Consider the following 144,179-nt stretch of genomic DNA (forward strand, 5'->3'; position numbering starts at 1 on the left):
TGTGTAAGGCGGCAGGCGCCGAGGATATTGTAGCACTATCTGACTCCCAACTGATTGTGAGCCAAGTTAATGGGACCTACGAAGCTAGGGATCCGACTATGGTCAAATACATGCAGGCCGTCCATCAGGAAGTAGAGCCACTGAAAAGTTTTGAAGTAAGGCAAGTCCCTCGCTCGGAAAATAACCAAGCTGATGCCCTGTCAAAGTTGGCAAGTTCCGCGTCTTGTGATACCCCTCGGCACGTGTTTTGGGAGGTAAAAGAGCACAAAAGTGTTGAGCAAATGGAGGCGGAAACTCTTGACAGAACGTCCACATGGATGGATGACATAGTGAACTTCAAAATGAATGGAGTCTTGCCCGAAGACTCAAGGGAAGCGGCAAAACTTCAAAAGAAATGTTCTTGGTTTGAAATGTGGAACGGCACCCTCTATAAAAAGGCCTACTCCCGTCCTTTGTTAAGATGTGTAACACCTGAGAAGGGGCAGGAAATTCTAGAAGACCTTCATCAGGGGTTGTGCAGCTCGCATATTGGTGGAAGGGCTTTGGCTGAAAAGGCACTTCGAACCGGCTATTACTGGCCGACCCTTAAGGAGGACGCAATCTCACTGGTCAAGAAGTGTGACAAATGCCAGCGCTTTTCTCACCTAATACACCAACCAGCACGAGTTCTGACGCCCATTACAAGCCCAATTCCATTCGCTAAATGGGGGATGGATCTTCTAGGCCCATTTACGACCGCACCAGGAGGAAGGCGTTATGTCATCGTTGCTGTAGATTACTTCACCAAATGGGTGGAGGCAGAAGCGCTCAAAAACATAAAAACTACTGATGTGAGAGCATTCATTTGGAAGAACATCATGACTCGCTTTGGGATTCCACAGGCTATCGTCTTTGATAATGGGCCCCAGTTTGAGACGCCTAAGCTGAAAGAGTGGCTGGCAGATCACGGTATACACACTTGTTTTGCATCAGTCAGACGACCCCAAGCCAATGGTCAGGTTGAGGCGTTCAACAAAATTATCTCCGAAGGAATGAAAAAGAAGCTTGACGAAGCCAAAGGTCTGTGGGCTGATGAGCTGCCAAATGTCTTATGGTCCATCCGCACTACGGCTAAGAATTCAACCGGTGAAACACCCTTCTTGCTAGCCTATGGCGCCGAGGCTGTCCTGCCCATAGAAATGTGTGAACCAACGTTGAGAGTCATGCTGTATGACGAAAATGCTAACTGGGAGACAATGAAAGCAGCCTTGGACTTCCTGCCCGAGGTTAGAGGAAATGCAGCGCTCAGACAACAGCTGTACAAGATAAGGATGGCAAGAGAATACAACAAGAGAGTCTCTAATAGAGTGCTCAAAGTGGGAGATTTTGTCCTCAGGAAAATGGAGTCCACAGGACGAGCAAATGAACAGGGTAAGCTGACGCCCACTTGGGAGGGACCTTACGAGATCTATGATGAGGTTAGAGATGGAACCTACCGCATTCAAGACATGCAAGGCCGGCCTATTTTGCGCACTTGGAATGCCGACAATCTCAAGAAGTATTTCTTCTAGATATGTGCTAAGCCTTGTCTTACTAACCACGATCCATTGCCCAAGGGGCGGCCTCTAATGGTCATAGTAGGGTAGTAATTACTTTTGTAACCGACTAAATTCGCCTTGTAAAGTTATAAATAATACTACTCTATTTGTCTCGCAATATTTATTGCTCGAACAATGAATATAAAAATATACACTCCAATGCATAACCAAAGCCTAATTGTATGACGGCCTGAGAAGTGGCCCAGATTAGCAAAAACTCTCAGCAAGACTAATTGTTTGAAGCCTAAGAAGTGGCCCAGATTAGCACCAATTTGTAGGCTGATCACCTATCCAACTCCCTTCCCAGTATAGCAAGCCGCTGGCCGACCAGTACGGCATAGTAAGTGCCAGCGGCACAAATAAACCATAAATCATAGGTTGTTTGCTCAAAAGCTCAGCGGCATGAACAACTTTGAAACATAGGTTGTTTGCTCAAAAGCTCAGCGGCATGAACAACTTTGAAACATAGGTTGTTTGCTCAAAAGCTCAGCGGCACCAATAACCTTGAGATAGGTTGTTTGCTCAAAAGTGCGGCGGCACGAATATTTGGCCGTCCAGTCCATTTGACGAGCATGTCTAGCGGCAATCATACCTATTGATTGACTTGCGTCAATCAATAACGTTATAGACATGCTCGCCAAAGAAAGAGACGACCACAGTAGTGCCTAGCGGATGATCGGTTGCCTGCGGCACCAATAATTTGAGACAGGTTGTTTGCTGAAAAGTGCGGCGTCATGCACGTTTGGCCGACCAGTCCATTTGACGAGCATGTCTAGCGGCAATCATACCTATTGATTGACTTGCGTCAATCAATATCGTTATAGCCACCCTCGCCAAAGAAAGCGACGACCACAGTGAGGCCTAGCACATGCTCAATTGCCAGCGGCACCAACAACTTCGAAACAAAGGTTGTTCGCTCAAAAGTTCAGCGGCACGATTAACTTCGAAACAAGGGTTGTTCGCTCAAAAGTTCAGCGGCACGATTAACTTCGAAACAAGGGTTGTTTGCTCAGAAGTTCGGCGGCACGGATATTTGGCCGTCCAGTCCATTTGACGAGCATGTCTAGCGGCAATCATACCTATTGATTGACTCGCGTCAATCAATAACGTTATAGACATACTCGCCAAAGAAAGAGACGACCATAGTAGTACCTAGCGCATGCTCAGTTGCCTGCGGCACCAACGTGCTTAGTGTACACTCAGTTGCACCTTGGCTACCATACCTATTGATTAGGCCTATAGACTAAGGAATAATCAAATTATGAAGAACAAATAAATGCGAGATAAAAGAACAAAAATAGCCTATTTATAGAACAACGCCCGCAAGAGGCGTGCAAAGGTGGCCAAATATTCAAAACAAATAGTTGAGTGCTCAGCAGGCACAATGGTACAGACGCCAGCGGCGCCAAAACATAACAAAATAATTGTTTTTGCCCTTAGGCATGAGAACACTTAAATAAATTTTTTGCTGGAATAATACAGAAGGAAGCAAATCAGGGAGCGGCCGCATCGTCCTCGTCATCGGAGGAAACAAACTCAGGGGGCGGCTGACCAAGACGTTCAGCAGCCAACACAGCGGCACTATGTTCCATTCGCCGCTGGAACCACGCAAGATCATACTCTGACATGTGGCTCTCCCAGGCGTGCTTAACAGCGTCCTTGGTCGCTTGTTCCCCCTGATCATAGGATTCCAGGAGACGCTCACGCAAGGTGCGAACTTGCGATCTGGCCGTCTCTAGCTCCCCACGAAGATGCTCGGCCTCCTCAGCCGCCTCTTTGACCTGAGGGTACTCCCGCAACTGGTCCTGAAGCGTCCGTATTTCCGCCGCCGCTGTCTTGGCCTCCTCGACCATTGCCACCATGTCTTTATCCTGCGCCAAGATCTTCTTAAGCAGCTCGGCCTTGTCAGATCTCAACGCAGCTACCTCCTTTGCTTGAAGGTCTATGGTCGTCTGCATCTGCAGGCGGACCTCTTCAATGGATTTGAACGCATAGTCGCCATGGTGGGTGGACTCAGCCACCTGAGCTTTGAGCTCCTCAGCAGTGCGGGTCTTCCAACTCTTGCAGAACTCCATGCGGCAGAACAACTGCAAAAGGAGCTACATGTTAGTAAATGACTAAAAGAGAAGACAAGTACAAGCAAGTTGGAAATAGACTTACGTCGAGAAGAGTGGCCTGGATCGCACCAAACTGGGCGTCAGTCTTGCGGCCAGGAAGAGAAGCAACATACTCTGCGGGGACGGCCTTAAAAACCTTGCGGCATATAGCCACCCTATCCTTTGACGAATAGTGGGGGGTAGCAGGTACGTTCTCGTCCTCTGCAGCAGCTGCATCCTTCCCTTTGTCTTTGGCTATAGGAAAAACAACGGCCTTAGGATGACGCGGAGAGTAAGAAGAACTGCCAGAGGAGGCTCGATACGTCTGAACGACGTTCGAATAATACTTACCGCCCGATGACCTTGCTCGGCGGGCCACCTCCGCAGGTATCTGAGAGCGGACGTCGGCCGGGATTCCAGAAAGAGGGTCCTCCAACTCGTCCGGATGCCCACCGGACCTCGATTTGGACACCAAGTCCACCACTAGAGACGGCTTGTCAACGCCAATCTCATCGTCATCAGGGCATCCCCCCTCAGCAACCTTCGACTCGTCTTTCTTCACGAGATGGCGGGGTAGGGGTTTTGGCTTTTTGAAGGTACTCGGAGTCTCCAAGCCAGCTGGCACAACTCTCTTCTTCAGCTGGGACAGAGTCGTCCCCTTCTTCTTCCCTGCTGCCCTAGCCGCGTCCTTAGCTTGCTAAAAAAAGAAAGTAAAGGACAGTCAAATATTGGGCCTCGTCATCAATCACAAGTCACTCACAGAATAGTGGCTCGTCATTAAAAAGGACGCCCGTCTCAAAATGACGAGGCGTACCTTATCAATCACAAGTCACTCACAGAATAGTGGCTCGTCATTAAAAAGGACGCCCGTCTCAAAATGACGAGGCGTACCTTATCAATCATAAGTCACTCACAGAATAGTGGCTCGTCATTAAACAGGACGCCCGTCTCAAAATGACGAGGCGTACCTTATCAATCACAAGTCACTCACAGAATAGTGGCTCGTCATTAAAAAGGACGCCCGTCTCAAAATGACGAGGCGTACCTTATCAATCACAAGTCACTCACAGAATAGTGGCTCGTCATTAAAAAGGACGCCCGTCTCAAAATGACGAGGCGTACCTTATCAATCATAAGTCACTCACAGAATAGTGGCTCGTCATTAAACAGGACGCCCGTCTCAAAATGACGAGGCGTACCTTATCAATCACAAGTCACTCACAGAATAGTGGCTCGTCATTAAAAAGGACGCCCGTCTCAAAATGACGAGGCGTACCTTATCAATCACAAAGTCACTCACAGAATAGTGGCTCGTCATTAAAAAGGACGCCCGTCCCAAAAATGACGAGGCGTACCTTATCAATCACAAGTCACTCACAGAATAGTGGCTCGTCATTAAAAAGGACGCCCGTCCCAAAAATGACGAGGCGTACCTTATCACCCACAAGCCACTAAATTGTGGCTCGTCATTATAAAGGACGCCCGTCTCAAAAAAGACGAGGCGTACCTTATCCCTCACAAGTCACTAAATAGTGGCTCATCATTAAAAAGGACGCCCGTCTCCATAATGACGAAGCGTACCTTATCAATCACAAGTCACTAAATAGTGGCTCGTCATTAAAAAGGACGCCCGTCTTAAAAATGACGAGGCGTACCTTATCAAGTGCAAGACACTCACAGAAAAGTGGCCCGTCATTAAAAAGGACGCCCGTCTCGAAAATGACGAGGCGTACCCTATCAACCACGAGTCACTTGTAAAAAAGGGGTGGGGGTGGCCCGTCTTAAAAAGTGACGAGGCGCACCTTGGCAACCACAGGAAAAACACTAACAAAGGGGCCCGTCATTAAAAAGTGACGAGGCCAACCTTAGCAAACACGGGTCACATGTCAGGATATCGGCTCGTCACTAAAAAGACGTCCACTGTAGACAATGGACGGGGGAAGCTTAACTTGCAAAAACAACCTAAGAGAATACTCACCTTCTCCTCCAACTCGGCCTTGGCTTTTTGCATCTTGGCCTCATAGATGTCCGCCATCCAATCGGTCATATCGCCCTTCCCGGTATCCGCCGCCGACAACTTGCTCATACCTTCCTCTGTGAACAAAAGAAATCCAAAGTTAGAAAAATGAATAAGACCAAGGCAGAACGGCACATAAATTGGCATACAACCTCGAGTCATGGAATATCCTAAGCCTACGGCCGCTAGAAAGGCCTCGTTCCGAAACTGGCTAATGTGCGGCAACCACTCGGCCGGCACATGGAAACTTTTATCCACTGTTAAGTGGTAAGTGTTGGCCCTGAACAGGACCATTATCTGATCCCACTCTTCGGCAGTAAGGGGTGGAAGGGGCTCGTCACGATCCATGAAGTTGGCATTGCAGTTCCAGCGGCTCATTCTCTCATACATCTCCTGGTCGTCTGTGTAAAACACGACCCACCTCTTCCTCCACATATGCCACTTGCTGAGCTTGCCGACCACTGTCTGGTAGGTACCATGGCTGCTCAGATTAAACCACCCTTTGGCGGCACTGGGGGAACGAGAGAGGGAGACCAGATGCAGAAAGGCGTTGAAGGACGGCTCCACGTCGTTCAGCGCACATTTGGCAATATAGCCAAAGATATCCGCCCATGAGTTGGGGGTCAGCTGGGCCACCCCAATATTAAAACCATCTAACACCTCCACAACGAAGGGGTGTGGAGGGAATCTCATGCCGAGTTTGATGGACGCGGCATACACAGGGAATTCTCCCTCGGCAAGCAGGCTGACGGTCGAGTCCAGACCGGCCGGCACGCGCATTTGGTACCCTTCCCCCACGCAGAGGTCATCCCTCATCTTGGCTCCGTGCCTGTCTAGCCATCGCATCCAGCCCACGTCTGGGTGAATCTCTGACGGAAGCAATTGGGCCTCCTCCCGTCCTCTGGGCCTAATAAGCTGGGGAGCAGCCTCTTGCTCCTCGGTGGCCGATGACAATGGAGCGACGCTTGGCTCCCCCACTGCCTGGCTCGCTGTACCCTCCGACGAGCTTGCCGCCTGCTCCCCCGCCTCGACATACTCGTCGATCTCTTGAAAGAGTTCGGCAAATTCTTCGTCGACTGCCGGGGCGGTGGAAGAATATCTCTCCCTAGGGGGTGTCGATGCTTCTTCCCGCAAGCGCAGGCGCGTAGGATCTGCCGTTTGCTTGGTTCTAGCCATGCCTTCTGCATAGTGAACGAAGCACGGCTTAGGAGTGACCAACAATGAAGAAAAAGACGCGATTGGACGTCCGCCCCGACAAAAGATGAACGGCGGAAAAATCTTAAATAAAACCTCTAAACCCTTACCTAGTACTAAGAGGTCGGCCGCTAACAAAGAGAAAAATGACGAGAGGATAACAAAAACAAGAAATAAAGGCGAAAACTAACCTTGAAAGATCTGCGAAGTACTCGATGAAGAACAGGATGAGTTTCGCGAAGAACAGGATGAGTTTCGCGAAGAACAGGGTGAGTTTCGCGAAGAATAGGGTGAGTTTGACGAGGGAAAGGATGAGTCTTGTGGTGGCCGGAAATCGCCTGAGGGTGGTAGGAATACGCCGGAAATCGCCTATGAGACAGCTCTGAGAAAACGAAATGTAAAAAAATGAAATTTACCTCCCCCCTCTATATATAAGGAGGGGCAAAATGGAGAAAGGTGACACGTGTCACCATCTCAACACCTGACCCAAAGATGAAGATGCAAATCAAGGGTCAAGAAGCGATACCCGGAAGGTGTTTCCAGAAATGCCCTTCTTGAGGGGCAAATGTTGTGGGCAAAATTACCGCGCCTTCGTGTACCAATGAGGACGTGAAACATGGCACGTATTGCGCCCCCTAAGCAGAAATCATACGAAGTCTACTCCGAGGCATGAGTATTAATCTTGGTATCTACAATGTATGTATTTAAGTGTGTATAAATGTATGTATAAAACCTATACCTGGAAAGGGGCTTAATTAGTATGTATCCCAAGTGAATGACTAAGCACAATAGGCCCAAACATCCCACTATTGCCAAAAGGGACCAGAGAATTGTAAGGAGAAAGGACACGTGTCCTCCTCCCATTCCCCAGCCAATCATGTAAGGGGAATATTAGGTCATTCCCCCAAAAACCTAGTACTATAAATATTCCCACTTCCCTAGAAAAAGAGGTCACAATCAATACATTCTAGAGTTATTGCTGCTCTGCCTTCTCTCTACTTTCTCTCTCTATAAAAATACAATCTTGTTTAATCTTTAAAAGTTACCGAGAAACCTCCAAGGTATCTCACCGGAAAAACCCCACAACAGAACTCGTAAACGGAACACATATTCTGTGGATCTCAATACAGTTCCCAGGAACAATTTAACCTGCCTCAGTGCCTTTGAAGAAGATTCCCTACTATGGCACCGGAGGTTTGGACATGCTAGTTTCTCACTGCTTGACAAACTAAGATCAAAGGAACTAGTTCGAGGACTCCCCTCAATCAAGTTTCTAAATGATAAAGTTTGTGATGCATGTGCAAAAGGCAAGCATGTCCGAAGTTCCTTTAAGCCTAAGAAATTGGTAAGCACCACAAAACCATTGGAACTCATCCATATGGACTTGTGTGGCCCAATGAGAATTCAAAGCAGAAGTGGGAAAAAATATGTTTTGGTTATTGTTGATGATTACTCCCGTTTTACTTGGGTCATATTTCTAACAAGCAAAGACGAAACGTTTGATGAGTTTGTTGCATTTTCAAAGAAAATCCAGAAAACTACAGGTCATCAACTGATCCACATTAGATCTGATCATGGAACAGAATTTGAAAACTACAAATTCGATGAATACTGCAAGGAACAAGGTATGGACCACAATTTCTCAGCTCCCAGAACTCCACAACAAAATGGAGTTGTTGAGAGGAAAAATAGAACCTTAGAAGACATGGCAAGAACCATGTTAATAGCCAGTTCCTTGCCTAGGAACTTCTGGGCTGAAGCAGTTAACACAGCTTGTTATATTATAAATAGAGTTATGATTCGAGCAATCCTAAACAAAACTCCCTATGAGCTACTAAAAGGTACAAAACCCAACATCTCTTATTTTAGAGCTTTTGGTTGTAAATGCTTTGTTCACAACAATGGCAAAAGAAACTTGGGAAAGTTTGATGAAAGAAGTGATGAAGCAGTGTTCCTAGGTTATGCCTTAAATAGCAAAGCCTACAAAGTATATAATAAAAGGACAATGTGTGTATAAGAAAGTGTTCACATAATTTTTGATGAGTCTAACAAATTTGATGCAGCACAGGAACAAGAAAGTTTCGAAATTGGTTTGTCCCGTATCTCAGATAATGATGAAGAGGTTCACCCAATCAAACAAACAGCTAAAGAAACAGTTCAACAGAATCAACAAGTTCCAATTCAAGAGGAACAACCAGAAGGTCCAGTTCTAGAAGAACCAGAAACAGCATCTGAACCCGAGGAACTCTATGGCACACAACAAGGAACTGAGATCACAGAAGGAACAGAATTAGCTACTACAACACGAGTTGCACAATTTCAACCCAAACCTTGGAAGCACCAGAGTTCCCATCCAATAGAACTCATTATGAGTGATATTAGAAAAGGAACTCAGACGAGATCCCAACTAAGGAACTTCTGTGCAACTCATGCATTCCTCTCCATGATTGAACCAAGGAACCACAATGAAGCCTTGGAAGATGCTGACTGGATAATTGCTATGCAAGAAGAGCTGAATGAATTCAAAAGAAACAAGGTATGGCACATGGAACCTAAGCCAAAACATCAAAAAGTGATAGGACTTAAATGGGTGTTCCGGAACAAAAAGGATGAACATGCAACAATGACAAGGAACAAGGCAAGGTTAGTTGTTAAAGGTTATAATCAACAAGAAGGTATTGACTTTGAAGAAACCTTTGCTCCTGTTGCTAGACTAGAAGCCATTAGAATTTTAATTGCCTTTGCTGCATTTATGGGTTTTAAACTTTATCAAATGGATGTTAAGTGTGCCTTTTTAAATGGGTTCCTAGAAGAAGATGTATATGTGGAACAACCCCCTGGCTTAGAAAATCCTGAATTTCCAAACCACATATACAAGTTAGACAAAGCACTCTATGGACTAAAACAAGCTCCCAGATCTTGGTATGAAAGACTTTCAAAGTTCCTTTTAGAAAATAATTTTAAAAGAGGTAGAATAGATAAAACTTTGTTTCTAAAATCAAAAGGAACTGACTTATTAGTTGTTCAAATTTATGTAGATGATATATTATTTGGGGCAACTAATGAAAATCTGTGCAAGGAATTTGCAAATCTAATGAGCAGTGAATTTGAAATGAGCATGATGGGGGAACTCAACTTTTTTCTTGGTCTACAAATCAAACAAACAGAAGAAGGAATCATGATCCACCAGCAAAAATATGTGAAGGAACTCCTAAAGAAATATGAGCTAGATTCTGCTAAAGTGAATCACACTCCCATGGGAACTGCCACCAGATTAGACACAGATCCTAATGGGAAAAGTGTAAATCAAACGAAGTATAGAGGTATGATTGGATCACTCTTATACTTAACTGCTAGTAGACCTGACATTTCTTTTAGTGTAGGACTATGTGCAAGATTCCAATCCAATCCAAAGGAGTCTCACTTAACTGCTGTAAAAAGAATACTTAGATATCTCAAAGGAACTAATGATCTGTGCCTATTCTATCCAAGAAGTGGATCATTCGAGCTAAAAGGATATGCTGATGCTGATTATGCAGGTGACCTAGTAAATAGAAAAAGCACATCAGGTATGGTACAGTTCCTAGGTCCATGCATGGTTTCTTGGGGTTCCAAGAAACAGAATACTGTTGCTCTATCCACAGCTGAAGCTGAGTATGTAGTTGCTGCAGCTTGTTGCTCACAAATTCTATGGATAAAACAACAGTTAAGAGATTTTGGTATTATCTATGATTGTGTTCCTATATTTTGTGATAACACTAGTGCTATCTGTATTTCAAAAGATCCGGTTCATCATTCCCGGGTCAAACACATTCATATTAGACACCACTTCCTTAAAGACAATGTTGAGAAAGGTTTAATTAAATTAGATTTTTGTCAAACTGATTATCAAATTGCTGATATTTTAACTAAGCCCTTAAACAGGGAGAAACATGAGAAAATGAGGATGGAACTCGGAATGATCAAAATAAGATAAATGCAAAAGTGAAGTTCCTCTGAAGACAAAGACAACAACAATGGTGCATGATACTGATTATTTCAAACACAATTTTCGTGTGCAAACACAGTTGAAGCTTACCATCGTAAAAGATCGACTCACTCAACACTTAAGCTAGGTAAGCAACTTCCTAATAAAACAGTAAATATTAGAAAATTAACCAAGCAATTTTTATTAATTTTTTTTAATTAAAAGTTGTTACGATTTTAAATTTTTTTAAAAAACAAAATCCTATTTTTTCGTTCCAAAACAAATCAGCAATATAAAAGAAACTCTTCACCTTCCATCCATTCCCTTTTCTCAATTCCTTCATCTTCCACACGGTTTTTCCCACTTAACCTCTTAAATTCCCTACACCTATAAAACGCCTAAAACCATGAGCACCTCAAATCACACCATCAAACTTCTTCAACTCAAAAGAAAAAGAAACCCTAACTCTCCGATTCCGATGGAAACCTCACCCGCTCAATCACCAACCAAATCACCATCACCACTCCAAATTCAACCACCCTCTGTACTCGCTCTCACCTACGGCGAGTGGACCGACCAACCAATGGAAACCCAGAGTCCCACTCCACCACCTGGACGTCGATCCTCCTCAAGAACCAAGAGGCAAAAAATCGACAAGTTTGAGGAACAGGAGGCTGAAACTCAGGGGGAAACAGAGAAGCTAGAGGAACTGGCAAAGGGTCTCACTGGTGGATTTGCGATCAATTATGTGTGGTGCAAATCGGAAAAATTGGAACAGTTAGTTGGAATTCTTGATCACCAACAATGGGTAAGTTTCTTTGATATACATGCAAGACTACCAATCTATCCCTTAGTTGTTATTGAATTATGTAAAAATTTTGAGTGCAAAGATGGGGTTGTTTCGAGTATAGTCAATAGAACTCCAATCTCTTTTGATGCAAATTATCTGTCAAATTTGTTTGGTGTGCCCAATGAGGGTTTTGAGGAGTATGTGAAAAAGAAAACCACCATAACAATCAATGAAGTTGATAGCAATCAAATTGTGGCTAACATAGGGGGAAATCTCAAAGAATCGTCCATCACAAACCACAATCTTCTTTCACCTCTACATAAATTACTTTTCAATCTTGTGTGGAGAGGGGTAGTTCCTAGGACTAATAAATGAGATGATGTCACTTTCTATGATGCATGCTTAATCTATTGTCTCGAATTTGATATCCCAATTAATTTTCCGGCCATCATGATCAAACACCTAGCCCATTGTATTTCTGGAAAATTTAAAATAGGGTATGGTTCCTTACTCAGTGCCATATTCAATAATTTCGCAGTTGATTTAGGTTCCTATGCTTCTCTTCCCTTAACCCCTGCTCAAATTATCCAAGAGAAATTCCTTAAAAATCTGAAGTTGGTTGTGGTGGATAAGGTGCTGTGTTTCCAGGGTAAAAAGGAGAATGAGTCTGAAGTTCCTATTTTGGAAGAAACTGTGTGTTTAAAAACTAGGAGTGTTCCTAAGAGAGGTCACAGGAAAAGCATGAGAATTGCCACTAGACCTCGCAAAGTTCCTGCTCCTCCTGTCTATATGGATATCACCTGTGAGGAGGAAGAAGAGGAAGAGGACACAGGAACTACACCAATTCCACAGGAGAAAAAGGAACTACCAAAGGTTCTTAGGACAAAATCACCAGTTCCTAAGAAGCTTGCGTCTGTTTCTTTCCCCAAAGGAACTGGAACCATTCCTGTTCCTCAGGCTGTTTCTGCTAAGGTTCCAGGTGGATTTGCTGGTTTTGCTGGTTCCTCTGGGTTTGGAACACCACCTATCTCTGCTGCAAAATTTCAGGAGCTCCAGGATTCAGTGATGCGCTTAAATGCACTACAGGAGGGATCTAATCTTCGAGTTTAACAGATGCAGACACAATTGAATGCCTTGGTCAATTCAGTTCAAACACTCCAAACCAACCTCCAACAATATGCTGATCAAGCCAACACCACTCGCACTGAGATTCTGCAGAAAATCAACAACCTTGAATCCTTTGAGGAAGTTGTGGTGGAAGAAACAGCTGCCTCAGATTCTCCAAACCAAGCTTAAACAACCCTTCATATCTTTTATATTAAATGCTGTTATGGAACAATTTTTTTTTGGTTTTGTATAACTAAACAATGGGAATCCTCCCTTTTTGCTTAAATTTTTCAAACTTGCTTGGTTGAAAATCTACATATTGTTGTTTATATGGTTGTTGCTTCTCGGATTATTATGTTGTGTAAGCAGGTACAATACTTTGAGGCTAGCTTGACTTGCCAAACGTTGATCGTAGGGCACTGTGTTTGGAATATATGTTTCTGCATTGCTCTTTTTGTTAATGTCAACAGGGGGAAGATCGCTGAGCAAACTTCTTAAGGAGATCAAACTTGGTTTGACACTCGGATTCTTCATGTACTATCTACTGTAAGGGTAAAATTTTATTTTATTTTTCAATTTTATTATTTTGTTTATTTTTGTTACTATCCACACTTCATCAACTCTATGTGATTTAATCTATTATGGTAAAAAGTTTGCGGATGTTGTCATCACCAAAAAGGGGGAATATTGTTGACCCTGATTTTGGTTGATGACAAATAGCAAACTTCCTGATTAAAGTTTCTGGTGTGTCTACAAGTAAAGTGTTTCTGTTCCAGAGAGGAACTTGAGATGGTTGCTGATGTTCCTGAGGTGGAATGCGCAAAGCTAGGAACTCCAAGCTAACACACAACAGAGGAACAACAAAGCAAAGAAGGATGAAGTTTTCATGTGATGAGTTCCTCTGTTCCTTTTGAGGAACTCACCTGTTCCAGAGAAGGAACCACTACTGCTGCTGAGTTGTAGCTCCAGCAAAAGAGCAAAACACGAACCTAGGTAGTTAAATACTCTTAGAATTTCTGTGTAAAATAATAACAGCTATTAAGATACATTGTGGAACTAGGATGCTTAATTCAATATTTATTAAGATTTTATCAAATTATTTAACAGCAAGTTTTAAGGAAAAATTACATAAATAAAGTGTCGTTTTATTTTCTTTAATAAAATCTGTTTTTATCCCTCTTGTTAAAACAATTTTACTTTCCCTAAAACTTCTCCTAAATATCTGATTTAATTTCAATAAATATTTTCACAAATCTTTTAGTGGTTGACAAAGTCTAAACCACGATTTTCTCTAAAAACCGTTTTAAGAGAAGTGGTCTTCCCTTGATCCACAAGTCATGGATCGTGGAGACCAAGTATGTAGGAGTGTGGGCAGTTGAGATTTGAAGGGAACTAACCCTAAGGATTATCTCTATATAAAGAGTCGTTTTCCTTCTGGTAAAAACACACAAATATTCTACCTACTTTCTTATCTATCAAAACGCTTTCAAAAGAGTTTATTAAATTGATTTGTGTCCTAGCAATATTCAAGTTCCTAAGTTCCACAAATATCAGAAGAGCTTTATTATTAACTAGAGTTTTCAAAACAAATTGTAATCTGAGTGAGTAGAGATTGAGTAATCTTGTAAAGGCTTTTGAGTTAAAGTCGAGAAAGAGAGAAAAAGAATAGAGAGTAATCAGAGTAGATTACTGTGAGATACTTGAGTTTGAGTGGAACTCAAGTTGTTATATTATTGTAATCGAGGAATTATTTTAATATAAAAGTGTTTTGAGGTTTTCTCTTCTTGATTAGTGTCAAGAAGTTTCCTCAAATTGAGCAACATTCGTTTCTGTCTTTTTCAGTTCCTTATATTGCCTTAAAATTAAAAGGAACTCACTCTAGTTTCGAATACAATTCACCCCCCCCCCCCTCTTGTGCGTGTTCCTATTAGACTATCATACTAGCCCCTTATATTTTTAGTGACACCTTTTTATTTTAGTTTTGAACCTTAGTTTATTTCCTTAGCTTATTATTCTCTCAAATTTGTTCCAATACTTAGTTTTATTTTCAATCAAAAATTCAAGCTTTCATTATTCATTGTTCTTCAATTAGGTATTGCTTCTTGTTCTAATTTAGTTTATTGCTTTAATCATGTTTTCTATTATATTAATTGTTGTTTTATTTATTATCATGAGTGAGTAGTTTAATTTCTAGGGTTTAGGGGATCCATGAATGCATGGTTGAGATTATATGTGGACATGATATTTGATTGATTGATTAATTTCTATAGCTTATTATTATTACTCGTAAATTCTGTTCGGCCGGACTATTTTGATTTGAGTTTGATTAACCTTAGATTATGCGCCGAGAGTTATAAATCTGATGTTTCTGGTCTGTGGCTATTAGATAGGAATTATTTCTAGTACGTAGCGAGAGCCTGCTAGTTGTTCTATCCTAAGGACTTCATAAGATTCGAGAGATGCATGTTTTCCTAGTTATGATTGTTAGTTGATTGTTATTGTCCGTTGTCCAATCCCGGTCTGCATTTATGGTGAACCGCTGCCCTAGATTCCTTTAATATTGTTATTTTCCGATTTGATTACTTGTTTTAGTTTAATATGTCAGGTTATGATACATATGACAATTCATAAATCATGCGGAAAAACCATAAAGCCAGGAAAGCATATTATTTACACATAATCATTTAGCATAGTTTAGATGCATACTCTTTGTTGCGTGCCTTCCCTAGCTGCGCCCGAACGAACAAGAACAAGTCTTTAGGACTCCAAGTGTCGTCCCTCCGTAGATAGTCCACAGCACGTCCGGATTCGCCTTAAGCTTGACCAACTAGGATCGCCCTTAAGGTACTTAGAATTTTCGGCACATATAGGCAATTGTATGACTGAATTTTTGCTCTCAAAAATCACTTTGAATACTTGAATTCTTTAATTGTTGTCTATAAATTATGACCCTAGACACCTATTTATAGAGGTATGGAAAAGGAACTGGAATCCTATTAGGATACAAATTAATTAAACTAGAATCCTAATAGAATTCTTATTTAATTAATTCATCCTTTTAGGTTTAGGAATTTAATCATATGTCGAAACCTGATAGCTTTAGGATTCGTATAGCACAAAAACACACACACGCACGCACAGCAGCCCACGAGGGGCGCCTTGCGCGCGCGCGCAGCCCGCGAGCTCGCAGCCCATTGCCACGAGGCCCACACCCTGCCGCAGCCTTGGCGCGCGCTGGGCCTGCCTTGCGGTGGGCCTGGCGCAGCCTTGGCTGGTGCGTTGTGGCGCGCTGGCTTGCTGGGCGATGGCCCGGCTTCGTGCTGGGCCTTCGTCTGGCAGGCCTCGTCCGATGCTAATTCGTACGATACGCTTCCGATTAATTTCCCGATTCCGGAATTCATTTCCGATACGAACAATATTTAATATTTCCGATTCCGGAATTAATTTCCGTTTCGTACAAATATTTAATATTTCCGTTTCCGGAATTATTTTCCGATTCCGATAATATTTCCGATTCTGACAATATTTCCGTTTCCGGCAATATTTCCGATTCCGGCAATATTTCCATTTCCGATAATAATTTCCGATACGTACCATGTTTCAGTTTCCGGCAACATCTACGACTTGGATAATATTTATATTTCCGATACGATCCATATTTCCGTTTCCGGCAATATCATCGTTTCCGGAGTATTCATTTCTTGCCTGTGACGATCTCAGCTCCCACTGAAACCAAGATCCGTCGATTCCGAATATCCATAGATGGAGTATTTAATGCCATTAAATACTTGATCCGTTTACGTACTATTTGTGTGACCCTACGGGTTCAGTCAAGAGTAAGGTGTGGATTAATATCATTAATTCCACTTGAACTGAAGCGGCCTCTAGCTAGGCATTCAGCTCACTTGATCTCACTGAATTATTAACTTGTTAATTAATACTGAACCGCACTTATTAGACTTAACATAGAATGCATACTTGGACCAAGGGCATTATTTCCTTCAGTCTCCCACTTGTCCTTAGGGACAAGTGTGCATTTCCTAATTCCTTTGTCGCTCGATGCTTGCTCTTGAACATAAGGTAAGAGTTGTCATCCTTATTATGTCCAGAGGTGTTCCTCGGTTTCAGAGTTCAACTGATCAAATAAACAGATAATCATAGCCTATGATTCATCCGAGCACGGCCATGCATTTCACAGTTTCTAGCTCTCCGAGTGGCCTTGTACAACTTTTAAGCATCTCATCCCGATTTATGGGAGGACAATCCCAATCTTGCGATCTTGAGATTAGACTTCGTTTGATAGGTGATTACCTGAGCGTTGCCTTTATAGCCTCCTTTTACGGTGCGACGGTTGGTCAACGTCAAAGCAACCAGTTCTCAAACAAGTAATCTCAAATCACTCAGGTATTGAGGATTTAGTGTCTAATAATTTTAATGAAATTTACTTATGACAGATTTTCATCTCTTACAGTAAAGTTTCATAGGTCTTGTCCGATACTAGTCTTCCCAAAGTAAGTATCTATGCAAATGATTATGACATTGCCATGTCCAACAGAACTACTAGTCATCTTGCATTCTAATCGTCTAACGTTTTCTATGCGTCCAATTTTATAGAAAACTCCGACTAGGGACCATTTTCAACCTTTGACATTCAAGTTCACTTGATAGACATTTCTTAGTCACAGGACTGGTCCTGACAGTCTATCTTGAATATATCGTCAAATTGAAGGGACTCATCATTTAATACTAAACCAAGATTAAATGGAATATGAAAATCCATTTCATATATGATAAATGTTCAACCCCAATGTTTTACCACCATGGGCCTCAAACCCATCTTCTAAAACAGTTCATGGAATTCAAAGCTATGCTTGATTTCCAGTGCTACAATGTGAGTGTTGTTTCTCACTTGTTGCATAGGTTTAGTTATCATGCTTTGCCAATCTTAATATCCTTTTCATCGAATGTTCTTCGAGATAGATGATAAGATCTTTTGAGTATGTTTATTTTGTGATCTAGTCTTTTCTTGCTTCAAGAGTGGTTCTACGCATTTTTCAATGAAGAACCATCAAGCCAGCAGACATGTGATCTACCCAAGTTCAGTGAAGAACTCTTTAACATAAACAACCCTGTTTTATTGCTTCTTAGGCAATAAGTACTTTTACTTCAACTTTATAGGTTGCTAGTGATGCTTTGTTTGGAATTACTTATCCAAGCAGTTCACAGATATGTGGAATACTTTCCAGCTGTATCTTAGAACATAGAAATTAATATTTTAATATCCCACGCAACAACTCATGGTCTCCAATCCATGTTGCCATTTCAAAACACGATGCTCTATAGCTCGTCCTTATCAATGGTTAACTCCAAAGGGTCTTGCTTGATCCTTTGCCAGTGTTTATGCATGTAGCATCAATATTTAGCATATCTTTATTTCCTTGAATCAAGAACTATTCCTATGTACCTTTTCAAGTACCATAAGTGTTCTTGATCTCAATCTAGTTGATCTTCACTTAGATCAATAGAGATTGGTATATGTTCGTCATGCCTAAAGTCATAAGATACGTTTTTGGCAATCCTCATATTATACCATACATGATAAATTCTTTTGCAGAATAATTCCAATTGAATTCTATTCATGTAACTTTAGCTCATCTAGTTTCAGTAGATATTAAATCCAGCTAAATTCTTTGACATATAATATAGGTTAAGAATCTCACTTAGATCCTTTGATGTTTTAACTTATACATAGTTCCAACATTCTTTACTTAGATTTATTCATATGGGTCGAATATCTCCAATGGAGTCTTTCGTGTTTGATTTAGTAAATGCCATTACTTAATCCAAAACAATATCATAAGATCTTTGTAAATAGATCTTAATACCCATTATGTACTAAGTTTCGCCATGGTCCTTCATTGATGAATAATTTCAAATCTAAGTCATTAGCATTTGAATGTTATTTGACAATAGAGAGATATGTGTGATACACATAGGACCAATTAAGTTTTACGTACTCCCACTAAACTTCTTATATATCTATAAGAATCATGTACATTTTATGAAACTAAAATGCTTATTAGCTTCACTAAAATACAGTTCCAATTCCCAATTGCTTGCTTAAATCTGTACTTAGATTTCATAAGTTAGCATTCTCTTTCAAGCATTTATTTGGATCCACAAATCCTATGACATACCATGTACATAGTTTATTCCAACATTTGATTGAGGAATACGTTTTGTCATCCAATTGCTATATGTACCAATATGCAATCATTGCTCGAATTATAGACTTGAGCATTACGATTATGCATGAGGTTTCAACACAATTCACACCATGAATTTGCTTGTAACCTTTAGCAACTAATCTCGCTTTGTGTGTGAACACAATTTCATGTTTGATGGTTTTTATCCTTAAAACAAACTTGCAACCAATAGGTGTGAACCTATTCTTGCAAATCAACAAAATTTCAATTTTGTCATCAAAACATTGAGTATGTTTTATGGCCTCTAACCATTTAAAACATTTGAGTCTATATATGGCCTCTAACCATTTTAGGGAATCTGGGTTTCGTCATAGCTTTCTTACAAGTCACAAACTCATTAATCTACATGATAATAGTTTGACTGCAAGTTGTAGGTTTCTTCACTATCTAATAGAAGAATCTCATAGTTTCTTTGACCAGAACTCTATGTTTCTTTACTATCTAATAGAAGAATCTCATAGTTCCAGTGACTTGAACTCTATGCCTACTTGGGTATAGAACATCAAACAATAGAATATCAACAGGCACTTTGAGAGTCCTTTGAATATTCTATTCTCTTTGAAGCACTTGTAAAGTCTTCTAAGAGATGTCTATTCTTTAAAGCCACTTCTAAAGTCCTTAAAGAATAAGTTCGGTTTTTCTGAAGCACTTCGAAAAGCCTCCGGAATGTCCATTTATGTTTGTTGTTCGCCTCGAAGACTTTCGAGGTCTATTTTCTCCCACTTGTCATTTTGGAAACGAATCTCCAAAAGGACATTATTTCGAGCAAACAAACATTATGTTCTCAAAAATTCGTGGTAGAAACAATACCCTTGTGTCTCATTTGAATAAATCACAATGAAACATATATCTAGACTTGGCCCTTAGTTTGTTGAATAACAGACACTAAGCTCCCACTGAGTTTAGCAACTCTTTAGATATTTATAATTGAAAAGATATCCTGAAATTAATTTTCAATAGCTTTGACGAATTTGGTTTAGTTTGGTGGTAGTTGAGAATTTTGTTTTAGAAATTATAGGAAAAGTCTTTATGATTCATCATTGATCGAATCAAGTACTAATTGACTTCGATTATTCCAACTAAGATATGCCATATCTTATGGACCTAGATTGTGAAATTACAACACACAATCATTGATGATCATATTTGGTCTCAAGTAATCATCAACATGATCTAACCTAGATCTTTATGATTTCTTGCCAAGTGGATTTTATACTTCTGAAACTTTGAACTAGCCAAACAGATTCAACTTATATCACATTTGAGTAAATAAACCTATATTTACTCAAATCCATGTGAAATAATAAAGTCATAAAATCTTTCTTTAGCTTTGAACTCTATTGTCTAGGCGTTCTAACAATAGTTCAAATTTATTGTTACTTTCAACAAGTAAGACTAGTTGTCTTAAATTGATCTAGAAATCAATCAACTTTCAAAAGTCTATCAAAATAGAACTTTTGAATGTTAACTTATTGATATGGTCTAAGCAACAATGCCAAAGATTAGTGGAACTCAAATCAAGGGGTTGATTTGAACCTAGTAAAGTTCTTTAAAGAGTTGTTTGTTTTAATCAAGCATATTGACTCAACCCGTAAATGACCATTTTATTCAAATAAACAAACAAACAAGCATTGTTTTTGTTCTTCTGAATGTGAGTCTTTCTGTGTTTGAAGCAGAAATTTAGGTATGCTGATTATGGAACAAAATAGCCATTAAGTTCCAGCCTTGAAAGGACTTAAAACAAACTAGATGACCCTACAACTAATGTAGCATTGCCATGCTTCATTTCCCACTTTTAGGTCATTAGTGTAGCCTAGCTTCCATTGTTTGAGTTATTACCGAAGTAAGAACCTCAAGCGGTATATGATACCAAGGAAGTTTGATTGCTAGGTCACTTCTCTATAAACATAAACTTATAGGTAGAAACGGAATCGTAAATTCCTTTCATTTGTTCCTTGTTTTCCTATTTCTTGTACCCTTTCTTATAGTCTTAAGAATTGAATTCTCTAGTGTTGACTTTTATACTTTGTTAGACATGTCCAATGTCATTTTATCAAAGTTCTTACCATTTATGTTGAATATTCTGTTTCAACTAGATGATCTTACCAGAAGCTTCTAAAGTTCTCTAAGCATCGATCTATTCGAATGTCTAGGAACTAGACTCATTCGAGAATTAAATGGAAAAAGGATTTTAGGTTGTTAACCATTGGTAAAGCTGAGCGTTTAAACTCAATGCTTTATGATCTCAAAACTACATTGTATTTTGAATTCACAAGCACCAATCGGTTCGCCATTCGACTTTGATACTCGAAAACAACCATAAAAGTCGCTAAAAGAAACGTACATTTTAAATTGCTCATTTTCTCTCATTTCCGTGAATCGTTCTTGGATTCACTACCAATCGAGGAAATTTACTGTTACCTTTCTAAAAGGATTTACCGCAGTGCAAGATATTTAATTATAAAGAATAATTAAAACATTCATTGAAGCATGCAAAGTCTAGACATTTATCATGAATAATAACTTGAAAATTAAAGCAATCATGCAATTCAAACAAGTTATTAGCATTTTATTCGAATTTAATGTTCCGGCAGGTGTGAATAAAATGATTCCAAGACCCTAAAACCATTGAAGAATTAAGCACAGTTTGTCGACATAATCCTAAAACATCTTAGGTAAGCAAAAACCTTTTGCTAATAGTCTAGAAACTATTCTTGGTTGATAGGCACGTCTAAGAACTTATTAGGTAAACCTATCGATTTTGCCACGACATAAAAGGACTCCTTACTTATATCGTTGAGTTTCACCAAAACTAACATGTACTCACAATTATTTGTTTACCTTGCCCCTTTAGGACCAATAAGTAACACCTCGCTGAGCGAAAACTATTACTAGATTGATGTAAAGGATATCCAAGCAAGTGTATATTTTGGCATGGCACCTTTTAACTCAATTTTTAAGTTTGGAACTTAAGGCTCTTACTATGTTGGTTAGATTTTAAGTGAACTAAAATCCTTAATCATGCAACATAATCAAGCTTTTGATCTCATGCATTTTAAGACATATTTAAAAGCAATAAATAACTTAAAACATGCATAAGATAATGTGATCTAGTATGGCCCGACTTCATCTTGAAGTTTTAACTTCAAAGTCCGTCTTGAAAATCTCCGTGGGAGGCACCATTTTCTTCAAATAGGATAAGCTATAATTAAAACTAATTACAACTATTTGATGGTACGCAGACCATATTTGAATTGAAAAACAACTTTGGTACTTTAGACCAATTACATTCAAATTAATGGTTCGCAGACCATATTTTCTATCCTATTTGGGCCATACTAGTCACTTCATAACCTGCAAAACAGTACATATACAATATATACCATTCACCCATTCATTAACATGAATGGCCCACATAGCTGGTTAGTAAAACACATTATGCATCACATAAACATTTGCAGCAATTAATCAAGGGCACCAATAATCTACAAATTATTCAGTCCTTATTAATTCTAATCAAGTTGTTTTAACCTTAAGGATTTGTAGACCTAATCAAGAGTTTATGACTAAAAATGCTCCCACTTAAACCAATAAATTCTTATGCTTTACTAATTTTAAACATAAAAATGTATTTCTAGTCTAACCGGCAACATACAAATTTAATTAAAATTTAAAGCTCATATAAATTTATAATTGAATCCAAAAAGTTTAATTTAATTTCAGTCGTATTTAAATTAATTCATGATTTTAATTTTAGTAAAATAATTAGAATAAATAAAATTTATTATAATTACAATATTCAAAATTAATATCCAAGAAAATAATTTAAATTATTAATTTTAAAATTAATTAAAATTACGTAAACTGAAAATTTCAAATTAAAATTTCAAAACGATCTAATCGCTACGCAACAATCCCACGCATCGCACGCCCATGGGCCACACGCACACAGCCATCGCTGGCCATGTGCGCGCAGCCCATGCGCTGCGTCGCATCGCTGCTGCTCACAATCGCAAGGCATCACGCGAGCTGGTGCTCGCTGCGCGCGCCAGCGCTCGACGCACGAGCATGCTGCCGCAGCCCATCGCTGGGCGCAGCACTCGTCGCACGTCGCAACAAGCAAGCTGCTTGCCATCGCTGGGCGCAGCGCTCGTCGCACGTCACAACAAGCACGCTGCACGCCATCGCTGGGCGCAGCGCTCGTCGCACGCACAATAGCGCTCGCTGCGCACGAGCGATCGATGCTGGGCATAGCACTCGTGGCACGCGAGCTTGCGCTCGCTGCGCGCGAGGCTCCGCACGCTTGCGCGAGGCAGTGCGCGCTGTGGCGCAGCTCGCTTGCTGCCCACACGCGACTGCATGTGCCTTGCTCTCGCCCTCGCCCATTCGCCCATTGCACACAGCCCACGACACAAGGCAGGGCTGCTGCCTTGTGCTCGTGCACCATGGCCTTGCTCATTGCATTCGTACCGCATGGGCGACGAGCTCCCTTGCTCGTCGTCACATGCCCGCACTATACAACACCCCTTAAGGGTAACACGTAGCGTCCATTGCTTTGTGCGTGCAAGTTATATGAGCGAATCGCATAAAAATTTAAAATTTATATTCAAAATTAATGACAAATTAATAAATAATATTAATTTCATAATTTTAGGGCGAAAAATCGAAAATTTATTATTTAATTGATTTCCGATTAACATGGATTCAAGTCTAGGTCATAAAATTTTAAAATTTAACATAAATTTACAATTTTTATGGTGGTTTTTAATCATAGGTATCTAATTAAATTATAACTAATTATGAAAATCAAATTAATTCTAAATTATTCCAATTTTCAACAAATTAATCATAATTACAAATTAGATTGCATAATTAACAAGGCTAGGCATTCAAACTTGTTAAACATATACAGTAGGTCAATCAAAAATTCAAGATTTTTCAACAAGAATCGCAAATATTTAATTTAACATCTTAAATTTACGAAATTTTGCATTCGAAAAACTAAAACCTTCGAAAAGTCATAGTTAGGCTTCGAATTTGAGAATTCTGGGTTCGGCCGAAAATAAACTCTCTTTTTGTCAAAATTTTAGAATGCCTTTTACATGCGGAATTGACAGAAAAATCACTCGATTTGGATGAGTAACGAAGAAACTGCCGAAAAACTGCGTACGTATAATTAAATAAACGCAATTTGCAATTAATTAACAATTACGAAAATTAATCACCCCTTTTAATTCTTGCAAGTTTGTAATATTTAACCATGTTTATGCAATTTAGATTATGAAAATAATAAGAGGCTCGTGATACCACTGTCAGGTTATGATACATATGACAATTCATAAATCATGCGGAAAAACCATAAAGCCAGGAAAGCATATTATTTACACATAATCATTTAGCATAGTTTAGATGCATACTCTTTGTTGCGTGCCTTCCCTAGCTGCGCCCGAACTGAACAAGAACAAGTCTTTAGGACTCCAAGTGTCGTCCCTCCGTAGATAGTCCACAGCACGTCCGGATCCGCCTTAAGCTTGACCAACTAGGATCGCCCTTAAGGTACTTAGAATTTTCGGCACATATAGGCAATTGTATGACTGAATTTTTGCTCTCAAAAATCACTTTGAATACTTGAATTCTTTAATTGTTGTCTATAAATTATGACCCTAGGCACCTATTTATAGAGGTACGGAAAAGGAACTGGAATCCTATTAGGATACGAATTAATTAAACTAGAATCCTAATAGAATTCTTATTTAATTAATTCATCCTTTTAGGTTTAGGAATTTAATCATATGTCGAAACCTGATAGCTTTAGGATTCGTATAGCACACAAACACACACACGCACGCACAGCAGCCCACGAGGGGCGCCATGCGCGCGCGCGCAGCCCGCGAGCTCGCAGCCCATTGCCACGAGGCCCACACGCTGCCGCAGCCTTGGCGCGCGCTGGGCCTGCCTTGCGGTGGGCCTGGCGCAGCCTTGGCTGGTGCGTTGTGGCGCGCTGGCTTGCTGGGCGATGGCCCGGCTTCGTGTTGGGCCTTCGTCTGGCAGGCCTCGTCCGATGCTAATTCGTACGATACGCTTCCGATTAATTTCCCGATTCCGGAATTCATTTCCGATACGAACAATATTTAATATTTCCGATTCCGGAATTAATTTCCGTTTCGAACAAATATTTAATATTTCCGTTTCCGGAATTATTTCCGATTCCGATAATATTTCCGATTCTGACAATATTTCCGTTTCCGGCAATATTTCCGATTCCGGCAATATTTCCATTTCCGATAATAATTTCCGATACGTACCATGTTTCCGTTTCCGGCAACATCTACGACTTGGATAATATTTATATTTCCGATACGATCCATATTTCCGTTTCCGGCAATATCATCGTTTCCGCAGTATTCATTTCTTGCCTGTGACGATCTCAGCTCCCACTGAAACCAAGATCCGTTGATTCCGAATATCCATAGATGGAGTATTTAATGCCATTAAATACTTGATCCGTTTACGTACTATTTGTGTGACCCTACGGGTTCAGTCAAGAGTAAGATGTGGATTAATATCATTAATTCCACTTGAACTGAAGCGGCCTCTAGCTAGGCATTCAGCTCACTTGATCTCACTGAATTATTAACTTGTTAATTAATACTGAACCTCACTTATTATACTTAAAATAGAATGCATACTTGGACCAAGGGCATTATTTCCTTCATAATACACAAACCATTCCAACTCTCGTTACCAGTAGTCTAGATTAGTAATTTAATAGTAGAAAGAACGCTTGTTTCCCTGTGGATACGATCCCTGCTTCCCTTGCTATATTTTTAGTTGGTGAACGTTAGGTTTATCTTTGATAGGAGTGCAATTTAGCCTGTCAAATTTTGGGGCCGTTGCCGGGGAAACGGTTTTATTTTCTGTTATTAATTGTTTTTCTAGATTATTTTTTTTACTTCTCAAGGGACTCCCGCTCCTTGAGATCGGATCAAATAAACAGATAATCATAGCCTATGATTCATCTGAGCACGGCCATGCATTTTACAGTTTCTAGCTCTCCGAGTGGCCTTGTACAACTTTCAGCATCTCATCCCGATTTATGGGAGGACAATCCCAATCTTGCGATCTTGAGATTAGACTTCGTTTGATAGGTGATTACCTGAGCGTTGCCTTTATAGCCTTGTTTTACGGTGCGACGGTTGGTCAACGTCAAAGTAAGCAGTTCTCAAACAAGTAATCTCAAATCACTTAGGTATTGAGGATTTAGTGTCTAATAATTTTAATGAAATGTACTTATGACAGATTTTCATCTCTTACAGTAAAGTTTCATAGGTCTGTCCGATACTAGTCTTCCCAAAGTAAGTACCTATGCAAATGATTACGACATTGTCATGTCCACATAGTTCAAGAAACAGAACTACTAGTCATCTTGCATTCTAGTCGTCTAACATTTTCTATGCGCCCATCTTTATAGAAAACTCCGACCAGGGACCATTTTCAACTTTTGACATTCAAGTTCACTTGATAGACATTTCTTAGTCACAGGACTGGTCCTGACAGTCTATCTTGAATATTTCGTCAAATTGAAGGGACTCGTCATTTAATAAACCACAAATTAAATGGAAAAATGAATTCTATTCATTTATTATGAATGATTAACCAATAATGTTTTACAAAGAATTAAACTCTAAAACTTTAAAACGTTAAACAATGACATCAAAGCCATTCTCCAATATGCTTGATTCCCATAGCTGCAGTGTGCAAGTTGTGCTTCGCCTACGGCAGAGGTTTAGTCAATGGATCTGAGATGTTGTCATCAGTTCCAATCTTGCTTATCTCGACTTCTTTTCTTTCAACGAACTCTCGTAGAAGGTGAAATCTAAGAAGTACATGCTTGACTCTTTGGTGGTGTCTAGGCTCCTTTGCCTGCGTAATAGCTCCGTTATTATCACAATATAGGGCTATTGGTCCTTTAATGGAAGGGACTACACCAAGTTCACCAATGAACTTCCTTAGCCATATAGCTTCCTTTGCTGCTTCATGTGCAACAATGTACTCCGCTTCAGTTGTAGAATCCGCAATGGTGCTTTGCTTAGCACTTTTCCAGCTTACTGCACCTCCGTTGAGGCAGAAGACAAACCCAGACTGTGATCTAAAATCATCTTTGTCGGTTTAAAAACTTGCGTCCGTATAGCCTTTAACAATTAATTCATCATCTCCGCCATAGACCAGGAAGTCATCTTTGTGCCTTTTCAGGTACTTCGGAATATTCTTGGCAGCAGTCCAATGTGCCTCTCCTGGGTCTGACTGGTATCTGCTCTACGCAACATCCGGGCGTGTACATATCATAGCATACATTATTAACCAATCAATGATGCATATGGAATCCCATTCATTCGTCTACGCTCATCAAGTGTTTTTGGGCACTGAGTCTTGCTTAGAGTCATTCCATGAGACATGGGTAGGTAGCCTCGCTTGGAGTCTGCCATCTTGAACCTTTCAAGCACCTTATTGATATAAGTGCTTTGTAAATCTTGATGCCCAGTATGTACTGTGCTTCTCCTAGATCCTACATCGAAAAACATTTCCCAAGCCAAATCTTGACAGAGTTTAACATAGGAATGTCATTTCCGATAAGTAATATGTCGTCGACATATAATACTAGAAAGGCAAATTTGCTCCCACTGACCTTCTTGTATACACAAGATTCGTCTGCGTTCTTGATGAAACCAAAGTCACGGACTGCTTCATCAAAACGTATATTCCAACTCCTGCTTCAATCCGTAGATTGATTTCTTTAGCTTGCATACCTTTTTAGCATTCCTTGGATCCTCAAAACCCTCAGGATGTGTCATAAACACAGTTTCTGTTAAAACGCCGTTTAAGAAAGCGGTTTTGACATCCATCTGCCATATTTCGTAATCGTAATATGCAGCGATTGCTAACATTATCCGAATAGACTTTAGCATTGCAACTGGTGAAAAGGTTTCATCGTAATCCACACCGTGCACTTGCATGTAACCTTTTGCAACCAATCTAGCTTTGAAAACTTCAAGTTTCCCATCCTTGTCCTTTTTCAGTTTGAAAACCCATTTGCTTCCTATGGCTTGGTAGCCATCTGGAAAATCGACCAAATCCCATACTTGGTTTTCTGACATGGAGTCTAATTCAGATTGCATGGCTTCTTGCCATTGCTTGGAGCTAGGGCTCGTCATAGCTTGTTTGTAAGTCGCAGGTTCATCACTTTCAAGTAATAGAACATCATAGCTCTCGTTCGTCAAAATACCTAAGTACCTTTCCGGTGGAGATCTCTATCTCTGCGATCTATGCGGGGTTACATCTCTAGATTGTCCATGATTCTCACCAGATAATTCTAAAGATCTCTGAGTTTCATCCTGAATGTCATCTTGAGCATTCTCTAGAGTTTGTTGTTCGACTCGAATTTCTTCGAGGTCTACTTTTCTCCCACTTGTCATTTTGGAAATGTGATTCTTTTCCAAAAAGATACCATCTTGAGCAACAAACACCTTGTTCTCAGATGTATTGTAGAAGTAATACCCCTTTGTTTCCTTTGGATAGCCCACAAGGATACATTTGTCAGATTTTGGATGAAGTTTGTCTGAAATTAATCGTTTGACGTATACTTCACATCCCCAAATCTTAAGAAAAGACACATTTGGAGGCTTTCCAAACCATAACTCATATGAAGTCTTTTTAACAGCTTTAGACGGAGCTCTATTTATAGTGAGTGCAGCTGTATTTAGTGCATGTCCCCAAAATTCTATTGGAAGTTCGGCCTGACCCATCATTGATCTAACCATGTCTAGCAAGGTTCTATTCCTCCGTTCTGACACAGCGTTCCATTGTGGTGTTCCAGGAGGAGTCAATTCTGATAGAATTCCACATTCATTCAGATGGTCATCAAATTCATAGCTCAGATATTCACCGCCTCTATCAGACCGCAGTGCCTTAATCTTCTTGCCTAATTGATTCTCTACTTCACTCTGAAATTCCTTGAATTTGTCAAAGGATTCAGACTTATGCTTCATTAGGTAGACATAACCATATCTACTAAAGTCATCAGTGAAAGTGATAAAGTAGCTGAAACCACCTCTAGCATTTGTACTCATTGGTCCACATACATCTGTATGGATTAAACCCAATAGTTTAGTTGCTCTTTCTCCAACTTTAGAGGTTGCTTTGTCATTTTTCCAAGTAAACATGATTCGCATTTACCATAATCCTCTAAGTCAAATGGTTCTAGAATTCCTTCCTTTTGAAGTCTTTCTATGCGTTTCAAGTTAATATGGCCTAATCGACAATGCCACAGATAGGTGAGATCTGAATCATCCTTTTTGGCCTTTTTGGTATTTATGTTATAAACTTGTTTGTCGTGATCTAATAAATAAAGTCCATTGACTAATCTAGCAGATCCATAAAACATCTCTTTAAAATAAAACGAACAACTATTGTCTTTTATTAAAAAGGAAAATCCCTTAGCATCTAAGCAAGAAACAAAAATGATGTTTTTAGTAAGACTTGGAACATGGAAACACTCTTCCAGTTCCAAAACTAGCCCAGAGGGCAACACAAATAATAAGTTCCTACAGCTAATGCAGCAATCTGTGCTCCATTTCCCACTCGTAGGTCGACTTCACCCTTGCTTAACCTTCTACTTCTTCTTAGTCCCTATGGATTGGAACATAAGTGTGAGCCACAACCTGTATCTAATACCCAAGAAGTTGAATTAGCAAGTATACAATCTATAACGAAAATACCTGAAGATGGAACGACTGTTCTGTTCTTCTGATCTTCCTTTAGCTTTGGACATTCTCTTTTGTAATGGCCTATTCCATCACAATAAAGACAGCTTGATGTGGACTTGTCCTGCTTTGATTTAGCATTGCCCTTGGACTTTCCACCTTTCTTGAAGGGTCTCCCTTTAGCCCTGAGTAAATCTTTGGCTTCACACTCCAGTATTATCTCAGCCTTTCTGACAAGGTGAACAAATTCTGCAACTGTTTCTTCTCTTGGTTCACTTAGGTATAGTTGCTTGAAGCGACCAAACCCACTATGCAGTGAATTGAGCAAGATAGAGACTGCCATCCTTTCGCTTATTGGTGTTCCTAGCAGACTTAGGCGATCAAAATATGAAAGCATAAGCTCCACATGGAACCTCAGTGCGACGCCTACCCTCTGTTTAGTGCGAAGGAGCTGGACATGTGTTTCTTGGACCTCCATCCTATAACACCTGTTAGGAGAACTAACCTTTAGACCAGACATTGATTCAATCAACTCATGGACGTTTAGGTCCCTGTCCTCCGTGCTTCCACGACAGATATCCCTCAGATTCTTGATGAGGATAAAAGGTTCGTAAGCTACAAACCTTCTAGCCCATTCATCAGGGATATTATTCAGCATAAGACTCATAACCTTTTTGAGATCCGCATCCCAGGCGGAAAATCTTTCAGGGGTCATGTCTCTGGCATAGTAGCTTGGCATGGGATGTAACAGCACATACTCAAGTCCATTGAGTCTGACTATTTCAACTAGCTTAGCTTCCCATTCAAGAAAATTTGTTAGGTTCAGCTTGACCATAAGCTCAGAACCCATGATGATGTTTTGATTGTTGTTTGACATAGTTAAACTACAATAGAAAGAGAATAAACAAATAAATAATCATTCACAGTTTCTCTTAATAAACTTAAATTCTAGCATGTATGCATAATTTAATGTTCATTAAGCATTTTATTCAAGTTATGTGTTCCGGCAGGTGTGAATAAAATGATTCCAAGACCCTAAAACCCATTGAAGAATTAAGCACATTATGTATTTAGACTCAATTCTAAAATCTTTTAGGTAAGCAAAAGCCTTTTGCTAATAGTCTAGAAACTACTCTTGGTTAATAGGTACGTCTAAGAGCTTATTAGGTAAACCTATCAATTTTGCCACGACATAAAAGGACTCCTTACTTATATCGTTGAGTTTCACCAAAAATAACATGTACTCACAATTATTTGTGTACCTTACCCCTTTAGGATCAATAAGTAACACCTCGCTGAGCGTAAAACTATTACTAGATTGATGTAAAGGTTATCCAAGTAAGTGTTATTTTGGCATGGCACCTTTTAACTCAATTTTTAAGTTTGGAACTTAAGGCTCTTACGTACTATGTTGGTTAGATTTTAAGTGAACTAAAATCCTTAATCATGCAACATAATCAAGCCACAATCTCATGCATATTTAACACATATTTAAAAGAAATAAATAACTCAAAGCATGCATAAGATAAATGTGATCTAGTATGGCCCGACTTCATCTTGAAGCTTCAACTTCAAATTCCGTCTTGAAAATGGATTGGAAACTCCGTCTTGAATTTCACCGTGGGAGGCGCTATTTTCTTCAAATAGGATCAGCTATAATTAAACTAATTACAACTATTTGATGGTACGCAGACCATATTTGAATTGAAAAACAAATTCGGTGCATTAGACCAATTACATTCAAATTAATGGTACGCAGACCATATTTTCTATCCTATTTGGGGCATACTAGTCACTTCATAACCTGCAAAACAGTACATATACAATATATACCATTCACCCATTCATTATCATGAATGGCCCACATAGCTGGTTAGTAAAACACGTTGTATGCATCACATAAATATTTGCTGCAATTAATCAAGGGCACCAATAATCTACCAATTATTCAGTCCTTATTAATTCTAATCGAGTTGTTTAACCTTAAAGGATTTGTAGACCTAATCAAGAGTTTATGACTAAAATTGCTCCCACTTAAACCAATAACTTTATATGCTTTACTAATTTTAAACATAAAATTGTATTTCTAGTCTAACCGGAAACATACAAGTTTAATTAAAATTTAAAGCTCATATAAAATTATAATCGAATCCATTTATTTAATTTATTTTTCAGTTGAGTTAAATAAATTTAAATTAATTCAAGGTTTAATTTTAGTAAAATAATTAGTACAAATTAAAATTTATAATAATTATAATATTCAAAATTAAAATCGGAGAAAACAATTTAAATTATTAATTTTAAAATTAATTAAAATTATTTCCGAACTGAAAATTTAAAATTAAAACGAAAAGCATCAATAGTTTGCAAGACGAGGCACTTGGGCTTGCGGCCAAGCCCCATCGAGCTACGAGGCCCATTGCCCCGTGCCATTGATCGTTGCCCATGGCTCGCACAGCGACATCACACACACGCCCCATCTCCACGCACACACGCAGCCTTGAGGGCTACGCTGCGCGCAGCTTGGTGTTGTGTCGTGGCGCAGCGCACTGCTGCCCACACGCATCATGCTTAGCGATGTATGCCCACTACCCTCGCCCATCGCCTAGCATGCACGACTAGGACTAGAGCCTTGCGTGCCGCATAGCTCGTTGCTCGCTGCATTCGTACCGCACGGGCGACGAGCTCCCTTGCTCGTCGTCGCGTGCCCGCACTATACAACACCCCTTAAGGGTTACACGTAGCTTCCTTTGCTTTGTGCGTGCAACATTTATGAGCGTTTTCATAAAATTTAAAAAAATTTAATTTAAAATTAACGACAAATTAATAAATCATATTAATTTCATAATTTTAGGGCGAAAAATCGAAAATTTATTAATCAATTAATTTCAGATTAACATGGATTCAAATCTAGGTCATAAAAATTTAAAATTTAACATAAATTAACAATTTTTATGGTGGATTTTAATCATGGATACCTAATTAAATTATTAATTAATTATGAAAAACAAATCAATTCTAAATTATTCGAATTTCAACAAATTAATCATAATTACAAATTAGGTTGTATAATTAACAAGTCTAGGCATTCAAATTTGTTAAACATATACTGTAGGTCAATCAAAAATTCAAGATTTATCAACAAGAATCGCAAATATTCAATTTAACATCTTAAAATTACAAACTTTTGCGTTCGAAAAACTAAAACCTCCGAAAAGTCATAGTTAGGCTTCGAATTTGGGAATTATGGGTTCGGCCGAAAAAAATTGTTTTTGTCAAAATTTTAGAATGCCTTTTACATGCGGAATTGACACAAAAATCACTCGATTTGGTTGAGTAACGAAGAAACTGCCGAAAAACTGCGTACATATAATTAAATAAACGCAATTTGCAATTAATTAACAATTACGAAAATTAATCACCCCTTTTAATTCTTTGCAAATTTGTAAAATTTAACCATGTCATACAATTTATATTATGTAAATAATAAGAGGCTCTGATACCACTGTTAGGTTATGATACATATGACAAAGCATAATTCATGCGGAAAACCTTAATGCTAGGAAACATATTATTTACACATAATCATTTAGCATAATTTAGGTGCATACACTTTGTAGCGTGCCCTCCCTAGCTCCGCCCGAACCGAACAAGAACAAGTCTTTAGGACTCCAAGTGTCGTCCCTCCGTAGATAGTCCACAGCACGTCCGGATCCGCCTTAAGCTTGACCAACTAGAATCGCCCTTAAGGTTCTGAGAATTTCGGCTAAATAGGTTGCAAGTGTTTGGCTGATTTTTGCTTCAAAATCTTACCTTTGAATACTTCAATGTTGTATATAAATTTGTGACCCTAGGCCCCTATTTATAGAGTTATGGAAAAGGACTTATAATCCTATTAGAATACTAATTTAGTTTAATTAGAATCCTCTTAGGACTCTATTAAATAAACTTTATCTATTAGGAATAGAATTTAATCATATGTCGAATCCCGACAGCTTTAGGATTCGTATAGCACGCACACGAGCATCGCACGAGCACCGTACACCCGCGCGCAGGCCTTGCGGCCCACGCTGAGCGCACAGCGCCTCGGCCCAGCTCGCTGCCTGTGATCCGCGAGCGCCCAAGGCCTTGGCTGGGCCTGGCCTTGCGCTGGGCCTGGTCGAGGCTTGGCGTGTGGTTTGTTGCGTGTGGCTTGCTGGGCGACGGCCTGGCTTCGTGTTGGGCCTTCGTCTAGCGAGCCTCGTCCGATGCTAATTCGTACGATACGCTTCCGATTAAATTCCCGATTCCGGAATTCATTTCCGATACGAACAATATTTAATATTTCTATTTCCGGAATTATTTTCCGATTTCGATAATTTTTCCGATTCTGACAATATTTCCGTTTCCGACAATATTTCCGATTCCGGCAATATTTCCATTTCCAATAATATTTTCCGATACGTACCATGTTTCCGTTTCCGGCAACATCTACGACTTGGATAATATTTATATTTCCGATACGATCCATATTTCCGTTTCTGGCAAAATCATCGTTTCCGGAGTATTCATTTCTTGCTTTTGACGATCTCAGCTCCCACTGAAACCAAGATCCGTCGATTCCGAAGATCCATAAATGGAGTATTTAATGCCATTAAATACTTGATCCATTTACGTACTATTTGTGTGACCCTACGGGTTCAGTCAAGAGTAAGCTGTGGATTAATATCATTAATTCCACTTGAACTGAAGCGACCTCTAGCTAGGCATTCAGCTCACTTGATCTCACTGAATTATTAACTTGTTTAATTAATACTGAACCGCATTTATTAGACTTAACATTAAATGCATACTTGGACCAAGGGCATTATTTCCTTCACATATATCTTCTCTGTGGCTACCTTTTCGGCTGCTTTCCCAACCGGACCACTAGCAGACACTCTAGAATCAACATCAATTGGCATAGAAGGGCCTTCATATCGATGCCCACTCCGCAAGGTAATAGCATTTGCAGTCTCTTTATTCTCAGGCTGTGAAGGGAGTTTCCCTTGGGTTCTCCCTGCAAGACTATTGGCCATCTGGGCCAATTGGTTATCAATGATCTTGTTGTGAGCAGCAAAAGCATCAATCTTAGCATCTTTTTCCATGAGAGACTTCTGCATTTGTAGCATCATGTTCCGCATCTCCACTAACATAGGATCAGACTGAGTGGTCTGAGGTTGTGATGGTGGAATATGTGCATGTGGAGGGGTATAAGATGGTCTAGAGAACCTAGGTGTTCCACCAGACTGTTGTTGATCATAGTTGCCCCTATATTGATATTGTTGTTGTGGTGGTGGAGGATGTTGGATCTGATGTGGGTATGGTACTCCTGTAGGATAGAAGGGGATTGTTTTTGTACCCCTCGTTGTAAGAGTTGGAGTATGGGTTGTTTTGCTTGTAGGCCTGAAATGCATTACATTGCTCAATGGAGCTTCTACACTCATGTGCATAATGGCCAGACACCCCACAACTATCACAGACATTCACGTTTGGGCATTCATTGCAGTTACACTAGCAGGTTGAGCAGACAAAGATGATGTAGCTTGCATATTATTGAGCTTATAATGTAGAGCAGTCATTTAAGCAGTAAGTGTTCAATAGAATTTATCTAATGCTTACCACCCTTGTTGGGAAGGCCCCTAGTATTCCCATACCGGGCATTGTGGATGGCCATCTCCTCTATCACCTCCATAGTCCTGGACATAGGAAGTTGCATAAACCTCCCACTAGAACCAGAATCCAGAATAAGCCTAGAATAGTTACCTAGACCATTATATAATTGTTGGATTAAGAACCATGGTTGCAGACCATGGTGTGCGCACTTTCTATGAAGATCTTTTAACCTTTCCCAGACTTCAAACAAGCTCTCATCTGCTAATTGTGCGATGGAAATAATCTGGCTCCACATACAAGATGTTTTCTCAGGTGGGAAATATTTCACATAGAATGCAAGAGCCAAATATTCCCAATCAGTAATTTTCATCGATTTGATTGAGCCCATTAATCCATAGCTTGGCTTTTCCACTCAGAGAAAATGGGAAAAGCATCTCCATAGTCTGGTCTGAAGATACATTCTTCTGATTGATAGTAGAGAAATAATGTATGAAGGACTAAATATGAAGATTAGGGTCTTCACTCTTCTCCCCACCGAACTGATGCCTTTCTATCATATTTATCAAAGAAGGCTCGATTTTGAAACTGTCACCAGCAATGTTAGGCATGATTTCCATAGGTAGCACGAAAAGAGTTGGCTTGGACTAATCCGTAAGCCTCGGTTCTGTTTCGTCACCCATCTTTGAATCTATAGGAAAAAGATCGCCAACAAGATGATCAGATTCAGAGTCAGAATAGTCTCCCAACTGTATGAAAAAGTTGCATCGTCTACGGAAAGTCCATTCAGGTTCATGATCAAATGGAGTAAGATCACTAGTATCTACGGTCTTGGGCATAGACAACCAAAAATAACAAATAGTTGTGAGATCCGATCTCAAGGAACAGGAGTCCCTTGAGATGTAGAAAATAATATAGAACAAGAAATTAATAACAAAAGATAAAACCGCCTCCCTGGCAACGACGCCAAAATTTGATAGGCTAAATCGCACTCCTATCAAAGATAAACCTAATGTTCATCAACTAAAAATATAGCAAGGGAAGTAAGGATCGTATCCATAGGGAAACAATGTTCTTTTTACTATTAATCGACGGGTCTAGACTATTGGTAACAAGGAAATGGTTTGAGTTGAGTAATTGAACTACGACAATAATTAAACAATGGGAAAAATCAATAATAAAAGGCCTAGGGTATAGGTTCACCAACGAACGATAATCTAGGATGATAAACAATCACTAATAGTCAATAAGGCAATTAATCAGACTAGCATGCTCTCTCGGATCGATACCAATAATAGACTTGGAATTAATAGGCTCTTGCAATTTATTAACTCCAATTCTACCTATTGACACTAGCCTAAACATCAAATTGCATCTCTCGGATTTTTACTTGATATTTCTAGACTAAAACAATTAAACCTGCGCAAATCTAATCGCATAGTATATGAAATCAATCAATAGGAAATCAACCAACAATGCCAACAATTAGAAATACCAATCATCCCTTCATATTAGTTCATGGATTCCCAAAACCCTAAATTAAGTTACTCACGCATATTTGGAGTAAACATAACAAATATAATTACTGAAAACACGAATGAAATTGAATACTAAAACAATAAACGAATTAAAATTGATAAATAAAATAGGAACGAAGCAATACCTAATTAAGGAACGAAGGATGAAAAGTGATCGCTTGAATCTTTAATTGAAATAATAAAAAGTGTTTAACCAAAATTTGAGAGAATAAAATAAGTGTAAAATAAACTAAGTGCTGAAAATTAGATAATAAGAGCATATCAAATATTAAGGGACTAGTATTTATAGTTTTCCAAAAAAAACGGAACATTAAACTAAAATCAGCTCTCCAGGGGTTGTCGTCGCCTGATCGGGCAATGGGCCGCCCGATCTGGCGTGCAGCTCGACAGAATTCCTTGAGAGTAGGCTTCAGCGCAGGCGTCTGATGGGCACCAGGCGACGGGTGCCCGATCGGGCACGTGCCAAAACTTTAATTCTCGCCTGACGGGCATCTAGCTGCCCTTGGAGATGTTGACGAGCCCAGCGCCCGATCGGGCGCGTGCTGATTTGAGTATTTCTCTCTTTTGCTCGCCCGATTGGTCTCCCTTCGCCCCCAGGTCGCAGGGCGACCGGCTTGGCACATCATTCTTCATCCCAGTCACCAAGTCTAACTCTTGGGGCTCAAATATGAAAATCCTAGGCTCCCAAGATTTGAGAATGATCATCCCGAACATACTCGGTATCGTGTAGTGGCCCATAATATCATGAAACGAGCCTTAAAAGTCCAATTTCTCTTTAAACACCCTGAAAACTCAAAGCACACTACACAACGCACATTAGTACTAAAAATGGCTCCTAATAGCTCATTTAACACAGAATAGTACTAAGGGACGGGGGTAAAAATACTATAAATTATGCATATATCATGAGCTTAATGCCGTATTGCCTCAATGTTGAGAAGGTTTTACGCAAATCTTTAATATGATCTCCGAATTTCTTGCTCTTGACAATAGAGTCATCGACATACACTTCCATATTTCTGCCTTTTTGTACTGCAAATATCTTATCTACTAGCTTCTGGTATGCCGCCCCTGCATTTTTCAAGCCAAACGACATTTCTTTGTAATTGTATACCCCTGCCTCTGTGATGAAGGCGACCTTTTTTTGGTATGGCTCGAACTAGCTAATCTAATAGTAATTAGAGAATGCATCCATGAAACTCAACAAGGCATGTTCACTGGTGGAATCAACTAACTGGTCTATCTTGGGAAGTGGATAACAGCCTTTTGGGCATGCTTTATTCAGGTATGTGAAGTCAACACACATTCTCCATTGACCATTGCTCTTCTTCACCATTACTACGTTGGCTAGCCGCTCTGGATAATCACACTCCACTATGAATTTGGTTGCCAATAATTTGTTAACCTCTTCCTGTATGGCTGGATTTTTCTCTCCTGGAAAATTTCTTTTCTTCTGCCTTACCGGTCTGACCTCTGGGTTAACATTTATCTTGTGTACCATAATATTGGGGTCTATCTCTGGCATTACGTCTACTGAGAAAGAAAATATGTATGCGTGCTCTCTCACAAACTGATGATATTCACCTTGAACGAAAAAATCCATATCCGTGCCAATATTGACAGTTTTGTCATCTATTCCTTCCTCCAGCTCAATTTCCTCCATTTCTCTGTTGCGGTGGGCTTCAATGTTTCCTCTTCTTGATGCTCATAATTTTCCATATCTAGAAGCTTGTCCTTCTTTCGTTCTTCCCTGTTCCTTTTACGGGACAGAGGTATGTCTGCCTCTGTCACTGGGGGTGGTATGGGTGGTTGTTTCAGTGTAGTGTGATAGAACCTATTGGCCTTCTCCTAATCTCCTCTTACTTTTGCAGAGCGATTATCATTTGTTGTGTATATCATTGTTAGGTGGTAGGTTGAGACGACAACTTTTGCATCGTGGATGAATGGTCTTCCCAAAATATCATTGCAAGCAATAGAGACCTTGACTATCATGAAGTCAATCATGAAATATTTGATGTCCTTTCCTATTCCAATCTGGACTGGGAGGCTCACTATCCCATCTGGTATGATTGATGCCCCTGTGAAGGCAATCATTGGGTAAGTAATTGGTTTGACATACTTTTCATCAATTCTAAGCTCTTGGAACGTTGGCCAGAACAAAATATTCGCCGTGCTTGCCCCATCTATCAAGATACGATGCATTCTTCTATTTGAAACACTCAACGACAATACCATAGGGTCGTCATGGGGGTAAATTATGCCCTTGCAATCATCCTTAGTGAAAGTACAATGGGGAATCACGGGTGGGGCAGGCCATCTTCCTGCATTGTGATAGTTGACCTGGTGTCTGAACTCATTCACGCTCGCCTTTTCCCCTCTTACTGTTTTTCCAGCATGAACTGGTCCCCCTGTGATAACCAATATATCTCTAGACCTAACTCCAGCTTCCCTTTTCTGGTCCGTGGCTGGTTTTGTCCTAGTCTGTCCTCATGTCGTCACCTCTACTTTCATTATCTCTATTTTATATGTCCTGCAATACGATCTTTTTGCTTTGAACTGTGTTAAATATACTATGCGAATCAGATCCTCAATGTTATCTTTCAAATGAGTACATTCTTCTGTAAGGTTCTCATGGTCTCCATGGAAGTCATAATACTTCTTCGGATCTCTGTACTTGTTGTACATCTGTGGTGGCCTCTGCCACCTCTCATCTTCTTTTCTAATAGCAAAGATCTACATTCTGGATGCACTCAATGGGGTATACTCATTGAACTTTCCCCTTTTCTCAGCTCTGAATTCGCTACCTCTGCCTCTGTTTTGTCCTCCCCAATCTTTCCTGGGTTGGTAATTGTCTTTTCTGTTTGTATCTCGCCGATCATATTCCTTCCTTAAGGCTCTTTCTTAGCTACATCATATAGATACACAGTTGGAGAGATTGGCAGAGCTACATCATATAGATATTCTCCCCAACTGTGTATCTATATGATGTAGCTCTGCCAATCTTTTCTCTTTTAATTAACTCGTTGGCCTTCCCCAACACTCTAGCTAGGGTTGTGAAAAACTCCCTGCCCAGATAACTCTTAAATATCCGTCTCACAGATCAGACATCATTTCCAGAACTGCTACCTCTTGTTGTAATTTTGGCATATTCGATGCCTCCATGTTGAACCTCGAGATATACTCTCTTAAAGACTCCCTGGACCCTTGATCAATTGACATGAATTCCCCTATCATTCTTTCGCGTACAATGTTTGCCACGTATTGAGTACAAAAGATGGTATCCAATTGCCGGAATGAAGTAATTGATCCCCTAGAGATATTCTTGAACCAATATTGTGCCATACCATCTAAAGTGGAAGGGAAAACCTTGCACCACATTGAATTTGTATCTGTGTATAGCATCATGTACCCCTCATAGGAGGACATGTGATTGGTCGGATCTGTCTTTCTATAAAACTTATAGGTGGGCATTTTTATCTTTTCCATTTTCTCAGATAATATTTCATCGCAAAAAGGTGATTTTTCAGGTTTAACTGTAACTCAATTAGGGTTCATAGTACCTGATACAGAGTGGTGTGTTGACCTGAGTTTTTATCCTGATCCACTCCTTGTTCTGGCCTGGTAGGGGTTGCACTTTCAGCACCTTGTTCCCGAGAGTCAGTGCCTTCCATTTCTTCTGTGAGGTTCCTTCTCCATACATGCGGACCGCTCTAGGGCCTGGGGTCGTTTCCTCTGTTCCACCTCAGCCTCTGGATAACACTTCTTGGTCTGGACCTGGGAGGGAGGTTGAGAACTGCCAGAACCTGGAGGGCTGTGTGCATTTGGCCTGGCAAGAACTGGGAAGTCAAGCGCTCTAGAGAAGCTATGGTTGGGGCCTGGATGACCTGGCTTGGTGTTGCCTTGGTCTCTGGAGGTGATTGATATATGCGTTTTATATAGAGTTTTTACCCCCGTCCCTTAGTGCTTTTATGTATCAAACGTGCTCTTAGGAGCCGTTTCTAGTACTAATGTGTGTTATTGAGTGCGCCTTGAGTTTCAGGTTTGATTATGAGAAATTGGTCGTTTTAGACCCGTTTCATTGTTGATCAAGGCCACTATATGAGTCCGAGAAGTTCGGGACCTCCATCGTCGACTTTCGGGAGCCTTAGATGCTTATGGTTGAGCCCCGGGAGTTAGACTTGGTGATACGGGCGAAATACATTGAAGATTGCAAATCGCCCTGGAAGCTGAGGGCGAAATGCAACCATCGGGCGGAATTATAAGCAAGCCAAGTTCATCAACGCGCGCCCGATCGGGCGCAGCTCGCCCGATGCGGATCGGGCGGTCAATCTGAAGGCTTTGTGGAGATTTCGCAATCCGCCCGATCGGGCGGATTTTGGCCCGATCGGGCCGACTATCGAGTGATTCGCCCGATCGGGCGAAGCGTCGCCCGATCGGGCGACGCCAACCTCCAGCAGTTTTCCGCGTTTTTAATTCCGTTTTTAGGCCTTATTTTGGCAAAAACTATATAAGCAAACTTGTTTTATTTTTGACGACATCTTATTTTTCCAGCACAAAACCCTTAGTTTATTTCTCTAAGTTTTATTTTCTCTCTACATCAATTCAAACACTTAGTTCGATTTATATAAAAATTCAAGCTTTCATTATTCATTGTTCTTCAATTAGGTATTGCTTCTTGTTCTAATTTAGTTTATTGCTTTAATCATGTTTTCTATTATATTAATTGCTTTGTTATTTATTATCATGAGTGAGTAGTTTAATTTCTAGGGTTTAGGGGATCCATGAATGCATGATTGGGATTATATGTGGACATGATATTTGATTGATTGATTAATTTCTATAGCTTATTACTATTGCTCGTCAATTCTGTTCGGCCGGACTATTTTGATTTGAGTTTGATTAACCTTAGATTATGCGCCGAGAGGTATAAATCTGATGTTTTTGGTTTGTGGCTATTAGATAGGAATTATTTCTAGTACGTAGCGAGAGCCCGCTAGTTGTTCTATCCTAAGGAATTCATAAGATTCGAGAGATGCATGTTTTCCTAGTTATGATTGTTAATTGATTGTTATTGTCCGTTGTCCAATCCCGGTCTGCATTTGTGGTGAGCCGCTGCCCTAGATTCCTTTAATATTGTTATCTTCCGATTTGATTATTTGCTTTAGTTTAATATACAAACCAATCCAATTCTTGTTACCAATAGTCTAGATTAGTCTTTTAATAGTAGAAAGAACACTGTTTCCCTGTGGATACGATCCCTGCTTCCCTTGCTATATTTTTAGTTGGTGAACGTTAGGTTTATCTTTGATAGGAGTGCGATTTAGCCTGTCAAATTTTGGCGCCGTTGCCGGGGAAACGGTTTTATTTTCTGTTATTAATTGTTTTTCTGGATTATTGTTTGTCACTTCTCAAGGGACTCCCGTTCCTTGAGACCGGACCTCACGACTGTTTTCTAGTTCTTGCTTGTTTATGCCCAGGACTGTCCATACCAGCGATCTGACTTCGTTCGATCCTGAACCTGAACGGACCTTTCGTAGACGGCGTAGATTCGTTGAACAGTTGAGAGACTATTCTGACTCTGAATCCGACCATCTGATTAGCAATCTATTCCATACAGATTCAGAGATGGGTGACCAAGCACCACCACCCCCACTTGTGCCAAGGCTTACAGACTATTCTAAACCAAGTCTGTCTATGCTTCCCAAGGCAATCATGCCTTCCATTGCGGTCGAGAATTTCAAGATTGAACCCCAACTGATAAACATGATCGAGAGACACCAATTCGGTGGGGAAAAGGGTGAAGATCCCAATCTCCACATTCAGTCTTTCATTCAGTATTGTGCCACCATTAAGCAGAAGAATTTAACACCGGAGCAGACTATGGAGATACTCTTTCCATTTTCATTGAGTGGGAAGGCCAAGCTATGGATTAACAGTCTCAACCGCGCAGCTATGAAAATCACCGATTGGAATTCTTTAGCCCTCGCATTCTATGTTAAATATTTCCCACCTGAGAAGACAGCTCGTCTGAGGGGTCAGATATTAGGTATCTCTCAACAAGTAGATGAGAGTTTGTTCGAAGTTTGGGAGAGATTCAAGGACTTGCAAAGAGAGTGCCCACACCATGGTTTGGATGACTGGTTCCTGGTTCAGCAGTTTTACAATGGTCTGGGTAATGAGTCTAGGTGTCTTTTGGATTCAGCTGCCAGTGGAAGATTTATGCAACTGGAGGTGCCTAGAGCTTTGGAGGTGATTGAGGAGATGGCCATCCATAGTGCCCAATATGGGAATCCTAGAGGTTTTTCCGACCGAGGTGTCAAGCATGAGATGAATTCTATTGAACAACTTACTGCTCAGCTAACTGCCCTACATCACAAGCTCGACAATATACAGATCGCATCTTCCCAATCCACCCAACATGCTAGTGTCGCTGCAATGAGTGCCCAATCTGCTAATGTCTGTAATAGTTGTGGGATGCAGGGCCATTATGCACAGGTATGCCGAAGCTCCATCGAACAATGCAATGCATTCCAGTCCTACAAGCAGAACAATCCGTATTCCAACTCATACAATGAGGGGTATAAAAATAACCCCCTATTATCATATAGGAGTACTAATGTTCAGAACCCCCACCAAATTCAACACCCTCTACCACCACAACAACCCTACCAACCGCGGAGCAACTACAACTCGCAACCTAGTGGACCACCTGGCTTACCACCACAACCTCAACCCACACAACCTGATCCCATGCTTGTAGAGATGAGGAATATGATGTTGGAATTGCAGAAATCTCTAAGCGAAAAGGATGCCAAAATCGATGCCCTCACTGCTCATAACAAGATCATGGATAAACAGTTGGCACAAATGGCTACCGCTCTTGCAGAGAGACCCAAAGGTCAACTCCCTTCACAGCCTGTGACCAGAGAGTCTGTAAATGCTGTCACTCTGCGGAGTGGATATGAGTATGATGGGCCACCTATGACTATAGAGGAAGGGGTTGAAGTATCTGTTAGTGGTGTTGTGCCAAGAGAAAGTGAGAAGGTGGTCAAGGATAAGGAAGCTGACACAGGGGTTGAGAAGAAAGTTGAGATACAAGTTCCACCTATCAAACTTCCCTTCCCTCATCGTCAGCTAAAGAACAAGCTAGACAAGCAGTTTGGTAAGTTCTTAGAAGTGGTAAAGAATCTGCAGGTAACAGTCCCTTTCACTGAATTAATTACTCAAGTACCTGCATATGCTAAATACATGAAAGACATCTTGACTAGGAAGAGAGCATTTAGTGAGGTGGAGACTGTTGCATTTACTGAGGAGTGCAGTGCCTTACTACAAAATAAGTCTCCACCCAAGTTGAAGGACCCCGGGAGTTTCTCTATCCCGTGTAATATTGGCAACCTTTTTATTGACAAAGCCTTATGTGATTTAGGTGCCAGTGTTAGTGTCATACCCCTGTCTGTATGTACTAAGTTGAACATGGGTGATTTAAAAGTTACCAACATAACTCTGCAAATGGCCGATAGATCTGTAAAATACCCCCTAGGTGTCTTAGAAGATGTGCCTGTTAGAGTAGGTAAATTCTTTATTCCTGTTGATTTTGTTGTTTTAGACATGGAAGAGGATAGGCAAATTCCTATTATTTTAGGTCGGCCTTTCCTACACACTGCGGGGGCAATCATAGATGTCAAGAATGGCAAGTTGACGCTAAATGTGGGAGATGATAAGGTTACTTTCAATTTAACCCATGTTGCTAAGAACCCTATGGTAGAGGAGTCATGTTTTGGAGTCAATATTTCTAATGATTATTTTAATACCGAATTGACTCATACTAACTCTAATAACTCCTCGGAAAAAGCACATGTTTCAAATTGTCTTGCAGGTGGAGGTGATCAGAGTATGCACTCTTCGGCACGGGTTCGAAAGAAGGGACGGATTGATGATGCCACGACCCAAAGGGCCGAAAGTTCTATAAACGGTGGACATCGTATTCGTGATCGGGGTCGTGATCTGTCACTTCCCGCACCACACAGCTCATCCAAGGTAATCGATGTGACACCAGATGGCACCATCTTTGGTGCCCCCATTCGATGAGCTGTCGTGGCTCTCATCCCTTTCATGTCCATTGTCTGCGCATAAACGGAGATACTGTAATGGGGACATTACATCAATCTCATAGGGGATGAGTATTTCATTATCCATTTATTGCCTTAGTAGTATAAGTTTGATTGTTGATTCTAATTTTTGTGTGTTTAGTTAGTATTTCCATACCTAAGTGTGTTTAAGTATTGTTTTTTTTGGTGTTAGTGAGGCGAGAAGAGGGCATTACGCTGTTTGGGTGTTTAATAATGTGCAGGCCTAAAGCTCCAAGTTCGAGAAAGTGAAATTACGCACAAGGCCAAGCACGCTGCAAACCGCCCGACCCGTATCGGGCGAGGTGCGCCCGATCGGGCGCGCACGGATGAGTTTCTTGCTGTTTATTTCCGCCCGATCGGGCGCAGCATGCCCGATCGGGCGGTCCAGCGAGTGGAATGCTCGATCGGGCGAAATAATTTTGCCCGATCGGGCGGTTGATGAAATTTTCGAGGAAAAGTCAAGGATGATTCTGGGCAGGAAAAAGTCAAGAAAATGAGCTTTCGCAAATCGCCCGATTCGGATCGGGCGAGGTGCGCCCGATCGGGCGCGCACGCATGAAAAGAAAAGGATCGCATCCCGCCCGATCGGGCGGAATGTCGCCCGATCGGGCGAGACGCGATTTCAGCGATAAACTCACGAATTCCTCAATCTTTCTTCACTTCCTCTTCATCTTCAACCTAACTTTCTCTCACTCCTCCATTAAACCCCAACTTCCAAAAACTTCAAACCACCATATCTCCCTCAAATCTCCAACAAATTCAACAATTCTTTCATCAAAATCATCCTCTCATCATCCTCTACAACCTACACCTAACCGATTTAAGTTTTCTCTCATCCCCACAAAATCCCCAAATTCACCCAAAAAGCTCAAAAAACTCAAAATTTCAGATTTTTCATCAATGGCAAATAGACCACAAAGAAAATGCACGAGGGTACCAAGAAATCAACATGAGGCTTCCACAAGCCGAGCTCGGGAACCGACACCACCACCTCCACCACCGCAATTCGAGCCCGACACGGATTTTCCGGATGTCATCTTTATTACGGAGGAGCAACGAGCACGATTCATGCACCTCAAATTGAGGGAGGTAATCCCTACTCGCTTTATATGTCAAAAATCATTGCATGAAATGGGAATTGAGCGTGATGTAAAACGTGTTTTTGTTGGTGTTGGTATGAGTAGCATGTATGGTATGCTCCGTCTCACATTTAGGCGGTTGACTCTAGAATTTTTGAGTAGTTTTAATATTCGTAGGGATGGTTATCGAACCGTGTCATCGGTTCAATTTCGTGTCATGAACCGAACCTACACCATGAGCTTATCTGATTTTGGTAGAATTTTTGGATTGTCTACCACATATAGTAGGAAACCCAAGGAGACTCACAATAACTGTACCATGTGGGGAAAGCTTACGGGCAATGATAATCCCGGGAGTATGCAACATTTGCATGCTTCCAAGATTCAACACCCGGTACCCATTGTCTTTTACAGGTTCCTAGGATTTACTATCTTTGGTAGGGATGAGACCCAGAACATTAGAAGTACGGAGCTAGAGATCCTAGGTGGCTACGTTTCCGAAGGAGAGGAGAGCTACAAAATGAACCTTGCACATCACATGGCCTCTCAATTTTACTCCATAGCCACCTCCACACATACTACCAAGATTACCATTGGTGGGTTGATCACCCACATAGCCATGGCCACGGCCAATTTTACTGAGGCTAACCAGATCCCAGTTCTGGGTAGCAACTTGCTTGATTTGGCTTATTTTGCTGGACTCCGTAGGCTGCAGGGGGAGCACGGGTTATTTAGGCCGGGAGCCATGTACTGGATGTTCGAGGGAAACAGGCTTTTCACCTTGCCTGACCCTCAGGGCCGCACTAGTTTCAGACCCGGTCAGGCTCATTATCTATTTGTTGGATTTGAGCGAGAGCCTCAGCCTGACCCCCAGCCTCAGCCTGACCCTCAGCCAGAGCCCCATCAGTACCAGCCAGAGCCTCGCACCTACTTCAGGAGGGGGCGTCGAGACACGGGGAGGCCCCAGAGTGGCCCGGTAGTTCATGAGGATCAGGGGTCCATTGATGAGAGGTTGAGCAGACTTGAGCTCGGATTCCGGGAGTTCGCAGCTGATCATCAGAGGACCATGTTCCCATTTTATGATCAGTATGCCAGGCAGGGCTATATTGCCCCAGATTACGAGCACCCTACCTGGTTTACCTATCCCGCGGAGGGATATGGAGCTCCGGGTTCTATGGGCACCTTCACACCCACCCAGTACGGAGGGTGGGGAGCGGGTCCTAGTGGGCATGCTGGCCGAGATGATGGTGATGATGCTGGTAATGATGGCCAAGGCCATCAGTGATGCCGAGATGATGTTGATGATGAGGTTCGATACCCTTGAGCCAATGAGGACATTGTCTGATTTGGTTTGGGGGGGGTTTCACACTACTTGTACATTGTAGGTATGTCTTTCTTTTATTTTCGCATTTCTCTATTTTAGTGTGTTTATTTTGGTATGTTTAATGCTTTCTTTTGAAAAAGAAAAAAAAAAAAAAAAAAAAAAAAAAAAAAAATATACAAAAATATACAAAAATACAAAAATACGTTCCGATGAATACAATATCATGCTTCCCTGTGCCCCTTTGAATTGAAAATTGTTTTGATTCTTGGTATTTGATGACGAGCAATGTGGATGCGTTAGCCATGATTTGATATTCGATTGCTTTGATGCCTTAACATGAGTCAACTCTGACCAACTATTTGTGGACTTGGTGCTTGACTAGTTGATTTGGTTAGGATGTGTGATAGCTTCCTGGTGTGTCATTGATTTTGAGTATTGATTTGCAACTATTAGTAGTGTTTTATGACTCATATACATGCACATTGTGGAGGACGAAGGCATTTTTCTATTTAGGTAGCCTTCAGATGAAATTAGATACATTTGTCCCCTCCTTTTCTACCCATGTTGTTGCTTGTGCCCCTTTATTCGGTGACTAGCCATATTACAAGCCCATGAAAGCCCCATTGGTTACTAGTCCCAAGCCTAGCTTGGGGGAGCTAATAGTAAGTGAGGTGAGGGAGTTGTAGTGTGCTTAGTTTTGAGCACAAAGTGAGTGTTGAAAAGGAAATAAGGGAGTTCTTCTTATCTTGTTGTTTGAAAAAGAGAAAAAAAAAAAAAAATAATGAAGAGTGAAAGAGATGAGAAGAATAGAAAATATGAAGGTTTCCAAAAAGAAAGAAAGAAAAAAAAAAAAAAAAAAAAAAAAAAAAAAAAAAAAAAAAAAAGAGAGAAAGAAAAAAATTCATTACTCTCAGAAAAATTCAAAACATTGTTACACTCAAGTATTGTAATTTCTTATCTTTATGAGTGATTGATCTTAATTGTGAAAGAAAGGCAAGAAAGTATAGTGTGGTTTGTTTGTTGTTTCATCATGTGTTGAGTGGGAAGTTGTGGTTGTGGTCTTCATTTGTGGTTGACCATGGTTTTGCTAGGATTTATGCTCCCCAAAGCCAAGGCTTTAAGCTCACGTTTTACCCAAATTTACCGCACCTCTACCTAAGCCTATCATTACAAGCTTTGAAGACCTTCCGACCTTTGTGCATAGAGTCATATTAATGTGAAAGTAGTTGTTTATCAATGCAAGTTATGACATGACACATTCCGAGTCGACTACTAGGTTGAGTGCATGTTTTTCTAGACACACGAGTGTTGTGAGTTTGGGAGGGCATTGTACACATATATGTTGGGAGGGGAGCGAACGGGTACATTTTTTATCCGCCACATAAATGAGTGACGAGTGTGTGAGCACTAGTCTTGAATTCCAGTGTACACTTGTGGTTCGCTTTGCGTGACGATTGTTGAGGTGGATTGGCGGTTGAATGAATTTGATTGGTTGACATTGATGCATGCTTGTTGGATTTTGCCTTGAATCGTATCCATTGTTTTTAGATGTATTTGGGGTGAAGTTGATTTATGTATTCATCGATGATTTCTTTGCTTAGGGGCAAGCAAAGATCTAGCTTGGGGGAGTTTGATATATGCGTTTTATATAGAGTTTTTACCCCCGTCCCTTAGTGCTTTTATGTATCAAACGTGCTCTTAGGAGCCGTTTCTAGTACTAATGTGTGTTATTGAGTGCGCCTTGAGTTTCAGGTTTGATTATGAGAAATTGGTCGTTTTAGACCCGTTTCATTGTTGATCAAGGCCACTATATGAGTCCGAGAAGTTCGGGACCTCCATCGTCGACTTTCGGGAGCCTTAGATGCTTATGGTTGAGCCCCGGGAGTTAGACTTGGTGATACGGGCGAAATACATTGAAGATTGCAAATCGCCCTGGAAGCTGAGGGCGAAATGCAACCATCGGGCGGAATTATAAGCAAGCCAAGTTCATCAACGCGCGCCCGATCGGGCGCAGCTCGCCCGATGCGGATCGGGCGGTCAATCTGAAGGCTTTGTGGAGATTTCGCAATCCGCCCGATCGGGCGGATTTTGGCCCGATCGGGCCGACTATCGAGTGATTCGCCCGATCGGGCGAAGCGTCGCCCGATCGGGCGACGCCAACCTCCAGCAGTTTTCCGCGTTTTTAATTCCGTTTTTAGGCCTTATTTTGGCAAAAACTATATAAGCAAACTTGTTTTATTTTTGACGACATCTTATTTTTCCAGCACAAAACCCTTAGTTTATTTCTCTAAGTTTTATTTTCTCTCTACATCAATTCAAACACTTAGTTCGATTTATATAAAAATTCAAGCTTTCATTATTCATTGTTCTTCAATTAGGTATTGCTTCTTGTTCTAATTTAGTTTATTGCTTTAATCATGTTTTCTATTATATTAATTGCTTTGTTATTTATTATCATGAGTGAGTAGTTTAATTTCTAGGGTTTAGGGGATCCATGAATGCATGATTGGGATTATATGTGGACATGATATTTGATTGATTGATTAATTTCTATAGCTTATTATTATTGCTCGTCAATTCTGTTCGGCCGGACTATTTTGATTTGAGTTTGATTAACCTTAGATTATGCGCCGAGAGGTATAAATCTGATGTTTTTGGTTTGTGGCTATTAGATAGGAATTATTTCTAGTACGTAGCGAGAGCCCGCTAGTTGTTCTATCCTAAGGAATTCATAAGATTCGAGAGATGCATGTTTTCCTAGTTATGATTGTTAATTGATTGTTATTGTCCGTTGTCCAATCCCGGTCTGCATTTGTGGTGAGCCGCTGCCCTAGATTCCTTTAATATTGTTATCTTCCGATTTGATTATTTGCTTTAGTTTAATATACAAACCAATCCAATTCTTGTTACCAATAGTCTAGATTAGTCTTTTAATAGTAGAAAGAACACTGTTTCCCTGTGGATACGATCCCTGCTTCCCTTGCTATATTTTTAGTTGGTGAACGTTAGGTTTATCTTTGATAGGAGTGCGATTTAGCCTGTCAGTGATGGTCCTTTCTTCTACCCGACATCCTGAGGCATGTCGTATTGTTGCACGATAGGAGGCTTTTAGGTCATTGGGGTGGTTTTTGAAGTAGGTACTTCTATTTGTTGTATTACTGGATGATCGGATATTGGTGTTGTCATGGATTACTAACTAGGTATCTAATGCTTAAGGACAAGGTCTAGATTGTTCCCCTCCTTCTAGCGCCACTTGTTTCGTGTATGAAATGGGAGAACGATCTGGAGGATCGTGTCCACGATTTGGTAATCTAATGTTTCCCTCTTCTGGTCGGCTCGTATTAGTATGTGCTTTATTACATTTATTGTTATCTCGTTCTTTTACTCTTTTTAACGTTGAATCTTAAGTCGGGCCATATCTTGTCCTCCTCTAGTATAGTGATCGCTTTTATGTTTTCCCCGAATTTCTGCACTTCTACGATTAGCTCTCCATCCATCTTAATTCTAGAGGCAAGCATCTAATAAAGTGAATGAAAGTATTTGATAATTGTTCCGCATATGGAACTGGGAGAACGAAATGGATTAGCCTTGCCCTGTCAAGCAGAGCAAACGTAAGCTAACCGCGGGGGTTTAACCGAGGAAACCCCCTCCGATGCCTAAGTCAGCAAATAAGTTAAAAGTATAATGTACTTCTTAGAGAGAGAAAGTAGAGAGAAGATGGAGCAAGTACCGAGAATATTGTGCGTCCCATCATAAATGATGTGGGGGATATTTATAGGCGTACTATTTAGTACTTTGGCCTATTCAGATGCCGCTACGTGTGTGACGGCGATGTACTTGCTTTTGTCTCTTAGTCTGCAGGTCCTTTCTTTGGACCTATGTTGTTTGTGAGGCGTGCTCTACCTCTGTAGACTTGGTATGTCAGGCCGACTTTTCTTAGGCTTGATGTACTGACCTTTCTTATTACTTTGGGCTTTGCTCTGAACCGCTGGAATTTGCTCTACCATTTAAGGTTTGGCCTTGACGATAGGACCCTGTACAACAATATCTTAGAGATGGGAGTGTGTCATGACTCATGAATCACCCTGTCAATTAGGGGTGTGCACGGTCCGGTCCGGACCGGAAATTGGACCGGAACCGGACCGGACCAATAGATTCCGGTCCGGTCGTCGGTCCTTAAAAATACACGATTTCGGTTTTCCGGTCCGATCCGGTCCTGTCAAAACCCGAAACTTTCCGGTCCAGACCGATAACCCGGAATATAATGTTAAAAATATAAATTTTAGATAAAAAGAGCCCAATTTATTACCCGGAATTTTCACTACTCCTTTCTCTGCAACTGGAGATACTATTATTCAGTTGAGCTAGCGAAAAAAAAAGAAAAAAAAAAGAAAGAAACCGACGAATCAAATCTAATCCAATAATTATTCAGTTTGACAAATTATAAAAAAAAAAAGTTTTAAAAAAATACTCGGTATCACAAATAAAGTAAATAATAAAAAAACGCGAAAACCACAGCAAACAGAATAACGGATACACACATATCATTCCACTTCCGCGTCCTTCCCTCTTTCTCCTCCTTCAAATCTCTCTCTTCCATTTTTCCTGATTCACTGATTAATTGCACACCATTTCATCGATTCATTGTGTACCATCTAATTCACCGGAGAATGAGCGGCGGCGGTGGAGGAGAAAGCTCGTTGGGATCACCATCAATGGACGGCGTACCACCGTCGGCAGTAGTGGCATCAATTCCGTCGAGCAAAGTAGTGGAGAAGCAGAAGGAGAAGGATAAAGCTAGGGTAAGCAAAACGTCGGCAATTCTATGGCACGCTCATCAAAACGACGCCGTGGCGGTAAAGAAGCTTCTTGAAGAAGATCCTAGCCTTGTGAATGCTAGGGATTACGATAATCGAACTCCTCTTCATGTTGCATCGCTTCATGGTTGGATCGAGGTAGCTAAGTGTTTGATTGATTATGGCGCTGATGTCAACGCTCAAGATCGCTGGAAGAACACCGTATTATTTTCTCTCTCTTTCATCCAATTTCAATTTCTTAATTTTTTCTTGAAATTGTTTTTGTTTGATTTTGAATTGTTGATGTTGAACTTTTGGCGGTGTTTATTTGGTAGTGCAGTATGATTTTCTGAATATTGATGATTGTATGATAATTGGTCGTATAATATCATTTCCGGAATGGTGATTTGTGAAGTTAAACTTCAGAAAAACGAAGAGAATTTACGCTAGATTTTTTTTTTCAAGTTATACAATTTGCAGTAAGATTGTGTGTATATCTGGCCTATGTGCTAATAATTTAAGATGAATTATTGAAGGATTATGGTTGCTAGTTTGATTCTTGAATTTCTGTCATATTTGTTAAAATAAATTACCTGTGATTGTAATATTGTATATGCTAGAAAAAGATGGCTTCGGAGAGATAATTAATTGTTTTACGCTGAGTTCATTGGCTCTTTTATCCTTCTTTTTACTGAATCTTTTTATAGTGATGGCCGGGCGATATTATTTAGAGAGGAATATTTAGTTTGTATCCGTTCTAACATTGGAGAAAGAAATTTTGGAATTCTTAGGTTTGAGATGTACCTATATATTCATATAGACTGTAGTGCTTGCAACTCACAAATGACTACAAAGTAGATTTGGAGAGTTGGGACAGAGCCATCAAAGATAGACTCTGGCATATGGTTGAATGCTACTTTGTGATTGAATAAAGCAAATTTATGAGATATGATAATGGTTTCATGATTGATGAATGTGAAATGAGGCGAGGATCTCTGGCTTATGTCAATTTCGAGCGGGAGATGACTATTCATTTCATGTCAGACAATTTCATTTCTTTGTATGGTTTGGAAGACACCTCCTGTTCAAGATTCCCATTTAGTAAAGAGCACAAATGGTTATTGTTTTTTTGGCATGGGTCTACTTAGAGAAGTGGCAGATCTAAGCTGCACACTGCCAATGCAAACGGGTAGTTAATTAAAATAAATTACATTCAGTTCAGTTAAGTAAGAAATTCCATTGTTGATTCTGTTTGTGATTGTCCCTGTAAATGTAAAATAGCTTCTTTGAAATTGCATGTTTAATGTCATGTTATGCTCTTGATGCTGCTATTTTATCTGTTAGAGCTATTTGTCTGATTATTTCAAGAAACAACTAGCTGGATTGCATATTTAAATAGATTTTTGTTCCATGACAGCCGCTAGCTGACGCAGAAGGTGCAAAAAAACATGGAATGCTTGAGCTTTTGAAAACATATGGCGGTTTATCTTATGTAAGTTTGTTTGTGGAACGTTGTCCTCTTTCTGACTCAGAATTTATATTAGTAGCGCCACTTGAGTGCATGAGTTCTTCAGTTGGAAGTATATAGTATCACGAATTTTCCTAGTGGTAGGGTTGTCGTTTGTCAGAGTATGTTTTGTAAGTCTTTTATCTTGTGCAATTTATCCATTGAATTCTGACGTGCTTCTTCCTAATACCTAAAGCATTTCGGCATGTGGACTTCTTTTCCCCATAAGCTCATTAGCTCACAGCTTGAGACCTCTTTAGTAAAATGAGCATGTGGACTTTTTCTCTGAGTGGTCATTAGCTCACACGTAGATCCCTCTTTTAGAAAACGAATACTAGGATGGTTGGTTCCTGTTGTTCACAAGTTTTCCTTTCAGTTATATTTGAAATCTCTTGCATGAAGCTATGTTTATCAAAGGCATTCTGATATGTCTATTCTTAAATAATGCTGACAACTTATTCAGATTACATAGTCTGGAGGTTTTATTTTCCATGTTATGTGAGTATTATAGGAAATCTTACCGGCAGTTTTACACTGTAGCATCTACAAAGAAGAAAGGTCCTTTGTTTATTAATTTATTACTATCAGAAGTGATTGCATTCACTTATAAGAATTTATATCTGTCAACTTTATTGCTTCTCTTGCAACTAATTATCTGGAGATCGTGGCAAGACTGTGGCATTTTTGACACTCAAACTTGTTGCTTGTACTTTCTTCTCTCAAATGCATTCATAGACAGAAGCATGTATGTGGTATTTCAAATGTTTTAGTGTAGCGTGTTACTAATTTGATCCTGTGGTGTGCTTTGTCTGGATTGTCATGTCATGTCATGCCAGTCAATTATCCATACTCACTTAGCAATTTCAACTTCCAGGGACAAAATGGGAGCCATTTTGAACCAAAAGCTGTTCCCCCGCCTTTGCCGAACAAGTGTGACTGGGAAATTGACCCTACTGAGCTGGACTTTTCAAACTCAGCAATAATTGGAAAGGTGTGGCTCTATTCTTCCTTGGCATTAGCTTCATGTTACTTGTAATTATATCTGGTACATGATTTAAAAAGCTTAAATCTGCTTTTAGATAGTTTATTTCCAGCTCAGTTCTTGCTTTTCCTCTTTAACTTCTGATTGAATTGATTATTTCCAATCGTGTCTATGACAAATTTTCAGCTTCACAGTTCGCAATTTAGGTTTGGTAGATAAGGTATGGAGTAACCTTGATTTTGCTTTTCTGCCCCCAACTTCCTTGCAGTCATGCCTGGCATGAGAAAAATAAATTAGGGCAATTGTATCAATTTGGTGCTAAAATAAGGGTGGTGGTGATTATAACGACTTGGTGAATAGGGGGTTGGAGATTATTACTTGGAGGGGGGGGGGGGGGGGGTATGGTTAACTCCCATGCGGGTGTGATCTCTTTCTCTTTCAAACATTTTTTTGTTAACCATGATAGTTTGTATAAATTATCCTCTTAATGAACACGCAAGAGAATAAACCAGAAAAGATAAAGAGATTGAAGGGGTGAATCAGTTAATACTCTCGTGGGGTAAAATGCAGATGGAAATCGTGCGAACCTTGAGAATTTTGTCAACTAGCTGGTTATTCTCATGTATTTATCTTAGGCTCTTTTTCGTTATGCTATTGATTTTCCAGCCCGCTGTTGCATATGCATCTAAAGACGGTGACTCAGAATTTATTTGCTTTGTTTACCTTTGATGATGATTTACTTCTTTAGGGATCATTTGGTGAGATTCTGAAAGCCTACTGGCGAGGAACCCCAGTTGCAGTCAAGCGCATACTTCCATCACTTTCAGATGATAGACTAGTCATGTAAGACCAAATTTCAAAGACCCGTCTTTCCAGATGAAAACAAGTACGTTTTTTATGGGAAACTGCTTACTGATTTTTCCTTTCATGTTTGCTTGTTCAGCCAGGATTTTAGGCATGAAGTCATTTTGCTAGTGAAGCTTCGTCATCCTAACATTGTTCAATTCCTTGGAGCTGTTACTGAGAAAAAGCCTTTAATGTTGATCACCGAGTACTTGCGAGGGGTATGTTGATTGCGCATATATTTATATTATATTTCTGCTTCAGCCTTCATGTGTAGCTGTGACTAAAGTTTGTTGGTTATGCTTATCCATATTTATAACTTCTAGGGTGATCTACATCAGTACCTTAAAGAAAAGGGAGCTCTTAGTCCATCAACAGCTATAAATTTTGCATTGGACATTGCAAGGTACCCTGAAATTTTATTTGTACCAAGTATCCTTTTCATCTCTTTTCTTTAGTATATTTTGAAACTGCTACACAAGGTGAGATTTTGTAAAAAATATTGTTATGGTAGTTAGAACGTTACTGAAAAGTGCTTAATTGATGGACTCAAGAGTCAATTGTGGCTAATGATTTCAAGCATCTGCTGGAAGGTAATAGATGTTAAGAAAAAGGTTTAGAGGAAAAGTATCTCATGATTCTCATAGATAAATAAAAATTGGTGTTGACCCCGCGTGATGCATGGATCTTTTGTATTATTGGCTATTGTATAATAATTGATTTTACTATTCGTCCGTGGTATTTGGATTTTTCGTGCTATTTGGATATTGTATGCTAATGAAGTATATGATTTGGATCTTACATGTCATTCGGATATTGTATATTTATTATAAGAAAATATTTAAGAAAATTGAAGAAAAATAATATTTATACACTTCATTGCAATTATACTAACAATATAAATATGTAAATGTTTATATTGTTAGTATAATGAAAGATGATCTATAAAAAGTAAACTATTTATCCCATCTATTGAGAACCTCTGAATTCATCTTACTAATTACTATTTTTGTGATGATATATACGTAATACAAGTAAATCCCAGCAGCAGTTTACACTTAACACAAATCCAAAGTTCATCCAAGGAATGTCCATAAACTACTTATGACAAAACTGCACAAGGTTTGAAGTTAGCACTTAGCAACACCAACTCACTAGAAACAAAAGAAAAAGAGCTAACTTTAAAGAATTGGAACTTTAAGATTAAAAAAGTGAGTAGTAATCCAGATACTGAAATATCGAAAAAATCCACAAAAATAATATGTCAATCATAACTTCAGATCACATTGATTTCCGAAAGTCGTAAAGTATACTCCGTTTAAGTTGAACCCTACGAGTATTTTTAGTTTAGTTTCTGTAGTTTTAGCAATATTTTCTTTTTATAGATAAAAATTTAAGTTCAGGACCTACTAGGATCTAAAACTGTGACGTGCCAAAACTCTAAATCCAGTGTGTTGATCATAATACGGTAAAATTTGAATCTTATTAATAAAAAGGGGGGGTTAAAGTTGGAGTGTCATGAAAGACTCTCCTAACTCCTAAGTACTATAAGCTTTATGTTGTATTCAATTATAGAATGAAACATCGGGTTATAGAAATGAGTAAGAAAAAGAGAATTTGGGAAAATTTAATAGATAATTTTTACATTGATGCTATTAAATCATCAACAATGGTATTTATCGATCTGTTAATAATTCCAGAACTTTAAGTGGCTGAAGTGCTGAACACTCCCAAAGAAAAGGCTAAACAAAATAAAATACTCCCTTCAATTTTCTGCTTATCTTCTCTCTTACTGACCTCCTCTATAGCAATTCAATGGTCAGAAACAAGGAAAAAGTATATAAGATCTTGATCCTTTTCTCCCTTGGAGTCTTGTACGTTATTCTTATGGTTGAAAGGGACACTGATGGCATGTTGTAATTTATTCTTCTCTTTCCTGCCGCGAACAGCCTTATGTGATTTGATATACATGTTAATCTGACTTGTCCAATTATTATTTTTGCAGAGGAATGGCTTATCTTCATAATGAACCTAATGTGATAATCCACCGAGATTTAAAGCCAAGGTTAGTGCAGTGTGTTTTTCTCTCTGTTAGGGATGTGGGCTTGGAATTGGTCACACTTATGGAACACCTTTAACTTCAGGAAACTGTGGTTGACACTCACATGATGATTGATAACCCTATTTGGCAATGACCTCAGGAACGTTCTCTTAGTCAACTCTAATGCTGACCATTTAAAAGTTGGAGACTTTGGACTAAGCAAGCTCATCAGGGTTCAACATGCCCATGATGTGTACAAATTGACTGGGGAGACTGGAAGCTGTGAGTGGTTTGTACTTCTGTGTTTGATGGGATATTATATATATGACTATACTTTATTCTTGATTATTTGATTGAATGAAAAACAGACCGTTATATGGCTCCAGAAGTATTTAAGCACCGGAAATATGACAAAAAGGTTGATGTTTTCTCCTTCGGAATGATATTGTATGAGGTGAGGTTCATTAACTTGATGTTTGAATGGGAGTTACTGTATTCAGTTTAGTTGCTCATGCCTCTTAATCTTATTATTTCCTCAGATGATTGAGGGAGAGCCTCCCTTGGCAAGTTATGAACCATATGAGGCAGCAAGATATGTGGCTGAAGGACATAGACCGACAATTAGGTCCAAAAGTTTCGTCCCAGATTTGAGAGAGTAAGTTAAAGTTATATACCTGGATGTCTTGACTTTTTCTACCCATTGTGTATTGCTTGTCCTTGGAACTTCATCTTCTTGGTTCAATTTTTTTATTTGACTACATTAGTTTGGAAAGTCGGTTTACTACACCTTTTGGTAGAAAGCTTGTGGTTGAACCATGTGACTTCGATCATTTTTAGGCAAAGCTGATGTTCAGGTTTCTAGGAAGTTGACTTTTCTACTTTTCTACTGTATTATTTTTGGTTCCATTTTTTCCTTTTCTGTTGGCCAATTGGCATAAATTTTGCAATTGCTACTACTTATGGACATGGTGGGGTGTTGAACATGGACATTCTTGTTAGCTGAGGTGGATGCCTTGATTCTTATCTAGATTTTAGATGACGAAGCCTAGTTGCCTTCCTCCTTCCCCTTTATCGAGGGGTGATGTTTAAAATGCTGTAAACATATTTCGTATTTCGTATTACTACCATTAAATTTGCAGATTTTGAGCATTGCACTTATGATGATTCATGTTTCGGTTGTTACTTGATACAGGTTAACTGAACAATGTTGGGCTGCTGACATGAACCAGAGGCCTACTTTTCTGGAGATTCTTAAGAAACTCGAGAAAATTAAGGACAATCTTCCGGCAGAACATCACTGGCATTTCTTTTCTGGATAACAAAAACAACTGTTGATTCATTCATCCATTGTCCATATGGTGTTAGTCCATTGTTCACTTGAAGGGTGGTACACCGTACACCTGTTTGTTAGCCTCGATTATTTTTAAATTGAATCATTAGCATGTCAGATTTTGGCGAACACAAACTTGTTCAAACATCATATAGGCTTCTGGTTTAAAATCATTCTGAATGTTGGGTGGGCTTATTATGTGACTGGTCGTGTATCTTTTTAAGAGCTCAATTTTTTTTTATTATATCTGTATATTGTATCACAATATTCATGTTCAACACTTTGTAGTTTTTCCCTTTGACCTTTTCTCTTTTTCTTTTACACTTTGTAAATGACAACTGCCTTCTTTGGTAGATTTTGAGAAGATAAAGTTACCAGCTATAAGAGTGTGTTGTGTTATTGCAAGACTTCTTATTCTTCTGCTTTTTATTATTCACGTGTTGAAAGGATGATATTAGGATGGGGAATTGACATCAGTGGTTCTTAAGGGAATAGGTGAAGAAATAACTGGGAGTTAGTACCATATTAAAAAATCATGATATGTTTAATAAGAACAAAAATGTTAGCAGTACTAAGCGAGTTGTTTGCCAACAATAATTCGAATATGAAAGTGCTCAAGTTTTGATAATTTATTAAACGAGCTTTAAAACTTGGTACGAATATGGAAGTGTTAAAATTTTGATAATTTATTAAACGAGCTTTAGAACTTGGTACATATTTGTTCATTACCTAATTAACGTGTTTTGACCGAACTTTGAGCGAGTTATTATTTACATCCCTTGCCCTCCACATGCCACTATAGCTGTTAACATTCAGTTTCTAGTGATGATCCTAAATCGTGGAATTAGGTTTTAATTCAATATTAGTCACTAGTTTAATCATGCATACCAATTCATCAGTGTTCAGATTGACGTGATTGAGTTCGGCGAAGTTACTGAGAGTTTAAGCACAATGCAAAAAATTTGTTCTACACTACAAACTTCTACTTAAACGAGTGAACAGTTTTAATATGACAAGTATTATCAAAATCAAATTTTAATATGGCGAGTATTTTGAAATTATCCGCAAGATCAAAGGTATCAATATTGGCACAAATAGTATCACAATTGTACCAAGCAACGCCCTGGCGTAGGGAAATGGATCTAATCTCCACTAGTTGCACTTTAAAGAGGACTCCCTTACCTTTTACCCTACTCTAAAAGTGTCTTATAAAGTTTTATATAAGGCGGTCTTACACAAAAGGCCGCTTTGGTATTATATAAGTTAAGCCCATGAAACTATTAGTTAAACAATATTAAAACTAATTAGTTAAGCAATCAAAGCGTCTTCTCGGTAAGGCGGTCTTACACAAAAGTTGTCGAAAGTGTCTAGCCCGCTACCCTAGACAGGATTGACCCATGCAGGGTTCCAGCACGGTAGGACACTTCATCCATACCTTTAAAAATATATATATCATATTATACCAAGCAATGCCTTAATGGAAAAGGTTCAATCCCATCTAGGGGCACTTTGAGAGAGAATACCTCTTAACTTTCCCCCCAATCTCAAAGTGTCTAGCCTACTAACCCGGACCAGTTGACCCATGTAGGATTCCGATCCGGTAAGGCACTGCATCTTACTTTTTAAAAAAAACTCCCTTCGTCTCAAAATTATAATATTGTATTTCAAATAGGCCGTCCAGTAATTATAGTTTTGTTTCCTTATTTGAATATGAAATACTTCTCATATTACTCTCATTTGGGACCACAAAAAAAAAAATGCATTGAAAATTTCTCCTTCCCCATGTACTTATTCTTTTTTACATGTATTATATTCTATTTTCTCATATAAATTAATCATCAATGTACTGTAATTTAATTTCTCACTCTACATTCCACTTTTGTTAAATCCGTAGCTCTTTAGGCAAACATTTTAGGATATAACGAGTATGCCACAACTATGAATTTCCAAACATAATGCGCACTCCTATCTTTGCAAAATGATGGGAACTTGTTTTAACAAAAAAATCACATCGGAAAGTTTTTTAAATCAGCATATTAAACACTAAACATTACAGAGTGTTAAATTATCCTAGATGATGCCTTGCCTTTAAAAAAGAAAAGAATGGTTTTGTTGCGTAAAAACCAATACATAAACTCGGTTATTTCACAAAACTGACAAATGGAATAGAACTAACAAAAATATCAAGAATGAAAAAAGTGTCAAAAATATTAATCGGAAAACATAAATTTCAAGTGGATTAACTATTCGGTAGATAACGTTACAGGCTTGGAAAATTTTACAGTGATACTTTAAATGAACTATCTATAGCAACTTTTTCCTCTCAAAGAAATTCTTCAAGATATACACTTGCAAGCCCGCCACTGTTAGGCATACAACAAGTGATAGAAAACCCAACCAATACATTCTGGAGTTGGTTGCTCTATTCAAACTTTGCATCTCTTCTTCCCTGAAGAACAATTAAATATCTTGTTAGCAATCTACATTTTACACTGCTCGACAAGATTTTGCGTTTTTCACTACCCTCAATTTTCAAAAGAAAACGCACCTATCACGAAGGTAAAACATTTCCTCATGAATGGAATTTACAACATCCATTAGCTTCTTTAGCTCTAATTCCATGACCTGGTAAGAACATAATTTGGATTAGTCTCTTACATATGTAAAGCTAACCATGACAAAAGTGTACAGTTAAAGATAACCACAGTAACTTCGATCATTTACCATAAAAGCACCTATTTCATGTCCACTAAAATATGAGCAAAGAGAATGAATGAGACCTCAACAGATTACTAGAAAAATGACTAAAAGGAATTGAAAACAACCCAAAAATACAGAACATTAATACTGTCCAAATGACAATGAAGCTGCTTTCCACAACCATGACAAGGGGAATGGACACTGTCATGTAATTCTAAACTATAAAACCCCTATACATACCAAAACTTCTCCACAGAAATTTGGAAGATCAACATGTAGTCAACACTCAACATTAGCGCAAATTCACATGATTCCCTTTGACAACCATATACTGCATAAACCCACAATCTCTTTCACGATGCTCCAAGCCCTGCTACATCAACTAATAAGATCACAAAGGACCAAAAGTCATTCTATCACAAATTTAATTCCCTTCCCCTCTAAGGGATTGCAACCCTCAATTTCATACTTGCCATTAGTAAGGATAACTTGCCAAATAATTTCCCCAATGCTATCACTTATCCTGCAAATCAACGAATTTCGAGGTGAAAATGGTTGATCCCCCTAAAATCTCAAGAACGGAAATTCAACATGGTCGGAGTAAATATGCAAACTCTAGAAAAAGAGATGGTCAAACATAAAGAAAAAAAAACAAGTGTGTACCAAACAAAAAACCCACTTTTCCATTTTGGAACATTCCAATGCAAGTCCACTGACTGAAGTTAAGAATGACTAGCTTTCTATATTTAAATTCTCATATTACACCCATATTTTCCACAAAACTAACTGATTTGACACATGATTCAATGAAAACAAAACATTTCAAAAATGAACAAAAAAAAGACAATTTTGCAAGGATGTTTCTTTGAAATTTTTCAAACGTGACCTTTTTACTAGGATGTTGGAAGTACCTATCAGCAATAGTTTGATGTTATCAACCGTGTGACTCTGCTGAACATAGCTGTATGATTCCCCCCCCCCCCCCCCCCCCCCCCTTCAACTAAACTAAACCAATACAAAAGAGAAACACTTTAAGTCAATTGAAGACCATCTCCTCATTTTATAAACATCCATTTAGAAAAGAGTTGTGACTTAAGCAGAAGTACGCGACTTGTAAAGTTGGAAAACAAGGAAGCAACACAGGGAACCCACCTTCTCCACGAGAGTAACAGTCAAAACTCCCAAAAATAAGTTATACTCTTCATTTTTAAATAATAGCATTTGATCTATGTTGCACGGAGACGGGTACGGGGACATACGGGTATTAGGACGGGGGCGGAAAACGGAAAATTGGAAATTTCACGGGTATGGGTACGGCAAAACTAAAATAAAACACAATTTGCATAAATTTTATAGATACAAAACAATAAGTTACTAAGGCTCCGTTCTATTCGACTTATTTTGACTTAGGGGGTGTTTGGTTAGGAGAGGTTTGAGGGAAAAAAAGCTTTTTGGGGTGAATTAGAGGTTTGACCTTTAGAAAAAGCTAATTGGGAGTGCTTGGTTAGGAGAGGGTTGGAAGAGAGTTTTGGGGGGAAAAGCTAATTTTGAAAAAGCTCAATATAGAAGCTTTTTGCAATTAGAGGTTTGAGAAAGTGGATGAAAATGACTATTTTGTCCTACTATTGCCTATAATTACAACCACTATCAACCTTGGTACCCTACATATTTTTCTTCTAAAAATATTACTCACACTTTCTTTTTCATTTCACCCTATTTACTAAATTCATTTTTTGTTGTAACAAATTTTATATTAGTACTTTTAAGCAATTGAAGTATATTGCAATCATGCTTAAAATATAACTAGTAATATCACTCTAATTGAAAAATATATATTATTAAAAAATTTAAATTAAGAATAATTTTGTAAAAAAAATAAATTTATTTTATTTAGTCAATGTTTATTAGAAAAATATAAAGAGAAAAAAATTAACACAATAAACTATTTGTCTAACATTAATAAGAAACAAAGTATGGCAATGTCCTTAATGGTCATTTTACATATTAAACAGCTAACGGCTATCAGCTAATTACCAAACACTTTTACACAAATAACTAATGCAACCAGCTAGTCAAATCAGCTAATGCAAACAGCTAACCGCTAACAGCTAGTCAAACCAGCTATTAGGCTATCAGCTAACAACTCCTAACCAAACTCCTAACCAAACAGGGCCTTAACTTATATTATCTGAACTTAACTTAACTTATCTGAAGTTATTTTATTTGAAGAAAAACTTATTTGTGTGTGAAAATGTCTGAAAAAAACTTATTTTTTTTGAGCTTAACTGAACTTATCTAAACTTATTTTGTCTAAAATAAGTCAAAATAAATCGAAAGAACAGAGCTTAATAATGAAATAGTAGTAATAATAAGACCGCGCTCCATAAAAAACCAAAAAATAGAGCTCTAAAAAGTTAAAGAGGGAGAGGCATACACCCCCGGTTGTCCCCAAGTCCCCAGTATTGGGACGGGTACGGGATGGGCTACCCACAATGACCCTATGCAACACAACATTTGATTTAGGCTCAATCTAACGTTTAAATCTCACCCACACTAACGTGGTTAATTTCACAAGTCTTATGAGGATATCACCAAGGTAATAATGAAAAGGTTAAATTTAGAAAACTTACGAGGTAACTAAGAAAGTAAACTTTTATTTTAGGATGAACTGTTAAATTTTAAAGGATAAATTTATAAAAATAGTCCCAAACTCCCAACTATTAGTGATCTTCTTTAAATAGTCTAACTATCGATTAACATTTTACAAAATTGGTCCCTTGACAATGTTTACCTGCTGAAGCACGTAACCACTCTCGCGTGCACCTCACATACCCACTTCTTCTTTCCTTGTCCCTACTGTGCGAACCCTCTGTTTTACGAACCCCGTAATTAAATTACAAAACATATCCAAATTTGCAATGAACTACAACCCAGAAGAATAAATTCAAAAGTAAATTAAAATGCAAAAAGAAACCTCATTGATGAAGGAAACAAAAGTCCACCTCTTTCTCATTTCTTATCATCTTGGTGAGTAGCCACATGGGCCCACAACATTATGTTGTAGATTCCTTAATTCTCCACCATTGATCAAGTTTATTAGTTAGACTTATGAAATTAAAACTCCAATTTGATTTCTAAATTATTACTTCTAATAAATCACGAGTTTTTTTAATTTTTATAGTCATTGTTTCGGGTTAATGACCACAAATATGCGACCCCTTTTTACCTCAAATCAACTGCCAAAATTGCCGGAAAACATCCCTCAAGATCACCCAAAATTTCACCTATTTGCAGATATGGATGTTTGTTTTTGATGCCGGCGCACCGCGCCGCCCCATACCAATTTCGTTTGCTGGTGCTACTCGCTATTGGTTGTTGTTATGGTGTTGCAGTTGCTTGTAACAAGTTGATGGGTTTAGGGAGTAGCAGTTTTGAGATGAAAGAGATGAGTAGAAGGAAGGGGAAGGAGCAGAACTACAGAAGGAAGGGTTGAAAGAGGAGATGAAAAGAAAGAATAAAGGAGCACGTGGAAGTGTTTTAGGGTGTTCTACCTGCTATAGCAAGTAAACATTGCTAAGGGATCAACTTTGTAAAATGGGTTGCATAGTTTGGCCCATCATTAGTTAATTGATAGTTAGGACTGAAGATCACTAATAGTTGGGACTGTTTTTATCAATTTTTTCAATTTTAAATGGTGTGTACTTCTTACCGAGAGCATAAGTGAAAGTCATCGATTTACAACAATAACATAAGGAAGCAAGATCACAACCCTCACTGTCACCGAAGCTATAATCTTGAAGAGCTTTATCTGATTACCCAATCTCACAACAACCAAATCATCAAGCTTTAATGTTATCGACATTAAAGTAACTCCACTCGTCCACTCGAGTTATAATAGTTGTATAAAGAGCTACATCTTCCCGCAATAAAAGATATGGCATTATAGATGTGCCTAGTACAACCTTGATTAAGAAACCGGGGTAAATTTGGAATTGAGATAAAGGAAATGAACAAAAACAATCCCAACACCATATACCTAGCTACATCAGAATCCGAGCCTCAGACCACATTCTCACTACCCAAAACTAAAACACAATATTCATTATGAATCCATTGGCATCATCTTCATTTCTCCTTATTAGATTACATACAATCGAAAATTCGTAACACGAATTGCAACAATTCTTAAAAAAAGAATAACACCGCATACATACATTATGAAAAATGAAATTTACCTCAACGGTGCCCTTTTTAGCAACACTGCCCCAATCCTTTGCAGCAACACCAGTCTTCCAATCAAAATCAACAGTAACAGTCACAGCCGGATTATGCTCAGGAGTCCAAAAACACGCCATATAATCCCCTGATTCCACAGCAGTATACGCAAACTGCCCAGTTTCCACATGGTCTGCCGTATGATAGTTATTCCCAAACGCCGATGTCACCTACAGACCCAATCAAATCAAAATTAGGGTTCATTTCACGGAAATCACACCATTTTACCCCCAAAATAATCGAAAAAATTACCCGAACAGTGACTTTGTGAGTATCGGGCATAGGATAGCCTTCATTGGGATTGACGACGTGATACTTTCCGACGGTCATGGAATTACTCTTGATGTCTTCGGAAATGCATTTTGTGTGCCCAGATTGAAGATCAAATCTCAGGGATTGAGAAATGTTGAGCAAAAACCCTAGAATAACGAAAATTTGCAGTGAATTCCGATCAAAGCGTCGGATCATTTTGGCTGGTTTTTAGGAAATGGAGATCTTCTCTCTCTAAATTGAAGGAGTTCGTGAAATTTGCGTCGGAATCGCAGTCGATGTAGAGGAAAGAATGAAAATGGAGGAGAGAGAGTGTCAAAGGAGGGAGTACGAGGGAGCTCTTTTGTTTTCTATTTTTCATTTTTTTGGGGAACTAAATATGTGTTGTTAAAACGAAAAGATGTGATTGGAAGATGGAATATTAGTTGCTTACATGGCGTTTTTCTATTGGATGAAGTACGTTTATTTGGGGGAGTTTTTTATATTTAGGTTAATTTTGAGTTGGGTGAAAGTCAAAAATATGGGAGGCCATTAAAGGCTTTGACTTTTGTCTTTTGTAATATAGATTAATAAAGGAAATGAAAATTTGGCAAATGGGGTACAAAGTTTCATATTTGTGGATTAAAGCCCCAACTCAAACTTATACTTACTCTGTTTTTTAATGTTAATTATCTTTTCGCATTAGGTTATTTTTATTTGTTAGTCAGTTTTGAAAACTTTCTTATTTGTCTAATATTTATCCCTATTATACCTTACAAATATCCAAATGACCAATTTATTTACTCTAAAATAAACATTTATCCCCATTGTACCTCTTAATTATTTATCTCTACTACCCACGTGGGTTAGATTCTATTGAGATTCATGTGACAAGTGTACTTAAGTTGGATTATCTTAGATTCCAAAAGAGACTAACATTCAAGAACGGAGAGAGTACATCCATTTTAAATTATAGCCCGAAATCAATTTCCGACAAAATCACCGGACAAAAATGTTATTAAAAAAATCAATTACATAATTTGTATAAAAAAAATAGAGTATAATTTTTGTATAGATAACATTGCGAGGGTTGATCACCAGGCAGCAGCAACCATTGATAGTGAGTATTGAGAGTGCAGTTGCTATTGCTTTAAAGATTAAACAAAACAACTGCTTCACACTTGATATTATCTTGCAAAGTTGCGGCATGCTCAGTTCATTCCACTTCTCAGATTCATTCATCCAGAAATTCCAACATATAACAATGCACACAAGGGTATATATAAGGGTATACAGACTAGTAACGTCGTTTATAACACTCCCTAAAATGACTCGTCCTTTTTCATGCTAGGACAGGAAGCTCCACTTTGTCAAAAGAGAACAAACTGACTCGTCCTTCATCTACATGACCAACTTTTATAGGAAGGCCATTGCTTTGTCTTTCCAGCTCTTTGATATCAAACACTGAAGGTGGATGCCCGCTGAATGACAAAATATATTATGGAATAACTAAGTGCCCATCTGAAGAAAAAAGAATCTAAAACACAGCAGTAGTAATTCAATACAACGCATACCAGATAACTGAGAATTACTTCTTACTTCTTAGTTTGTCATGCGTCTTATCAAAACTGTAACACATTACTTAATACCACAATTTCATCACTTTATGTCTAATGCAATCATGGGAAAAAAGTAATCAAGTATAAATGATTTCCTCGGCTATTATCATATAACAGCAACATCAATGCGAATACAGACCAAATATAAGACATGGAATTGTTATTTTCAGCATTGTCAAAAAGAAAGAGAATTTTCTTTTATATGAGTGTATAGTAAATTCAACAACAGAAATCTACAAAAACACTGAAACTTCACTCATAAACATGGCATGATGATATGATTCCATATTCAACAGCAGTTGCTACTTCCTCCATTTCTTATTAGTTGACAATTTGATTTGACACTATTGACATATGCTCTTTTGACTTTCTTTTGTGATTTACACTTAAGAAAAAACATAGTTAAACGGGCCTTATAATTTCTCCATCCCAATAAATATTTTCCAAATATCAACTTTTATAATTTTTTCCTATTCATAATTTAAGATATGTTTGAAATCGTGCATTGGCAAATGTGCCTAAAAAATTGTGTCATCTTAGAAAGAACGGAGGAAGTACAGTGTAACATTGAAATGATCCTTCAAAATTCTCTGATATTCCAAACTCTCTGTCAGGGTTGTTCACAAGCAGTACTCCTACCAATCCTCAGAAATTTGTGATAAGAGTACCTGCCCTCAATGTTCTATTAAGCAGGATACTGGTCTCATCTGTTATTAAAGACGGGTATGCACTAGGAATCAAGGATTTTGCAAAAAAAAACTCATATCATATGATGACAATTTCAGAAATTTCATTCAACTCAGCATTAAAATTTGCAAAAACATCTACACAGACAGAAAAAAATTAACTCTCCAGAAGCATTTACCTGGTTGGATAGACAACAAAGTCTGGATCCCCAGGACATGTCTTCTTGAACTGGCTGTTTGGAAGATAAACTTCATAAACAGGTAAATGGACAACAAATTTCGATTCTTCAGGAAATGTCTTCTTAAACTTATTTGGAAGTTCATCTTCAGATAAAGGATTTGCTTCATTAAGTGATAAATTGTTCAACGGCTGAACAATGGAAGTCCTAGAGAATATAATTTGTGTTACGTTATCAGTCTCAGATGTATCCTCATGAACCATTGTGCAATTCTTTGTACTCTTCTGGCTCCACGGAATTCCAACTCTCCCAACAATGTAGCCAAGAGACTTAAGATGCTGATAGATCTTAAAACCTTCCCAACTGCAACCACTCTTTTCTTCTGCAACTTTTGGATAGACCTCACTTAAAGTAAATGTAGTATCCTTATCATCAACAAGAAGCAACGCCCCTATTTGTATTAAAAACCTATCATATCAAGAAAATTATCAGAATTGACTAGCTGAGGAGAAAAAAGGTGAACATCTTAGAGCTGGGAAGAACTCCATAAGCATCTTGTGTGTCAAACTATCAATAGCTTGTCCAAAACATAAGCTGGATAAAATTTATTTGAGAAAGTAAGCTAATGGAAAATTGCTTGCGCTAATGAAGAAGGATCAGAATCACTAAATATCAGTAACTATCCAAGAGAATGCTGTCTAGTTCAATAACCATTATTATTCTCACAAAAGAAGTGTGTAAAGTTTGATCTAAACAAATTAAGGATTGGACAATAATAATGACCTGGGGTTATCTTTTCAAACAACAATGTATTCGAGAACCTCAAAGCTAGCAGTCTACACATGGTACTCGGAACCAAAAAAATCACCTTGAATCTTTCTTTCGCAATCGTTGTGGCTCAGATTATTTAACAAAACAAGTTCTAGTACAAAAGGCAACAACTGAAAAGACATGTACAAACATCCACCTGGCTTTTGACAATGCAGTCGAAGAGATATGAAAAATTATGCATCATTGTTAAAGGTAAAGTAAATACATACGACCACCAAAAACATAAGCCAAAAAAATGGTAACCTGATAACTTACAGTGTTTCTTCAATTGAGAGATACATCTTGCCATTACGATTAATCCCTATCGTTTTCCACAAATTGCCCTTGTGATTCATAACCTCAGCCATACCCGTTTCATCTTTCCAACAAGCCTTCAAGACAACACTCCTAAGAATAGAAATATCATATGTTGTTTAGTACAGAGAACTGCAGAGTACACTCGAAATACCCCCTCAATTTTCACATGTTCATATACATGACCTGCACTGCAATTTGGTTTCGGAACCTGCTTCACTGCACCATTCGTCATCCGCAGAATCCTGGGAAGAGTACTCTGAATCACTCAGTCCCCCTAAAGAGTTCGACAACTCTTCTGCCTCCCGTCTACCTCCCATTGATGAGTTTATCACCGATGTCCTAAAGAACAGAATCCTACTTTGGATTGTATTATTGGAACTCCTACAAAATCAGCACATAAAGAGAAAAATGAACACAACAGTATGCCAGTTTTCTTGGGAGCTGCATAAGGTATGCCAGGATCTTTAAATATAGTATAGAATTTTAGCTACTTTTGGGTACATAATAACTTAATTTTCAAGATAAAAAAGTTGCAAGTGACAACTTCCCTATGTAGCATCAAAGGTGGTTCACTGGTTACTGACTGCAAGATTAAGACTTAAATCATCATCTCGATCAGAGAGGTCATATTCCACATTTTACAAAATTACTAGCCATCTTAGCACTTGGGTGAGGTCAAATAATATCCTCCACTATGGAGATGGAATGTGAAAAGAGGGCATCCGAAAGCATTTTATAGCAAATCAATCAGAAAATGAGGATGCAAATATATATTAAAGAAACGAGACAAGTGTATGAAGCGTGAAAAGGTCAATACGAAAGTCAAATTAGGGCATTTAGATAGCTAGCAGCTTCCGTTATCCAGAGTGCCAGATCTACTTTGTCAAGATCAGAACTAGGTAAATAAGTATGGCAAGCTAATTGACATAGGGGATATTTAGACAACCATAGGCACATTGCATGGAAGAGCGTACCTCAGCAGAGTATGTGACAAAGATTGGCAGGAAACGTTTCAGGCAATACTCATTAAATAGAAGTGTAAGTACCGGAAGAGGGAAAATTAATGTTGATGCTGATGAAAGTTTCTTCACTGTAAAGATGCCCAGAGCGATAGCATGCATCAGCACCAGCGAAAATATCATGCAGTTATGTATGGTAGGCCAAAATTTACCAGCAGTTTCAAACTTCGGGGCATATACATAAAGAAACTGCAAGATAAAAGGATAGAGCATTAGTCAAAGCTTCAACATTGTGAGAAACGCCTAAAAATGCAGGCAGCAGAAAAATGAACTTTTACAACTTTCTTGATTGATATGATATGTGAAGATAATCAAAAAATTTGTCTTGATACCTGATATCAAGAAAGAGTATGCTAGCTATTGGTGTTAATAAAGGAAGACTTATGTATTTGCAAATTGCAATCAACTAATGCTGCTGAAACATCTAGCTCTATTTTCCGTTTGCGTTCAGAATAAAAGTGACAGGTACACATATTATTAGAGTACAACTAATCTTGAGCGCAAACTTTATGTTCACACAGTTAGGGCAGCAATTCATCTCAATTGTCTAAACCTACTGGGATATCTAATCTTGCGATTTCTTAAAAATACAACCTTCGCCCTGTGTTTCTTAGACTCTGGGGTAAAGATAAGTTCGGATTTTGCATACACATTTTCAGGGACTCTAACTCATTGTGGTCAGGGTTCATACCATTCTAGGTGTCCAAGTATCAGATAAAACTCATAGTTTGTATAAAATAAATTTTCATATTTGAGTTCCTCTTAATTCTTAAAGGCCTCGTCTCTATCTTTCTTCCTTCCTGGGAGGTCGACTGGAAACGTGTTGTGGGGTACTATACAGATTGAATATGGTTAAACACCCAACTTTTGCAACAGTCTCACAACCATCAGCTTCAACACTATGCAACAACAAACAGAAAATTAACTTCAACTTACAACGAGTTTAACGACCGTTCATGTGCACGTCTCATAAAGTAAATTGTTGTAATTCACATGGAACAAACAACATAACAAGAGAAATTTCAAGGATATTCACTATACAACCGGTTGTACCTACAAAAATACTGAAATCTCTAAGTTTCACATTTCACAATTACTACATCAACTACAACCACTATTAACAAGAGCACCACAACAATGATCACAAAATCATAATGACAACCACGAACCAAAGCCCCAACACTACCATTAACGACTATTAGAACTAATTAGGAACCTGTTTACATAAAATCATGCGCATTGACTTATTATTAAATCTGCAAATGACACAGTGCAATGCAAATTCAAATTCTAATTCTAATTCTAATTAATTAAGATTTTTTTTAAAAAAAAAAACAAATTGTTTATTAACTACAGTAATAGGAATTCAAATAAAATAAACTAAAGTTTGGAGCTTTGCAACAAACCAAGAATAAGATGGAGATGGAGATGGAGATGGAGATGGTGCCTGAGCACAGCCGCAGCGGTGGAAGAAGAGGAGGAACGCGAACGTTTATTTGGCGGAGAGGGCTGGCTTTTACGGTGGCGGAAACCGGGATTCGCCGGGCAAGTTGGAGAGGTGAGAATAAGTGAAGACCAAGAAAGTAAAGAAAGGGTTTTATCGTTTGGACGATTTTAACCTTGTTTAATGTTTTACTTCGTTAACCCCTTTTCTCTGCAAAATCTGCATTGTCTACAGTTTTCTCTCTCCTCTCTCCCAAACTCAAGATTTGGAGGTTCAATTTGCTCAAAATTTGCATTCATTAACATTGTTTAGGTATGGAATTTAAGTATTTTTATTTTACATTGTCCCTCAATCTTTATATTTAATTTTCTGCTTGCAAGGAATGATCAGCAATTACCCTAATTTCCTGCGGTTTCTGTTATCTTCTGATCTTGATACTTGAATTTATTGTTGATTAACATTAACATGTACTCCTTATTATTAATGGTTCTTTTTTACTGATAATTTGAGGTTAATTAGTTTGTTCTATCACTCAACATGATCAAATAAATCAGTCAAATAAAACGATTCCGTGGTTCGATTGATAGATTATTAATCATAGATATTATTTTTGTTCATCAGATTGGATTTCATAAACCCTTGTGGAACAAAAACTTGGGCCGATCCTGTAGTATTGTCAGCCTCACACAAAGTTGTGTTACTAAAAGAAAAGAATTAAACTTCTTAGAACTTAGGAAGTCAATTATGAATCCATCTGGATTTTTCCTAACTTTCCAATTATATGCAGAAGATTGACACCCGTGTATGATGTATCAGGCTCCGTTTGGTAAGGCGTAAAACGTTTTCATCGTAAAATGATTTTCCATGGAAAATATTTTTTAAGTGAAAACACAATTCCAAACTAGTTTTCCTTTGTTTGGTACCTTAAAGGAAAATGGGAGAAGATGGTGAAGATTGAGGGGAAGAAAGGAGAGGGAGGGAAGGAGGAAAGAAGGAAAAGTGGTTTTCCTCCCTTTCAAATGGAAAAGAGTTTTCCACTTTTGAGGGAGTAATGGAAAACTGTTTTCCATCCCTTACCCAACCAAACAACGTAAAATGATTGAAAAGGGGAAAATCGTTTTCCATGAAAACGTTTTACGCCCTACCAAACGGAGCCTCAATGTCCTTATGTGAAAGATGATATTTTGGCTTTGTTTTTGTAGATACATAGTCAACCTCAGGAGCATCAACTAGATTCTTCAGGTTCTCCTTGTCGATCCCTCGCACTCTTAGATGACTGAAATATGTTTAGTCCATGTCTGAATAGTTAGTGTAGCTAAAGAATTCTTTTCACATGCATACATTTATCAATTATCACAGGCTGAAATGAAACCCTAACAGGTAGAGGTCAAGTCAACCTTGCTTAGAGTATGAATCAGCTGCATTACTTTCTACAGATTTCTCAATAGACGGCCTCCTTTCTTTCTTGAGAGCCCATGTCTTACAATTTGATTTGTAAGTATAATTCATTTTGTTATGTTCTTAATGTCTACCCTCGAGATAGGATTTTAGCTTCTTTAGTTCTTAAGACTTCCATATTTCGCCCTTTCTAAATAACCCTTTAAATTCCTGTCACTGTTGCCTGTTGTCCATGAAAGTTAAAAAATAACTTATGATTGAATGTAAATGTCAAGCCAATAAGGAAGATCAAAGCTAAAGAACTGACCGGTGATTCAAAAGATGCTCAACATTACTATGAAAATAGCCAATTCTAGTGGCAATGTGGAAATGATTATCATCAAATTGCTGCAAGCTAAAAGATGTTCTATACTTTTTCATTTCTGTTGCAAAGTATTGATAGATTTGGCAATTATTGGTACCTGTGAGCTGATTCATCAATTAGATATCCAATGGAGCCAAAAAATTCACTATTGTTTGTTTTGGTTATGATGGATCTTGTGAAAATGTTTCCTAATTGTAAACTAGATGTCCGTCTTTAGTTTAGTGTAATTTGGAAACAGTATCTGTGTTTTTGCAAGGGTAAAGTAGTGTGCTTTAACCTTCCTATCCAAACTTTTTTTATTGGTGGAGGTTTTAGAGGTCTTGGGGTAATATAAAAGTTGATCTGGGATTGAGCTAATTGAGCAAGGAGTTCAGACTTCAGACTTCAGCCTATACATCAGAAGATGGTTAATGGCTCACTGTTCTGTTGTTAAAGGATCGTTTACTGTCGATTATGGTACTCTGTATTATTGTTTTAAACATATTAGTGTTATGCTGTAAGAACCTATTACGGCTTGCTTGTTGTTTCCTTTTGAAATGGCGTATAGTGATTGTATATTGTGTCTGTATTTACAGATGGAAGTATCAGAGAGGACAGCGATAAAGGCTGCATCTAAGGAGGTTTCTCATGAAGTGAAAACTCTGATGAATACGGAGGCTATAGATTCACTAAAGCAAACACAACACCTGATATTAGGAAGGTTGCAAGACAGCAATGCAGTGCTTTCACATTTCAATGAATACTCAGAGAATTGCTATGCAGATGTCATGGCAGAGTTTTCAAAAAATACACGTCTTTTGAAATCAATGAAGACTGACCTTGACTACATATTTGTCAAGTTGAGAAACATCAAGTCCAAGATTTTCGCCACTTATCCTGATGCGTTTCCAAATGAATCCGTTGACACCAGACCAGACCTTGAGCTTGAGGTACCGCGAGATCATGTTAGTCCGACAGAATCCCATCAACCACCATCTGTATAATAATACATCTTTTTGAACATCAGTTCGAGTTTGTACTTAAAACCTTGTTGAGCAAGCAACTGAGCACTACTTACTGGTCTACTTTGGATCAATCATTTGGAGTATATTTGATCTCATTGCTACATTTTAACCCAAGCACTTCAGAGATTCTGCTCCAAATGTATTTGGTTCAACCTATCCTCTTATTTCTTTTTAGTTTTACTCCACAAGTCTTTAATCTTAGTTAATCATCACCACCACCCTTCTTCTTCCAAGTTCTAACTATAGCCAATTACAAGTCTTCGATTGTCATATGCCAAATATTCTTCTCTAGTCACGTAATTTACATAGTTTTTGGCCCCCTTTTCATCAACAATATTTAAACAAGTTTTAGCACAAATAAAACCAAAACATAGCTTAATAAATACTCCCATCTTATAAGTTATAAGTAAAACGACGTACTATAAAACAAAAGGAAGGCTGTACGCTAATTAACAATCGTAAACATTGAAATGATAAATACAAGACATGGAAGTTAGTGAGAGTGCATTAGTTAATTGCGCATTAATGTACTCATCGTGTAGTGCCGCGATGTTCAGGGTAATCCTCTGACTTTTATGTTTTATACACCATTTTTTCCTCCTTTTGTTGGGTTTATTAAACATAATCAAATGCAATAAATTTAATTTTAGTTCGAACAAGTCAGTCAGTGTGCACCGTGCGCCCAAGGTATTTTTATGCCCGTGATGGAAAAATGTAAGTGGGTGCACCGTGCACCTAATGTGTTTTAAGTATTGAAAATTACAAATCATAAATGAAAAAGTCGAAGAGAATATTTAAAGTTGTTCTGTATGAATAAACAGACCCTCAGTTTTAATCGAAAAGCCAAAATCTGATCAGTTAGAAATTAGAATGGCATGGTTTATTGTTAATGCTTAACTTGGTCCTATGATCAAGTGACAGCATTGATTATTGCAACGTTGTAAAATTATATAATTAGGGGGAGTGGGCATTGGGGACAACACATTCAATTACTCATCACTTTACACTTACGTTTCCATCATTTCTTACTCCCGGCCTTTTCTTTTATCTTTTTGCTTTTTTGGATCTTTAGATCTTCTCTTCTCCACCATTCTACAAGTTCCTCTTGGGCTACTTCACTACCTATACCTAGTCATCCATTAGACAGCTAGACTCAACAAGATACAAGTGGTAGAAATCGAGGGTAGAACAATATATTAGTGGGTGAAAAATATTTCTTTAATAATTTCAAAGGGGGTAAATAATCAAAAAAATTATAAGAAAACTATTTCCTCCGTCCCTTAGTACTCGACCCAGTTTGACTTTTTGTACTATTCATATAATTAACTTTGATCCTATTTTATTAGTATATGAAAATAAATGTAAATATAAAATATATTGTTGTCTACATCTTAATATATATTTTCAAAATATTAATATTTTTATAAGTTTTTATAACATGTAGTTAAAGAAATTAATGGTCAAAATTGTACATTGGCAAGCATTTCCGATCAAAACAGGTCGAGTATTAAGGGATATTTTAGGTTTGAACCACACATTTGTTTTGCAAAATATAATCGCATTTTTATTGATACAAATAAGATTAATATATGACAATCAAAAATTCAACTTTTTTTATTGATGCAAATAAGACTAATATGTGAAAACCAAATTTTAACTTTACGTGTATCTTGTAAAATAGTTAAGTCAACCATTGTGATTGCACTTTTTATTTAATATATATATTTTTTGATTTTATAATTATGGAACAATGTTAATTGGTCCCATTTGATATGATTTTTTTATTCTAGTTTTCTGTTTTTTAGAATGCTACAAATAAAAATATGAAAAACACAAAAGGTAGTTTCTAATTTTTTGTTGTCAAATTTCATAATTAACATGATAGTTGTATATATGACTTCTTTTTTAGCTCGTGGTTCAATCTGAATCATATGACTTTTAAAATCATGAAACCAAAAACTGACAGTGATACATTCATGATTCTTGTCCAATTTGACTTTTCCCTTGACAAACAACTGCTGTTTTTTTTTTTGTTTTTTTTTTTTTTGACATAGGCTCAAATTAACATAAATAAAAGAGTTTTACAAACTAAACAATTAAACTAAGGCCTTTATAAACCATTACGTATACTACGAAACAAACTAAAAACATATGCCTAACAGCTGCAAGGGTAGCCGACTCTTCCCATGGCGGTCCTTGATTATTAAAACCTTGTTTACACCACCAACAAGGTGTTATTGTGCCAAGATCACTCATGGCTGTGAAATCATTGCAGGAGATTGGCCAGTAGCTTAAGCAGTTAACATTAGGAGGTTCCTTAACTAACATGTAATACATGGAAAGCAAAGAAAAGAGTGGAAGGAAAACAAAGTGACAGGGAATTTGATTAAACCTTGTGATTAACACACAAGCATTTACAGTCACGGGACATGACTTAGATAGCATACTATGAAACCCCAAAAATTGGGGAGCAGCGCTCAAATAACAGATTTTGAAAGCATCGAGAACAACTCTCGACGCTAACCTAAACAGAGGATTAACAACAACAATCCTCTAAAACCACTTAACAACCAAAACCCCAATACCCAGGCCCTTCCTAAAACCTAAAACTTAGGTAGATGAACACAAAACACCGACCTCCAAGATCCCCCGGGAGATGACTATCTCCCCCATTACCATATTGCTCCTCCAACAGACCAAAACCCCATTACAGAGGAGAGGGGACCTTCTAATTCCTTAACCTCCCACCACTTATTAACAACTGTTAATGTATTAGAGTTGTTGTTTTCTCTAAAGATTTTACTCATTCCCCTTCTACCTCTCAGTAAGTGAAAGTGGCGGGGATGACAGAGGATAGAAATAAGTAGATAACTCACAAGTCACAATGCGTTAGTACAACCAACTACATGTTGGTTAAGTGGTGATTAAGGCTGAACTTTGTAGGGAGGACCCCCGTGTTAGATCCCCACAACAACAATTGGGAGGGGACTGTAACTTATCCACTCAAAACTTGCCCCGGATCCAGATTAGCCCTATGGGTGAACCGGGCGGTACACCAAAAATAAAAAAAAACAATGCATTAATACAAATTACAAATGTGGGCACACTATACCAAGACCTCATTGGTACTATTGTTATTAGTTTCAAAATAGTATTTATTTATATTTTATAAAAAAGTAAAATCTGAAAAACGATAATAGTAAAGACCGAATCTCTATTACTACTCCGTATTATCTTGTCAATAATATTTAGCTTTGTGAAAATACTGTTGCCTCTATTAATTAAATTTTATATTATGATGCCAATATGACATGTTGCATGACTTGCATTCCATCAAAAAAAAAAAAAAAAAGGTACGAAGTATTCATCATTTTGACCAATTTAATTTGAATTATCCAAAATCTGTTTTTTTTTTTTTTGAAAAATCTTCTCTTAATAAAAAGATTGTCAACCTTTTTAGACGGTCGTTGCTTCAAGTATGCTAGTGGGTAAATGCAACATTCATTAAATTATCCCTCCTCTTTCTCTCTCTTTTCCCCGTGAATTTGCGCACCTTCTTCTCTCTATCTCTACTTTCTCTCTCATGATTTCTGCGCTTATCATCACAATCTCACATTTCCACTTCTTCGATCTACATTGCGTTCATCATCATCATCATCTTCTAGGGTTTCAATTTGATCGCCAATTTTTGACGCCATTGCAGAGCAATACTTAGCGCTTCATTTCATAAAATATTACCATCGGCATTCGTCAACTCTGTACCTGTAATTTTCCGACATTGTGTTCCTTGTGTCGTCGATTATTTGACAAATTTCGGTGTTTGTTTTGGTTCCGATGAATCGGCGGCGATGAGGTGGAAGAGGAGAGAAAAATGGAGGTTAGATCGGACGGTTTGCAGCAGGTGAGGTATGATAAGGTTCCGGTGGGGCCGATGTTTGAGAGAACTAGGTTAAAAGTTTGGTTTATTAGGGTTTGTTCCAGCATATTGTTGTGGACTTGTTTGGTTCAGCTTGTTGCCTTTGGTGAGCTATGGAATCCTCATTTCTTCGCTGGTTTCTCACATAGATTTTCATATATTGCTACTATTTCGCCGAATGTTCCTCCTCCACCACCTCTCTTACCTATAAGTAAGTTAAAAATCACTTCTTTTTGTTGTTAAGAATACTGCAATTTGTTGAATTATTATTAGTTTGCTTGATGTTATTATTTTCTCAATTTGTTGAAATTTGCCCTTGTTGGGAAAATATGTGGGGTATGGCCGATCCCGAAATTTGGTTGAGGACGGATTTGGGATTCGACTTTTTGGAATAACGGCTGTGCCTGGATCCAATGCTTTTACTGTAAAGATAGGATTCCGAATCTGCATTGCAGTTTTACCTGCTGTCCTGCCGAGGTGACAAAGCCTTACCACGGTAGGGGGGGGGGGGGGGGGTGAAGTGTGCAGAGTGTCTGAATCATCAAATTGGACGTATTTGTTTTACTACAGAGTTTATAACACCAATTTGATGACTGAAAATAAATTTTAGATGCATGTCATAAAACATAACCTTTCATATGTGAAAATATACATTGTATTTGTTAATGTAAATAGGATATCATCGCTTTGATATGGAATTGGGGCATCACCACCGCTACTTGGAGCGATAGAACTACATGCTAGATATTTCTTAATCTCCTGAGTGTCATCAACAGAGCAACATAGAGTCTCAGAAGTTAGTAGGTTTGGGAAAATGAGATCTAATCAGAATTCTTTAGTGTGCTTTTACTGTATATACTAAGGACACTAGAATTTAGTGTAGAAATGTGTAATTCCGTTTGCTTTAGGGTTTTCCCGTTGATCAATATTTATAAATGCCACTAAGGATACAACATATTATGGGAAGGATAATATTTACTCCATCCGTTCCTAAAAGACAAACGTTTTAGCATCAGTACAATAATTTAGGGTGAGGAAAATGAGTCTTTTTATGTGTCTTATAACTAAAATCATTACTCCCTCCGTATTTATTTAAGAGATACACTTGGCCTGACACGAATATTAAGAAGAAGAATTGAATGAAATAAAATAATAAAGCAAGTGGGGTTGGTAGATATTTTAATAAGTAAACAAGTGAGGACCATGTCATTTTGGAGGGTGGGAGGTGGGGGTGGGGTTATGAAATTGTTTGTTTAATATGATGGTGGATCATAGGGTAAATTAGATGTATTATTTAAGTAGATGGTGGAGTTGATAAGTTACTAAAAATTGCAAGTGTATCTGTTAAATAAATACGACCGGAAAAGGCAAGTGTACCCCTTAAATAAATACGGAGGGAGTAATTAAGAAAATCAATTTCAATATTTTGTAATTGTTAATATTTATTGGAAATATTCTTCCTCAGAGGTCTCTTGGAAATACTCATATTTCTATTCTTGTTAGCCATGTGCATGTCTTTATATTTCGCACTCAATTCCATAATAATGACCGGTATTTTAGTGCATTAATTTAAATAACTACAATGGAAGTTATATTGATATTCTAAAGACGACACTTAGTTAAGAACGAAAGAAGTTAGTTAAATCGACGCTTAGAAATGAAGAGAGTACATAATATGAAGAAATCTTGAGAATCTTTACATATTCTCTATCATTGCTAAATAACTGTCACTTTAACTAACTTCCTCCATTTGTAAATAAGTGTCTCTTTTTTAGAATATCAATATTTCTTCTTTAATAAATTAAGTTATTGCACCAAAATACTAGTCATTGTTATGGAATTGGGTGAGAAATATAAAGACATGTATAGGAAATAGGAAGATGGGGAAGTTAAGTTGATGTCCTTAATGAATGATTATAATTATAGGAAGAAAACATCTCATCTCCCTCCCACCAGTTATTATGCAAATGCTAAAATGGCAATTATTTAGAAATGAAGCACTAGTTATACACAAATAGCTCAACGGAAGTAGAGTCAGATTATGTATTTCTTCTTTTGATTTCTTTCAGATTCTTCTTTTTTTCCTCGAATGCATTGTCTGCCTAAGATGTGGACAATTGGCAGAGGTCATAGTTATGTTTATGATGCATGGGAACGGCAAAAATCAGTCTCCTGCCGTTTCGGAAACGAGAAACGCGTTTCGAACTTTCAAAACAACTACGAACCTTGTCCTCTTTTCATGGAACGTTCCTAAATTTCCGAGATAAAGAAACGCTAGAGAAACATAATTTGAGCTTTATAATTCTGTTTCCCTCTTATTGCAAATGTTATTGAAGCAGGAGAGGGAGGAACCATGAAAATAGTTAGATCTAGAAACAAAAAAGAAAATAAAGCAAGAAAGAAGAAAGTTCGAACCTAAAGTTTGGGAGTGGACAAAATCAGCTGGAAAGGTTTGGGAGTGTTTGGGAGTAGACAAATCAGCTGGAAAGGTTTGGGATTGTTTGGGAGTACTCCGCATATTTTTGGTTTAAGAAAGAAAGAAACTACGGCGTATTAACGTTTTGGTATGAAAACTTGTCAAATTTGATGCTAAAAGATAGAAAATATTAAAAATTATATATTTTTTAAAAAACAATTCCGTGTCCCCATTTCTTACTGTTTGAGAACTCCCCGTATCCCCGTGTCGGTTTCCGTTTCATGGTTCCGTGCAACCTAGGTGTTGTATGAAGGCTTGTATTCATGGTTGTTTAAAGATACTTTGACTTTATTGACGGAGATTAAGAGAAGACGTGGACAATTTACTTTTCTCATGTTAGAGATAAATATATTTGTAGAAATTGTAATAGGAAATTACTTGCTGAGTTTTTTTGCTTGGATATTTGAGATTATAGTTGTGACTAGGATATTAATCACATGTTTTTAACTTTTTGCGCAAAGAAAGAATAGAAAAAAGTGTTACTACCACATATACAAATTTTGTTCCTTCCTGGAAGGTTCGGGAAAATGTTGTGGAAGACTGAGTTTTGGTGCAACTTTTTTGTCCTATTAGTTACTAGTGTACATCTCTATTATACTACCTCCATTTCACAATAGATGCACTATTTGGACTTTCACGCTTATCAACCCGCATCTTTGACCATTATTTTCTGTAGGATTTTTTGATAAAAACCACCATATGTTTTACCCACTTTGAGAATGACCACCTAATACTTCTTTTTTTGTAATTTATCACCTTAACTTTACCGACTTCTTAAATTGCACCACCGCTTAACAATTTCCGTCCAAAATTCCGTTTTCTCCGTTTTCTTCCTCTATATCTCTCCTCGATAGGCCCGGGTAATCTTTGAAATTTCATCGTAGATTAAATTACAAAGTCGATGTATGAATTTCTCTCTATTAATTGTAGGTTTAGTTATTTTTTACAGTTGAGAGATATTTGAGATTATGAGCAAGGTTTGAGGAGGAGTAATGGAAAAATCATGGAGTTATAGGGTGGAATTGAAGGAAATTAATAGGTAGGGCCAAGTTGGATGGAAAAATAGATGGAAAACGTTAAGGGGTGGTGAAATTTATGAAGTTAGTAAAGTTAAGGTGGTAAAATTAAAATAAAAAAGTATAAGGTGATTGTTCTCAAAGTTGGTAAAACATGTGGTTTTTATCAAAACAATCCTTTTCTGTAATTATCTATTAGTAAAAAAAATTTAAAAATTATATAATGAAAATATGCATTAAAAACTATTCTAACAACATTTTACATATTCATATTTATTTTCTGTACATTAGTGTAAAGGAAGTCAAAGTTAATTAGTGAATAATGCAAAAAAAAAAACAGTGCATCTATTGTCAAACAGAGGAAGTGTAAGCAAACTTTGAGGACTTGGTGTCCCCCTTATGAAATTCCTATTGTTCCCTTACTAACGTGTCAAATTTATTTAAACGAAAAAAATACATCTATGTTTGGGAAAAATTATTTCAAACAAAACAAATATATTATCATTAAGTATGCAATTACTCATCTTTCCAATTTTTCATATAAAACATCACGCACAACACTAGTCCATTTTATAAGATAACTTACATTTTAGTAAAATGTTTTGGAAAATGTCTTTTTATATAATTAAATTGATTTAGTTGCCAATAGTTTTTCTTCAATGGATATAAAAAGTTTGTCCTTATATAGTTGTGGCGTTGAGTGCCGTATGTACTTGTACTGATTTTTTTTAAAGCTGGTGTTAACCTTATGATTTGTTTTAAGTGGAAAAGTATCTTGTGCAACTAAACAGGAGAGCTGTTTTGTCTTGCTTTGGGGCTTATGTTTCCTTTTCAGTTTTGTAGTTTCTGGGACTGCTTTTTAGTTCTTTCCTCTGCTTGGTAAAATATCCTTTCTCATGTAGAAATTAGTGATGTTAAGATATTAAAAGTGTTCAATTAGATGATCAATTCTGTTTTTACTGGTTGCAGGAAACTACACAAGTAATGGTTTTTTAAGAGTGACATGTAATGGAGGCTTGAACCAAATGCGTGCTGCGGTTTGTGTTACTTTTTTTTAAAGTTGTCAATTAGTTTTTCTGATCTGTTGATCTTTACATCAAAGGTTCTCATCTTAGGTTTTCTTGTCTTTCAGATATGTGACATGGTGACAGTTGCTCGGTTCTTAAATCTCACTTTGGTTGTCCCAGAGCTTGATAAGACATCCTTCTGGGCAGATACAAGGTATATTTGATGCAAATTCTGTATAATTCTAATCCCTTCAAGTTCTGTATAATTCTTATCTCTTCAAATGCATTTCTATTTGATGCAAAATCTGTATAATTCTAATCCCTTCAAATTCTTACTGCAGTGATTTCGAAGACATCTTTGATGTGAAACATTTCATTGATTCCCTTAGGGACGAGGTTCGGATCATCAGGAGGTTACCAAAGAAATATAATAGGAAGTATGGATTCCAGCCGCTGGTTATGCAACCGATTAGCTGGTCCAACGAAAAATACTATTTTGAACAGGTTTGTTCCTCTTGTCGATTACACTTTAAAGAACAAGCTGAACAACTAGAGAATGATTTGTGGATTACATAAGAAATAAGATTTTCATGCGGATATTTTGTAAATGTGGAACCCAAATATAAAACAATCTATGTAGCTATGAACGTCTTGATAAATAATTTAATAAACCTTAGACTTTGTGTGCTCATTGTGCAAATACGTATGGTCTCAATATTTTTTCAAGAGATGGCAAATGATAAACTTTCGGTAATATGTGGAAGAACATCTTGTTATAAAAGTTGATAAATCTTTTAATGTAATGATTTGGATCAAGGTTATGGTTTATTCCTTAGATTAGGGCTATGTATTGGTCTTCTACAAAATGGTTGGGTTTACAAAATTAATGGTGTTTATCAGTCTACCGTTAGTGGTTTCTTTTTCTTGTTTTTTTTTTTCAAGAGTTATATGTATTTTGGGGGAAGCTGAGACTATGAGAGCTTTTGTGATACATCTGAAAATTGAGAAGATAATCGTAAGCTGATGAATTTTGAAAGACTTCTGGAGATGTCTAAACAACTGGCATGCATATGTTATTTTATACTATCCACTCTAATCTATAAGGATTGTTCTATGCATTCTAATCCTTAAGGATTTTTCTATGTCTAAACAACTGGCATATGCTTGAAAATAAAGTGTAGAGTTCAGATTCTTTTAACTGACTAGACACCGTTTGGAAATGATATGTATTTTGGGATCCATAAGGACATGTGCTGCTGGTCTAGTAATGTCGGGTCTAGTGAAGTTAATTTGCTCTTAGAGTAATCACAATGTGACTCCTAAGCAGAGATGATATTTATGATGTTCTGAAAGCTTGAAGGTTAAATTCTCACTGTAATTAGGATTTGGAATTATTTAGTCACATTCTCAACTCAAAGTGAGATAACTTTTTGATGTGGATATGTCATGTCATTTGGCGGTTGGAAATGACAGAGAGGGAAACGAAGAATGTCCTAGTTGTGCTTGCTTTAAAACTGATAATCTGACGTTTCATTATCTTGGTTGAAGCTTTGCTTGTTTGACCCTGGATTTTTTCTGATAGCCTATGTGGTGATTTCTTACGAACTGTCCAAGTTATTGTGACCTGTTAAGTTGGTTCATGAAAAACAATTGCCGTCAGGTGAATATGAAATGAGTCGACTACTTGACTTTATTAAAAATCTCTTTCTTCTCATACATTACTATTCTTGCCTTATGGGTATTATGCAGGTTCTGCCTCTTTTTGAGAAGCATAAAGTCCTACATTTTAACAAAACAGACGCACGTTTAGCAAACAATGGACTTCCTCTTGAATTTCAGAGACTCAGGTGCCGTGTTAATTTTCAAGCCCTGAAATTCACTCCTAAGATTGAGGCTCTGGGACAAAAATTGATCCATCTGCTTCAAGCAAAGGGGCCTTTCGTTGCTTTGCATCTGAGATATGAGATGGACATGCTGGCTTTCTCTGGTTGTAACCATGGCTGCACTAAAGAGGAAGCTGAGGAGCTTAAGCAAATGAGGTTTGTTTGTTGATATTTTGCTAAGCATGTTTGTCTTTCTGTATTATGCTATGATGTGAGTAATGGTCATAATTATTGGTTATGGTATACTTGTGATTTAATCTATGATATTCGAGTTTTTGAGTGTCTTATTGGTAATCAATAATTGTTTTCCTAGGATAATTGTTACTCCAGAAATGAGGGTAATAGCTCCCTCTTCCTTCTCGCTCCCGCACCACTACACAATGCTTTCTATCTCCACATCAGTCTATCTTCATTTTCATTTATTTGTAAATTATTCCCCTCTTAGCATGCCCTTAAAATTTCCATTTGGGGTTTACATCTTGTATCCATGGCTCCATGTGGTTGAATTACTAGAATGTCTTCAGCTGTATGTGTGATATTTTAGCAATCATTACAGTTCGATGCCCAAAAAAGCCTCACTTTTATGATTCGCTGAGTATAGAGTAGCACAGCACAATAATTGCACCTTCAAAATTAAGAAAAGAGCAAAAATAACAAAAGCCAGGGAAATGAAAAAAGGATCCTAGAAGATTTATATTCGCTGCTCTTAGTTTGGGCAATGCCGAACTGCCAGTTTGGCTTTTAAAAAAGCGAAATTTTGGCACTGGATTACCTTATAAAAATAATGTTGGCAACAAATAAACTAACAGGAGTTGACAGGTCTAAAGAGGGGGGGGGGGGGGGTGGGAGCAACAAAGCATACCTTTTCCCTTTGTCTACCTTTTTCTAAATATATTGTAATATGTAGTATAACATTCTAAATAATGATATAAAAAAAAGCTATTTCTTAACTATTTAGCCATTTATTTTCATAAAATTTGCTTTAAATAGTACGGAGTACCAACTACCAATGATGGGTTCTAAACAATACAACCTTAAGTATTTGTTGTAATTATTGTGTGCTACATGATATGACGGGGACCGGAGTATGAAATTAAGAGAATATTCCGACTAGGGTAATATTTATTATTAAAATTTTAATTAAATGACCATAATTATTAGTTAAGTAGTCCCTCCGTTTTGCTGAGTTATACTCAGTTACTGTAGCAACAACAGAAACCAGGGAGAACTCAAGAGAATTATTAAATATTATCGGGTCTCACAAAGTGGAGGTGAGAAGAGATATAATATTAATAAAAGGTTGACATAAATGGAATAAATTAAAGGTGAGCAAAACTTAGAAAAAACACCTCAAAACGGAAAGTGAGTAGAACTTAAGAAAGCGGAGGGAGTACTACGTAACAATATTCTATTTGAAACTACTAAAAAATTAATTAAAAATAAACAAAATGGTTAATTAAAAAACAAAAATCAATTACAGATAATCAAAATTTCCCACTAACAAAAATCAATTTAAATACAACCAAAAGGTTAATTAAATAACAAAAATTAATTTATAGCTATCCAAAATTATTGATAAGCTAACCAACATTAAACTTTGCTCCAAATTTGATTAACAATTTTATTAGTTGCAAAATAATTTTACTTAATTTTATTAATTGTAGAATACAGAGTACTTTTTCAGTGGTAATAATCCCTTATTTTCCTACTCTGCTCACCATCACATCATTTATCACACTTATTAAAAGTTGGTATCATTTACAGCAAATACCTAAGTTCGTGTTATTTAGCACCAATCAGCGTAATTGGTATTATTAAAAGCCACTTTCCCTTTATTTTCTCAATCTATAATCCATTAAAATTGATTTTGTTACTTTCTGGAACTTTTCAATAGTACTCCCTCAGTCTCAATTTAATCGTCACACTTTTCTTTTTAGCCCGTCCCAATTTAATTGTCATATTCTTTTTATGGGATGGACCCACTAATATTTTATTACCTCTATATTCCCACTATCAAAACTTATTTCTCCACTATCTCCCATTACATCTACTTTTCTATTAAAATATAAGCCAACATCTACTTATCGCATAAAACTCTGTGACACTTTATGCGACAATTAAATTGGGACGGAGGGAGAAGTGAATAACAGTGTAGGTGTTTCTGTGTTTCAAACGGGAAAATTTAGAAAAGTACAAATGTACAGTACATGTGCTAATTGTGGTCAACATTTAAGTGTATTTATTTAGGATATTTTTTTATCAAATTGTAGCTGTAATTTTGTTTATTCCTATATGGAAAACCTTGTACCAAAACTTTGTCATTTTGCCAGTGGGAATACCAATCGCTTAGCTTTCAAAGGTCCGAATTGGGGATTGTTTAAAGGAAGAGTTTGCACTCAACTCAAAGCGCATTGTTATTTTTAGAAAAGTTAATAGAATGAATCCCATATATCGGGGGGTTGTGCTCATAGCCTTGTACAATTCAAAGTTTCAATTATTGCCATGTTTGGGTGGTGTCTTCCAAACTCAGTCCTTAGCATGATTTATTCTCCTATTTTGTTCTTGCATGTTTTGTGAGTGTTTACCATATACATACTGTTAATACCTTGTATTAAAGATGATATGGGTTATGTAGTGATTAGAATTTTAGATGCACTTCCATGTACCAAACAATTTGCACTTATTCTGTTTAATTTTCTTTTCTCCTGGTATGAGGACATCTTGTCATTATTGTCTGTTCTCTCCTCTTTGACAAATTCTCTTTCCATACTTTAGTGAGAAAATAGTCTGTTTCCGATTTCAAAAGTTACATCCAAGTACCCAACTGTATCAGTTGTATTTTCTGGTTCCCTGATGTGATCTGGTGCTTTTGAATGACAAATTTTATTTAGCATTGTTGTATCTGCCTTTTACTAGGTATGCATACCCGTGGTGGAGGGATAAGGAGATCAATTCCGAGGAGAAGAGATCCCAAGGTTTATGTCCTCTTACACCAGAGGAGACTGCTTTAATTCTACAGGCGTTAAGATTTGATAAGAACGTCCAGATATATATTGCCTCTGGAGAAATTTATGGTAGTGAAAGAAGACTTGCAGCTTTAAGGGCTGCATTTCCTAATACGGTTAGTGACAAAGCGTTGTTGTCTTTTACATTGCTTTACCTTTGCAGCTATCTACTATTTTATCTGATTTACTGTCACTTTTACATATTTTTTTTGGTTGTTGCGATATAAAATATACTTGCGTAATCCAGAATAATTGTGAGAGGCTAATATTTCCTGGATAGTTTGTTGGATGTTTTGTATCACGTGCTTATTGAGTGGGTACAATCGTAGAAGTGATTAACAAGGTGCAAATGTGCAATATTTGTAACTTTTTGTGTCCCACTGACAGGGCTTTTCGGACTTCCTAGAGTACAGAGTTTTACCGTTTTGGACCGATCTGCTATAAATTATTAAGCTTTGGCTTGCAATTTGTTTTAAAAATAGTAATGGTTCTATGACTCATTGTGTTGAAGCATTAGGTGTATTTAGCCCTATAGCTACTCTAAGATTAGGCTAGTCAATGTGTGGAATGCGCTGAATCTGATCTGTAGTTTTCTTTGCCGTCTGAAGTGCATCTCTGTTTCACTACTACACTTAACTTTGTTAACTACTTCCATTTTGTCCATCATGGATAACAATTTCGAACTTATTTCCTGCCCCCTTGTTCTGAAGTCTACTGTCTTGGCCGTTAAGAGAGTTATTATAATGTTTATAACTGTTGGCTGCAACACCAGAATATGCCAAGGATTTCGACATTGTCCTTGGTTTTTGCTTGGGTAAGAAGGTAGAGAGATTTGTTGAGTAAATTGGAAATATTTAACGGTTTATGGCTGCTATAGGAAAAATTACGTGTTTGGCATGACCTGAAAGGCTGAAATCAACGTGGTTTAGTACTTCTGATCTAATGAGTTTGTGGGCAATATATTCATGTATTCCATAATTATGATTGCAGATTAAGAAGGATATGCTGCTTGATCCAGATGATTTACGGCAGTTCCGGAATCATTCTTCTCAAATGGCAGCCTTAGATTTTTTAGTTTCAGTAGCCAGTAATATTTTTGTTCCTACGTATGATGGAAACATGGCACGGCTAGTTGAAGGTCATCGCAGGTATCCTTTCAATCTTTTGTACTTCTCTTCGATATTGAACTTGTTTATTAAACAGAAATGAAACCTGAATGAAACTTTACGAACAACAGTGGGAGTTTCTCCTATAAATTTCTCAGAAAATTGATGCCGTAAAGGTTTTTTTTTTTTGAACAAAGGATGTCATAAAGGAGACGTCCATTCTTAGCATTTAAGTAATGGTGCTGACTATGGTAATCAACTTATTTCAGGTATCTCGGATTCAAGAAAAGCATTTTATTGTATAGGAAGAGGGTAACTGGATTGGTTGATTTACATCTGAATGGGACACTATCATGGGAAAATTTTGTTGATGCTGTTACTGAGGCGCATGTAAACAGATCAGGACAACCCATATTGAGGAAAGTTATTCCTGATAAACCAAAAGAGGAGGATTATTTTTATGCTAATCCCCAGGAGTGCCTGTGCCAAGATTTGAATTGCAACGCAGCTACTAACACCAGTGTTTTACATTGAGGTTTCAAACTTTCAATCAACAAGTTGGATACTTTGAGCTAATTTGAGTGTCTTGGTTCTCAAGGGATTATGTGTAAGTTCCGGAAATCCTATACACAGTGATACAGATGCGATCTTGTGAATTCTCAAGAAAAGTGGAAAGAAGGAACAGGAATTCCAGCTTGTGCAAGTTGCCCATGATGGTTTTTGCGGTTGCAGTCTGATATAAAACTGATTTAGTCTCTTATCAAATCCAGATTCATGATACTTTTTGTGGTGAAGGTGGAGTTTAGTGTTTTAGCAAATCTAAAAACTAGGAGGTTGCCTCAGTAGGATACATTAGTTTGATGGCATGTTTGGCTTGACACGTGTCTGCCAAGTGATTAGGAGAGATAGTTCACCAAGAGTAATAGTAATAGTAATAGTAATAGTAGGTATAAACAGAATTCATTCTGCAAAAGCAGTTTGGTTCTCTTTCCCCCCTTTTTATCCCCATCCCCATAGCTTTCAGCAGAGCAGTAGATTTTGACGTCTTCAGTTTTCTTCTCCCTAATTTGTAAAGTGTAATTCATTTTTCACCAATCAAACTCCATAAAAGTTAATATAAATTATGAAATGTAAGTGTCTGCTTAGAAAAATCTTTTGTCTATAGGTGATCATACTGGTAATGAAGGAGAAAGACGCATCAGCTTTACTCGTGATAGGATGATTGCTACTTATAATACTACTAATCAATTATCAAGTACCAATGACAAAATGGCAGTGTTCTATTCAGTATCGTTTTTCATTTTTTTGTTTTTTACCCTATAAATATGACTATTTTTTTAAGATCATGGTTCAATCTAAATCACGTGAATTCCCATATCAAAAACTAGCGATGAGGTTTGAAGTTTTTTGTTATGGGTTTTATAATGTTATTTTATTTTCATTTATTTTTTTAAAAATAAGTGTTCTATTCCACTGTATAAATAAATAAAAAAATTCTAATAAGTTTAGATACGAATAGAAACACATGAAAGTTAGATAAATAAAATCTTCCATTAATGATCTGGCTCAATAATTTCTATGATACATAATTCAAGTGTTAGACAATAGTATGTAACCTAGGAATTTGCCAAGCTAGTGCATGTTCATCCAACAGTGAATATTCTTCCTCCATGTTCATCTTTTTTGATGCTTCGACGACTGGTGATTATTGTCGACCCTATTAAGGAGTTTGTCGAAAGTTTGATTAAAGATTTATAAAACATGGGCGTAAGTTGAAAGTATGAATGTGGTTTGTTATTAAGGAGCGGAGGGAGGAAGTAGTTTGCATTTTGATTGTAGTTTCCACTTTCAAGTGAACATTACAGCAAAATCAATCACTATTGTTCTACAATTTCAGGATAATGATTTTCTCAAGTGAAGTGAAGTGAAGTAAAGAAAAGCAAGTAGAAAAGTGTTCTATAAATAATTAGACCTCTCCTATCCAGGGGAGTTTCTCTCCCTGTGCACCGGCCAATCCAAGATCCTTAAGCCTCCGTTCTTGGTAGTATTCGTAACCACCCAATTCCATCTCTCTTTCTTTGAATTCCTCATCAATCTGTTGCAACACCTTCTTTTCCCCTAACCTTATAGTTATAGCAATCTCAAGCCTCGGATCTATATCACCTTGTGCTAACAGCTTCTCATCCTACATTAATAAAAATAACAACACATTCTTGTTATTGTGACACAAAGAAAGAGATAAATCAATTATAAGGTAGTAACTTACCTCTGCAATGGTACTACTGTAACCAGAAAGAGCAGATGTACAAGCATCACGAATCACTTGGCATATGAGCTCCTCATTGGCAGGGCTAATAGGAAGATCAAGATGTCCCCATATAGAATTCCTGAATATAGACTCCAACAGAAAAGCATCTTCTCCACCAAGTGCAACAAGCCTTAAATATGGTAGCATATTTGCAGGAAGTGGCTGTTCTAAAACAATATCAAAGTAGGCACTTTCCCCCATCCCATTTGACTCAGCTATGTCTACCTTGTCCCCGTAAAAGGAATCTGATTCAGGTATTTCCAGTGTTAGGGTGTATGCGTTTCGTTCTGATCTGGATTCCGTCAACCCATAATCTAAGGCTAATTCCGCATTGCTCTTGTTCAAATCGTATTGGATCAGAACCTGTTGAATTATTGATTCTAAGTATCTTGGACCATGATAGTAGCAGTTGACATTAAACTTAAGTGACTTATATATACTTCATTGTTCGATTCGAGAGAAAAAACACTACCTGGTCACCAGCCTTAACTGGGGTTGGATTCCTCAGTGAAAATACAAGTTCTCTAGAGAATAGACCAGCTCCTCTGATTTCCCAAGCATACTTCGGTGCTGTTATATCAGGACTGTGGTTAGCCTGTTGCACCCACTTTACATGTTAAATAAATATTCATCATGTATAATGCATAACATGAGAAAAAGTACATGTTTTTTTTTTTTTATAATGAAATTAGGAACAAGGAAAAAGATGATTACCAAATCGGCCAAGGGGATTAGAACAAGACTTTGGCCCTCAAGACGAGTAAATGCTCTTGATCTTAGCATTCCAAATGCCCAAAAGAAGTCATCTTGAGTTACATCAAAAGGGAATAGTTGCTTGTGGGGAACTAGTACTTCTTCCTCCAGTTTTGCAAACTCATTTGCTACTAACTCCTTCACACCCAATGTTGTGTTCAGCAACTGACTACCTGCAAGGATTTATAGTCTTATAGATCACTGTGAAGTAGGCAAATTTGAAACTACCAGCAAAAGAAACCCTTCATTGTCTACATATTGATTTATTTCTCTGAACAGGTCAAATAAGAGTGTTTTAGCTTGAAACCAATTTCCAAATTTAACATACCTCTAAACCACAATTAAAATCAGATCTATACTACTCAACATTCTTCATTTCAACACAAGATACTACCGTACAACTCTGGAGACTTCAACAGACATATAATACGACATTGAATTGGCTTTAGATAGATGAAGTTCGTCCTTGCTCCCAAGTCCCAACCCCCCGTGTAGGAATAACAAATAATGACAATGAAGTGCCAAGAAAGATGTGAAGCTGTTTGAAAAGCTCAGATCGATGACCCTTTACCAGACGCGTAGAAAGTTCAAAGAATCATAAAACTAGTACATCAAATCGACATGAATACTAGAGTACCGGTGTTTTGAATGGAAAATTGAATATAAGTCTCTACATAGACCAACTGTTTAGGTCAAGGTGCAAAAAGTTTCAAATACTGGGAGATATGCACGATTTGGTTTGGTTGATCAAATACGAAGCAGTTAAAACATTGACAAAAGAAATAGAGAAACAATGTCAACGTAAGGCTGCAGATATTTGATACACCACCTCCTCCCTATTGGATTTATAAGCAGTGTAACACTACGACAACATAGTACACCAGCATTCGATTCAGATTTCCATACACCAAAAACTAATCTTCAACTCAAAATAAAAACAGATGATACTCCCTCTGTACAGAAAACATGCTCACAATGACAGTGATTAAATTATTAATGTCAGAACTGAATCTGGACGAAGTTAGTAAAAACACTCCCATCTTCCGGATAACATTTACAGCATGATAGCGCAATCGAGTTAGTAATGCGACAACTAAATCCACCAATTAAACCGTTAAAATTGCAAACATAAAAGCTAAACTAAAAACATCAAACTAACCCAAAAAACATACCAATAATCACAAGCACTTTTGAATAGCATAATCACAAGCAACTCTAAGTCGAAAATCGAAACTAACCTTGAAGCTCAGAGAGTTCCTCTTCTGACCTGCTCTGCAAAGCAACAACCAAAACTTCATTTAGCTTAAAATCCACCAATTAAACAATTAAGATTGCAAACATAAAAGCTACCCAGAAACTAAAACCAGTCAAATTTACCAAAAAAACATACCAATAAATCGTTGAATTAGTAGAATCAGGCAAAATATCAATGTAAGGTTTCCAAGATGAAGAATTCCCCAATTTTTTCTCTCTCATCAGAAACAAAGCCACAGAAACCCAAGGCTTAAGACCATTACAAACTGACCCAATCTCTGAAGCTGCAACTGTATCTGGGTTTATCCAAAACTTCTGGGGCACCTCCAAAACGACCTCGTTTCTGGATAAATCTTTTTGGGCTACTAGTCCTAATCCTTCTGGGACAATACCTGGTTTTACAGGGCATTTTGGTGAGATAATTCCTTTGTCGGAAAGCCAACCCCAGAATTTCTGGATTTCCGGTGGTGTATCGGTTTCCGGTGGCCGGAAACATCTGATTGAGAGCGGGTTTTTGAAGGTGGGAGATGGGGTTGCGAAATGAAGTTTGGAGTGTTGGGTGGTTTTGAAAGGGTTGAGAAAGGTAGAGTTTGATGAGGGGATGAGAGTGAATAAAGTTGCCATTTTTAGCTCACTCACTCACTCACTCACTCACTCACTTTAAGATTAGGAATTTCCCAATCCAAAGGTTTTGTTGGTAGATGAGTTGATGATGACTTGTTTCATGGAATTCATGAGTCATGACATTATTCCTCGATTGGCTAAGAATCGGAGATGAGGATTTCAAAGAGATACTCCCTCCGTCCCAGATTAGTTGTTACACTTTTTTTTTTGTCCGTTTCAAATTAGTTGATACAATTCTAAATTAGGAAGGACCCCACAATTATTATTATAGTGTCTCTCTTCCCATTAACTTTTTTTTGTCCCCACACCCTCTCTCATTCAATTAAAAAAATACTCCATTAACTCCTATCACATCTACTTTTTCAATAAAATAACAATTGATAACCAAATAACCACTTAACACCTAAAACTTTGTGCAAAGGTAAGTGTAACAACTAATCTGGGACGGAGGGAGTATATTACTGTGATGGGTAGTTTTTTGTTTTTGTTTTGTTTTGTTTTTTTTTTTTTTTTGACAATAACAAGCAAACAACATCGCACTAGACTGCTTTCCTAGCATGAGTGGTTAGGAAGTGAGCGCTAGTGACAATATTACGATGGACTTTTGAGCAACAGAAATAATCAGGATTCTGTGCTAAATAAAGGATATCCTTCATGAGATTCGCTACCTTCATTTTTTCTTTTCCGGGGACGTGAGCATGGTGACAATTTCCATGCAATCCGCTTGTATTTCAATCCTGTTATGAATCTGTACGCCCTCTTGCATCGCTCTCCAGACTGCCATCATCTCTGCATGAACCGGAGGAATCGCCTGAACAGTGTCCATCCCTTTTGAAACCTGACCTAGAGCTGTATGTATGGCCCATCCAATACCCACATGAGCGTCGAACGGGTTAGTTGTTCCTCGGACCTTCTTCCAAGCGCCATCTGTAGTGATTATAGTTGGAGGCAGACCCCCGGCAGACCTAATACTTCAGTAGTTAACAACAGGGATTCCAGTTGCTTGAGTAACCAGTGATGAAGCTTTTTGGTTTTGCAGCTTCCGAAATCTACAACAGTGTTCCTGAATGAGAGAGTTGATTCGCTGAGGGCCGAAAGAGGTTCCCCCAAAGACTATTTCATTTCGATGTAGCCAGATACTCCTCAGAATGCTGAGAAACATGTCTCCTTCCTCCTTAGATGGGCTCCTCTTCCATAGCAAGCTAAGAAATTTTTTCATCCAAGTTGAATATCAGGATCTAGAGTTCCAACTCTAATGCCAAACCCTGACATTGCCCAGATTCTCTTTATAATCTCACAATCTCGTAGCAAGTGAGAAAGGGATTCTTGTTCACGATCACATAAGACACATGTTGTACTCAAGTACACCCCACGTTTGAGCAAGCCCATCTTGGTGGGAAGAGCATTCCACAAGACTTTCCATCCAAACAACTTGCACTTTTGCATCACTCTCATTTTCCAGAACTTTTCCCAAAACAAGTGTTCGATATTGACTTTGTGAGTGTCCCTAAAAAATTTACATCCAGACTAAACTGTAAAAATTGCAAATTCACTCCCTCCCCAAATCTTGGTGTCCTCGCGTACCTCCTTACCGACGTGTGTAGCAAGGATATTGCGAGTGATAGAAGATGGAAATAAATTCCAACCAGGTTTGAGTTCCAACATTTTTCCTCAGTAATCAACCCTGAAACCATACAAGGGTAGGGAACTGAAGGAAATAATGCCTTGGTCCAAGTATGCATTTAATGTTAAGTCTAATAAATGCGGTTCAGTATTAATTAACAAGTTAATTATTCAGTGAGATCAAGTGAGCTGAATGCCTAGCTAGAGGCCGCTTCAGTTCAAGTGGAATTAATGATATTAATCCACAGCTTACTCTTGACTGAACCCGTAGGGTCACACAAATAGTACGTAAACGGATCAAGTATTTAATGGCATTAAATACTCCATCTATGGATATTCGGAATCGACGGATCTTGGTTTCAGTGGGAGCTGAGATCGTCAAAGGCAAGAAATGAATACTCCGGAAACGATGATATTGCCGGAAACGGAAATATGGATCGTATCGGAAATGTAAATATTATCCAAGTTGTAGATGTTGCCGGAAACGGAAACATGGTACGTATCGGAAAATATTATCTGAAATGGAAATATTGCCGGAATCGGAAATATTACCGGAAACGGAAATATTGTCAGAATCGGAAATATTATCGGAATCGGAAAATAATTCCGAAAACGGAAATATTAAATATTTGTTCGAAACGGAAATTAATTCCGGAATCGGAAATATTAAATATTGTTCGTATCGGAAATAAATTCTGGAATCGGGAATTTAATCGGAAGCGCGTCGTACGAATTAGCATCGGACGAGACTTGCTAGACGAAGGCCCAACACGAAGCCAGGCCTACGCCCAGCAAGCCCAAGCGCCCAAACACACGCTGCCAAGCCACGCCAAGCCCAGCGCAAGGCCAGGCCCAACAATGGCCTTGGCGCGCGCGCGGGGCTGCGACGAGTGGGCTGGTGCTGTGCGTGGGCCGCAAGGCCTGCGTGCGGTGCTAGCGTATCACTCGAAGTGTGTTACTCGAATCCTAAGGCTACCGGGATTCGTCATATGATTAAATCTAATCCTAAAAGATTTAGTTTATTTAATTAGAGTCCTAGTAGGATTATAATTAAATAAATTAGTATCCTAATAGGATTCCAAATCCTTTTCCATAACTCTATAAATAGGTGCCTAGGGTCACATATTTATATCGAGGATTGAAGTACTCAAAGGTAAGATTTTCAAGCAAAAATCAGCCACAAACACTTGCCCTATTAGCCGAAATTTATAGTACCTTAAGGGCGATTCTAGTTGGTCAATCTTAAGGCGGATCCGGACGTGCTGTGGACTATCTACGGAGGGACGACACTTGGAGTCCTAAAGACTTGTTCTTGTTCGGTTCGGGCGCAGCTAGGGAGGGCACGCTACAAAGTGTATGCATCTGAATTATGCTAAATGATTATGTGTTAATAATATGTTTCCTGCCTTTATGGTTTTTCCGCATGATTTATGTTTATTCATATGTATCATAACCTAACAGGAACTGTTACCATGTATTGTTATTTTTAAACACAACCTTTCCTCAACGTAGCAAAGTGTCCTCCAGAATATTTGTTGAGCGTCCATTTCCAATGATGTTGACCATACCTACTTTGAAAGTTCTTGAAGCATTAAATAGGCTTCTATACCACCATGAAGTTATAGACAGATTTCTGTGAGAGCTAGCTTTCTCCATAGGTTGTTTTCCATACTTGCCCTTAAGGACTCTACTTACCAGAAGGTTATGATTATCACTTATTCTGGTTGCATTCTTAAAGAGGGATGCTTCATTTTGATGAAAAGGATTCGATCCTCAACCCCACTCCCCTCTCATTTTTGTCTATTTGCAAAACTTCCTTGCTCTTCCAATAGATTGGCCTTTATCTATTGATCTCGACCACCATAACTTAAGGAAAATAGAGGATACTCGACCAAGTACCTTTTTGGAATGTGGAAAACCCCTAGAATATGGGAGACAAGGGAGAAAATAACTGAATTGATTAAAATCAGTTTCCCAGCTTGTGACTTAGTACCAAACTTCTAAGAAGAGTTTCGTTGAAGCACCCTATCGACTATGATCAAGCAAGTGGGAAAATTCATAGCCTGAAGAACCTCCACAATGTAATACCATCCGATTATGTCATAAGCCTTATTTAGACCAATCTTCATAATTGCTGCATAATTTCCACGTTTTTTTCGATTTTTGACTGAATGCATCATTTCATGTGCAACACTTATATTTTCCGCCATTAACCGTCTTGGCACAAAGGCATTCCGAAGCTAACTCCCAACATCCGCTACTAACCGATTTTAGACGCCTGACCATACACTTTGTAATGACTTTGTAGAGTGTATTACACAAACCTATGGGTCTAAACTGGTTCACCATTGCAGGGCATTCTCCTTTCGTAATAATAGCAATGAAAGCTTTGTTCAGATCATGTGAGATTATTGAAGAAAATAATGCCCTTGGTCCGTTAAGCACCTTTTAATATTATTACGTGCTATATATATTATATAATATCTCATTTTTGCAATGTAGGTAAATATTATGTCGTTAATGCGGGTTATCCGAATATGAAAAGATTTTTTGCTCCGTTTAAAGGCCAACGATATCATATTCCTAATTATCGTCGTTCAACTCAACCTCCAACCTGTTATTACGAAGTCTATAATTATAAACACTCTTCATTAAGGAATGTGATTGAGCGAACATTTGGAGTATGGAAAAGTCGATGGAGGAAATAATAATTGATGCATTTTAACCCAAAATTTGACTTAATAACAATATTCAAGAGAAAAGACCTCTTTCAATAACAGCAAAAGCCAAATTGGTTATAATGACCTTCAACATATTACTGTTCAAGAGCATTTTAACCCTACTGGTACATAAGATACCAACCATATACCTTCAGCAAAGGAGCATTTTCCCTGTTATTTTGGTCATCGACATAAGATACTAATGTGTTGAACAGTCATGTGCAGAGAAAGAGCCATATAAAGCATCCACCAACAATGGGTCCATAAAATCATAACACATACTATGTCCCACACTTATTTGAGATATGACCTTTAAGGAAACAATCACCACTTTTAAGTGCTTGGATTTGAACATCGCTTTTCGGCTAATCTCTGAAGCCAATAGATCTTTTATTTGCCATGCTATTCCTACAGAATTTCGGTAACTATTCTTGAATTCTGATGGTCCTTTTCTATTGACATGTTTGCCTTGTCCTGTTTCTCTAGAGAGTTTGCTTTTCTTCCTCTTTGCAGACGGTGTTATGTCCCTGGGTATTTCAATGCTGGAGTATTCATTACACTTGATAGCAGTGTCTTGCAGGAGCCTTGACATGGCCTCGAACATATGGTCAAACCATTTGTAGGATATAACCAGTTTGTGTGCAGACCGCACTTCAGCTTGCTTTTCTTCATTATCAGACAAACTGTGACAATTTGAGACTGCAGCTAAGCATTTTTCGGGTAGTCCCGTTTCAGCAACCGGAGAGACAATAGAAATAATATCAAACAAAGACGATTGAGCATTCCCAAACACTGCAGCAGCCAACAAACCCTTGAGTTTTTCACCTGAAAATAAGTCCTTGAGTGGGTCTCTACGAAATGACTCATTTGCTAGATTCCTGCAAAGATGGTCTAATGCAATAAATATTCCCTTGATATGATCTGCATCAAGTCTATCAGATGCAAGGATTATATCAGTAAGAACTCTGACTAGTTCTGTTAGAGACTTTGAAGATGCTCCTTCTGACGAAAGAAATTCACAAAATCTTGCACCAGCCAGAGGAGACCTTTCAATTAGTGTGATAGTGCGAGTGCATGCCTCTTCTATTTTGACCTTTGCTGGGAAGTATGATGGTAAGAGCAGACGTACAATTTTTTGAGCAACAGGTGGTTGATCATTTGCAAGAGTAGTCAGTAGAACATCCAAATCGACCACCTAGAGATTAAACACACATCAACATTAGTCAACAAGGAATGAGAATAATAGGTGGCAATTACTGAAGATTACTACTGCTAAGTCGGCTCTCTCTTACCTTATTAACTGAAACCCTCGAACATCCATAATGAGAAGTAGGAGATCAGCCATAGCAATTCGAACAGAGAGAACCGGATCCATAATCATGCTACGCAATCTAGGTAAGAGGACTTTAAGGAGTTCATGGGCTTGAGGATTGCCCATCAAATAAATTATACCACTCAACAAGGAGAATCTAACCTCATTGGATACATCATGCGACATAGAGAGTTATTATTTTGCCACAAAATGTCAAACTTAACAAGCAGTTAGTAGAAAGTATAGTCAGCGAGTGAATGTCGGTTGATTAATATCATACTTGATCGCTCAGCAGACCTATGTATGATAAGGCATGTCTGAGTGACTGAGTCTCCTTCGGGGCCGCAGGGTAATTCATATTTATAGCTTTAGTCTCCTTCAGGAGCGCATTCCCCTAAAATTATGTTGAGGTGCAGCATCTCTCAAGCTTGCAGCCTTATTTGATAACAAGCAAAGGAGCCATAAGTAACCCTAAACATATGAGTTTATTCATAACTCCCTATCCAACGATTCAAGTTTGCATCATTAACATTAAAAAAAGCAGCAAATAATCAAATTGTAGTAAGCAAAACGCATCTGAGTTACATAATTAACACTAATCGAAAAGACAAAGAGGCAGGCAATCCGCAATACACAACAAACACGGAAATAATTTTAGTAATTTCATGATTAATCACTGTCCACATAAACTGGACAACAAAATGTGTACTTAAATTATTAATCAGCAACAAATTAAACTCTACCAAGTAGAAAACTTTGATGTCACATAACTCAAAATTTGCCTTAATTTACCTCTATGACAGTAATGGCTTCCTCCGCCATCAATTAGAAACAAATTTCCCAATTCAGTAACCAAAAAATTATCAAACCCCCTAAAACTAACCCTCCTGTGTAACTTCAACTTCTGCTGTCTCCTCCTCCGCTGCCTCGCGCTCCATTTCTTGCTTAACCTCCTCCTCAGCAGCTTTCTCCGCCTTTAAAAGGGGTTCATAATAATCCGAATGAGCAATCATACACTTCTTCAAATTTCCAGTAACGTCAAAGCATTTCTCAACAATATCTTCCTGATTCTTCTCCGAATCTTCCACACACTTTTCCCAAGCTATAAACTCATCCTTGCAACCTCCCGCTTTCATGAACAAGCAGAACCCACACTCCCCTTCTTCCTCTTCTTCTCCTTCTCCGCCATTTTCTCTCTCCTCGCCGTTGATATTCCGACTCTTTTCATCTGGGTTGACGGTTTCATTGGAGATTTCTGGGTATTGTGATTCGGGGATTTTGGGATCTGGGTTTGGATTTTCAGAAGATTTGGGATCTGGGTTTTGCGGGTTTGGGGGAGATGTGGACATGTTTAAAGTGATAGTTGTGGCGCTAGGGTTTTCAGATGATGATGATAAACCTGCTCCCATGGCTGAATTTTGGGGTTTTAAAGTAAAAGTAAACCCTTGCTAAACCCAGTGAAGACCAAGAGCGGAGTGTGCGAGTCGTGCGACAATTCTTTATTTCCTGGACTCCTGATTATTGGAACTTTAAAAAAGATTAAAGATGCATAAACAAGATGTCTTGGGGGAAAAGTCTTACAAGAAAGATCAACTTAAGAAAAGCTATGATGGACAAGGGGGCATTCTTCTCATCTGGCATTGGCGGAGTCAGAATTTTTACGATGGTGTGTCACCGCCATCTCCAATTCTTATAGCAATCAATTACTAATCCATGAATAAACACTATTAATAAATACTTCATTAAAAAAAATCGAGTAGAAGAATCGATAAACGTACTCCTATATTTACACAGATTTGTCAAATAATACTAAGATTAAACATATGTTCAAATATACGAAGTTGACGTGCTTTTTTTTTACAGTTTTACCTCTACAACTCTACTAGGCCACAAGTCGATTAATTGAAAATTTCAAAAGAAAAGGAGAAAATGCTACACATTACATGACGCATCATTTAACCATTAACTAGTGTGTTTCCCGAACGATGCCCCGGGTTTCTACTTTAAATAATATAATTTGATTTTAGTATGAATAATTGTTACTTTGCCTTAAAAATTATTTGGTATCCAACTAAATTTTTTTTTCAATCACGATCTAGTGAAAGTATAAAATAGTTGCAAGAGTTATTACATAGTACTCGTAATAAACATTCATTATTTCAAGTTATATGTATTTATTTGGAGTAAAAATCATATCAAGTAGTTGGCTAAGATGGTAAGATTTCTACCTTACATCTTGGTGGTCTCGTGTTCTAGCCTTGCCATGTGAAATTTTTGTACGTATATTCCTTGCTAAGTTGATGACGTGTCATGTTCTAGTGAAAGAGAGTTCCACGTGTCATATATACTTTGTTAGAAACGCCTTTTAATATATAGTATAGATTGCAAAATAAAAATAAAAGCAAATAAATTGATTAAAGTCACCCACGTGGTATATCTCATAAAGTATAGTAATATGCAATAATTTATAATAGTAAAAAGGTAAAAAAGACTCAGACCTCCTCTCTTTCTCAACTCCTTGTTCCTTTATTCAAGCTTCCATGGAAGATCAAAACCATGGTGTTTATCCTCTAAAAATCAACCAACGAAGAATATGAAGATATATATCTACTTGGTGAGATGTAACACCTTATATAGCAATTCTGAGTTGAACCGGGTAAATTTGTAACTTTTTTTTAACAAATACTACCTCCGTTTCAAAAAAATCTTTACCGTTACTATTTGCACGGTCTCCAATGCAATATTTAACTATTAATATATCCATTTTCGTATGTGAAAAAATTATAAAAATTTTATATTCTGAAAGTAAATACCAAGACCAATCTAACAAGATCTCACATGTAACGTTTTGATGTATATAATAGTGAGAATTTACAGTCAAAATTTTCATATTTTGGACACGTATTCCAAAGCGTAAAGAACTTTCAGAAACGGAGGAAGTATAATGGTGTGTCCCGTGACACACCATGGCACAACGATTTTCACGGAAAATAATTTACAATGGAAAACACAATTCTAAAATTAGTTTTCCGTTGTTTGGTTACATGTGAGAAAAATGGTGAAACAAAAAGAAAATGAGAGGGAAAGTAAGCATGTAGTGAAAGGAGTGTACAAGAGAGATAGGAAAAGGAAGGAAACCAGGTTTCCCTTCATTTTGAAGGGAAAATGGTTTTCCATCATTGGGAGAGCAATATATCTATCTATATATACTTTATTAAAACACAAGGCGTTCAGTCTAAGGCTGACAAGTCTCCCTGTGTAATAATTTTTAATTTCTTTAAAACTAAATTCTACAAAATTTACATTATTAGGTACGTTATGACTTTTGGTATAATCTACTATAGAATATTCAATCTACTATAATCTACTATAGAATATTCAATTTGTACGGATCAATTAGCCTATAACATCTACTATTCTACTATAATCAACTTTAAAATCTATTATAATCTACTAAAGAATATTCAATCTACTTTTTTGGTTGTGTATAACAAACTTACATTATTAGATCGTTAGAATGTAGTTAGCAAATCTTTTGATTCTAGAAAATATACGTACATAAATTTGGTATACAATTGATTTAAGTGCTAGAAAAAAAAAATGGCTGCAAACTTAAAATAGATCTAACCAAATTCATATATCGTATAATTTTTTTTATATTGTCATACAACTATATGCCAATAAAAAAATGATACCAACTAATTACTTATATTTGGTAAACTTATGTTTGGTAAACTTTTTAAAAATTACCCGTATCAAATACGGGTAATGTATGGTTTCAATAATTGCAAACATTTTAGTAATAATCTAAATGAGTTCTATACTTTATGTTATAATGAACCATATTTTTTTAAAAAAAATCTTTACAGTGAAGTTTCACGGTTACTATATGATACATAATAAATAGGTAATATGTAATATTTTAATATATAACTTAAAATAGATCTAACCAAATTCATATACCGTATAAAATCTTTTGATATTGTCGTACAGCTATATGCCAATAAAAAACCTGATACCAATTAATTACTTATATTGAATTGTCTAGGGTTTGCAGCGTACTACGTACTCCCATAAATATATAAGACACGTCTATTAGTTTTAGGTAGCATCTATTTTTATCTATATACCCTACTAAAAGATATTGAACTAGCTACGAAGCTGACACGTGTCCCTATCTTTTAGTATTTATTATTATTTACTTTTTTTTAACTTACATATATATCAAATAATTATTTAAGGTAATCAATATCTTTTACAAATCTATTTTATCATGTACAGAGTACTAAAAAAATAAAATAATTATATTACTTTGTCATACTTAACAAGAGTTTATTAATAATAATCTATTACTTTTTCAACCTTAAATAATTATGAATCCAAACAAATTTAGAATAACCAAATATAACTAATAATGTATAATATCTTATACATTTATAACATTATAAAAAATAATTTCGACCTAAAAATACAACTATTGAATGGGAGTAAGTGCTTCGGAGTATGATTTATATTGCTGAATTACGTAATAATTCAACCATTGAATGTGGAATAAGTAATAATCTTATACCCCGAATCTATATTTTAAAACGGGTACTATATTAGGCGGATAAGCTTATGCCAATTGCAGAGGATTTCATGAAAAAATCTTGTAGTACTAATCTAAATATTTGGTATACCTTTTTAATATTACCCGTATCAAATACAGGTAATATATGGTTTCCAAATATTTTAGTAATAATCCAAACGAGTTCTATACTTTATGTTGTAATGAACCATATTTCAAAAAAAGTATCTTTACAGTGGAGTTTCACGGGTACTATATGATATATAATAAATAGGTAATATATAATATTTTAAAAAACATATTTTATTTGTTTATCTTATTATATATATTACACATAAATTAAGTAATAGATATATTATTGTCAGATTAAGCTGACTCCATTTCATGATAACAATGACTTATCAATATGAAAAATTCCATAAAATACATCAATGTTTTACATAGTCAATCTCATGCATAATATCTTAACCATACGAAGTATTACCTGGCATAATCCTATCTTAGTATATTTTATTTAAATAACGTATCATGGACATTTTATTTGGAATGCAATTTTGTGTGCCACATTTATACACAATAATATTATTGACAACATTAAGAATATACATACATACTCCTTTAATCCTTTATATACAATCTCATGATACGTTCTCACGCATTTATACAATGGAATTATGAATATCTTTGCATATACTCCCTTTGTCCCAGATTACTTGTTACACTTTTCTTTTTAGTCCGTCTCAGATTAGTTGTTACACTTCTAAATTAGGAATGACCCAACAATTATTATAATGTCTCTCTCTTCCCACTAATTTTTTTCTCCCCACACCCTCTCTCATTCAATTAAAAAAAAATACCCCACTAATTAACTCCTATCACATCTACTTTTTCAATAAAATTACAATTGATAACCAAACAACCACTTATCACCTATTACTTTGTGCAAAGGCAAGTGCAACGTAATTTGGGACGGATGAGTATGAAAAATAAGACCTGTACGATGCACAACTTACAAATTTTAACTGTAAGTGCGACGTTAATTTTTTTTTTATGGAAAAATATATAAACCGATTTGACAACTAACACAATTAGGTGTTAGTCATACTTTTCTAATGGCTACTTTAATTTTTATTATTAACGTCTTAAAAAGTATGTAGTTATCCCGCTATTTATTAACGTACTGGAAACACATCAATAAGATATGAAAACTATCACCAAATAAATTTACTAATATCTAAAATCTTATGAATTTACGAGTGCGGAGTATTCTCAATTCCATGATATTATTATCTTCAATATCTCCATAAAATATTTTATATCACAATTAAAATAATAAAGTAGGTGAAGAGAGTTGAATGAACATTTATCTGTCTCCACCCTATTAGACTTACGGGAATATATAAGTAGTGATTCGACGAGTTATGGACATTTATAGAGATAAAATTGTATTCTTTGTACGTGGTGACGTTGTATGTGAGTTTTCTTTGGTTTTTGCGTTTAAGCAAATATATTTTCTTTCCTTCATAAATATCCACAAAGTATAATCAATTATTTATTTATTATTTTGACCACATATATAATAAGTGAGTGGAACAAAGAAAAATGGAGGGTGGGTGCATTCTCTTCACTTTATTTGAAATAATTTTTTTGATATTATCTGAACTTACCTAAACTTATTGGACTTGGAACTGATTAAATCTAATGAAATTTATGGATTTGATCATACTTGATTTCAAGAGAATAAATTTGATACTGGGTGGGTACTTAAAATGGGTACGGGTAACACAATAAACAATGAGATAGTATTTAAACTTAATATCGAATCTAAAATGGGTCGGGTTGAACAGGTATAGCTGGGTTACATCGGGTTGAAGTTTAACTTGGTTCAGGTATCTATCGATAGGTTAATACAATGTGGATAAATTAGTAGCGGGATGAAATGGGTAGAGGGTTGTATTTCTGGTCAGGTGAATTCGATTCCAAATTATAAAATCACAAATTCTAATATTTGGGGCCTTAATTAGGGGACAAAGGCAATAACTAACTTTTAAAGTGTTAAGAATTTAAGATCAATAGTGGGATTAAACGAGTTATAGGTTATAAACGATTCAAATTAAACGGGTTACGGGTTATAGACATTCGGATTAAGCGGGTTACGCGTTAAAACAATTTGTATTATAAACGAGTTTTCCTCGGGTTCAAATGGTGTGGATTGTAATGGATTGGGTCATTAACGGCTTTCATATCCATTCGGTTCGGGTTGAAACGGGTCGGTTGGTTGCGGAACGGGTTTGTTATTGGGTTTCAGATCTTAATCAGGTTAATATTTTTCGGTCGATTCAAGTTGAAGATCGGGTCTTAGGTTCCAGCTCGCGGATTATTAACGGTTTGGGTTCTAAACGATCAGACCAACCAGTGGGTTCAACGGTCCAGCTTGAGAATTGACATCTCTCATAATACAGGATGATCACTGGTTTTTATACTTAACATGAAACTATGGGTGGTACGTGAAAAAGAATAAAAAAATCTACGTATTTTTCTATGTTTCTTTTCTAAATTAATTTAACTATGCACTTAAAGTTAAAATATATAAACCATGCATCGCACGGTTCCTATACTAGTTACTATATATTAAAAGAGACACAAGAATTGACACATGTCAAATCCTTGTGCGATTTTTTCCCGCCAAAAGTTTTTTTTTTTTTTTTAATTTTAAAATTTTCAAACTTGGTACTAAAGAATATATTAACGCAAGATTTAAATTGGTCATAATTCTATTTTTCCCTTTTTAGTATTAAGTTCCTTAAAATAGGTACAATTAATAATATTTGACCATAAGTAAGATTTAGAATCGCAATCAACGACCTGACGTAAATAAAGGTTGACAAAAGTTCTTTCAAGTTCCTAAAATTCGGTATTACAAAATATATTAAAGTAATATTTCAGCATTTAAGTTGGTCATAATTATAATATTATTAATTTGATAGAGAATCGTGAAACTGCCAAAAAAAGAAGAAGGAAAACGATATAAATTCGCAATCTACGGTGCACGGTATGGGAATTAGTAGGTTATGAGCAATCTAATGTCATACGGAAAAACCATAAATGCCATAATCTAAATTAAATGCACATAATCATTTAGCATAATTTCCTGAACACATTTTGTGATGCGTGTCTTCCCTAGCTGCTCTCGAACCGAACAAGAACAAGTTAGAACGCCAAACATCGTCCCCCCGTAGAAAGTCCACAGCACGTTCGGCTCCGCCTTAGATCGTACCAACTAGGATATAATATAATGTTTATGATTTCGGGATCTCACTATTATGTGATGGGCAAAGAGAACTGAATTGTGTTTCAGTTGATGTGTATTGTACATGTCCATAGGCCATGTATTTATAAGAAATAGGAAAAATCCTAGGAGCCAAAATCCTAGAACGTTTAGGAACATACCAAAAAAACCAAAACCGGCCAGCTTGCCTTTTGCACGAAGCCATGCGCGTTGGCCCAAGGCAGCAGGCACATCAGCGCTAACCCGCGTGCTAGGCGCAGCAGCGTAGGCCCATGCACGTACGCTGGCCAACAGCGCTGACCCGTGTTGCTTTGGCGATGGCTTGCTCGCTGGCCCAAGGCACAAGGTGATGCGGTCATGGCCATGAGCGATGGGCTGTTTGCTTCGTACAACGGTCAGTCGCTCGTTTCGTGCTTCCGATTTGTTTTTTCGATTCCGGAATTTATTTCTGATTCGAACAATATTTACGTTTTCGATAATATTTCTGATTCCGATAATATTTCCGATTCCGATAATATTTCCGTTTCCGGTAATATTTCCGATTCCGACAATATTTCTATTTCCGATTAATATTTTCGATACGAACCATATTTCCGTTTTCGGCAATATCTCCGACTTCGATAATATTTATATTTCCGTTTTGAATCATATTTTCGTTTCCGATAATATTTTCATTTCCGACAAATATTTATTTCTTTGCCTTTTTGACAGTTCGTTTAGCTCACACTGAAACCAACATCCGTCATTTCCGAATATCCATAATTAGAGTATTTGTTGAATATAATATTCAACTAAATACTTGATCCGTTTACGTACTATTTGTTTGACCCTAAGGGTTCAGTCAAAAGTAAGTTGTGGCATTAATTATATTAATTGCACTTGAGCCGAACGACCTATAGCTAGGCATTCAGATCACTTTATCTAACTGAATAATTAACTTTCTTAATTAATACCGAACCACATTTATTAGACTTAGCATTATATGCATTAAATGCAAACTTGGACCAAGGGCATTGTTTCCTTCAGTCTCCCACTTGTCCTTAGGGACAAGTGTGCATTTCCTAATTCCTTTGTCGCTCGATGACTGCTCATGAACATAAGGTAAGACTGGTCAACCTTATTACGTTCAGAGGTATTTCTCGGTGTCAGAGTTCAACTGGTCAAATAAACATATAATCATAGCCTATATTCATATGAGCACGACCATGCATTTTACAGTTTCTAGCTCTCCGAGTGGCCTTATACAACTTTTGGCATCTCTTCCCGATTTATGGGAGGATAATCCCAATCTTGTGATCTTGAGTTTAGAATTCGTTTGATAGGTGATTACCTGAGTGCTGCCGTTATGGCTCCTTTTACGGTGCGACGGTTGACAGCGTCAAAGCAACCAGTTCCTAAACAAGTAATCTCAAATCACTCAGGTATTGAGGATTAGTGTCTAATAAGATAATGTAATTTACTTATGACAGATTTTCATCTCTTACAGTAAAGTTTCATAGGTCTTGTCCGATACTAGTCTTGTCAAGTAAGTATCTACGCAAATGATTATGACATTGCCATGTCCACATAGTTCAAGAAACAGAACTACTAGTCATCTTGCATTCTAATCATCTAGCGTTTTCCATGCGTCCATGTTCATAGAAAACTTCCGACCAGGGACCATTTTCAACTTTTGACATTCAAGTTCACTTGATAGACATTTCTTAGTCACAGGACTGGTCCTGACAGTCTATCTTGAATATATTATAAAATTGAAAGGACTCATGATTTAATAAAACCATAAAAATTAAATGGAAGAATGAAGCTTAATTCATTTCTATAAATGGCTTACCATAATGTTTTACAAAGTATTCAAAACTTAAAACTTTAAAACATTAGAGGACATCAAAGCCATTCTCCAACATTCTTGATTCCCATGCTTCTTTGTGCGAGTTGTGCTTCTCTTGTGGCAGGGGTTTTGTCAATGGATCTGAGATGTTGTCATCAGTTCCAATCTTGCTTATCTCGACTTCTCTTCTTTCAGCGAACTCTCGGAGAAGGTGAAATCTACGAACTACATGTTTGACTCTTTGGTGGTGTCTAGGCTCCTTTTCCTGTGCAATAGCTCCATTATTGTCATATGATAGAGCTACTGGTCCTTTAATGGAGGGGACTACACAAAGCTCACCAATGAACTTTCTTAGCCAAATTGCTTCATTTGCTGCTTCATGTGCAGTAATGTACTCCGCTTCAGTTGTAGAATCTGCAATAGTGCTTTGCTTGACATTTTTCAAGCTTACTGCTGTTAGGTTATGATACATATGACAAAACATAAATCATGCGGAAAACCTTAATGCCAGGAAACATATTATTTACACATAATCATTTAGCATAATTCAGATGCATACACTTTGTAGCATGCCCTCCCTAGCTGCGCCCGAACCGAACAAGAACAAGTCTTTAGGACTCCAAGTGTCGTCCCTCCGTAGATAGTCCACAGCACGTCCGGTTCCGCCTTAAGATTGACCAACTAGAATCGCCCTTAAGGTACTATAAATTTCGGCTAAATAGGGCAAGTGTTTGTGGCTGATTTTTGCTTGAAAATCTTACCTTTGAATACTTCAATTCTCGATGTAAATATGTGACCCTAGACACCTATTTATAGAGTTTATGGAAAGGAATTATAATCCTATTAGAATACAAATCTATTTAATTATAATCCTACTAGGACTCTAATTAAACAAACTTTATCTATTAGGATTAGATTTAATCATATTACGAATCCCGGTAGCCTTAGGATTCCGAGTAACACACACGAGTGGCGCACAAGCACCGCACGCAGGCCTTGCGGCCCACGCCGAGCGCACAGCGCAAGGCCCACTCGTCGCAGCCTTATCCGTGCGCGCTCCTGGCTTTTGCGCTGGGCCTGGTCGTTGCTTGATGTGTGGTTGTTGCGCTTGGCTTGCTGGGCGATGGCCCGGCTTCGTGTTGGGCCTTCGTCTGGCAGGCCTCGTCCGATGCTAATTCGTACGCTACGCTTCCGATTAAATTCTCGATTCCGAAATTCATTTCCGATACGAACAATATTTAATATTTATGTTTCTGGAATTAATTTCCGTTTCGAACAAATATTTAATATTTTCGTTTCCGGAATTATTTTCCGATTTCTATAATATTTCCGATTCTGACAATATTTCCGTTTCCGGCAATATTTCCGATTCCGGCAATATTTCCATTTCCAATAATATTTTCCGATACGTACCATGTTTCCGTTTCCGGCAACATCTACGACTTGGATAATATTTATATTTCCGATACGATCCATATTTCCGTTTCCGGCAATATCATCGTTTCCGGAGTATTCATTTCTTGCCTTTGACGATCTCAGCTCCCACTGAAACCAAGATCCGTCGATTTCGAATATCCATAGATGGAGTATTTAATTCCATTAAATACTTGACCCGTTTACGTACTATTTGTGTGACCCTACGAGTTCAGTCAAGAGTAAGCTGTGGATTAATATTATTAATTCCACTTGAACCGAAGCGGCCTCTAGCTAGGCATTCAGCTCACTTGATCTCACTGAATTAGTAACTTGTTAATTAATACTGAACCGCATTTATTAGACTTAACATTAAATGCATACTTGGACCAAGGGAATTATTTCCTTCAGTCTCCCACTTGTCCTTAGGGACAAGTGTGCATTTTCTAATTCCTTTGTCGCTCGATGTTTGCTCTTGAACATAAGGTAAGAGTTGTCATCCTTATTACGTCCAGAGATGTTTCTCGGTTTCAGAGTTCAACTGATCAAATAAAACAGATAATCATAACCTATGATTCATCTGAGCACGGCCATGCATTTTACAGTTTCTAGCTCTCCGAGTGGCCTTGTACAACTTTTAAGCATCTCATCCCGATTTATGGGAGGACAATCCCAATCTTGCGATCTTGAGAATAGACTTCGTTTGATAGGTGATTACCTGAGCGTTGCCTTTATAGCCTCCTTTTACGGTGCGACGGTTGGTCAACGTCAAAGTAAGCAGTTCTCAAACAAGTAATCTCAAATCACTCAGGTATTGAGGATTTAGTGTCTAATAATTTTAATGAAATTTACTTATGACAGATTTTCATCTCTTACAGTAAAGTTTCATAGGTCTGTCTGATACTAATCTTCCCAAAGTAAGTATCTATGCAAATGATTACGACATTGCCATGTAAGTTCAAGAAACAGAACTACTAGTCATCTTGCATTCTAGTCGTCTAACGTTTTCTATGCGTCCATCTTTATATAAAACTCCGACCAGGGACCATTTTCAACTTTTGACATTCAAGTTCACTTGATAGACATTTCTTAGTCACAGGACTGGTCCTGACAGTCTATCTTGTATATATCATCAAATTTGAAGCGACTCATCATTTAATACTAAACCAAGATTAAATGGAATATGAAAATACATTTCATATATGATAAATGTTCAACCCCGATGTTTTACAACCATGGGCCTCAAACCCATCTTTAAAACAGTTCATGGAATTCAAAGCTATGCTTGATTTCCAGTGCTACAATGTGAGTGTTGCTTCTCACTTGCTGCGTAGGTTTAGTTATCATGCTTTGCCAATCTTAATATCCTTTTCATCGAATGTTCTTCGAGATAGATGATAAGATCTTTTGAGTTTGTTTATTTTGTGATCTAGTCTTTCTTGCTACAATAGTGGTTCTACGCATTTCTCAATGAAGAACCATCAAGCCAGCTGACAGGTGATCCACCCAAGTTCAGTGAAGAACTCTTTAACATAAACAACCCTGTTTAATTGCTTCTTAGGCAATAAGTTCTTCTACTTCAACTGTATAGGTTGTTAGTGATGCTTTGTTTGGATTTACTTATCCAAGCAGTTCACAGATATGTGGAAGACTTTCCAGCTGTATCTTAGAACATAGAAATTAATATTTTAATTTCCCACGCAACAACTCATGGTCTCTAATCCATGTTGCCATTTCAAAACACGATGCTCTATAGCTCGTCCTTGCCAATGGTTAACTCCAAAGGGATCTTTCTTGATCATTTTCCAGTGTTTATGCGTGTAGCATCAATATTTAGCATATCTTTATTTTCTTGGTCAAGAACTGTTCCTATGTACCTTTTCAAGTACCATAAGTTTTTCTTGATCTCAATCTAGTTGATCTTTACTTAGATCAATAGAGATTGGTATATGTTCGTCATGCCTAAAGTCATACGATACGTTTTTGGCGATCCTCATATTATATTATACATGATAAATTCTTTTGCAGAATAATTCCCAATTGAATTCTATTCATGTAACTTTAGCTCATTCAATTTCAGTAGACACTGAATCCAGCTAAATTCTTTGACATATAATATAGGTTAAGAATCTCATTTAGACTCTTTGATGTTTAACTTAGTAAATTCTTATACATAGTTCAAACATTCATTACTTAGATTTATTCACATGGGTCGAATATCTCCAATGGAGTCTTTCGTGTTTGATTTAGTAAATGTCATTACTTAATCCAAAACAATATCATAAGATCTTTGTAAATAGATCTTAATACCCAGTATGTACTAAGTTTCGCCTTGGTCCATTATTGATGAATAATTTCAAATCTAAGTCATTAGCATTTGAATGTTATTTCACAATAGAGAGATATGTGTGCGATACACATAGGACCAATTAAGTTTTACGTACTCCCACTAAACTTCTTATATATCTATAAGAGTCATGTACATTTTATGAAACTAAAATACTTATTAGCTTCACTAAAATATATTTCTAATTCCCAATTGCTTGCTTAAATCTGTACTTAGATTTCATAAGCTAGCTTTCCTTTTCAAGTATTTATTTGGATCCACAAATCCTATGACATGTCATGTACATAGTTTCTTCCAACATTTGATTGAGGAAGATGTTTTGTCATCCAATTGCCATATGTACCAATATGCAGTCATTGCTTGAATTATAGACTTGAGCATTACGATTATGCATGAGGTTTCAACACAATCCATGCCGTGAATTTGCTTGTAACCTTTAGCAACTAATCTAGCTTTGTGTGTGAACACAATTCTATGTTTGATGGTTTTTAAATTTGCAACCAATAGGTGTTTAATCTATTCTTGCAAATCAACAAAATTTCAATTTTGTCATCAAAACATTGAGTCTATATATGGCCTCTAACCATTTTAGGGAATCTAGGTTTCGTCATAGCTTTCTTACAAGTCACAAACTCATTAATCTACATGATAATAGTTTGACTGCAAGTTGTAGGTTTCTTCACTATCTAATAGAAGAATCGCATAGCTTCAGTGACCTGAACTCCATGTTTCTTCACTATCTAATAGAAGAATCTCATAGTTTCAGTGACTTGAACTCTATGCCTACTTGGGTATTGAACATCAAACAATAGATATCAATAGCCACTTGAAAGTCCTTTGAATATTCTGTTCTCCTTGAAGCACTTGTAAAGTCTTCTAAGAGATGTCTATTCTTTAAAGCCACTTCTAATGTCCTTAAAGAATAAGTGTTCGGATTTACTAAAGAACTTCGAAAAGCCTCCAGAATGTCCATTTATGTTTGTTGTTCGCCTCGAAGACTTTCGAGGTCCATTTTCTCCCACTTGTCATTTTGGAAACGAATCTCCAAAAGGACATTATTTCGAGCAAACAAACATTATGTTCTCAAAAATTCATGGTAGGAACAATACCCTTGTGTCTCATTTGAATAAATCACAATGAAATATATATCTATACTTGGGCCTTAGTTTGTTGAATGACAAACACTAAGCTCCCACTGAGTTTAGGAACTCTCTAGATATATTATGAAAAGATATTCTGAAATTACTTTTCAATAGCTTTGACGAATTTGGTTTAGTTTGGTGGTAGTTGAGCATTTTGTTTTAGAAATTATAAAAAAGTTCTTTTATGATCCATCATTGATCGAATCAAGTACTAATCGACTTCGATCATTCCAACTTAGATATGCCATATCTTATGGAGCTAGATTGTGAATTTTACTACACACAATCATTGATGATCATTCTTGACTTAAGTAATCATCAAAAGATCTAACCTAGATCTTTATGATTTCTTGCCAAGTGGATTTTATTCTTCTGAATCTTTGAACTAGCCAAACAGATTCAAACTTATATCTCTTTGAGTAAATAAACCAATATTCACTCAAATTTAGGTGAAATAATAAAGTCATAAAATCTCTCTTTATCTTTGAACTCTATTGTCTAGGTGTTCTAACAATAGTTCATATCTTTTGTTACTTTCAACAAGTAAGACTAGCCTATCTTGAATTGATCTAGAAATCAATCAACTTCAAAAGTCCATCAGAATAGAGCTTTTGAATGTTAACTTGTTGACATGGTCTAAGTAACAATGCCAAAGATTAGTGGAACTCAAATCACGAGATTGATTTGAACCTAGTAAAGTTTTTATTGTTAAAGAGTTGCTTGTTTTAATCAAGCATATTGACTCAACCCGTAAATGACCATTTTCATTCAAATAAACAAACAAACAAGCATTGTTTTTGTTCTTCTGAATGTGAGTCTTTCTGTGTTTGAAAACAGAATTTTAGGTATGCTGATTATGGAACAAAATAGCCATTAAGTTCCAGCCTTGAAAGGACTTAAAACAAACTAGATGACCCTACAACTAATGTAGCATTGCCATGCTTCATTTCCCACTTGTAGGCCATTAGTGTAGCCTAGCTTTCATTATTTGAGTTATTACCGAAGTGAGAACCTCAAGCGGTATATGATACCAAGGAAGTTCGATTGCTAGGTTACTTTTCTTTAAACATAAACTTATAGGTAGAAACGGAATTGTAAATTCCTTTCATTTGTTCCTTTGTTTTCCTATTTCTTGTACCCTTTCTTATAGTCTTAAGAATTGAATTCTCTAGTGTTGACTTTTATACTTTGTTTAGACATGTCTAATGTCACTCCAACAAAGTTCTTACCATTTATGTTGAATATTTTTGTTTCAACTAGATGATCTTACCAGAAGCTTCTAAAGTTCTCTAACAATCGATCTATTCGAATGTCTAGGGTCTAGACTCATTCGAGAATTTAAATGGAAAAAGATTTTAGGTTGTTAACCATTGGTAAAGCTGAGCGTTTAAACTCAATGCTTTATGATCTCAAAACTACATTGTATTTTGAATCTACAAGCACCAATTGGTTTGCCATTCGATTGATATTCGAAAACAACCATAAAAGTCGCTAAAAGAAACGTACATTTTAAATTGCTCATTCTCTCTCATTTCCGTGAATCGTTCTTGGATTCACTACCAATCGAGGAAACTTACTGTTACCTTTCTAAAAGGATTTACTGCAGTGCAAGATATTTAATTATAAACAATAATTAAAACATACATTGAAGCATGCAAAGTCTAAACATTTATCATGAGTAATAACTTGAAAATTAAAGCAATCATGCAATTTAAACAAGTCATTAGCATTTTATTCGATTTTATTGTTCCGGCAGGTGTGAATAAAATGATTCCAAGACCCTAAAAACCATTGAAGAATTAAGCACATTATGTATTTAGACTCAATTCTAAAATATTTTAGGTAAGCAAAAGCCTTTTGCTAATAGTCTAGAAACTACTCTTGGTTAATAGGTACGTCTAAGAGCTTATTAGGTAAACCTATCAATTTTGCCACGACATAAAAGGACTCCTTACTTATATCGTTGAGTTTCACCAAAACTAACATGTACTCACAATTATTTGTGTACCACCCCTTTAGGATCAATAAGTAACACCTCGCTGAGCGTAATCTATTACTAGATTGATGTAAAGGTTATCCAAGTAAGTGTTTTTTGGCATGGCACCTTTTAACTCAATTTTTAAGTTTGGAACTTAAGGCTCTTACTATGTTGGTTAGATTTTAAGTGAACTAAAATCCTTAATCATGCAACATAATCAAGCCACAATCTCATGCATATTTTGTTGGATATTAACAACCATTATTATTTTTAGTTAAAATAATAAATCAATGTAATCCTTAGAATGCATGCATGCAATGTCTTAAAATTGATAGGAAAGAAAAGTTTGCTAATTTAAACAACCTATATTAAGCAAACTAAACACTATATAAACGTAGGTTATATTGTTTGTAAGAATCATCCCAAAAACAAAAAGAAATATAAACGAGAGAGAGAAAGAGAGAAAATCTTTAAAAGAATTTTTAGAGAAAAATTCTTGGGTGTAATTGGGGTGCGTATAGGTTGTGAGTTACAATAAGTGTTGTGAATACTTGTGTATTATTTATCTTTTTCAGTAAAAGTTTTGCACGATATTTAGAGATTATAACACTTATCGGATAATCAATTTGTTTGTGTGTATTATTTTAAATATTATTGTTATTCCTACTAATCTAATTCATTAGGAAAGTTGCATAATTTCCTAACAAGTGGTATCAGAGCCGAGTTGGTAAATTCTGTTCGTATCCATAGACGAATTGTCAAATACGATCCAACGAAGCTAGATTTAAGTGGGAGCAATGGCTGCAGATGAAGGAAAGATAAAACTCGAGAAATTCGATGGTGCAGATTTCAGATTTTGGAAGATGCAGATTGAAGATTACCTGTACCTGAAAAAACTTTATGAACCTCTCTCGGAAACTAAGCCAGAGGGAATGAAAGATGAAGATTGGAATCTTCTTGACAGACAAGCCCTCGGGGTTATCCGATTAACGTTATCGCGCAATGTTGTTTTTAATATAGCAAAAGAAAAGACTACGGCAGGTCTTATGAAAGCTCTCTCAAATATGTATGAGAAGCCATCAGCCTCTAATAAAGTTCATTTAATGAGGCGGTTATTCAATTTGCGGATGACGGAAGGTGCATCGGTAGCTCAACATCTCAACGAACTTAATTCAGTCACAACTCAATTAAGTTCAGTCGAAATAGATTTTGAAGATGAAGTTCGAGCATTGATACTTTTGTCTTCATTACCAGATAGCTGGAGTGCTACAGTCACAGCTGTGAGTAGCTCGTCAGGAAGCAATAAGTTGAAATTTGACGACGTTCGTGATCTGGTTCTCAGTGAAGAGATCCGACGGAGAGAGTCGGGTGAATCATCAACCTCTTCAGTATTGCATACAGAGTCAAGAGGAAGAAATTCAACCAGAAGGAATGAACGTGGAAGATCAAGCTATCAAGGTAAATCTAGAAATTGGAGATCGAAATCAAGGACTCCCATTAATTCAACAAGCTCGAAAACTATCGAGTGTTGGAATTTTAGGAAGATTGGGCACTACAAAAATCAGTGCAAGAGTGCACCGAAAAATCAAGAAGCAAAGGCAGAAGCAAATATCACTTCTACCTTGGAAGGAGATGATGCGTTGATATTCTCTCTAGAGAGCAAGGAAGAGTCTTGGGTGTTAGACTCTGGAGCATCATTCCACGCTACTTCGAAGAAAGATTTTCTTCGAGAGGTATGTCCCTGCAAACCTTGGGAAAGTATATCTTGGTGATGATCAACCTTGTGATATTGTTGGTAAAGGTGTAGTGAAGATTAAGTTAAATGGGTCAGTTTGGGAGATGAAAGATGTCAGGCATATTCCCGACCTAAGAAAAAACTTGATCTCAGTCGGGCAGTTGGCTAGCGAAGGCTACACTACAAACTTCCAAGGTGATAATTGGAATATTTCAAAAGGTGCAATGACAATTGCGCATGGTAAAAAGAGTGGTACTCTTTATATGACAGCAGGGGCGTGTTGTTCAGTTGCAATTGCAGCGGGAAATGAAAATTCCAAATTGTGGCACCAAAGACTTGGCCACATGAGTGAGAAAGGGATGAAGCTTATGCATTCGAAAGGAAAAATTCCAGAGTTACAGTCTGTTGAAGTAGACATGTGTGAGGAATGCATACTTGGAAAGCAGAAGAGGGTAAGCTTTCAGACTAGTGGTAGAACCCCAAAGAAAGAAAAGTTGGAGCTTGTTCACTCCGATGTTTGGGGACCAACAACTACTTCATCCATCGGAGGAAAGCACTACTTTGTCACTTTTATTGATGATCATTCTCGAAAGGTATGGGTTTACTTTCTAAAACATAAATCTGAAGTGTTTGAAGTTTTCAAGAGATGGAAAGCTATGGTTGAAAATGAGACAGGGCTGAAAATCAAAAAGTTCAGAACTGACAATGGTGGTGAATATGAAGACACCACGTTCAAGAAGTTTTGCTATGATCATGGAATAAGGATGGAGAGAACCGTACCTGGTACACCTCAACACAATGAATCCATCTGGGCAGTTCTGGGCAGAAGCAGTGAACACAGCATCTTACTTGATCAACCGAGGACCATCAACTCCGTTAGAATACAAAATACCAGAAGAGGTATGGAGTGGAAAAGAGATAAGTTTATCTCACTTAAAGGTATTCGGTTGTGTAGCATATGTGCATATTAGTGATCAAGGCAGGAATAAGCTTGATCCTAAATCTAAGAAATGTACTTTCATTGGATATGGTGGGGATGAGTTTGGATACCGCATCTGGGATGATGAAAACAAAAAGGTGATCCGTACTAGAGATGTGATTTTCAATGAAAGAGTTATGTACAAGGATAGACACAAAACTGATGCCAGCGACTCAGTACAGAGTGGGCCGATGTTTGTTGATGAAGATTATGTCCCGGATAGTACAATGACAGAGTCAATTGTAAGGGAACCTCAACAAAATGAATCCATTGGACAAATCACTATGCCACAGTCCAACATGCCACAATCTTCTAGTCCGGTACCAGTATTGAGGAGGACTACTCGTCCACATGTGCCAAACAGAAAATATATGAATTATCTGTTATTGACTGATGAGGGGGAGCCTGAATGCTATAATGAAGAATGTCAGACCAGTGATGCTAGCAAGTGGGAGCTTGCAATGAAAGATGAGATGCAATCTTTGATCTCAAACCAGACATGGGAACTAATTGAGTTACCCATAGGTAAGAAAGCCCTTCACAATAAATGGGTATATCGAGTGAAAAAGGAACATGATGGTTGCAAGAGATACAAAGCTCGATTAGTAGTCAAAGGATTCCAACAGAAAGAAGGAATTGACTACAATGAGATTTTTGCACCTGTTGTGAAACTCAATACCATCAGAACAGTGTTGAGTATTGTTGCCATTGAAGATCTTCATCTTGAGCAATTAGATGTGAAGACTGCATTTCTTCATGGGGATCTGGATGAAGAGATATATATGCATCAACCAGAAGGCTTCTTAAAAGTAAGAAAGAAAATATGGTGTGCAAACTTAAGAAAAGTTTGTATGGCCTAAAACAAGCCCCGAGACAGTGGTATAAAAAGTTTGATAGCTTTATGCACAAGGAAGATTTCCAGAAGTGCAACGCAGACCACTGTTGCTACATTAAAAGATATTAGTCCAGTTATATCATCTTACTACTTTATGTCGATGATATGTTGGTAGCAGGTCCAACTATGGATGATATTAAAAGGTTGAAGCAGCAACTGTCTAAGGAGTTTGACATGAAGGACTTAGGTCCAGCAAAGAAGATTCTTGGAATGCAAATTACAAGAGATAAGCATAAAGGTACTTTGCAATTATCTCAATCAGAGTACATCAAACGTGTTTTACAGAGATTCAATATGAGTGAATCCAAGCCAGTTAGTACACCCTTGGCAAGTCACTTTCGGTTATCCAAGGATCAGTGCCCTCAGACGGAGGAAGATAAAGATTATATGGCTAAGGTTCCTTATGCATCAGCCATTGGGAGTTTGATGTATGCAATGGTTTGTACAAGACCAGATATTGGACATGCAATGGGAGTTGTTAGCAGGTTTATGTCAAATCCAGGAAAAGTTCATTGGGAAGCAGTGAAATGGATTTTGAGGTATCTATGAGGTACCACAGAGAAGTGTTTGTACTTTGGTAAAGGTGAATTAAAAGTACAAGGTTATGTAGATGCAGACTTTGGAGGTGAAGTCGACAATAGAAAGAGCACCACCGGCTATATATTCACAGTTGGAAATACAACGGTTAGTTGGATGTCGCAGTTACAGAAGATTGTTGCTTTATCCACTACAGAGGCTGAATATGTAGCAGTAACTGAAGCCAGTAAAGAGATGATATAGCTTCAAGGTTTGTTAACTGAGTTGGGATTCAAGCAGGAGAATAATGTTCTATATAGTGATAGTCAGAGTGCGATACACTTGGCAAAGAATTCAACATTCCATTCTCGAACAAAGCATATTGGGCTTCGATATCATTTTATCCGATCTTTACTAGAGGATGAAGTATTAAAATTGGAAAAAGTTCAAGGAACTAAGAATCCGGCAGATATGTTAACAAAGGCGGTGACTATTGACAAACTAAAGTTATGTTCCACTTTAGTTGGCATGCATGAGTAACATACGAGAAAGTTGTACTCCATGGAGTAAGGTGTGAAGACAGATTAAAATCAGTCTTCAAGTGGGAGATTGTTGGATATTAACAACCATTATTATTTTTAGTTAAAATAATAAATCAATGTAATCCTTAGAATGCATGCATGCAATGTCTTAAAATTGATAGGAAAGAAAAGTTTGCTAATTTAAACAACCTATATTAAGCAAACTAAACACTATATAAACGTAGGTTATATTGTTTGTAAGAATCATCCCAAAAACAAAAAGAAATATAAACGAGAGAGAGAAAGAGAGAAAATCTTTAAAAGAATTTTTAGAGAAAAATTCTTGGGTGTAATTGGGGTGCGTATAGGTTGTGAGTTACAATAAGTGTTGTGAACACTTGTGTATTATTTATCTTTTTCAGTAAAAGTTTTGCACGATATTTAGAGATTATATAACTTATCGGATAATCAATTTGTTTGTGTGTGTTATTTTAAATATTATTGTTATTCCTACTAATCTAATTCATTAGGAAAGTTGCATAATTTCCTAACATATTTAAGACTATTTAAAAGCAATAAATAACTTAAAGCATGCATAAGATAATTGTGATCTAGTATGGCCCGACTTCATCTTGAAGCTTCAACTTCAAAATCGTCTTGAAAATGGATTGGAAACTCCGTCTTGAATTTCACCGTGGGAGGCGCCATTTTCTTCAAATAGGATAAGCTATAATTAAACTAATTACAACTATTTGATGGTACGCAGACCATATTTGAATTGAAAAACAAATTTGGTGCTTTAGACCAATTACATTCAAATTAATGGTACGCAGACCATATTTTCTATCCTATTTGGGCCATACTAGTCACTTCATAACCTGCAAAACAGTACATATACAATATATACCATTCACCCATTCATTATCATGAATGGCCCACATAATTGGTTAGTAAAAACACATTGTATGCATCACATAAATATTTACAGCAATTAATCAAGGGCACCAATAATCTACCAATTATTCAGTCCTTATTAATTCTAATCAAGTTGTTTAACCTTAAAGGATTTGTATACCTAATCAAGAGTTTATGAATAAAATTGCTCCTACTTAAACCAATAAATTCATATGCTTTACTAATTTTAAACATAAAAATGTATTTCTAGTCTAACCGGAAACATACAAATTTAATTAAAATTTAAAGCTCATATAAATTTATAATTGAATTCATTTTATTTAATTTATTTTTTAGTTGAATTAAATGAATTTAAATTAATTCAAGGTTTAATTTTAGTAAAATAATTAGTATAAATAAAATTTATAATAATTATAATATTCAAAATTAAAATCCGAGAAAACAATTTAAATTATTAATTTTAAAATTAATTAAAATTATTTCCGAACTGAAATTCCTAAAGTAATATCAATACGTATCAATCGTTTCAAGACGAGGCACTTGGGCTTGCGCCCAAACCCCATCGAGCTACGAGGCCGCATCGCCCCGCACGACTAATCGTATGGCATACGCGAGCAGGCCACACGCAACGCAGCAAGCCCAGGCCACGCTACGCGTAGCCCGCTCACTTCGACGCGTCTGGATGCTTCGCTGGGCGCTGTGGCGCAGCATGCTTGCTGCCCACACGCGGCTGCTCGCCTGGCTTTGCGCCATGCCATCGCCCTTGCCCCTTTGCCCACTGTGCACACGACCCTCGACACAAGGGCAGCGTGCTGCCTTGTGCTCGTGCGCCATGGCCCTTGCTCGCTTCATTGTACCGCATGGGCGACGAGCTCCCTTGCTCGTCGTCGCATGCCCGCACTATAAAACACCCCTCAAGGGTAACACGTAGCGTCCATTGCTTTGTGCGCGCAAGATTTATGGGCGTGCTTTATAAAAATTTAAAATTCTTAATCCAAAATTAATGACAAATTAATAAATCATATTAATTTCATAATTTTAGGGCGAAAAATCGAAAATTTATTAATCAATTAATTTCCGATTAACATGGATTCAAATCTAGGTCATAAAAATTTAAAATTTAACATAAATTAACAATTTTATGGTGGATTTTAATCATGGATACCTAATTAAATTATTAATTAATTATGAAAAACAAATCAATTCTAAATTATTCGAATTTCAACAAATTAATCATAATTACAAATTAGGTTGTATAATTAACAAGTCTAGGCATTCATAATTGTTAAACATATACTGTAGGTCAATAAAAAACTCAAGATTTATCAACAAGAATCGCAAATACTTAATTTAACATCTTAAATTTACAAACTTTTGCGTTCGAAAAAACTAAAACCTCCGAAAAGTCATAGTTAGGCTTCGAATTTGGTAATTCTGGGTTCGGCCGAAAATTACTATTTTTGTCAAAATTTTAGAATGCCTTTTACATGCGGAATTGACACAAAAATCACTCGATTTGGATGAGTAACGAAGAAACTGCCGAAAAACTGCGTACATAAAATTAAATAAACGCAATTTGCAATTAATTACGAAAATTAATCACCCCTTTAATTCTTTGCAAATTTGTAAAATTTAACCATGTTCATGAAATTTAGATTATGAAAATAATAAGAGGCTCGTGATACCACTGTTAGGTTATGATACATATGACAAAACATAAATCATGCGGAAAACCTTTATGCCAGGAAACATATTATTTACACATAATCATTTAGCATAATTCAGATGCATACACTTTGTAGCGTGCCCTCCCTAGCTGCGCCCGAACCGAACAAGAACAAGTCTTTAGGACTCCAAGTGTCGTCCCTCCGTAGATAGTCCACAGCACGTCCGGATCCGCCTTAAGATTGACCAACTAGAATCGCCATTAAGGTACTATAAATTTCGGCTAAATAAGGCAAGTGTTTATGGCTGATTTTTGCTTGAAAAATCTTACCTTTGAATACTTCAATTCTCGATGTAAATATGTGACCCTAGACACCTATTTATAGAGTTTATGGAAAGGAATTATAATCCTATTAGAATACAAATCTATTTAATTATAATCCTACTAGGACTCTAATTAAACAAACTTTATCTATTAGGATTAGATTTAATCATATTACGAATCCCGGTAGCCTTAGGATTCCGAGTAACACACACGAGTGGCGCACAAGCACCGCACGCCCGCACGCAGGCCTTGCGGCCCACGCCGAGCGCACGGCGCAAGGCCCAGTCGTCGCAGCCTTATCCGTGCGCGCACCCAAGCTTCGGCTGGGCCTGGCTTTTGCGCTGGGCCTGGTCGTTGCTTGGCGTGTGGTTGTTGCGCTTGGCTTGCTGGGCGATGGCCCGGCTTCGTGCTGGGTCTTCGTCTGGCAGGCCTCGTCCAATGCTAATTCGTACGATACGCTTCCGATTAAATTCTCGATTCCGGAATTCATTTCCGATACGAACAATATTTAATGTTTCCGTTTCCGGAATTAATTTCCGTTTCGAACAAATATTTAATATTTCCGTTTCCGGAATTATTTTCCGATTTCGATAATATTTCCGATTCTGACAATATTTCCGTTTCATGCAATATTTCCGATTCCGGCAATATTTCCATTTCCAATAATATTTTCCGATACGTACCATGTTTCCGTTTTCGGCAACATCTACTACTTGGATAATATTTATATTTCCGATACGATCCATATTTCCGTTTCCGGCAATATCATCGTTTTCGGAGTATTCATTTCTTGCCTTTGACGATCTCAGCTCCCACTGAAACCAAGATCCGTCGATTCCGAATATCCAGAGATGGAGTATTTAATTCCATTAAATACTTGATCCGTTTACGTACTATTTGTGTGACCCTACGGGTTCAGTCAAGAGTAAGCTGTGGATTAATATTATTAATTCCACTTGAACTGAAGCGGCCTCTAGCTAGGCATTCAGCTCACTTGATCTCACTGAATTATTAACTTGTTAATTAATACTGAACCGCATTTATTAGACTTAACATTAAATGCATTCTTGGACCAAGGGCATTATTTCCTTCAACTGCTCCTCTGTTGAAGCAGAAGACAAACCCAGACTGTGATTTGAAATCATGTTTGTCGGTTTGGAAGCTTGCGTCCTTATAGCCTTTAATAATCAATTCATCATCTCCACGATAGACCAGGAAATCATCTTTGTGCCTTTTCAGGTACTTTATAATGTTCTTGGCAGCAGTCTAATGTGCCTCTCCTGGGTCTGACTGGTATCTACTCGTAGCACTGAGTACATACGAAACATTCGGGCATGTACATATGATAACATACATTATTGAACCAATCAATGATGCATAGGGTATCCCACTCATTCGTATTCTCTCATCTAGTATTTTTGGACACTGAGTCTTGCTAAGAGTCATTCCTTGAGACATGGGTAGGTGACCTCTTTTGGAGTCTGCCATATTGAACCTATCAAGTACCTTATTGATATAAGTACTTTGACTAAGTCCAACCATCTTCTTGGATCTATCTCTGTAGATCTTGATGCCCAGTATGTACTGTGCTTCTCCTAGATCCTTCATCGAAAAACATTTCCCAAGCCAATTCTTTACAGAGTTCAACATGGGTATGTCATTTCCGGTAAGTAATATGTCATCGACATATAATACTAGGAAAGAAATCTTGCTCCCACTGACCTTCATGTATACACAAGATTCGTCTACGTTCTTGATGAAGCCAAAACCACTGGCTGCTTCATCAAAACGTATATTCCAGCTCCTTGACGCTTGCTTTAATCCATAAATGAATTTCTTAAGCTTGCATACCTTTTTAGAATTCTTTGGATCCTCAAAACCCTCAGGTTGTGTCATAAACACAGTTTCTATTAAAACGTCGTTTAAGAAAGCGATTTTAACATCCATCTACCATATTTCATAATCGTAATATGCAGCGATTGCTAACATTATCCGAATAGACTTTAGCATCGCAACTGGTGAAAAGGTTTCATCGTAATCCATACCGTGGACTTTTCTGTATCCTTTTGCAACCAATCTAGCTTTGAAAACTTCTAGTTTCCCGTCCTTGTCCTTTTTCAACTTGAAAACCCATTTGCTTCCTATGGCTTGGTAGTCATCTGGGAAATCGACCAAATCCAAAACTTGATTTTCAGACATGGAGTCTAATTCAAATTGCATGGCTACTAGCCATTGCTTGGAGCTAGGGCTCGTCATAGCTTGTTTGTAGGTAGCAGGTTCATCGCTTTCAAACAATATAATTTCATGGCTCTCATACGTTAAAATATCTACATATCTTTCTGGCTGAGACCTATACCTTTGCGATCTACGCGGGGCAACAATTTCAGTTGGTTCTTGAACCTCACCAGATACTTCTAAAGATCTTTAAGTTTCAACCTGAATATCATCTGCATTATTCTCTAGAGTTTGTTGTTTGACTCGAAGTTCTTCGAGGTCTACTTTTCTCCCACTTGTCATTTTGGAAATGTGATATCTTTCCAAAAAGATAATATTTAATATTTATTATTTTATAATTTATAATTTATTAATTATTGTTTTATTATTTATTATGTTATTTATTTAAGTTCAATTCAGTTAATTTCAATTCAGTTCAGCTCTAAAGATCAGAGCCTTAGTTGAAAGTACAATTGGCGTGGTCATTACATTAGCGGAGATAGGGTGGTTGGTGAGCTGGTGGGGGCAGACGCCCACCAAAGTTAAAAAAGACATAAGTAATATATACTAGTTTCTGTAAACAAATAGAATCAATCTTGCTTGCCTCGGTGGTTGAAGGAGTCTGTAAGGGGTGTTTTGTACCTTTGATACGAGGTTGAATCCTTTTTGCGGCTTTTTCTGTTTTTACTCTCATTTCTCATTAGTTTGACGATATTTTTTTCATTCATTTTTGTATTCGTTTCGCTTTCTTTTTTTGTCAAACTTTTTTCCTTTTTATTCTTGTATGTAAACTTGTAAACCGTACTTGAATAAATGAACATGTCCAAGTTTAGTACTCCGTACATTTTATACCTCAATGAACACTTTTAAATACACGTAAAAAATACTTAGAGTTTTGATGTAAGTTTCTCGCCCCTCAATTTAAAAATCGTGCTCCACCATTGGGTCGATACCTCTACCCTAGCTAGCTCCTATATATAGAACGAAAATAATTGGTGATAAGAGCTACTCGTATGATATTTGAGCTGACATGTAACGTGTAGTGTTAGGTGCTAATAATAAAGATTAAAGATGGCTAGCCTGCTTCCTGAAATTTAAGCTGAGTTGAGAACTGCAAGCTTTTGGTTGAGTTGCTCCTTTGACACGAGATATTGACACGTTGCACGATTTTTGAAGCAATGAAGCAGTTTCCAGATATCTCATATAGAAATCATCCTAGCTTGGTAGGATACTGAGATTGCTTAATCGTCCTTGTCATTATCATTATCATCCTCATCAGCATCATTTTGATTGTGGTAGTTGAATGGCAATGGAACGGATCTGAAAGCTCTGAATTTACCAACATTGTTTAAGTGCTCATTCTCCAACCTGGAAGTAAAAATATGCATGTCTCAAACAACAGAAAACACACAGGACAAATAAATTCACAATTATACGAGTAATTTAGTTGATACCTAAAGAAATTCCAGATGCCACGACGAACTATTTCCAGACATGATATTGTGGTTGAAATTGTTGTTTTCTGCAGACCTTGGACATTAAACTCTAGAACAAGCTGCAGCCAGGCAGCTCTTAAAAGAACATTAACTACCTGGATAGTAAGCCTTGTCAGAGTTTTGAATTATGTAAAAGCAAGCACTAATTAAGTGAAACAGACTTCCAAGATAATTTATAGTGAATTACCATAGCGATGTAGTATACTGTCTTATGTGATACTAAAAGTCTGTCCCTCAAGAACAAGTTCTTGGAGTTCCGGCGTAGGAGCCCCCAGTCAACCACAATATCCCAGTATGTATTATATGCCACTGCCATAGCTGAAGTTATTAGGGCCATCACCAACCAGGGTGTTCCGCTTTTGAGTTCATAAACTGTTCTTATAACAACAGCAACTATAGCCATAAGATACTTCATTGCATTGTATCCATGTATAGAGTGTCTCTCTTGAACCAATCTACGAACACACTTTACATAAGTACTAAAATTGTTAGTATCTTCTGAAAAATAAAGTTACATAGTGAAAACCATGACAACTGAAAAAAACATGAAAAATGTGTACCTGCAAACAACGGATCCAGTAAGGTATGACTGCTATTATAAAATAAAAAGCATTGTATACTCCATACTCGTGGCACTTGGCTTGCCCACGAGGAAAATCTTGTCGACTATAGTAGCAAATGTAGAACTCGATAGACCTTATTGCCGAAATCTGATATCACAAGATTAGGAAAAAAACTCAGTAATGCATGACCAAGGAATACATTTCTAGAAGTTAAGCTCTGTTGTACATAGAAAAGTAAAAGAACCTGGCTGGTTAGCTGGTCTGCCAAGAAAAAGTCCGGAAATGTGACCTGGGAGTAAGAAACAAAAAGTATGATAAAATTACAAGTCATATCTAAGAGGCACTTGGGTTTCTTCCAGTATTATTACCTCATAAAATGGAGCACAAATGCAGCGAAATAGACATTTGATCAGAAAATATCTGCTTGAACGGTATATGATGTTGAAAGGGCACAAGGAGATACAAACAAACACCTGCGCCAAAATATTTATATCATTTGCTTGGAGAAAGTCCAGCACTGTCTCACTTTTATGGATAAATTTGTTTTAAAATTCACAGTGAGGAGAATGCATTTGGATTCATTTTCTTACCAAAAGCACTAGTAAGGGGATCAACTTTGCATAATTATTGTTTTCACTCATTGTTAAGCCAATGAGTATATTAGAATTTGCAAAGAAGCTAGCAAGAGCAAGAACTGCAAGGCCGGTGCTGAGAAGGAACACTTCTCGATAACCCACTTCAGTTCCTTGCTTAAAATTGAATATAAATGGATAATTGATTTGACAGCGCTTCCAAAAGTATATATCTCCAGCATACATGAGCATATGTAGGACTATATACAGAAATAAGCTGTAATGAAGATGATTTTTCAGTGAGAATACAACAATTTGAAAAAAGAATGAAAATGCATACGTTTATACCAAAACTTGAATCATGTTTCAAAAGATAAAGCTTGCCTGTAAAGTCCAAACATATTCTCCATATAATTGGAGCCTTGTCCTCTCTCCATAATTTTCCTGGCTCGCATTATAAGAATAATGGCTAGTGCAAGTGAAATAGTGCAACCAGCAAAGAAACCTAAAATGAGAAACACATTACCCATTTATTAGCACCAAAAGGTTCTTGCATCCAGAATTATGTCATGCCTGTATTATGAATAAAACATTTCTGGTAAACACCTGAAAGAAAGGTTACTCTGTGTTTTTCTCTTCTTTTTATTGGTCTCAGAGGCTTCATGCCTTCCCTTCGATTTGCATGAAAGAAATGTTTGATGAATATGTGTTCTACATTCTCCATGAGCTTGGTAGCCTGTATTGGAAACAAGGTTAATCACTGATTCTTGTAGAGGAATACCCGCGTAGTCTCATTCTCTCAAGGAAAAACATATACTTTTCTACTGTGAATTCCAAACTTAAATAAATCAAGTACGGAGTATTATCTTTTTTCCGCATATAAAAAAACATTACCTAGGAATCTAAGGGAGAATACTAGATTAAATCATACCTCGTCACAGCTTCCTAAGTAAGACTTGTCCACAATTTTCATGTATGATCGAGCTGCATACCTTGAGGTGGTCTGAGATCAGGCAATGTATCAGTAATGAATAATTTGTCAATTTTCTAGTAATTGTCTGACACAGGATAAGCCTGCAGATTAATACAAAGGATAATCTCTCTGGCCTCACCTTCTCATACTTTTTCATGATCTTGGCAAATGCTGAGAGGTTCATAAAGCTGGCAAAAAGCAGGAAAAATTATTTACTGACCACTGAAATAGATACGTATTGAAATCATTAGTTCCCCTAAACATGCAAGCTTCCACAGTTTGGTACCTATAGTTTTTAAGAAGCCGAAGTTCCTGGTAAAATTCTGTTAAGGCAGTTTTCAGACGTTCTTCAACTTGTTTTAACTCCTGTTTGCTAAAACTTAACTTTTTGTCCTTGAAATCCCGCAGAATACCTCGTATCACTGATATTGGACCTTGAAGTGTATCATTAATCCTGACATGATTAAGAACCTTCAAGTAATCTGATCCATCATTAGTCAGACTTGAAATTTCCTTACCACCACCAGTTTCGCTTTCGCTTGAAGAGGATGCTTGAGCTACATGATATAAATTTACAAGTTCCACATTAAGGAACATAATTCCCAAACTAGCATGACTACAACATCAAGTATAAAATTGTCAAGTACCTAAATAATAAGCATATGTTATTGTTACCTTGAGTGGTGGCTTTTAAGGGCTTTGTAGCAACTGCTGGATCAGACTCCTTAGTACCAGGGTTTTGCACCTTAATTCTCAATGCAATAAAAGCATCCATTTGCTTCTTCAACTCAGCTGCATCTTTTATAACTTGATCCATTTTATCTCGATAGAATGTATTGACTTTGTTGAGCTCCTCATCAAGTTTCTTAAAGAAGTTAACCTCATCTTCTGCACCTATTTCTTCAGACGGAAATAAGAGTCTTGTCCTGTAGAATGTCCTGTTACTCTCCCCTACCAAAGGACTAACCTTAATCACTTGGTCCTCAATATCCCCTCTACTTTGCTGATTTCTGAGCTCTATTTCTGACCCTCTAAAGGGGCTGTACATAGAAAACCTTTGTTGTAAGACTCTTAATGGTGTTTGTGGCGTTTTAGGGGCTCTAGACTGACGGATTTCCCGCAATATCCTTTTTAAGCCATTGTAATCCATGTATGCTTCTACCCACTCGGCCACCATTTGCTGCTTGTATTCCTTTCCAAACTTCATTCTGGCTACCTTTCTTTACTATCTTCAGTCACCAGCAACTCCTCTAAGGGTTAAGGCTAAATTTATCTCCGAACCTATGACATGAATTGAATACAACCAGAACAACTTTTATTGGATGATATTGAATCTTGGAATTAAAAAGAATGAAATTTGTCAAACATTTAAGACTAGGGGAACGTAAGCAAACATATTAAGATATGCTCAAGTTATTAATTATCAATTTTATTATCAATTTTATTAGAAATTGAAGTTAAGTCTTGAAAATTGATAAGCACTCTCTATCACGAAATTTTATGGCATACTCAAGTAATAGAATAACATTAAGATATGCTGATAACTTTATTTTAAAGCATTTAGCATAAAACGTTGTTGATTAATGATTATAGCTGTCATTAATTCGTTCTAAAAAATTGTAACAGCCATACAGCCACTAACATCAACACCATTTCCGTTTGACCTCATGCCTAATGTGGAGTCTAGTGATCGGAGACCATGCTGCTAAAAAAATGACTCGATCCGAGATGACCTGAATTTACTTAGCATGACGTACTTTATAAGTCTATAATATACGGAGTATCACTCAAACCATGCACTAACACATGATTTGATAGGTCTAGTTGCACCTAGAAATATATAACTTCGAGGAACTTTAATGGTGTGCTCTTCAGACTTGCTTGCAATTAGTCAAAAATTACTCTACCATTAACTTGGCCTATAGCAAATAGTTCTGCTTAGTCAGTTAGCTCTAGGAAGAACCAATTATCGTGGACTCCAACTACACTTTTTGCCAAGAACAAGTTACGGGTTAATTTTAGCATTGTCTTATCGTGGGACCTACTCAAGCAACCATTGACGTTTTGTTACCAATTGGGGTATAGACGTATAGTTGCTTAGAACAAACTCCGTGCCGGAATACACGCACCGATTTGACTTTTTGCACTATTCACATAATTTACTGTGACCCTATTTTATTTCTAGTATAAAAACAAAAGTTAGCATATAATATATTGTTGGCTTCATCTTAACATATATTTTCAAAATATTAATATTTCATAAGTTTTTATAATATGTAGTTAAAAATATTGGTGGGAAAATGTGTCGACTCGAACCGGTGCGCGCATGTATTCCGGGACGAAGAGAGTATTTAACAAGCCATGAATTTATAAATTTTAATTTAGCTTTATCATTGAATACGCTCTCATCGTAGAAAATAAATAGATAATAATAATAATAATAATAATAATAATAATAATAATAATAATAATAATAATAACAATAAAAATAAAATATACAGTGTATTATTAACAAGCCAATAATAATAAATACTCTAATACGGAGTAATGAAAAGATAGCAACGATGCAAATAAAGATTTCAATCCTTGTCCTTCATAGGAAAATGGATGACTAAATTAATAAATAAATAAAAAATTTGGATGACGAAAATAACTTCACTGATTAAATCATTATACATACGGAGTACATAAATGATGAATTACCATAGAATCTTATTATAGTAACGGAAAAAATGATAGAACGAAACACAAACATATATACCACTAGCCCATATATAAATTTGAAACTGAGAAATAAACTTTTTTTTTTTTGAGGGGCGACTGAGAAATGAACTTGATCCAACAGAATATGCTAATTAAGAGTTTAAGACAACATGGCGAATAATTAGCACACAACTAACTCAAGAATTAATTAAGTAATTTGTCGGTTGTCAAAATTCATCATGTCTAAATCATGCGTAACAAACAAGAACACGCATAATTAATTTGATTAATGAATTAATATCCAAAATCATGCTTAATCGCATAATTGCGTAAACCACGATCAAAACCAGCTGTTTTGCAACTTAAAAAAAAAGGAAAATAAGAAAAAGGAGAAGAAGAAAACCTTTAGTTTGGGTATTAAACCGCCATTGTTATCGTCTCTGTCCTCTTAAATGAACCCCAATTTCAGGAGTTGCTTACTTTTAATTTCGAACTACAAAAGGTCAATGAGGTGCGTGGTTATCCCCAACGCATGCAAATTTCGATCGTGTGAAAACTTTAACCGGGCAATTAAGCGAGTTGATATTACTTGATACTAGTGTCTACTGCAACGCAACTTAATTTTAGCCGCAAACGCAAAAAAATTTGAAATGTAAAAATGCACACTAATCTTAAACAAAAAGGTTAGCTTAAGTAGCGAATTTGTTTGATATTGTGGTTTAGAGTCCACCGTAGTGCTGTGTTCCTTAGTGCATAATAGCCGTATGATTACGCGGAAACCCGCTTCAAATTTGTTGTTAGTGTGTATTCATTAGGTTGCGTAAGTAAGCTGATTTTGATGCTGCTCCAATAATTTTGGGATTGGAATTTATGGTTATGCCCCGCTTTTTTATGAAGCGATGACGTGCCCGCGGCAAACAGTCATTACACGTGGAATTTAGTTGGCACTTTTTGAGTGATGGTGATATCTGATGTGGCTCTGATTTGTTGATTACTCCGTACTAGTACAGAGTACAGAGTACTTGGTAATAGATTAGTAACCATGACGTCGTTGAGGGATTGGAGTTGCCTAATAAATAAATAACTACTTGGTAATTTTTGAAACATAAATGTCGTCATATGAAGTTTGAGAATAAAAATCGGTTAACCAATAATTAGTGAACTAAAATTTAAGTTTAATTGATTTGTAAAAAAAAACATAACTTGGTATTTTTGAAGTAATTTACAGAATTTGTGTTGAGCAAGCCCAAAAGCATTTGCTTGCATTGAACACTAACAAGTACAAACAAGTAACAAACACTCAAACGTCCTTTGTTTACAGAAGCAGTTGGTCATTTACTCATTTTAGAAGCAGTTGGGCAATACGATTTCTCTATAACCAGGATCTTGATTTCATTCAGTAGCGCTGTCATCTGTTTCACCATCTGAGGGTAATACCAGATTGTCATCTCTCTTTAGATACGAAATACTCGTATTAAGTACTTCTGTAATGCTGTATGGTTTTTCACGTCACATACACATGAGAAACTACTAGAGTAGTTCACTAGTATAAACATTGCCTTAAATCGTAAATGTTTTTTATATACAAAAGAAAACTTGATAGAAAATTCAGATAATCTATCATGAGTGATGAGTGATGAGTGATGAGTGATGACATGCATCAGGTTTCACATGGATAGTCCCAAACAGGATCAAGCAATGTTTTGATACCAACAAGTTGTTGTAACCCATCACTGTTCTCTGCTTCCTCCATACACCTTTCAACTTGTGGGTATAGTTGTTGCACATAAGTCAGTATCATACTTAGCTTTCCCAACTGTATGCCTGCCTGCTTCAACAGCTTCGTACAAACAAAGCGTACTAGTCCCAAGGCAGACCCAAACTCCTTTCTTTGCAAATTTGTTCTACACCCAATGAGAAATATTATCCCAACAATGTCTAATATCTCATTATTTATTCCAACTAGTTGAACCATCATTCCAATTAACTTGCTAAATGCTGGGAACTTCTCATTTCCTATTTCTTTATCATCTTCCTCATCATCACCTGACTCTGACCATTTCAATTCATAAAGCTCAATACTTGCTAAAATTGACATCCACGGATGGATATACATCTCATCATCACTCTCTTCCATTGACTGTTTTAGCATGTTCCTAGATCCCAATCCTAGAATCACATCAGGCATCCATTGTTTTGCTAAACTGACCATACGTGCTGCATAACCAGGTCCACAGTACAACTCTATTGAGGCTATTAGATCAAGCAGATGATTCGCAACTTCATACACTTCTTCAGGAGCAGGACAATCTTCTTTGGTGCTTGCAAGAACTATATTAAGCAACTTCGCTGCATAACTGAAACTACTCTTCAAGCACAAATGGACTTCTCTCAGTTGTTCTTCCTCAAACTTCAATTCATCATGAAATATTCGTTTTAAGATGGATTTCATGTTCTGCATATATGAAGTCGTGAAACGCAGAACCCTTTGTCTGTGAAAGAGGAAGTCCATTGCTGAAACATCAACTATCAACTTCAGAACTGCGGTGCAAATCTTCACTGAATTCAACATTTTTCTTTTGTATGAAAAGGGAGATCCTACAAAAACAAGCGGTTCAATCAAAATAGAAGACCATGTTAACAACTCCTGAAACTCCAGTTAACACTGCATAACTCGAGAGACTAGAGGCTTTAAATGAGACTGAGAGGGAACATGATAATCCTTCCATCTCAAATTAATGCCTTGACTTGTAGCAGGGCATCTCAAGAAATCCAATGAAGGATGTTGAAAGTAATTCTAGACTTAAATAACGGCATTTTAAAAGAAGAAATTCTGGAGTTAAATACAAGTACTGCAGGCACATCCCAAGACAATGAGAATTATATTTGAAAAAATTTACCGAGTAATTCAATACGACACCAAGTGCTTGTACTTTAAATTAAACTCAGGAATGAGCAATACAAGTTGAGCTCAAGATCAGAATGATGAAAAACACATCACAATGGGACTTTTCTGAGATCCCTGTTTCTGTTTTGTTTTTAGTCTCGCAAATAAGTTTTGTAATTACTTGTATGAAAGCACAAATGCACAATAACTGTAAACGAAATCATAACATGAAGTGGTCCTTGGTTATGTCATTACAGTGGGACAACCAATATCATATTTCAGGCACAATCTAATTTGGACAAATGTAGAAAGACAATTATATGGAGAGCTAGATGATTCAATTATAATGGTGCCAAAAAATGTCATACTAAGCTCAACAAATCAAAACTTTTCCTGTTCCCATCATTCCAAGTGAACACTGATAAGTTAAAAGGGAGCATGTTGCTTACCTTTATCATCGGAACAAGAGCCATCTACATGAGAGTCTCCTTTCTTTTGCCTGCGGAGCTGAACAGTCCTGTTGCTACATAACTTACATCCTGACGATATTGATCCAAATTTTGCTAAACCTCCAGCATCAAGTACTTTCTCTGTACAGTTGAGCAAATGATCCAATGTCTTGTCCACAAGTGTTTGCTGGAATGGAATGAAAAGACATTGGCAACAATCGTCAATTTCGCCATATGTTGCAGCTACACTAATACAGTAATGGATTGACCAAGCAGTCATGCACAGTTGTATATAGCTTGTAAGTTGTAACACAACCTCAAACTAGTATAAAAATATTATGGGCCAAAAAAAAATATTCAAGAGAAAAGACCTCTTTCAATAACAATAATAGCCAAATTGGTTATAATGACCTTCAACATATTACTGTTAAAGAGCATTTTAACCCTACTGGTACATAAGATACCAACCATATACCTTTAGCAAAGGAGGTTAGAATGCAAATAACAAACAAATATATTCAAGAAAAATGAATGCTATTGGCAATTAGTTGTTTAAATATAATAAGGACTAAAAATATGATTACTTGCCTCCTCTACTAATCCAGAAGTTGGTGCATTATTTTCCCTGTCATTTTGGTCATCAAAATTATAGATACTAATGTGTTGGAGAGTCATGTGCAGAGAAAGAGCCATGTAAGCATCCACCACCAACGCGTCCATAAAATCATAACACATACTATGTCCTACACTTATTTGAGATATGATCTTCAAGGAAACAATCACCACTTTAAAGTGCTTGGATTTGAACATTGCTTTTCGGCTAATCTCTGAAGCCAATAGATCTTTTATTTGCCATGCTATTCCTACAGAATTTCGGTAACTATTCTTGAATTCTGATGGTCCTTTTCTATTGACATGTTTTCCTTGTCCTGATTCTCTAGAGAGTTTGCTTTTCTTCCTCTTTGCAGACGGTGTTATGTCCCTGGGTATTTCAATGCTGAAGTATTCATTACACTTGATAGCAGTGTCTTGCAGGAGCCTTGACATGGCCTCAAACATATGGTCAAACCATTTACAGGATATAACCAGTTTGTGTGCAGACCGCACTTCAGCTTGCTTTTCTTCATTATCAGACAAACTGTGACAATTTGAGACTGCAGCTAAGCATTTTTCGAGTAGTCCCGTTTCACCAACCGGAGAGACAATAGAAATAATATCAAACAAAGAGGATTGAGCATTCCCAAACACTGCAGCAGCCAAAAAACCCTTAAGTTTTTCACCTGAAAATAAGTCCTTGAGTGGGTCTCTACGAGATGACTCATTTGCTAGATTCCTGCAAAGATGGTCTAATGCAACAAATATTCCCTTGATATGATCTGCATCAAGTCTATCAGATGCAAGGATTATATCAGTAAGAACTCTGACTAGTTCTGTTAGAGACTTTGAAGATGCTCCTTCTGACGAAAGAAATTCACAAAATCTTGCACCAGCCACAGGAGACCTTTCAATTAGTGTGATAGTGCGAGTGCATGCCTCTTCTATTTTGACCTTTGCTGGGAAGTATGATGGTAAGAGCAGACGTACAATTTTTTGAGCAACAGGTGGTTGATCATTTGCAAGAGTAGTCAGTAGAACATCCAAATCAACCACCTAGAGATTAATACAAATCAACATTAGTCAACAAGGAACGAGAATAATAGGTGGCAATTACTGAAGATACTAATGCTAAGTCGGTTCTCTCTTACCTTATTAAACTGAAACCCTCGAACATCCATAATGAGAAGTAGGAGATCAGCCATAGCAATTCGAACAGAGAGAACCGGATCCATAATCATGCTACGCAATCTAGGTAGGAGGACTTTAAGGAGTTCATGGGCTTGAGGATTGCCCATCAAATAAATTATACCACTCAACGTGGAGAATCTAACCTCATTGGATACATCATGCGACATATCATCAAAAATTATAGTTATTATTTTGGTGATAGTGGAGGAAGGAATAATTTCCCAGAACAAGCGAAGAATTCGGCAACAACCTTCTACAGCAACAACTCTCACATCAGGACAATCATCTTTAAGTAATTTCTCCAACAAGAAAGATTGTTTTTCAAGCAATGTGTCCTTGGCCTCTTTTGTAGCATCTGGATCTTCAAGTGGGAAAATGTCCAAGAGTAAATGAAGAGCATTCAGCCGAACATTTGAATTTGCAACCTGCAATTGTAAACAGCATTTTGGGTAACAACAAAAACAGGATCATACTTGGTTAGCAAAAAGTAATCCGTATCAGTTATCAGTTCATAATGCCAATCACAAAAAAGACATCCTTCTTCCCTTGCACTGCTTAGCTTTAGCGCACAGTTCTTAGAGGTAAATTACATACATGGTGCCTGTCTTCCCATTCTTTAAAAAATTCACATGATTTAACAAAATTATAACTGTGTAGATGCGTGTCAACACTCAACACCATTGGAACTCCAAAAAGGTCGCCATCTTGTTGGAATTGTTCAAAAAATTACGGCTATCATGTAGAATCACCCGTTCTTAAAGGAATTACCAAGTGTCTTTGCTAGAACAACACCTTCAGCCGAAACACTAAACACTACAAAGCAAAATAAAAAGGAGCCAACCAATAGTATTCTGTAAGAAGAAATGCCATTCAAAACCATCTCTCAACACGTTATGGAAAATAATCACTCTTTGCATCTAAACGACTAATATCAGCTGTACTATCCCTAATCTGACAGAAATAACAGCATACTAATAATGTTCAGACGGCTTATGGTTAACACAACACAGAAAGAAAGCACATAAACTATACAGCAGCAAAAACATCCAATTCATAGCAACTTAATCAGATTACTCACAAATATAAGTAACTATTATTCCATGAAGAGAAGGAAAATCATCCAAAATACCTGCAATGACCGGAAAATCACAGGCTCGGCCACTCGATATAGGATCTTCTCTACCCCATCAGTAGTCCTCTGATTGATGAACCCTCCTAAAACCCTCCTAACAGAAGCTGCAAGGGAAGCAGAAGCAGCATATATAGCGGCTTCAATCAAACCCTGCAAAAACCCATCTTCAATTTCCTTCCTAAGATCACCTTCCACACTCTTCCACCCTTTAAACAAAATTTCCCCATAAGCCTCCAAAATTGACTTCCTCCCAAAAGGAATTTGGGATCTGATCATTGCCAACACCTCCTTCAGAAGCTGAAAGCTTAAACCGAACAAAAAGGCAATAAATCGCCTTCCATCATCAGTCTTTAAATACAGCGGGGTAATCACACAACGAAGCAGCAACAGCTTTAAATCCTCTATACTCTCATCCTCAAAATCAAACAAAACAAAAGATTCTCTTAACCCATAAACCCTATGAACATCAACCTTTTTCTTTAAAGTTAACGACCTCGAAACAAGAAAAGGCAGGAATTGAGAAATCAACAACTCTCTCCCAACAAGCTCCTCCTTCCACCATAGTTCACACAAGTTAGAAATCTCGGACAAAAGAACATTATCGGACTCGAAAAGGATCAAATTGTCGTGTAGTTCTCGAACAGCAGGGAACAAATCGTCGGGAGAGAAAACATTTTGGGGATGTTTTGTAGAAATTAGGGTAATGTAAGCGTAGAATTGAAGATTTTGGAGGTGGGATTTTTGTTGAAGGGGTTCTTCGACTTGGGTGATTGAGTTCCGGGAAGATCTTCGAGGTTTTTTCGATGGCGGCGAAGGCGGGGTTCTGGGGTTTGAGGGGGTTCTGTAGGAAGCGATGGAACGAGAAATGAAGGAGCGAAGAGAGAGAGGGAGAGAAGTTGAGAGGTCTGAAGAAGGTTTGATGGAGTGGATCAAGGATTTAAGTGAAGGTCTTGCTGATTTCAGAGAGAGTTTGGTGGCTGATTCTAGAAATGAATCTGCTGAATTTTGCAGAGAAGAACGAAGCCGTTTCTCCATTTTTAGGAGAGAGAAATGAGGAATGGAGCAATATGAGTGAATTTGAATTGCTGAACAATGGCGCTCAATTTTCTCATTTCTATTTACTGAGAGAAGAGGGAGTCAGGGAGGGAGGGAGGTCAATCGGCAGAGGACGGTCCCTCCATATTGTCCAAACGACCACACCCACGCCCATACCCATACCCATACCCATACCCACTAAGGGGTGTTTGGTTTGCGGATTTTAGGTATGAACTATGAAGTATGGGTTTAGAATGGTCTAAATTCATATTGGCCCTGTTTGGCAAATGGCTTTTTGCTGGCTTTTTGGTTGGCTTTTGGCCGTTGGCTTTTAAATCTGGTCAAACAGCCAAAAACTATGTTTGGTAATTGGCTTTTTAGCTAGCTGAAAAGCCAGCTTTTCCGCCAAAAATAAAAAGCTAGTTTTATTAGCTTTTTGGAGTTGGCTTTTGGCTTTTCACTATCTAAATTACTTTTTTGTCCTTGTTTTTTACTAATTAACTACTCCCTCCGTCTCTTTTTGTTTTTTACGTTTTCCTTTTTGGGTATTTCAAAATGTTCTTTACATTTACTTTTATATTATCATATAAATGACTTAATATTCTATCAAAATTTGTGTCTAATTATTACTTTAACCAATGAATTTCATTGGGTCATTTAATCTCTCACACTTTTCCTTTGGAACATTAAAATTTTCTCATTTCCCAATATCAGAATTTTGATAAAAGTGAAAACATTATAAATAAACGTAATTTATCTTGTTTAAATAAAAAAGTTGAGGAATCTCGATGCAAATTAATTAATCCTTAAAAAGCGTGAAAAATACCAAACGTAAAGAACAAAAAGAGACGGAGGGAGTAATAATTAATCATTTAATACTCCCATTAATAATTAATAATTAATAATTAATAACTAATAACTAATAACTAATAACAACTAACAACTAAGAACTAATAACTAATAACTAATAACTAATAAGTAATTATTAATTAATAATTAGTAATAATTAATAATTAATTATTGATTATTGATTATTGATTATTGATTTTTGATTATTGATTATTGATTATTGATTATTGATTATTAATTATTAATTATTAATTATTAATTAGTATTTATTAATTAGTAACAATTAATTATTAATTAATAAGTAATTAGTATTTATTAATTAGTAACAATTAATTATTAGTTATTAGTTAAAATAATATTCTACTAATACTACTGCATAAAGTAATTTATTTTTAATGTATATTTAATTTATTTGTTATTACGTTTTACTCCGTACATAATACAGAGTATGTATTAAAAATTAAAAAAAGACATTAAATGTCCTTAAATGTCATTTTACATAGCTACAGCCAACAGCCAACAACTGATTTTACCAAACATATTTGTAACCAATTCATAGTCAAAAAGCTAACAAAAGCAGCCAACTTGAACATCTAGTCAAACCAACCAAGTAAAACAGCCGACAGCCAACAGCCAACAACCAACAGCCTATTGCCAAACAGGGCAATTATGTGTTTGTTTGAAAAATTTAAGAGTTTCAAACTCGTACCTCAAACACACAATATATGGGGTTTAGAAACTTAGGGGAGAGGTGGGTATGACTCATACCTTTACTCTAGGTATCAAATAAAAAAACACTCATCCTTAAACTGAACCAAACACATGGTATTAAGAATCAAGTTCCAAATCTATACCACCTAGATATCATTCTTGATTCCAACCCCATACCAGTGTGCGAAACAAAAGCCCCTTAGAAGTAGGGATGGAAATCATATCCGAGTCCGACCCGATCCGAAGGAAAAATTCCGAGTCCGAGTCCGAATCCGAATCCAAATTATTTCAAAGTGTATTATTTTTCGTACATAACTTATTTTTAAAAGGAAGTTCCCAATTTAATCTAATATATTTAATTAAAGCGCGTATATTTGTAATTTATTAGAAAATCATTAGATTTTGGTAAATGAGAAATAGGATTTCTAATTTATTTTAGAATTAAAAAAAAAATACAAGTTCTATGTAAGTAAAGTTACCGCATGAATGGATGTGGATGACCCGAGTCCGATCCATTGTCATTCCTACTTAGAAGGCGTTTGGTTCGCGAAATTTAGGTATGAGGCATGGGCTTAAAATGACTAAAATGCATACATTTGCTTGGTTTACAATATTACTAGTCTTGCACGCAATGCGTGCGAGATTATACACAAACTAAAATCATAGATGGAAAAATTAAAGAGGCAGAGAGTCTAATGATCCAGTTTGTTGAGCGTGGACTTCTATTTCCTTGTTGAATAACTTAATGAACTGCCAAGGATTTTTCTGTGTGTGGATGAAGTTCCGAAAGGCTTTGTTTAAGGAGTCATTTCTCATTTTCTCCGACCACTATTTTAGTCGAGGTGGAGGCTTGCGAGAGTAGGAATTTTTGTTAGGTTATGATACATATGACAGTTCATAAATCATGCGGAAAAACCATAAAGCCAGGAAAGCATATTATTTACACATAATCATTTAGCATAGTATAGATGCATACATGTTGTAGCATGCCTTCCCTAGCTGCGCCCGAACCGAACAAGAACAAGTCTTTAGGACTACAAATGTCGTCCCTCCGTAGATAGTCCACAGTACGTTCGGATCCGCCTCAAGTTAGACCAACTAGAATCGCCCTTAAGGTTACTAGGAATTTCGGCTATGTGTTTGCAAGTGTATGGCTGATTTTTATTTCAAAAACTTACCATTTGAATACTTCAATCGTTCCTGCAAATAATGACCTTAGGCCCTTATTTATAGAGGTATGAAAAAAGAACTGGAATCCTATTAGGATACTAATTAGTTAAACTAGAATCCTAGTAGGACTCTAACTAATTAATTTTATCCTTTTAGGATTAGGAATTTAATCATCAAACAAATCCTATACAATTTAGGTTTCGTATGTGAACACAAACTCTACACGAGCATGACCCACGAGCGTGCAGGCCATGCCCGCGCACAGCCCACACGGCCGCTCGGCCCACGCGAGCCGCAAGCCCACGCGAGCAGCAGCACAGCTCGCAGCCCATTGCTGCGCGCGCTGCCATGGCCTGCTGGGCCTGGCCTTGCGCTGGGTCTGGCGTGGCTTTGGCTGTTCGTGTGGCGCGCTTGGCTTGCTGGGCGATGGTCTGGCTTCGTGCTGGGCCCTCGTCCGGCATGCCTCGTCCGGCAGGCCTCGTCCGATGCTTATTCGTACGATACGCTTCCGATTAAATTCCCGGTTCCGGAATTCATTTCCGATACGAACAATATTTAATATTTCCGATTCCGGAATTAATTTCCGTTTCGAACAAATATTTAATATTTCCGTTTCCGGAATTATTTTCCGATTCCGATAATATTTCCGATTCTGACAATATTTCTGTTTCCGGGAATGTTTCCGATTCCGGCAATATTTCCATTTCCGATAATATTTTCCGATACGTACCATGTTTCCGTTTCCGGCAACATCTACGACTTGGATAATATTTATATTTCCGATACGATCCATATTTCCGTTTCCGGCAATATCATCGTTTCCGGAGTATTCATTTCTTGCTTGTGACGATCTCAGCTCCCACTGAAACCAAGATCCGTCGATTCCGAATATCCATAGATAGAGTATTTAATGCCATTTAAATACTTGATCCGTTTACGTACTATTTGTGTGACCCTACGGGTTCAGTCAAGAGTAAGCTGTGGATTAATATCATTAATTCCACTTGAACTGAAGCGGCCTCTAGCTAGGCATTCAGCTCACTTGATCTCACTGAATTATTAACTTGTTAATTAATACTGAACCGCACTTATTAGACTTAACATAGAATGCATACTTGGACCAAGGGCATTATTTCCTTCAATTTTGACGCATCAGGATGACCTTGGCCTAGATATTTCTCTCGGAACTTCATTGTTGCACATCCGCAATATTTCTCTCCCTCTCCCTCTCCTTTATTTGCATACATCATATCATTTTTTTCCATCAATTCGATCTACATACTCGAATAATAAGTGTTGATAGCATTTATGATAGAATATATTAGAAAGCCAAAAGTCTTTATATTTATTTTGTAAGTAAATGTAACAATTCAGTTACGTAATTGTAGCTCAATTACTTGATTGTATGCTAATTACATTCTTGTACGTTACACTGTTGTACGCTTGTATATATGGCAGTTTTGTCATACTAATTAATCAAAAA

The 144,179-nt window shown here is 37.3% G+C and overlaps 10 protein-coding genes and 1 non-coding gene across 17 annotated transcripts; 3 read left to right on the plus strand and 8 right to left on the minus strand.

Moving 5' to 3' along the window:
- Positions 1–42,967: 42,967 nt before the first annotated feature.
- Positions 42,968–43,074, minus strand: LOC130464517 (small nucleolar RNA R71). Its single transcript, XR_008924921.1, has one exon. It is a non-coding gene; the product is annotated as a small nucleolar RNA R71 (small nucleolar RNA).
- An 8,882-nt stretch (positions 43,075–51,956) lies between these two features.
- On the plus strand, positions 51,957–59,373 carry LOC110785058 (serine/threonine-protein kinase VIK). Its single transcript, XM_021989504.2, has 11 exons — positions 51,957–52,493; positions 53,689–53,763; positions 54,653–54,769; positions 55,509–55,603; positions 55,704–55,824; positions 55,930–56,009; positions 57,609–57,668; positions 57,805–57,926; positions 58,013–58,098; positions 58,184–58,299; positions 58,837–59,373. Exons 1-11 carry the CDS (start codon positions 52,146–52,148, stop codon positions 58,961–58,963), a joined length of 1,347 nt encoding a protein of 448 aa, XP_021845196.1. The 5' UTR covers positions 51,957–52,145; the 3' UTR covers positions 58,964–59,373.
- Positions 59,374–61,164: 1,791 nt separating this feature from the next.
- On the minus strand, positions 61,165–66,579 carry LOC110785059 (transmembrane emp24 domain-containing protein p24delta9). Its single transcript, XM_021989505.2, has 4 exons — positions 66,202–66,579; positions 65,910–66,119; positions 61,523–61,599; positions 61,165–61,423 (listed from the first exon to the last, which is right to left on the minus strand). The coding sequence occupies exons 1-4, from the start codon at positions 66,415–66,417 to the stop codon at positions 61,279–61,281; spliced, it is 648 nt and encodes a 215-aa protein (XP_021845197.1). The 5' UTR covers positions 66,418–66,579; the 3' UTR covers positions 61,165–61,278.
- A 557-nt stretch (positions 66,580–67,136) lies between these two features.
- Positions 67,137–72,375, minus strand: LOC110785060 (uncharacterized). Of its 2 annotated transcripts, none has more exons than XM_021989508.2 (6): positions 72,236–72,375; positions 70,857–71,018; positions 69,994–70,191; positions 69,769–69,900; positions 68,683–69,150; positions 67,137–67,679 (listed from the first exon to the last, which is right to left on the minus strand). In XM_021989508.2, the coding sequence occupies exons 3-6, from the start codon at positions 70,125–70,127 to the stop codon at positions 67,541–67,543; spliced, it is 873 nt and encodes a 290-aa protein (XP_021845200.1). In that variant the 5' UTR covers positions 70,128–70,191; positions 70,857–71,018; positions 72,236–72,375; the 3' UTR covers positions 67,137–67,540. The 2 variants fall into 2 exon arrangements, with proteins under 2 accessions (XP_021845200.1, XP_021845198.1); XM_021989506.2 differs by having other exon boundaries at positions 70,785–71,018.
- LOC110785061 (kxDL motif-containing protein LO9-177) lies at positions 72,246–75,177 on the plus strand. 6 transcript variants are annotated; one of them, XM_021989512.2, is made up of 5 exons: positions 72,246–72,387; positions 72,508–72,585; positions 73,476–73,515; positions 73,654–73,767; positions 74,611–75,177. In XM_021989512.2, the coding sequence occupies exon 5, from the start codon at positions 74,611–74,613 to the stop codon at positions 75,016–75,018; it is 408 nt and encodes a 135-aa protein (XP_021845204.1). In that variant the 5' UTR covers positions 72,246–72,387; positions 72,508–72,585; positions 73,476–73,515; positions 73,654–73,767; the 3' UTR covers positions 75,019–75,177. The 6 variants fall into 6 exon arrangements, with proteins under 6 accessions (XP_021845204.1, XP_056687285.1, XP_021845202.1 ...); XM_056831307.1 differs by lacking the exon at positions 73,476–73,515; XM_056831305.1 differs by lacking the exon at positions 72,246–72,387 and having other exon boundaries at positions 72,455–72,585; positions 73,633–73,767.
- A 3,349-nt stretch (positions 75,178–78,526) lies between these two features.
- LOC110785062 (rhamnogalacturonan I rhamnosyltransferase 1) lies at positions 78,527–90,599 on the plus strand. The gene is made up of 8 exons (XM_021989513.2): positions 78,527–79,166; positions 83,417–83,484; positions 83,580–83,668; positions 83,796–83,958; positions 85,204–85,493; positions 88,254–88,458; positions 89,333–89,490; positions 89,718–90,599. The coding sequence occupies exons 1-8, from the start codon at positions 78,911–78,913 to the stop codon at positions 89,980–89,982; spliced, it is 1,494 nt and encodes a 497-aa protein (XP_021845205.1). The 5' UTR covers positions 78,527–78,910; the 3' UTR covers positions 89,983–90,599.
- A 621-nt stretch (positions 90,600–91,220) lies between these two features.
- LOC110785063 (fructose-bisphosphate aldolase-lysine N-methyltransferase, chloroplastic) lies at positions 91,221–94,510 on the minus strand. Its single transcript, XM_021989514.2, has 6 exons — positions 93,900–94,510; positions 93,748–93,776; positions 92,471–92,682; positions 92,229–92,351; positions 91,715–92,119; positions 91,221–91,633 (listed from the first exon to the last, which is right to left on the minus strand). Exons 1-6 carry the CDS (start codon positions 94,385–94,387, stop codon positions 91,415–91,417), a joined length of 1,476 nt encoding a protein of 491 aa, XP_021845206.1. The 5' UTR covers positions 94,388–94,510; the 3' UTR covers positions 91,221–91,414.
- A 4,198-nt stretch (positions 94,511–98,708) lies between these two features.
- Positions 98,709–100,972, minus strand: LOC110785064 (uncharacterized). The gene is made up of 2 exons (XM_056831595.1): positions 100,835–100,972; positions 98,709–99,925 (listed from the first exon to the last, which is right to left on the minus strand). Exons 1-2 carry the CDS (start codon positions 100,862–100,864, stop codon positions 98,930–98,932), a joined length of 1,026 nt encoding a protein of 341 aa, XP_056687573.1. The 5' UTR covers positions 100,865–100,972; the 3' UTR covers positions 98,709–98,929.
- On the minus strand, positions 100,688–101,589 carry LOC130459066 (uncharacterized). Its single transcript, XM_056831596.1, has one exon. It carries the CDS (start codon positions 101,449–101,451, stop codon positions 100,921–100,923), a length of 531 nt encoding a protein of 176 aa, XP_056687574.1. The 5' UTR covers positions 101,452–101,589; the 3' UTR covers positions 100,688–100,920.
- Positions 101,590–127,193: 25,604 nt separating this feature from the next.
- On the minus strand, positions 127,194–133,401 carry LOC110785066 (phosphate transporter PHO1 homolog 10). Its single transcript, XM_021989516.2, has 14 exons — positions 133,082–133,401; positions 130,651–131,256; positions 130,262–130,532; positions 130,115–130,163; positions 129,934–130,005; positions 129,609–129,738; positions 129,387–129,507; positions 129,021–129,279; positions 128,799–128,903; positions 128,675–128,719; positions 128,428–128,577; positions 128,055–128,333; positions 127,826–127,962; positions 127,194–127,739 (listed from the first exon to the last, which is right to left on the minus strand). Exons 2-14 carry the CDS (start codon positions 131,180–131,182, stop codon positions 127,613–127,615), a joined length of 2,277 nt encoding a protein of 758 aa, XP_021845208.1. The 5' UTR covers positions 131,183–131,256; positions 133,082–133,401; the 3' UTR covers positions 127,194–127,612.
- A 797-nt stretch (positions 133,402–134,198) lies between these two features.
- Positions 134,199–140,073, minus strand: LOC110785067 (uncharacterized). Its single transcript, XM_021989517.2, has 5 exons — positions 138,929–140,073; positions 137,760–138,224; positions 136,603–137,664; positions 136,015–136,201; positions 134,199–135,276 (listed from the first exon to the last, which is right to left on the minus strand). The coding sequence occupies exons 1-5, from the start codon at positions 139,964–139,966 to the stop codon at positions 134,339–134,341; spliced, it is 3,690 nt and encodes a 1,229-aa protein (XP_021845209.2). The 5' UTR covers positions 139,967–140,073; the 3' UTR covers positions 134,199–134,338.
- Between the last annotated feature and the right edge of the window lie 4,106 nt (positions 140,074–144,179).

This window comes from Spinacia oleracea, chromosome 6 (genome assembly GCF_020520425.1).
Source record: "Spinacia oleracea cultivar Varoflay chromosome 6, BTI_SOV_V1, whole genome shotgun sequence".
NCBI classification, from domain to species: Eukaryota; Viridiplantae; Streptophyta; class Magnoliopsida; order Caryophyllales; family Amaranthaceae; genus Spinacia; species Spinacia oleracea.

Coding starts and splice junctions, on each gene's coding strand:
- LOC110785058 (XM_021989504.2), top strand. CDS start 52,146: ATGAGCGGCGGCGGTGGAGGAGAAAGCTCGTTGGGATCACCATCAATG. Junction 55,604..55,703: donor TCAGATGATAGACTAGTCAT/GTAAGACCAAAT, acceptor TTGCTTGTTCAG/CCAGGATTTTAGGCATGAAG. Junction 58,099..58,183: donor TCGGAATGATATTGTATGAG/GTGAGGTTCATT, acceptor TTATTTCCTCAG/ATGATTGAGGGAGAGCCTCC.
- LOC110785059 (XM_021989505.2), bottom strand. CDS start 66,417: ATGATCCGACGCTTTGATCGGAATTCACTGCAAATTTTCGTTATTCTA. Junction 66,120..66,201: donor CTCACAAAGTCACTGTTCGG/GTAATTTTTTCG, acceptor TTGGGTCTGTAG/GTGACATCGGCGTTTGGGAA. Junction 61,600..65,909: donor CTAAAAAGGGCACCGTTGAG/GTAAATTTCATT, acceptor TGTTCTTACCAG/GTCATGGAATTAGAGCTAAA.
- LOC110785060 (XM_021989508.2), bottom strand. CDS start 70,127: ATGGGAGGTAGACGGGAGGCAGAAGAGTTGTCGAACTCTTTAGGGGGA. Junction 69,901..69,993: donor GAAACCAAATTGCAGTGCAG/GTCATGTATATG, acceptor TTCTATTCTTAG/GAGTGTTGTCTTGAAGGCTT. Junction 69,151..69,768: donor CTCTCAATTGAAGAAACACT/GTAAGTTATCAG, acceptor TTGATATGATAG/GTTTTTAATACAAATAGGGG.
- LOC110785061 (XM_021989512.2), top strand. CDS start 74,611: ATGGAAGTATCAGAGAGGACAGCGATAAAGGCTGCATCTAAGGAGGTT.
- LOC110785062 (XM_021989513.2), top strand. CDS start 78,911: ATGGAGGTTAGATCGGACGGTTTGCAGCAGGTGAGGTATGATAAGGTT. Junction 79,167..83,416: donor ACCACCTCTCTTACCTATAA/GTAAGTTAAAAA, acceptor TACTGGTTGCAG/GAAACTACACAAGTAATGGT. Junction 83,669..83,795: donor TCCTTCTGGGCAGATACAAG/GTATATTTGATG, acceptor TTCTTACTGCAG/TGATTTCGAAGACATCTTTG.
- LOC110785063 (XM_021989514.2), bottom strand. CDS start 94,387: ATGGCAACTTTATTCACTCTCATCCCCTCATCAAACTCTACCTTTCTC. Junction 92,683..93,747: donor GGAACTCTCTGAGCTTCAAG/GTTAGTTTCGAT, acceptor AAATCCTTGCAG/GTAGTCAGTTGCTGAACACA. Junction 92,352..92,470: donor TAATCCCCTTGGCCGATTTG/GTAATCATCTTT, acceptor TGGGTGCAACAG/GCTAACCACAGTCCTGATAT.
- LOC110785064 (XM_056831595.1), bottom strand. CDS start 100,864: ATGGCGGAGGAAGCCATTACTGTCATAGAG. Junction 99,926..100,834: donor AAGCCATTACTGTCATAGAG/GTAAATTAAGGC, acceptor TTTAATCTCTAG/GTGGTCGATTTGGATGTTCT.
- LOC130459066 (XM_056831596.1), bottom strand. CDS start 101,451: ATGGGAGCAGGTTTATCATCATCATCTGAAAACCCTAGCGCCACAACT.
- LOC110785066 (XM_021989516.2), bottom strand. CDS start 131,182: ATGAAGTTTGGAAAGGAATACAAGCAGCAAATGGTGGCCGAGTGGGTA. Junction 128,904..129,020: donor TCCCCTTACTAGTGCTTTTG/GTAAGAAAATGA, acceptor ATTTTGGCGCAG/GTGTTTGTTTGTATCTCCTT. Junction 127,963..128,054: donor CAGTATACTACATCGCTATG/GTAATTCACTAT, acceptor CTTACTATCCAG/GTAGTTAATGTTCTTTTAAG.
- LOC110785067 (XM_021989517.2), bottom strand. CDS start 139,966: ATGGAGAAACGGCTTCGTTCTTCTCTGCAAAATTCAGCAGATTCATTT. Junction 138,225..138,928: donor TGATTTTCCGGTCATTGCAG/GTATTTTGGATG, acceptor TTACAATTGCAG/GTTGCAAATTCAAATGTTCG. Junction 135,277..136,014: donor CTCTTGTTCCGATGATAAAG/GTAAGCAACATG, acceptor TTGTTTTTGTAG/GATCTCCCTTTTCATACAAA.